Raw genomic sequence first — 115,000 nt, 5'->3', positions numbered from 1 at the left:
TCCTCATGCTCCTCATGGTCCTCTCAGTCCTCATGGTCCTCTCAGTCCTCTCAGTCCTCATGGTTCTCTCAGTCCTCATGCTCTTCATTCTCCTTATGGTCCTCTCAGTCCTCATGGTCCTCTCAGTCCTCTTAGTCCTCATGGTCCTCATGGTTTTCTTAGTCTTCATGGTCCTCTCAGACCTCATGGTCCTCATGCTCCTCTCAGTCCTCATGGTCCTCTCAGTCATCTTAGCCCTCATGGTTCTCATGGTTCTCTCAGTTCTCTTAGTCCTCATGGTCCTCTCAGTCCTCATACTCCTCATGGTCCTCTCAGTCCTCTCAGTCCTTATGGTTCTCTCAGTCCTCATGGTCCTCTCAGTCCTCATATTCCTCATGCTCCTCATGGTCCTCGTGGTCCTCTCAGTCCTCACGCCCCACATGGTCTTAATAGACTTAATAGAGTTTATTCTACATTCCTTATAGTTGTGAAGTGACTACTATGAACACATGTACATATGTCAATCTGAACACTCTGTGTGTGTGTGTGTGTGAGAGTCTTTCTAATTAAAAATGAAGTTATAACTAAAGGTGAAGAGAAGAGAGAATCTTGCTGAATGTGATGTTAATAAAATAAACTCTAAAGCAGATGATGAAAGGAAATTAAACTCTGATGATTATTTTGATGAATCAGCAGAAAAAAGGAGAAGAATAAAGCCTGGAATCTGAGACACGTCTTCTTACCTTCTGATCTTCTTCTGAAGCAAAAATCTCCCTGAGAGTGAGTTATACATGCGGCCTGTTACAGTAAAGCCCCGCCGCATTTCCCTCTGAGAGTGAGTTATACATGCGGCCTGTTACAGTAAAGCCCCGCCGCATTTCCCTCTGAGAGTGAGTTATACATGCGGCCTGTTACAGTAAAGCCCCGCCGCATTTCCCTCTGAGAGTGAGTTATACATGCGGCCTGTTACAGTAAAGCCCCGCCGCATTTCCCTCTGAGAGTGAGTTATACATGCGGCCTGTTAGGGAAATTACTGCCTCCTTTCCCCTCTGATCTAAAATAAGAAAAAAAAATTAAAAACTGGGAGAAATAACACGACTAAAACAGTGTGTCCAGATCCTCTAACTGACCTGAAGACACTCACTGAAGAGTAAGGGACAGCTTTACACTCTCATTACTGCATCATCAGAAACAGGAAGTGAAGGTGAAACATTATGACATCATCACAGAACAGGAAGTGAGAGCAAATTAAATGCATTTAATTAGAGATATATTTTAAATATGAGGTAAACTTCACAGTCCAGGATCTTAAAGACAAACACTGCATCATCACATTCCTTCAGTTTCTAATAAATCATATTAATAATCTGTAATAAATCCTTTATAACTGCATTATGAAGATTTCTGCTCAGTTTATTGAATGATCAGGATTTATAACATCTTCTTTCTAATGAGGTAAGAATCCTGCCGTATCACTCCACATCTCTATTACTTCTGCCACCTCTGTGTGTGTGTGTGTGTGAGTGTGTGTCTGTGTGTGTGTGTGTGTGTGATTTAGATTCCACTCCACTCAATCAATAATGAATGAAGCAATTAGCTCAAATTATTAAGCGTCTCTTAAAGCTGAACTTCTCCAATCCATCATGAGTGTGTGTCCGATTAATCAGACTTCCTCTCCAGACTCGGCCTGATGGCTCTTCTATCACACACACACACACACTCACACACACACACACTCACACACACACACTCGCACACACACACACACACACACACTCTCACACACACACACTCACACACACACACTCGCACACACACACACACACACACTCACACACACACACTCACACACACTCACACACACACACACTCACACACACACTCGCACACACACACACACACTCGTGCACACACTCTCACACACACACACACACTCACACACACACACACACTCACACACACTCACACACACACACACTCACACACACACACTCGCACACACACACACACACACACTCGTGCACACACTCTCACACACACACACACACACACTCACACACACACACACACACTCACACACACTCACACACACACACACACACACTCACACACACACACACTCACACACACACTCATACACTCACAGACACACACACACACTCACACACACTCGCACACACACACACTCGTGCACACACTCGTGCACACACTCTCTCACACACACACACACTCACACACACACACACACACTCACACACACACACTCACACACACACACTCGCACACACACACACACACACACACACTCGTGCACACACTCTCACACACACACTCACACACACTCACACACACACACTCACACACACTCACACACACACACTCGTGCACACACTCTCACACACACACACACTCACACACACACACTCACACACACACACACACTCACACACACACACACACACACTCTCACACACACACACACACACACACACACACACAATCGCGCACACACACTCACACACACACACACACTCACACACACACACACACTCACACACACACTCATACACTCACAGACACACACACACACTCACACACACTCGCACACACACTCACACACACACACACACACACACTCGCGCACACACACACACTCTCAGACACACACACTCACACACACTCGCGCACACACACACACACACACACACTCGCACACACACACACACACAGACACACACTCACACACACTCGCACACACACACACACACTCACACACACAGACACACACTCGCACACACACACTCGCACACACACACGCACACACACACTCGCACACGCACACACGCACGCACACACACACACTCACACACGCACGCACACACACACACACACACACTCGCACACACACACTCGCACATGCACACACACACACTCACACACACACACACGCACGCACACACACACTCACACACACACACACACACACGCACGCACACACACACACACACACACACACACTCGCACACACACACACACTCACACACACTTGCACACACACACACACACACACAGACACACACTCGCACACACACACACACTCACACACACACACTTGCACACACGCACGCGCACACACACACTCACACACGCACGCACACACACACACACTCGCACACACATACTCGCACATGCACACACACACATACACACACACACACACGCACACACACGCACACACACACACACACACACACTCGCACACACACACTCGCACATGCACACACACACACATGCACACACACAGTGTCCGCATCAAAGAAAGTTGTTTGAAGGTTAATCAGCTTGAGTGGACATTATACATGTTAAAAATGTTTTACAAAGGTGTGTGTGTGTGTGTGTGTGTGTGAGAGAGAGAGACATCAGAGGGTGCTCTCTGCTCTCTCCTTTTGGATAATTAACCATGACACACTTCTATAATTAGCTGTAATACCATAACCATGGCGACAGACACTCCTCTATGATTGGCTGGCAGTCTGTGAGTCATTTCCTGAATGTGAAGATCCAATCAAATCCTTCATTAGAGCTCTGATCATTCTCATCACATGGTCACAGTGTAACCATGACAACAAATGTAAATAAAACTTCACATTTCCTGTTTACTCCTCTTTTTGATGTAGGATTCTTTTCAACATCATGTTTCCTGTTCACTTCCTGTTTATTACCCATGCCTCTTGTTTATTTCCTGCTTCCTTCCCTTGTTGTTACAGCATGTGTCCTGACAGAGCTTCAGAGCGACTCGGCGTCAGGAGCTGTGATGGAGTTCAGGTTTTATTTGTGTTCTTCGTCTGTTTATTTACATTTTCTCTCTTTATTTTAAAGTAAACTGTATGTTATAGAGTGTATTAAACCCCCGAGGTGGTGTTTTATTCCCGGAATAAAGGAGTGAGGAAGTAAATGATGTGAAATTGTGTTTGTTCAGGTTCCTTCTAGAGGATGTGGAGTGATGTTCTCTCCATCGCAGTAAACAGATGTAACCAGAAGCTGCTGATTGTTCCATTGGATCCACGCTCAGCTCATTTACAGAGAGATTAACACCGGGTTCTTACGGCAGCAGCGTCTCCTCGGCTCTGTGCTCACTGCTGATGTGTTTACTGACTCTGAATCACACACTGATGTTTACACACATGGACACACGGACACGTGGTCACATGGACACACGGACACGTGGTCACATGGACACACGGACACGTGGTCACATGGACAGACGGACACGTGGTCACATGGACACATGGACACACAGTCACATGGACACACGGACACGTGGACACAAGGACACACAGACACAAGGACACACAGTCACATGGACACAAGGACACACAGACACAAGGACACACGGACACGTGGTCACATGGACACACGGACACGTGGTCACATGGACACATGGACACACAGTCACATGGACACACGGACACATGGACACAAGGACACACAGACACAAGGACACACAGTCACATGGACACAAGGACACAGACACAAGGACACACGGACACACAGACACACGGTCACATGGACACACGGTCACATGGACATACGGACACGTGGTCACAGACACACGGACACATGGACACACGGACACAACGACACACGGACACATGGACACGGACACAACGACACACGGTCACATGGACACACGGACACGTGGTCACATGGACACACAGTCACATGGACACAAGGACACACAGTCACATGGACACGTGGTCACATGGACACATGGACACATGGACACACAGTCACATGGACACACGGACACATGGACACATGGTCACATTGACACATGGACACGCAGTCACATGGACACATGGACACATGTGGTTTTTTCTGCTTCCTTTCAACTGTTTCTTTCTCAGTGTACTTTCTTTTTTCTGCTTCCTGTTTATTTAGACAAAAATACTTTTTAAAAACAATATAAAATATCCAAATTTTATTTTGAAAGATCATGACTGATCCCAGAAAACTTCCTAGTGAAGTGAAGTTTTGAAGTGAATTACAGACCTGAGGCGTAAAGCAGCAGCGTGTGGTCACCTGAGGATGTGAGGTCCAGCTCTGGACTGCAGCGTGACGGAGAGTGTGGGCTTTAATGAAGGAGAGATTTTGTGGAAATCTGACCACAGCAGCTGGTGTTGGTGTTGCAGGACTTCTGTACAGCTGATGGACCCATGCGTCTGTGGAATATCTCATTGTTGCCTGAATGCTGGTGTTGATGCTGCTGCAAAAATGTTCTCACTCCATCCAGAAGCTGCCAATTAGCTTCAACCAATTAGCTCACGCCTGACCTTTCTGTGCTCCGGATAACGACAGACGAAAAGTGTAACATTCAGCTGCTGACATTCTGCTGTATAATGAGCAAAAATTGTCCAGAGACTCAGGAAGAGGAAATGATAAATCAGACTCCAACAGCACCTTCACCCTCACCTTCACCTTCACCATCAGCCATCACTCCTCACTAATGAGACCGCACCAAGCCTTCTGATTGGCTGAGAGCCGGGACTGAGCTTCATGAACATCTGCAACGTTTCCCTGCCAGACCCCCAGAGGGCAACCCTGCACATTGTCAGTAACTCTTCATTGGTGGTATGTTTTATTCTTTCTGTTTTGTTCTGCACCTCCTCTGGGTTCAGTAATTTGTTTCCCAGTCAGCTGCTTTGACCTCCTGTGACCAGTTTGTTGTCTAGTTTCTGTTTCCAGTGTAAAACCCGCACGTTTGCTGAGACCCGTTTCATTTGATTCCTCGGCCCGCAGGATTCCTTCAGACAAGAGATGGAACTAATTTAAACTAATTGTTCTTAATGATGACGTGAGTAATAGATGAGTATAATGTACTTTTAAAGGTTTATATTTGTAATAGAAATATTAAACATCAACACAGTGTTTAATTCAGACTGAGCAATTCAACTGATTCATTACTAAAGAATCAGTTCAACCCAAAGTTTCATTCACTACTACAGTGTGTTTAAATACAGCAGTGTGTGTCTGTGTGTGTGTGTGATGGGTGATAACGTGAGCTCTATTCCCGTCATTGTGAACTGAATCCTGTGTGTTTTTATAGAACTGAGAGAATTTCAGCTGGAAGAAGATTAGCCACTTTGAGACCCAGGAATAGAGGAAGGCGAGAGAAGCGTGAAAACCCGGGCGCTGTAGCAGAGTTAATTGAGTTTGGCACCGAGAAGTGTGATTAACAGACTCGACTATTTCAGAGCCGGGAAAACTTCACCAGTGATGTGTTGGTATAAATAAAGCTCACTTCCTGTTTTATTTTCGGACTAAAAGGCAGACTGAAATACCGAGCTGCTAACGCTAATGAGTGTTTCTGCTCTACTCTTCGTTAAAGACGCTCTAATCTTAGACGTCAAGATCATTCTGACACTCAGCGTGAGAGAGGTTTAAAATATCATGAAATTATTGACCATTCTTTTTCTCTCTTCCTTTTTTTCTTTTTTATTTGCATCTTTTATTTTCAGCGTTATCATTTATTTAACTTCTTATCAGCATCTCTCTCTTAATCTTTATCTTTCTTTCATTGGATTTTGTTGTTTTATTTACTTATTTGTTCTTAATTTTAACTTTATTACTTATTAACTTTTTACTTAATTATTTATCTATCTCTGTACTTATTTTCTCTCTTTTTTATTTTCTATTGGTCGATTCATTCATTCATTGATTTATTAATGTATTTGTTTCCATGTTACTATGGCAACCAGCATCGCTGCCAGTAGGTAAGTGAGCTAGCTGTGTAACCCAGTACACAGATTCTGTAGGCGGTGTTCAGTGTCGCTCTCATCCTCTAATCATTTGCATATCAGACTGTGATTGGTTCAGAGCTGTGACACTTTGTGACACCACAAACGGAGCTGAATATAACCCCACCCCAGATCAGTTTTCTAAGAAGAGTTCATCTTTTAGTAATCACGCTGAGATGTTGCATGATGTGGGTTGCATTGGTCACCTGTCAGGTTTTCTTTTGGCAGGTTGCCATGGTTACCCCATAGCCAGTTTTTCTGCTAGCTCTGCAGACGTGTGAGATTTCTTTATGTGCATTCACGTGTCTTATCTGTTTATGTACCAACGTGAGTAAAACTGTGACTATTCATTATTTCATTTCTCTCGCTCCCGTTGGTCATCAGCACGCCGCTTGGCATCTCATTTACATAACTTGATGTAAAGTCGCCTCCTGTCTGGGTAAAGTGCCACTTAATTAATAAAAATGAACGACTTCCTGCTGCTTTGTCACATCACTGCACCAGCTAGAGGGCAAAAACTCAAATATCAGGCTATTAGTTTAGAGAAAAATAAAGCTTACATCATCCAGCACTGAGTCTTTTCTCCTCTGAACAAAAAAAGATTTTAAAAAAAAAAAGGTTACAGAAGAATGAAGAAGAAAAGCTCATTAAGGATCTGAAGGAGATTAGGTGCTGGAGTGAAGGTACGAGAAAAAAGCCCAGGCCTTTATTACAGTGCAGAAGATTAATATCTGAGGCTCGGAGTAAATGGAATTCCCCTAGAGGCAGCAGGAGGAACTGCATTCAGGACACGACCCGGGGAGGAGGAATAGGTCTCTCTCTCTCTCTCTCTCTCTCTCTCTCTCACTCTCACTAATATCACACACTCCATGAGTTGAGAGACTCTGGGATGTTAGGGACACATCTTCTGGATGTTTCTGTGAAAGCAGAGGAGCAGAAAGAAAAACCACAGCAGCGTTGATCTGCTGATCTACTGAGACACACCACCTTCATCTGACCTTTCACCTCTTTATTACACCTTAATTACCTAATATTTACATAATACTAATAATAATAATAACCAGGTTCTGTTTCACCTTTCATACAAAATGCTTGTCAGTGTTACGCAGGAAAATAAACTAACAAAACAAACATTAAAGAAAAGCGATGCAAGAAAAAATGAACTACAGAAATAAAGTACAAACAAAAAAATCTGTTAAACACTCAGCTGTGAAAAATGAATATCAGAAATCAATAACATGATTATTAAATTACATTTAATAAACATACAATAAAATGTAATGTTTAAGTTAAGGTTGTGTTTGCAGGGAGGTGGGCATGTCTACAAGACCACCTCGTGGTGGCTTGTGTTGTGAGCATTGAAATGTAAAAATTAATTATTTATGAATATATTATTAAAAGTTTTACTAAAAAAACAATAAAACTGTCAATATTATTCTGCTGCCTTTTTTCTAATATGTTGATGAAGCCACACCCACATTCCCATATATGGCCTGAAGAGTTTTCCTAGTGAACTTCAGCTGTAGAGTCTCAGCAGGGTGCTGGATCACGACCCTAAACCCTGAGATCTGGGACTGGAAACAGGATTCTGTTCACTGATGTTCACCCAAACACAACACTTTTCAGTCTTATTTATTTCTAATTCTATTGGATTTATTAAACACAAACCAGAAATAAAGATAAATGAATCTGGCGTGACGTTAGCGTTGGCGCGTTGTTGAGTTAATCAGTGTGAACGGGTTTTATCCCTGAATCTGAGAACTGAGTAAAAGCTTATTTAATGTTTGTTTGGATTAAAGGCTCATTTGCATATTTAATTAGTTCAGTGCTGTAATTAAAACACTGTGTAAATGTGTAATGCTGCTAAAACTGTGGCTTTCACACACACACACACACACACAATAAAATATTCAAAATAATGTACTTGATCATTATTTCATTGTTTAACAACATAATAATAGTGTGTGTGTGTGTGTGTGTGTGTGTGTGTGTGTGTGTATGTGTGTGTGTGTGTGTGTGAATAGATTCTGAAGAATTATGGGGTAAAAATGGTTTGTTTAGCACCCATATGCTCCAACCTGTGTTTATCACTCACACACACACACACACCACACTAACCCCCCCACACACACATACACACATCACACTAACCCACACACACAACACACTAACACACACACACAAACATACACACACACACGACACTAACACACACACACATCACGCTAACCCACCCCACACATACACATCACACTAACCCACACACACCACACTAACCCCCCACACACACACACACACACATCACACTAACCCACACACACCACACTAACCCCCCCCACACACACACATCACACTAACCCACACACACACACACACCACACTAACCCCCCCCACACACAAACACACATACACACATCACACTAACTCACACACACACACATCACACTAACCCACACACACACACACATCACACTAACCCACACACACCACACTAACCCCCCCCCCACACACACACATCACACTAACCCACACACACACACACACCACACCACACTAACCCCCCCACACACACACAAACACACATACACACATCACACTAACTCACACACACACACACATCACACTAACCCACACACACCACACTAACCCCCCCACACACACACATCACACTAACCCACACACACACACAAACACCACACTAACCCCCCCCACACACACACATCACACTAACCCACACACACCACACTAACCCCCCCCACACACACACATCACACTAACCCACACACACACACACACACATCACACTAACCCACACACACACACACACACATCACACTAACCCACACACACACATCACGCTAACCCCCCCACACACACACATCACACTAACCCACACACACATCACGCTAACCCACACACACATCACGCTAACCCACACACACACACACACATCACACTAACCCACACACACACACACACACATCACACTAACCCACACACACACATCACGCTAACCCCCCCACACACACATCACACTAACCCACACACACATCACGCTAACCCACACACACACACACACACATCACACTAACCCACACACACACACACATCACACTAACCCCCACACACACATCACACTACCCCCCCACACACATCACACTAACACACACACACAAACATACACAAACATCACACTAACCCACACACACACACATCACACTAACCTCCCCCACACACACCACACTAACCCACACACACACATCACACTAACCTCCCCCACACACACCACACTAACCCACACACACACACACACATCACACTAACCCCCACACACACAAACACACACACCACACTAATCCCCCCCCCACACACATCACACTAACACACACAAACATACACACACATCACGCTAACCCACACACACACACACACACATCACACTAACACACACACACAAACATACATACACATGACACTAACACACACACGCATCACGCTAACCCCCCCCCCCACACACATCAAACTAACCCACACACACATCACACTAACCCACACACACACACATCACACTAACCCCCACACACACATCACACTACCCCCCCCACACACATCACACTAACACACACACACAAACATCACGCTAACCCACACACACACACACACACACATCACACTAACCCACACACACACACATCACACTAACACACACACACAAACATACACAAACATCACGCTAACCCCACACACCACACACACACCATCACACTAACCCCCCCCACACACACCACACTAACCCCCCCCCCACACACACACCACACTAATCCCCCCCACACACACATCACACTAACACACACAAACATACACACACATCACGCTAACCCACACACACACACACATCACACTAACACACACACACAAACATACATACACACCACACTAATCCCCCCCACACACACATCACACTAACACACACAAACATACACACACATCACGCTAACCCACACACACACACACATCACACTAACACACACACACAAACATACATACACATGACACTAACACACACACGCATCACGCTAACCCCCCCACACACACATCAAACTAACCCACACACACATCACACTAACCCACACACACACACATCACACTACCCCCCCCACACACATCACACTAACACACACACACAAACATACACAAACATCACGCTAACCCACACACACACACACATCACACTAACACACACACATAAACATACACAAACATCACGCTAACCCACACACACACACACACACACACACATCACACTAACCCACACACACACACACATCACACTAACACACACACATAAACATACACAAACATCACGCTAACCCACACACACACACACACACACACACATCACACTAACCCACACACACATCACACTAACCCACACACACACACACATCACACTAACCCCCCCACACACAAACACACACACACACCACACTAATCCCCCCCACACACACATCACACTAACACACACAAACATACACACACATCACGCTAACCCACACACACACACACATCACACTAACACACACAAACATACACACACATCACGCTAACCCACACACACACACACACACACCACACTAACACACACACACAAACATACATACACATGACACTAACACACACACGCATCACGCTAACCCCCCCCACACACACACATCAAACTAACCCACACACACATCACACTAACCCACACACACACACACATCACCCTACCCCCCACCCACACACCCCACTACCCCCCCCACACACACATCACACTAACACACACACACACACACACATCACACTAACCCACACACACACACACATCACACTAACCCACACACACATCACACTAACCCCCCCCCACACACACCACACTAACCCACACACACACACAAACATCACACTAACCCACACACACATCACACTAACCCCCCCACACACACACACAAACACACATCACACTAACCCACACACACATCACACTAACCCACACACACACACATCACACTACCCCCCACACACATACGCACACACACAAACACAAATCACACTAACCCACACACACACACACATCACACTAACCCACACACACATCACACTAACCCACACACACACACACACATCACACTAACCCACACACACATCACACTAACACACACACAAACATGCACACACACACACACACATCACACTAACACACACACAAACATACACATACACACACCACACTAACACACACACAAACATACACATACACACACACCACACTAACACACACACAAACATACACACACACCACACTAACACACACACAAACATACACATACACACACACCACACTAACACACACACAAACATACACATACATCACACTAACACACACACAAACATACACACACACACCACACTAACACACACACAAACATACACACACACATCACACTAACACACACACAAACATACACACACACATCACACTAACACACACACAAACATACACATACACACACACCACACTAACACACACAAACATACACATACACACACACCACACTAACACACACACAAACATACACACACACACACACATCACACTAACACACACACAAACATGCACACACACACACACACACACATCACACTAACATACACACAAACATACACACACACACACAAACATACACACACACGCACAGCTTGCTGATGAGTTTCCGCTTTGATGCACACACTCCTGACCTTTCATTTCCCGCTCTCCCTCACACATTTACTCAGAATAAGAAAACTCCAGCTTTTTATCCCGGTCTCTGATGACAGAAGCTGCACACTGCCCCCTGCTGTTACACACTGCCCCCTGCTGTTACACACTGCCCCCTGCTGTCACACACTGCCCCCTGCTGTTACACACTGCCCCCTGCTGTTACACACTGCCCCCTGCTGTCACACACTGCCCCCTGCTGTCACACACTGCCCCCTGCTGTTACACACTGCCCCCTGCTGTTACACACTGTCCCCTGCTGTTACACACTGCCCCCTGCTGTTACACACTGCCCCCTGCTGTTACACACTGCCCCCTGCTGTCACACACTGCCCCCTGCTGTTACACACTGCCCCCTGCTGTCACACACTGCCCCCTGCTGTTACACACTGCCTCTACTGTCACACACTGCCCCCTACTGTCACACACTGCCCCCTGCTGTCACACACTGCCCCCTACTGTCACACACTGCCCCCTGCTGTTACACACGGCCTCTACTGTTACACACTGCCTCCTGCTGTCACACACTGCCCCCTACTGTCACACACTGCCCCCTGCTGTCACACACTGCCCCCTACTGTCACACACTGCCCCCTGCTGTTACACACGGCCTCTACTGTTACACACTGCCCTGTGCTGTTACACGCTGCCCCCTGCTGTTACACGCTGCCTCTATTGTTACACACTGCCTCCTGCTGTTACACACTGCCCCCTACTGCTACACACTGCCCCCTGCTGTTACACACTGCCCCCTGCTGGTACACACTTCCTCTACTGTTACACACTGCCCCCTGGTGTTACACACTGCCCCCTGCTGTTATACACTGCCCCCTGCTGTTACACACGGCCTGTACTGTTACGCACTGCCTACTGCTGTTACACATTGCCCCCTGCTGTTACACACTGCCCCCTACTGTTACACACTGCCTCCTGCTGTTACACACTGCCCCCTACTGTTACACACTGCCTCCTGCTGTTACACATTGCCCCCTGCTGTTACACACTGCCCCCTACTGTTACACACTGCCTCCTGCTGTTACACATTGCCCCCTGCTGTTACACACTGCCCCCTGCTGTTACACACTGCCCCCTACTGTTACACACTGCCTCCTGCTGTTACACATTGCCCCCTGCTGTTACACACTGCCCCTGCTGTTACACACTGCCCCTATTGTTGCACACTGCCTCTACTGTTACACACTGCCCCCTGCTGTTACACACTGCCCCCTGCTGTTACACATTGCCCCCTGCTGTTACACACTGCCCCCTACTGTTACACACTGCCCCCTGCTGTTACACACTGCCCCCTACTGTTACACACTGCCCCTGCTGTTACACACTGCCCCCTACTGTTACACACTGCCCCCTGCTGTTACACACTGCCCCCTGCTGTTACACACTGCCCCCTACTGTTACACACTGCCCCCTGCTGTTACACACTGCCCCCTACTGTTACACACTGCCCCCCACTCTTACACACTGCCCCCTACTGTTACACACTGCCCCCTGCTGTTACACACTGCCCCCTACTGTTACACACTGCCCCCTACTGTTACACTTTGCCCCTGCTGGCAGAATGTTCCCTATTTTAGCAACACCTTTTTCGAACCTAGCCTTACCCCCTATTCTAACTCTGTCACATAATCTAACCCCTGCCTGTTTTATTCTCACCCTGTTCATGTTTATGACATGTTTATGTCAGTGTTATGAGCTTGTGGTTAAGCGCTCCTAAAAATCATCAGATGAAGAAATAACCAGGCTCCAAGGCCATCCTGGAGATCAAATAACAAGTTCAGTGGCTTTCTGCTGAATGATAGCTGAAGGATACGGAGCGTGGAGGTTAATCCTGTAATAAAAGCTCCATTTTCTCCTCCTGTGTCTGAGTTCAGCTAGAAATTAGCACCAAATTGCCACAATCCACACCTTTAGGGCCATGATGAAAACCGGCATGGAAGAAAAGCTTTAAGTACCGCTGTAACTGGAGTCTTACTATTCTATAAATAAATACTAATAGTTACTGTTACACACACACACAGTTTATAAATTTTATAATTTTCGGTTCTTTTTATATCACAAGATAATCTTTTAAAGATCCATTTCTGACTGAAAGTTTGTTTAAGGTTTAAATAACTGACAAACTTCTGCTCAAGACACCAGCATGTGAACATTAGCTGCTCTGGCTATATTAGCCTGCTAGTGTTTAGCATTAATGTTAACTGAAAGTTGGTCAGTTGGATTGCTGAGAATACTTTGCTGTGTGTTTGCTAATCCTCAGGAGATTCTCTGGTCCAGTCTGCAGCTTTACATTCGTGTCATGTCCCGCTAAGCCGCTAAGACTTTCGGATACTTTCCATTCCAGCTTTCCGAGCATCCAGACTGAAGCGCTGGATCTCTGCAGCCAGACTGTCACTCTTCCTGCACACAAAATGCCAGCATGTCCGATTCCAGAGCCCGGGGCTGGCGTCTGCCTCATCTCCACCCTGTTTATTTTCCTCTGCAGGAACTACGAGCACAAATCGATTACATCCCAAATGTCACATACAAGCGGAATGCTCAATTCGTCTGAACGCTGATGTGAGCATGCTCGGCTCTTCCACACACGACGTCACACCGGAACATAATATTAATAAAAGGAAAATCTCAGCTGCTTGAGTTCTCAAGTGCTACACACTTGAGAACTTCAAGCTCCAGCTTCAGCTCTGTTCTTGGTGTAGACATGGGGAGTACTGTAATCTGGTTCAGTCTTGGTATTAATCCTGACAGTGGATGTGATTAATATTTCCCTCTGGACCGTGAGGAAGCGCTGTCTCTCCGTCCCTCTGATCACTGACCCATGAGTGCAGCTGATCCTTAGTCCAGCATCTGGATGAGGTTAGTGCTGACAGTGTGGAATAAACCACAGAGCTCCTTTTTCTCCTGATCAACATCACCAGCATCTCCATGATGAGACCTGTGACTGAGACACAGCACACAAATAAACACAAATACACACAGCTACACACCGATAAACACAAATACACACCGATACACACAAATACACACAGCTACACACCAATACACACAGCTACACACCGATACACACAAATACACACAGATACACACCGATACACACAAATACACACCGATACACACAAATACACACAAATACACACAGCTACAACCAATACACACAGCTACACACAGATACACACCGATACACACAAATACACACAGCTACACACCAATACACACAAATACATACAGCTACACACCAATACACACAGCTACACACAGATACACACCGATACACACGAATAGATGCAGCTACACACAGATACACACAAATACACAGAGCTACACACAGCTACACACAAATACACACAGCTACACACCAATACACACAGCTACACACAGATACACACCGATACACACAAATACACACAGCTACACACAGATACACACCAATACACACAAATACACACAGCTACACACCAATACACACAGCTACACACAGATACACACCAATACACACAAATAGAAACAGCTACACACAGATACACACAAATACACAGAGCTACACGACGATACACACAAATACACAGAGTTACACACCAATACACACAAATACACACAGCTACACACAGATACACACCGATACACACAGCTACACACAGTTACACACAAATACACACCAATACACACAAATACACACAGCTACACACCAATACACACAGCTACACACCGATACACACAAATACACACCGATACACACAAATACACACAGCTACACACAGATACACACTGATACACACAGTTACACAACAATACACACAAATACACACAGCTACACACAGATACACACAGATACACAGAGCTACACACAGATACACACAAATACACACATACACACAGATACACACAAATACACACAAATACACATAGATAAACACAAATACACACAGCTACACACAGATACACACTGATACACACAGTTACACACCAATACACACAAATACACACAGCTACACACCAATACACACAGCTACACAGCTACACACCAATACACACAGCTACACACTGATACACACAAATACACACAGCTACACACGAATACGCACAGCTACACACAGATACACACAAATACACAGAGCTACACACAGATACACACCAATACACACAGCTACACACAGCTACACACCAATACACACAGCTACACACTGATACACACAAATACACACAGCTACACACTGATACACACAGTTACACAACAATACACACAAATACACACAGCTACACACGAATACGCACAGCTACACACAGATACACACAAATACACAGAGCTACACACAGATACACACGAATACACACAGCTACACACAGCTACACACCAATACACACAGCTACACACTGATACACACAAATACACACAGCTACACACTGATACACACAGTTACACAACAATACACACAAATACACACAGCTACACACGAATACACACAGCTACACACAGATACACACAAATACACAGAGCTACACACCGATACACACAAATACACACAGCTACACACAGATACACACAAATACACACAGCTACACACAAATACACACAGCTACACACAGATACACACAAATACACACAGCTACACACCGATACACACAAATACGCACAGCTACACACAGATACACACAAATACACAGAGCTACACACAGATACACACCAATACACACAGCTACACACAGGTACACACCAATACACACAGCTACACACTGATACACACAAATACACACAGCTACACACTGATACACACAGTTACACAACAATACACACAAATACACACAGCTACACACGAATACACACAGCTACACACAGATACACACAAATACACAGAGCTACACACCGATACACACAAATACACACAGCTACACACAGATACACACAAATACACACAGCTACACACAAATACACACAGCTACACACAGATACACACAAATACACACAGCTACACACCGATACACACAAATACACACAGCTACACACAGATACACACAAATACACACAGCTACACACAGATACACACCAATACACACAGCTACACACAGATACACACAGCTACACACAGATACACACAAATACACACAGCTACACACAAATACACACAGCTACACACAGATACACACGAATACACACAGATACACACAGATACACACAGCTACACACAGATACACACAAATACACACAGCTACACACCGAAACACACAAATACACACAGCTAAACACAGATACACACCGAAACACACAGCTAAACACAGATACACACCGAAACACACAAATACACACTGATACACACAAATACACACAGATACACACTGATACACACAAATACACACAGAAATACACACAGATACACACAAATACACACAGATACACACAAATACACAGACACAAATACACATAGATAAACACAAATACACACAGATACACACAAATACACACAGATACACACAAATACACATATATAGACACAAATACACAGAGATACACACAGATACACACAAACACACATAGACAGACACAAATACACACAGATACATACAGATACACACATACACACAGATACACACAAATACACACATACACACAGATACACACAGATACACACCAATACACACATACACACATATACACACAGATACACACCAATACACACATACACACATATACACACAAATACACATAGATAAACACGAATACACACAGATACACACAGTTACACACCAATACACACAAATACACACAGCTACACACCAATACACACAGCTACACACAGCTACACACAGCTACACACCAATACACACAGCTACACACCAATACACACAGCTACACACCGATACACACCGATACACACAAATACACACAGCTACACACAGATACACACTGATACACACAGTTACACAACAATACACACAAATACACACAGCTACACACAGATACACACCAATACACAAAAATAGACACAGCTACACACAGATACACACAAATACACAGAGCTACACACAGATACACACAAATACACGCAGCTACACACAGATACACACAAATACACACATACACACATACACACAGATACACACAAATACACATAGATAAACACAAATACACACAGCTACACACAGATACACACTGATACACACAGTTACACACCAATACATACAAATACACACAGCTACACACCAATACACACAGCTACACACAGCTACACACAGATACACACAGCTACACACAGATACACACAAATACACACAGCTACACACTGATACACACAGTTACACAACAATACACACAAATACACACAGCTACACACCAATACACACAGCTACACACAGATACACACCAATACACAAAAATAGACACAGCTACACACAAATACACAGAGCTACACACAGACACACACAAATACACGCAGCTACACACAGATACACACCAATACACACAAATAGACACAGCTACACACAGCTACACACAGATACACACAAATACACAGAGCTACACACAGATACACACAAATACACAGAGCTACACACAGATACACACAAATACACAGAGCTACACAAAGATACACACAAATACACACAGCTACACACAGATACACACAAATACACAGAGCTAAACACAGATACACACAAATACATGCACCTACACACCAATACACACAGCTACACACAGATACACACAAATACACACAGCTACACACCGAAACACACAAATACACACAGCTAAACACAGATACACACCGAAACACACAGCTAAACACAGATACACACCGATACACACAGCTACACACAGATACACACTGATACACACAAATACACACAGAAATACACACAAATACACAGACACAAATACACATAGATAAACACAAATACACAGACACAAATACACACAGATACACACAAATACACACAGATACACACAAATACACACAGATACACAGACACAAATACACATAGATAAACACAAATACACACAGATACACACAAATACACACAGATACACAGACACAAATACACATAGATAAACACAAATACACACAGATACACACAAATACACACAGATACACACAAATACACACAGATACACACAAATACACATATATAGACACAAATACACATATATAGACACAAATACAAAGAGAGATACACACAGATACACACAAATACACATAGACAGACACAAATACACACAGATACACACAGATACACACAAATACATACAGATACACACAGATACACACAGCTACACACCAATACACACAGCTACACACAGATACACACCGATACACACAAATACACACAGCTACACACAGATACACACTGATACACACAGTTACACAACAATACACACAAATACACACAGCTACACACAGATACACACCAATACACAAAAATAGACACAGCTACACACAGATACACACAAATACACAGAGCTACACACAGATACACACAAATACACGCAGCTAAACACAGATACACACAAATACATGCACCTACACACCAATACACACAGCTACACACAGCTACACACAAATACACACAGCTACACACCGAAACACACAAATGCACACAGCTAAACACAGATACACACCGAAACACACAGCTAAACACAGATACACACCGATACACACAAATACACACAGCTACACACAGATACACACTGATACACACAAATACACACAGAAATACACACAAATACACCGACACAAATACACATAGATAAACACAAATACACACAGATACACACAAATACACAGACACAAATACACACAGATACACAGACACAAATACACATAGATAAACACAAATACACAGACACAAATACACATAGATAAACACAAATACACACAGATACACACAAATACACACAGATAAACACAAATACACACAGATACACACAAATACACACAGATACACACAAATACACACAGATACACACAAATACACATAGATAAACACAAATACACACAGATACACACAAATACACACAGATACACACAAATACACACAGATACACACAAATACACATATATAGACACAAATACAAAGAGAGATACACACAGATACACACAAATACACATAGACAGACACAAATACACACAGATACACACAGATACACACAAATACACACAGATACACAGACACAAATACACAGATAAACACAAATACACACAGATACACACAAATACACACAGATACACACAAATACACATATATATAGACACAAATACACAGAGAGATACACACAGATACACACAAACACACAGACAGACACAAATACACACAGATACATACAGATACACACAAATACATACAAATACACAGACACAAATACACACAGATACACACAAATACACACACACACAGATACACACAGATACACACAAATACACACATACACACAGATACACACAAATACACATAGATAAACACAAATACACACAGATACACACAAATACACATAGACACAAATACACACAGATACACACAAATACACACAAATACATACAAATACACAGACACAAATACACACAGATACACACAAATACACATAGATAAACACAAACACACACAGATACACACAAATACTCACATATACACACAGCTACACATTGTGGGGTGTATTGGGGATGGACAGGAGGGTGAATACAGAAGCCTGGTCAAGGACTTTGTGGCTTGGTGCAATCTAAACCAGCTACAACTCAACATCACAAATACCAAGGAGATGGTTATTGACTTTCATCAATCAGGACCTCCTCTGTTACCTGTCTCCATCGAGGGAGCGGATGTTGAGAGGGTCAGGTCATACAGATACCTGGGGCTACAGCTGGATGACAAGCTGGACTGGTCAGTGAACACTGAATATCTGTATAAGAAAAGTCAGAGCCGGCTGTTCTTCCTGAGGAGACTAGGATCCTTCAACATCTGCAAAAATCTCCTGCTGATGTTTTATATATCAGTCATGGCCAGTGTGCACCCCGCTGCAGGGGTGTGATGGGGAGGTAGCCTGAAATGCAGGGAGGCCACACGATTGGACAAGGTGGTCAGGAGAGCTGGTTAGGTAGTTGGTGGAGATGTAGTGGTGGAGAGGAGGACACTAAACAAAATGCTGTCCATCATGTCCAACCCCGATCACCCACTGCACATAGTTTTCTGCAAACAGAGGAGTGTGTTCAGTGGAAGACTTCTGTCACAAAGCTGCTCAATGGACAGACTTAGGAGATCCTTTGTTCCCAGAGCTTCAACACCTCTCTACAGGGACATGGTGATGTGGACTGGGAGTTCTAGGCTAAGGCTCATCTGCTATATACGGTGTTACATGTAGAACTCTCTCATCTGTTATATTCAGGGTCTGCTCAGTTACTCAGTTACTCTCACTGTCGCACATCTCACCATTACAACACACTCAGTTTCTCTGTTACTTTAATGCTGCTCTTTGTACAATTACTCAGGTATTTGAACAATTACTACTATTCGCATTGTCACTTGTTACGTATAAAACTGCACATCAAGTCTGCACTGCAGTTAACCTCATTTCTCTTATCGGGGGGATTTTTTTAAATTGAGATTTATATAATGTATTTATATGCTTCTTATATATCTTGTAGTTTTTGTTCTTAACATGCACTAGTAACTTCTGATCACTTATCACTTTACCCTGTGTACTGACTATATGTACGTTACTGTCTCTATTGCTGCTGGATATCTGGAATTTCCTTCGGGATCAATAAAGTATCTATCTATCTATCTATACACAGATACACACAGATACACACAGAACTATACTGCTACAGCTGACTGTGCTACACATTAATACCCACTACATAGATAGATAGATAGATAGATAGATAGATAGATAGATAGATAGATAGATAGATAGATAGATAGACAGACGTGGAGAACCAGAAACACTGATCATTCTAAATGCTGCTATTAAAATATCAGTAGAACAGAATATACTGTACACACACACACAATCGGAGGACATATTGAGCATGATATTGATTTTTAACACCTCACTTCATCTTCACTTTCTTTCCATTTGTCTTTGCTGTCCTGTATGAAGAATAACACTCTTCTCGTTGGATTTATCTTACTTTAGCCTGAGTACCTCAGTTATTAACCCTATATAACACCTCAGTTATTAACCCTTTATAACACCTCAGTTATTAACACTTTATAATGCCTCAGTTGTTAACCCTTCATAGTGCCTCAATTATTAACCCTTTATAACACTTCAGTTATTAACCCTACAAGCTCCAGTGCTGCTGCTGGATTGTGATTGGTCCTCAGGTGTTGATTAATTCCCTATAACAGCAGGTTTCTATGTGATCATGAGCGTCTTGATGAAGATTAAACACATTCTTCAGATTTCAGTAATAATCTGGAATGAAGGTAAAATGAAGGGGTGAAGACACGCCCACACGTTTAGGGAAAGCTAAAGGAAACACATTCATCACAAATCAGTAGTCTCGTCTCTGAACTGAGCAGATGAACCCGCTCTCCTCCCTCACCCCCAAACCCCCACCGTGTCGTCTAATTGGTTTGTGCCAGATTAGCTTGTTCTTTATCTCACACTGGGCTGAACCAACTGGAAGTAGCAGGAGACATGAAGGGAAGTGAGCTGTTTATTACTTTTCCCCTGTGGCAGGATGTTACCCAAACTTCATCAACCAAACTGAGCCAAGTCCTGAGAGGAGGAACATCTGAGTGCCAGCTCACTCACACCCCTCCTACCTCTAACCCCTCCCACCTCCAATCATCAAACTCCACCCACACCAAACTCCACCCACTTCAAACTCCACCCACCTCATACACTACAAGTACACTTTTACACATGTTTATAAGTGTTTACCTCATGCACATACTGATATATATATACATGGTGTGTGTGTGTGTGTGTGTCCTGATCCGGAGTTTATTAAGCTAATAAATGTGATAATAAATCATGAAGGCAGTGTGACGTGAAGGACGAGGAGTTTGAACTGATTAGAAAAACAATCTGTGTGTTTGTGTCCCAGCACAGGGAGAAATTACATTTTCAGCCGTTTAACTTTCCTCTGAAAAGAAAGAAACAAATGTATTATTTATTCTCGCAGTAATTCAGTTCACTACAGGCCAGAAAATGAGAAAATAACAGCAGCCGAGGTTTCTCTCTATCAGGGGAATTTACTCCTGCTGGTTCTTTTTTTTCTTTATTAGGAGGAAAAAAAGCCCTGAGTTTTATTTTATTGACATTTTGCTTTATATTACATTAAATACACTGACAGAGTTCATTAAAAATATACTGATAGTCAAAACTGTCAGGCCTCACAAATGTTTCCAGAAATAAAGTGTTATTTATTTACTTTGTAAAATGTGTTTATTAATCTAGATCAAAGTAATGAGTCAGAAATCAGAGGAATAAAACTGAGACTTTTACTGCTGGGATGATCAACAATTCTGAAATCAATCAATCAATCAATCAGAACAAATCTACTGATACACTCCTGTTTTTATTCTCAGACTGACAGACAGACAGACAGACAGACAGATAGATAGATAGATAGATAGATAGATAGATAGATAGACACACAGACAGAAAGACAAACAGATAGATAGATAGATAGATAGATAGATAGATAGATAGATAGATAGATAGATAGATAGATAGATAGATAGATAGATAGACACACAGACAGAAAGACAAACAGATAGATAGATAGATAGATAGATAGATAGATAGATAGATAGATAGATAGATAGATAGATAGACACACAGACAGAAAGACAAACAGACAGATAGATAGATAGATAGATAGATAGATAGATAGATAGATAGATAGATAGATAGATAGATAGATAGATAGATAGATAGATAGACACACAGACAGAAAGACAAACAGATAGATAGATAGATAGATAGACACACAGACAAAGACAAACAGATAGATAGATAGATAGATAGATAGATAGATAGATAGATAGATAGATAGACACACAGACAGAAAGACAAACAGATAGATAGATAGATAGATAGATAGATAGATAGATAGATAGATAGATAGATAGATAGATAGATAGATAGATAGATAGATAGAGGCTTTTAAAGTTAGACAGGTGAAACTTTTCTCTAGTCGTCTGATTTCTCCTCCTTCACATTCTCCTCTGCTTTTTATTCTCCACACATTTTATTCTTCACCCCTGATTTAGCCACACGTCTGTCTGTCTCTGTTACTCTAGGAGTCTGAACACAGCACAAAGCGGCACTAACGATAAACTCCGGCTCGCCTCGCCTCGGCTCGTTATCTCGTTAACACGTTGGCTGAAAATATTTTAAAATGCTACCAAATTAATTCCACTGCAAAACATCTTGGATTTGTTCCTGTGAGATTTTATATGACAGGTTTGAGTATTGAGCTTCCATCCAGACGTTGCCGTGGAGACGGACACGAGTGCAGGTGAACAAAACAAAACACAACAGCTAAACAACAACTGACCCAGAATAAAGACAGCACAAAGGACAGGGACAACTTCAGGAAGGATGCTCATAAATCTGGAGCAGAAAGCTGGTGGGAATAATCAGAGTGACGAGGGAAAGTGGTGGAGCACATGGCGGCCATTTTGTGACGCTCTGATGCATCCTGGGACAGAGCGTTTTTATTCATTCTGAAAACATCAATAGAATAAGACTCCTGACTCTGATCAGTAATGACTCAGTGATTTTCTGAAAAGTGTTTAAAACTCTGTTAAAGTGACACGGTGCTGCTTTGTTTGCTAGCTGCTAGCGTGGTTTGCGCTCCCATTAGCGCCACAGACAGCCGCTGCTGCGTCATCGATTTTCCGCTGTTTATTCAGGAGCATGATGATTTACGAGGACACTGAGAAGGTCTAAACTGAATAAAAATGTCAACTCAATGTTTTTTATTCAATTGTGAGCAAAACACAAGACCTCATTACATCTGCGTTTCCCTGAGTTCCTCATTTAGATGAAAAATAAATCGGATTTGCAAGCAGAGTTTGTGAGAACGTAGCATTAATCAGCGATAACGGGTTCGAGCCGGAACAGCGAAATTATTCCAGTGAATATGGACTCGCTCGGCTCTAACGGCGTGAAGATGGGATTTATTTGTGAAAGAAAACGTGGAAGTGTGAGTGTGTGAAATCCTGAAACTCCGATCCACAGACAGACTGCGTCAATTCAGGGATAATGTCTGTTTTATTCTCCTCCAACTGAGTCTAATTAAACTCACCGCTATCTATAATTACATCTGTGCTCATTTGTGTGGCAGAGAGAGTGAGACAGTCTGTCTTTCTCTCCATCTCTCTCTCTCTCTCTGTATCTGTCTGTCTCTGTGAGAAAGTCTCAGTCTCTCTCTCTCTCTCTCATGTATGGTGTAATTTTTCATTACTCAGCATTCCCAGTGTTATTGTTTACCCATCTACTGTAATTGACATCCTGATATCCTGTGCCTTCATAGTTTTATGCCACCTGGGGATTCCTGCCCCACCCAGCCCTACTCTGCCCCACCCAGCCCTGTGCAGCACAAGACCGTGCGAGGTTTAATGTCACTCACATGTTTACTGCTGGTGTTAATGTCAGTGTTTAATGAATGGTGTGTTCAGGTGTCTGGCTAGTGTAGAGTGGGGGGCCGATACTTTATGCAGATTAACTGGAACGTGGGCCGGAACGGGTAAACAACACAGACGAGTGGAATATTATCCAGAGAGTAAAACACGGACACTGTGGAAAAACAAGCAGCGGGACACTGCGCAGCAGCGGAAGCCCAGCCGAGCGGCATGACCACATGAGACTGAGTAATTAATGAGATCACACCGGGACACAGCCAGGGCCTCAGATACCGTATGCCCCATTCTCAGCTTTATAAGCTTCTCTTTCCTTCTCTGTGGGAAAAAGCGCCACATGAAGCTCAGCTCATATTCCACATAGTGATTATTAAAGTCCCAAAAAGTTAGCGGAGAGATCTTGCTTTACCTCCACAGCCCCCGAGTGAGTAAAAATGGATATCATGTAAACTGTGCAGCGAGATGTTCAGGCTCAGGACAATGCTAACATCTTTAAATTAAACACTACAATAAAGTGTACACTAAATAGACATGACAGATCAGAGCAGATAAACTCGAAACTTCTGAAGGCTCCACCCCTTCTGCTCTTTAACTGAAGTCACACTCTAGCAAAGTTACAGATGAATGCCTCCTCAAGCTGTAAAGTCTCAGACACTGAAACACATCACTTAAAACTTTAAACATGTTGGAGGACAGAAGAGTTTCTACATCAGTGGTCATTCTGATGCCACACAAATGAGAGCATTTGACCAGAACTCCATTACCTTCAGCAAGATAACAAACAGTAATATGAGTTTATGTCAAAATAAAAGAAACAGAAAGCTGTATGAATGAAAGCTGGAACTTTTTATCCTGTTCTCTCTGACAGTGAATCATGTGAAAACGATATCCTCGTAATTATCATTTCAGAAACAGGAAGTGAGGTCATTCTGATGGCAACACATGAAGGCCGTGTTAGCTGTGAGCTCTGGAGTGTAAAAAACTCCACCAGTTCATACCTAGAGCTTTTGCTACAGCTATAAACCTCCACACTCCATGTCTTTACCAGCTGAGCAGCTCGTCTCATCTCGTCTCGTCTCGTCTGCAGTGACATGAACTCGATTCTCAGCTAATGAACCAACGATAAAATAACTGAACAACCAGTAAGAGCTCACAACTCGGAGAAATCCAACCCTGATGCTCTACTTCTTCATGTTTGACTCTCTCTCTACTCTCTCTCCCTCTCTCTCTCTCTCCCTCCCTCCCTCCCTCCCTCTCTCTCTCCTCCTGCTGCTGCAGTGGACGATTCACATGGACACTTTAACACACAATCATCTGTGAACTGGTGACTCACTTCTTTATTTTTCTTCCATGAAATTACAAAACAAGTCTTGGACTGTGGACGTGTGTGTGTGTGTGTGTGTGTGTGTGAGAGTGAAGTAAAATCACACAAAAAGAAATTCTAAACAAACCCAGATGGTCATCAAACAGTGAGTCGTTCAAACACAACAACATCCACCTTCTGGAATAAAAAACACAAAGATGTGTGAAGAACAGCATCCAGGTCACACTGGAACAAACCATCTCTGATAATGGGGGGGTTCAACAGCTTCACTGTGTGGTTTTCCTCAGGTTTTCCACAGACGACGGGGTCAGACTCATGACATGACATTTTAAATGCAGGTGATGAAGTGACTTAAATATTAAAGCAATTCTGTTCTAGTTTCTCAGAAGACAAAATATATCTCCTTGCCAAAGAGTCTCATCTGTTAATCTATTCAATTATTTCAACATATATTTATTTATTTATTTTAAACACTTCATCAGTTTCCATAGAAGGAGATTTTGTAGAATGGCGAAACTCCGTCTGAGTTACACCTCGGGGCAAAAACTATTCATTCGTTCAATCGTTTAATTACCTCCATTAGAGACACTGTACATGTATAAACAGCTCATTGATTTCCAGAAGTGAGTCAGCAGTTAAAGTCAGACCAGAGCATTAAAAAGAACTCGTATCAGACTTGGAGCATGGAGTCACCTCACGGCTCCGTCTTTTCCGCACTGGCAGCAAAGATAGCCGGACGTGGGTCCGCAATGCCATCCTCAGCTGTATTTAAAGTTTAATATTGACAGTTAAAAAGGCTGATGATGCTGAGCGAGCAGCTCTCTTCAGCCACGACGTTAATTCTCTCTGATCTTCAGCAATCCATCAGAACCGAAGCTCCGTCACCATCCGTCATCGCACAAACTCCCAGATCAATGGAGCTTCATGACATTCAAACCATCAAGGACAAACCTGAGAAGTCTGAACTTTAGCTTTCATCCAGTGTGAAAAATGAATTCTCCACAATTTTATTTTACTTTAGACGTGACGGTAAATCACTCGGAGTCACGACACGGAACATCGACTTCTGCAGAAACAACAAACATCAACATCACATCTCACCACTTTAAAATTCAAAACCACAAAAACCAGCAGTCTCCAGCACTGCTGTCTCCCCCACTGTGTGTGTGTGTGTCTGAATTAAAGAAATACTATAGAAAAATACAAGCTAATTAACTATTTTCCAACAAAAACTGAGATGAGTACCAGATTTGGATGAAAATAACTCCTGGAAGTGGAGGCGTCAGGACTCAGGAACACGTGGAGACTCGACAGGAGCAAAACAAGGAACATTTTCACTGCAACTATCCTTCAGAGACTCTGACAGTACGACATTACTGCGTGTTGCATCAGTGTACAACAGGCTGTCTTCACATGGACATCAGCAACATGCTGCGTTTATAGAAAGACAAAACCTGCACATGTGGAGATGATACTCTGGAGTGAGGAGAGAAAATACAGCTGTAATGTTCTCTGAAGATCTGAAACACAACAATAATCAGAGCCAGAGATCCATCACTCCATCCATCACATCCCATCCCATCCCATTCCATCACATCCCATCCCATCACATCCATCCCATCCCATCCCATCCCATCCCATCCATCACATCCATCACATCCATCCCATCCCATCCCATCACATCCATCCCATCCCATCACATCACATCCATCATATCACATCCCATTCTATCCATCACATCACATCACATCCCATTCTATCCATCACATCACATCACATCCCATTCTATCCATCACATCCCATCCCATCCCTCACATCACATCATATCCCATCACATCCATCATATCACATCCATCACATCCCATCCCATCCCATCACATCCCATCCATCATATCACATCCATCACATCCCATCCCATCCCATCACATCACATCCATCATATCACATCCATCACATCCCATCCCATCACATCACATCCATCCCATCCCATCCCATCCCATCCCATCACATCACATCCCATCACATCACATCCATCATATCACATCACATCACATCACATCACATCACATCACATCACATCCATCATATCACATCCATCACATCCCATCCCATCACATCACATCCCATCCATCACATCCCATCACATCACATCCATCATATCACATCCATCACATCCCATCCCATCCCATCCCATCCATCATATCACATCCATCATATCACATCCATCACATCCCATCCCATCCCATCACATCCATCATATCACATCCATCACATCCCATCACATCCATCATATCACATCCATCACATCACATCACATCCATCATATCACATCCATCACATCCCATCCCATCACATCCATCATATCACATCCCATCATATCACATCCATCATATCACATCCATCACATCCATCATATCACATCACATCACATCACATCACATCCCATCACATCCATCATATCACATCCATCACATCCCATCCCATCACATCACATCCCATCCATCACATCCCATCACATCACATCCATCATATCACATCCATCACATCCCATCCCATCCCATCCATCATATCACATCCATCATATCACATCCATCACATCCCATCCCATCACATCCATCATATCACATCCATCACATCCATCACATCCCATCCCATCCATCATATTACATCCCATCATATCACATCCATCATATCACATCCATCACATCCATCATATCACATCCATCACATCACATCACATCCATCATATCACATCCATCACATCCCATCACATCCCATCCCATCACATCACATCCCATCACATCCATCATATCACATCCATCACATCCCATCCCATCACATCCCATCACATCCATCATATCACATCCATCACATCCATCACATCACATCCATCACATCCCATCACATCCATCATATCACATCCATCACATCACATCACATCCATCATATCACATCCATCACATCCATCACATCCCATCCCATCACATCCATCATATCACATCCCATCATATCACATCCATCATATCACATCCATCACATCCATCATATCACATCCATCACATCCCATCACATCCATCATATCACATCCATCACATCCCATCCCATCACATCCCATCCCATCCCATCACATCACATCCCATCACATCCATCACATCCCATCCCATCACATCCCATCACAACCATCATATCACGTCCATCACATCCCATCCCATCCATCATATCACATCCATCACATCCCATCACATCCCATCATATCCATCATATCACATCCATCATATCACATCCATCATATCACATCCATCACATCCCATCACATCCCATCACATCCATCATATCACATCCATCACATCCATCACATCCATCACATCCCATCCCATCACATCCATCATATCACATCCCATCCCATCACATCCATCATATCACATCCATCACATCCATCATATCACATCCATCACATCCCATCACATCCCATCACATCCATCACATCCATCATATCACATCCATCACATCACATCCCATCCCATCCATCATATCACATCCATCATATCACATCCATCACATCCCATCCCATCACATCCATCATATCACATCCATCATATCACATCCATCATATCACATCCATCACATCCCATCACATCCATCATATCACATCCATCACATCCCATCACATCACATCCATCATATCACATCCATCACATCCATCACATCCCATCCCATCACATCCATCATATCACATACATCACATCCCATCACATCCATCATATCACATCCATCACATCCCATCCTATCCCATCACATCCATCACATCCCATCCCATCACATCCATCATATCACATCCATCACATCCCATCCCATCACATCCATCACATCCATCATATCACATCCATCACATCCCATCCCATCACATCCATCACATCCCATCACATCACATCCATCATATCACATCCATCACATCCCATCCCATCCCATCCATCATATCACATCCATCACATCCCATCCCATCACATCCATCACATCCCATCACATCACATCCATCATATCACATCCATCACATCCATCACATCCCATCCCATCACATCCATCACATCCCATCACATCCATCACATCCCATCACATCCCATCCCATCCCATCCATCACATCCCATCCCATCCATCATATCACATCCATCACATCCCATCCCATCACATCCATCATATCACATCCCATCCCATCCCATCCATCACATCCATCACATCCCATCACATCCCATCCCATCCCATCCCATCCATCCCATCCCATCCCATCACATCCATCACATCCCATCCCATCCATCATATCACATCCATCACATCCCATCCCATCACATCCATCATATCACATCCATCACATCCCATCCCATCACATCCCATCCATCACATCCCATCCCATCCCATCCATCATATCACATCCATCACATCCCATCCCATCACATCCCATCCATCATATCACATCCATCATATCACATCCATCACATCCCATCCATCATATCACATCCATCACATCCCATCCCATCACATCCATCATATCCCATCCCATCACATCCATCCCATCACATCCATCATATCACATCCATCACATCCCATCCCATCCCATCACATCCATCATATCACATCCATCACATCCCATTACATCCCAACACATCCCATCACATCCATCATATCACATCCATCACATCCCATCCCATCATATCCATCATATCACATCCATCACATCCCATCCCATCACATCCATCATATCACATCCATCACATCCCATCCCATCCATCATATCACATCCATCACATCACATCCATCATATCACATCCATCACATCCCATCCCATCCCATCACATCCATCATATCACATCCCATCCCATCCCATCACATCCATCATATCACATCCATCACATCCCATCCCTTCCATCATATCCATCACATCCATCACATCACATCCATCATATCACATCCATCATATCACATCCATCACATCCCATCCCATCACATCCATCATATCACATCCCATCCCATCCCATCACATCCATCATATCACATCCATCACATCCCATCCCTTCCATCATATCCATCACATCCATCACATCCCATCCATCACATCCATCACATCACATCCCATCCCATCCCATCCCATCACATCCATATCACATCACATCCATCACATCCCATCCCATCCATCACATCCATCACATCCCATCCATCATATCACATCCATCACATCCCATCCCATCCATCATATCCATCACTGAGTCGAACAAACACAGAGGACATTTCATATAGATCTGAGCCAGTGTTTATTACCTGTTTATTACCTTCCTCATGACACATTACTGCTCGGTTATCTTTATTTATTACTCATGTTTTCTTTTTAAACTACATCTTTCTCATTGTATTTTATATTAGTGTTTTTCTTTTTCACAACTATTTTAATTGCATTATAATTTATTGTATTATTATTATTATTATTTGCCTATTTTCTCTTTTTGATGACCTTTTGTTCCATTATTTCTCATTTTTTTTTGGCTGTAAAACACTTTGTTTGTTTGAAATATAAAATATTAATGTTGATTAATTAGAATTTAAATGATTATTATGTTATGTTTGTGTTTTTATGTTGGTTCTTGTGTTTTAGACTAAAGTTGAAATTTTCAGTTCTTTAATGATGAGTCATTTGATTCTGTTCAGTTAAATGATTCATTCTGATTCGTTCACGGAGTGATTCAGCTGCACAGTAAACCCCAACATTAAAATAAGTTTACAGACAGGTGGAGTCGTGTGAAGTAGATAACCATTTTTACTAGTTTGGTTTTATTTATCATCACACATGCCATGATCCACCCACCGCCATGACACACCCACCACCATGAGCCACCAACTGCCATGACCCACCCACCACCACATGACACACCCACCAACCACCATGACACACCCACCACCACATGACACACCCACCAACCACCATGACACACCCACCAACACATGACACACCCACCAACACATGACACACCCACCAACTGCTATGACACACCCACCACCATGTTTCACAGCTTCACAGACTCCAAACAAAACCGTACACATTTCTGACAAAGCTTTCTGGTGTGGGGTTTTTTTGGAAAAATTGATGTGCAGCAGTCTGGGGGTTGGTTTTGTTTTTTTTTCCTCCATGGTGTCCAGGTTGGTCGGTCCTTCACTCCACACTTTCTCTGATTTTTGCTGAAACCTCTCAGTTTGATCACACAGCTCTTTAGAAATGATTTAGTAGTATTTTTAATGACATCTGTTCTAATGTCTGAAAGTCTCTATTTCCAGGGTGTGGCGTCTCCACACCCCAAACCTCTAATCTGACCTCGTCTGCGGGAGTCCTGTAAGCACGTGAAGACGTCGCTCACACACGTGTTCTGTTTCAGAAGTGAAGCAGTCCTGAAGTCTGATGATGAACAAGAATGAAGATCAAAACATGTTTTTATGAGTAAGGTAGACATCCTGACACTCCAGAGGGATCATGCACTTTTTTCATCTATCCATCCATCTTTATCTATCTGTCTATGCTTTCTGTCCCTTTTTATCTTTCTTTCTCTCCATCACTTTCTCCCATATGCTGTGTGTAACAAGGCATGTGTGAGGATCGGCTTCAGTGACTGCAGCAGACTGTTAAATAAAAACCCTGAGTGTGTGTGTGTGTGCGAGAGAGAGAGAGAGAGAGAGAGCGCTGTCAGCCTTCTTATTTTACACATCCTATAGAAAAAGACTGAGTCTGATAGAGTACAGAGGTTTTTCTACAGAGTGTCGAGATAAATATAGATAAAGATCAGTAGAAGGGAAACCTGGAGATTAGACAGAAAGCAGAAAAGAAAAACAAGTCTCTATATAAATATCTAGAAGTTGTGAATGGTGTAATATCAGAAATGTGAAGTTATATAATATTAATAATAAAGCTGTGCAGACTGTGATGAAGACTGATGATGTGAAGGTGTAAAGATCCTTGCTGCACCTCCACCTCTCTCTCTCTCTGAAGGTTACAATTTCCACTTCTCCATTTCACACAGCATCGTCACGTTCCTGAAGCACGAGGAGCTCCTCGCTGTCTTTTCAGCCACTTTATCAAAAAGCCCTTTCAGCTTCTGAGAGAACAAAAATAAAATAAAAATTCAAAGGCTTCATGATTAAACACACAGAAACGGAGCAGGACCGTGAAGCAACACCGCCCCCTACAGGGGAAGGAGCAGAGAGGAAAGCGGCGCTGCAGACGTTAGCATGGTTCCTGCTCGTGTGTTTCCGATGTAAATGTGAGAGAACACAGATTTCACAACAGAGAGGTTTTACTAGATTTTGTGTCATTTATTAAAAACATCAGACCTCAAGTTAAAAAAGCCGATTTTAAGCAGATTTTCAGATTATTACTCAGGAATCAGACACCAGACCAAACCATATCCTGGATTTTGAGACCTAACAGAACTTCTCATGGAAATCTTTAGAAACAAACATAGCTCACTTCTTCTCTCATTGGTTATCAGTCTCTCGCTGCACCACTCTGACCCCAAAGCAATCAATATTTACCATCAATGTACTTTCATGGTTAGAAAAGATCCCAGCTCCTACCACAGAACCTCTGTGTGATACTAGTTAGCTAACTTGGCTAATGTTAACCATGTTCAGTTGGTGGTTGTCATGGTAACAAGTCAACAATGTTAGGCTGTTATGGACTGAGGTCACAGGCCGTTCCCTAATTTACATATTCATGCATATACATATTGTAGGTTATGAGCTTTATGTGATCACATTATGCTGGTAGGTCCATGACAGAGTGACGCTGCTCATTCTCATCACCGGACCCGCCCCTCTCCTACCTGGACCCGCCATCCAATCAGCTTTAATCAGATTGAATCAAAGACATCTCGGCTCTCTCCTTCAGAAACCTCAGAGTCAGACGTCAGACAAGGAGAAGTTCGGCTGAAGCAGCCGGAGTGGAGAGACGTCCTGATGAGGGGCGTGTTCACATGACAGTGTGTATAAAACACTACTGCTCTGTTTCCTAACACACACCATAACACACACACCATAACACACACCATAACACACACACACACCATAACACACACACACACACACACACACCATAACACACACACACACACACCATAACACACACACACACCATAACACACACACACACCATAACACACACACACACCATAACACACACACACACACCATAACACACACACACACACACCATAACACACACCACATTACAGCTGAAGGAGACGAAACACACTGCAGTCTGTTCAGCAGAATCTATAATGAAGAGAGAGAGAGAGAGAGAGAGAGAGAGAGAGAGAGGTATAATAAAGGGAGAGGAGGGAAAAGAGAAAATGGAAGAGAAAGAGGAAAAGGAGAATGTCAAAGTCAAATCCGTAGAAAAAGAAGACTTGGATCCTGTCGCCATGGGAACGCTCCCTTCATTACATCACCTGTAAGTGTACTAACACATGTCCTGATCTCTGCACTGCTGTCCACCTCACAGACTCACACTACACAACACTACACACAACACTACACAACACTACACACAACACTACACACAACACACTACACACAACACAAAACACTACACTACACACAACACTACACACAACACAACACTACACACAACACAACACAACGCACAACATCACACTACAATACACACAACACACCACCACACTACACTACACACCACCACACTACACTACACACCACACAACACCACACTACACACCACCACACTACACACAACACACCACCACACAACACCACACTACACTACACACAACACACCACCACATTACACACAACACACCACCACACAACACACCACCACACTACACACAACACACCACCACACAACACCACACTACACACTACACACCACCACACTACACACAACACACCACCACACTACACACAACACACCACCACACAACACCACCACACAACACCACACTACACACTACACTACACAACACCACACTACACACAACACACCACCACACTACACACAACACACCACCACACTACACTACACACCACACAACACCACACTACACAACACACCACCACACAACCACACTACACACAACACTACACACAACACACCACCACACTACACACAACACTACACACAACACACCACCACACTACACACAACACTACACACAACACACCACCACACTACACACAACACTACACACAACACACCACCACACTACACACAACACACCACCACACTACACACAACACTACACACAACAGACCACCACACTACACACAACACAAAACTACACTCAACACACAACACTAGACACTACACACAACACTACACACAACACGCCACTACACTACACACAACACACCACCACACTACACACAACACACCACCACACTACACACAACACAACACCACACTACACACAACACTACACACCACACTACCCAATACTACACACAACACTACACACCACACTGCACTACACACAACACACCACCACACTACACACAACACTACACACAACACACCACCACACTATACACAACACACCACCACACTACACACAACACACCACCACACAACACACCACCACACTACACACAACACAACCACACTACACACAACACTACACACAACACACCACCACACTACACACAACCACACTACACACAACACACCACCACACTACACACAACACACCACCACACTACACACAACACTACACACAACACACCACCACACTACACACAACACAACACCACACTATACACAACACTACACACAACACACCACCACACTACACACAACACAAAACTACACTCAACACACAACACTAGACACTACACACAACACTACACACAACACACCACCACACTACACACAACACACCACCACACTACACACAACACTACACACTACACAACACCACACTACACACAACACTACACACCACACTACCCAATACTACACACAACACTACACACCACACTGCACTACACACAACACACCACCACACTACACACTACACACAACCACACAACACACCACCACACAACACCACACTACACACTACACTACACACCACCACACTACACACAACACACCACCACACAACACACCACCACACACCACACTACACTACACACAACACACCACCACACTACACACAACACACCACCACACAACACCACACTACACACTACACACAACACACCACCACACTACACACAACACACAACACACCACCACACTACACACCACCACACAACCACACTACACACAACACTACACACAACACACCACCACACACCACACTACACTACACACAACACACCACCACACTACACACAACACACCACCACACAACACCACACTACACACTACACACAACACACCACCACACTACACACAACACACAACACACCACCACACTACACACCACCACACAACCACACTACACACAACACTACACACAACACACCACCACACAACCACACTACACACCACCACACTACACACAACACAACACCACACTATACACAACACTACACACAACACACCACCACAGTACACACAACACTACACACAACACACCACCACACTACACACAAGACTACACACAACAGACTACCACACTACACACAACACAAAACTACACTCAACACACAACACTAGACACTACACTACACACAACACAACACCACACTATACACAACACTACACACAACACACCACCACACTACACACAACACTACACACAACACACCACCACACTACACACAACACTACACTACACACAACACACCACCACACTATACACAACACTACACACAACACAACACTACACACAACACACCACCACACTACACACTACACACAACCACACAACACACCACCACACTACACACAACACACCACCACACTATACACCACCACACTATACACAACACACCACCACACTACACTACACACAACACAACACTACACACAACACTACACACCACACTGCACTACACACCACACTGCACTACACACAACACACCACCACACTATACACAACACTACACACAACACACCACCACACTACACACAACACACCACCACACACCACCACACTACACACAACACAACACCACACTACACACAACACACCACCACACTACACACAACACACCACCACACTACACACAACACACCACCACACAACACCACACTACACACTACACTACACACAACACACCACCACACTACACACCACCACACAACACCACACTACACACTACACACAACACACCACCACACTACACACAACACACCACCACACTACACACAACACTACACACAACACACCACCACACTACACACAACACTACACACAACACACCACCACACTACACACAACACTACACACAACACACCACCACACTACACACAACACAACACCACACTATACACAACACTACACACAACACACCACCACACTACACACAACACTACACACAACAGACTACCACACTACACACAACACAAAACTACACTCAACACACAACACGACACTACACACTACACTACACACAACACACCACCACACTACACACAACACTACACACAACAGACTACCACACTACACACAACACAAAACTACACTCAACACACAACACGACACTACACACTACACTACACACAACACACCACCACACTACACACAACACTACACACAACACACCACCACACTACACACAACACTACACACAACACACCACCACACTACACACAACACACCACCACACTACACACAACACTACACACAACACAACACACAACACACCACCACACTACACACAACACTACACTACACACAACACACCACCACACTACACTACACACAACACCACACTACACACAACACTACACACCACACTACCCAATACTACACACAACACTACACACCACACTGCACTACACACAACACACCACCACACTACACACAACACACCACCACACTATACACAACACTACACACAACCACACTACACACCACCACACTATACACTACACACAACACACCACCACACTACACTACACACACCACAACACCACACTACACACAACACTACACACCACACTACCCAATACTACACACAACACTACACACCACACTGCACTACACACCACACACAACACATTACACACAACACACCACCACACAACACTACACACCACACACAACACATTACACACAACACACCACCACACAACACTACACACAACACACTACCACATTACACACAACACAACACTACACAATACTACACAATATTACACACTACACAACACAATAGTACACACAACACTACACAATACTACACACAACACTACACATGCCAACACACACACACAACACTACACACGCCAACACACACACAACACTACATACTACACACAACACTACACACCACACTACCCAATACTACACACAACACTGCACACAACACACTACAACACTACATAATACTACACAATATTACACACTACACAACACAATACTACACACAACACTACACAATACTACACAACACTACACACCACACAACACTACACACCACACTACACAACACACAACACTACACACAATACACACAACACAACACTACACACAACCACACTACACACAACACTACACACAACACACCACCACACTACACACCACCACACTATACACTACACACCACCACACTATACACTACACACAACACACCACCACACTACCCAATACTACACACAACACTACACACCACACTGCACTACACACCACACCCAACACAACACATTACACACAACACACCACCACACAACACTACACACAACACACCACCACATTACACACAACACAACACTACACACACACACACAACTCAACATTACACACAACACAACACTACACACAACACTACACAATACTACACAAAATTACACACTACACAACACAATAGTACACACATCACTACACAATACTACACACAACACAACACACCACAAAACAATACACAATACTACACACAACACTACACACGCCAACACACACACAACACTACACACGCCAACACACACACAACACTACATACTACACACAACACTACACACCACACTACCCAATACTACACACAACACACCACCACACTGCACACAACACAACACTACACAGAACACTACACACACAACACATTACACACAACAACACTACACAATACTACACAATATTACACACTACACAACACAACACAATACTACACACAACACTACACACCACACTACAGACAACACAACACTATACACCACACCACACACAACACAATACTACACAATACTACACACACACACACACACACACACACAACACTACACACCACACTACCCAATACTACACACAACACTACACACCACTACACACAACACACCACACACAACACACCACCACACTACACACAACACTACACACAATACTACACACAACAATACACAAAACACAACACTACACAATACTGCACTACACACAACACACCACCACACACAACACTACACACACAGCACACAAAACTACACACTACAACACTACACAACACTACACACAATACTACATTACACACAACACACAGACAGCTAGATTTCTTCACACTGTCCCTGCAGTTCTCTTGGGCAGAACAGACGACAACCTGTCTCTCTTCATCTTCACCTTATTTTTCAAATATCAAACATGGAGCTTTATACCTGTTTAAACCACGATAATCTGCAGTCCATTCAGTCTAACACACAGAACACACGGTCACTCAAGTGGACAGAGAACAGAAACTCTCGGACACACGGTAAAGAGGAAGAACAGAGGATCATGAAGATCTCATGAAGATTAAATCAAAAAAGAATCATGAAATAAATCGTTTTATTCACTTGAAGGATCTGAGGTGACAAATCTTAGCAGCTCTTTTGTGAAATGTAAACAATACACATAAAACTCTTTCTCTCTCACACACACGCACACACATGCACACACACACTCGCGCACACACACACACGCACACACACAATTTGCTCATGTTGCTGTTACAGTACAGGACAGTAAACAATCAGCTTAAAAGCCAGGCTTGGATTCTCTTTGAGAAAATATAATACACTAAAAGCATCTTCACTTAGAAAATATAATCATTGTGTGTGTGTGTGTGTGTGTGTGTGTGCGCGCGTGTGTGTTATCGATATAAAATGATGACTGATTTATCCACTGTATTATCAGGACATACAGAACACTAACTGGTCCCTCCTTCACAGGCAGCACAGTGCGAGTCCCTCACTGCTGAATGAGACACAGCCGAGGTGTCTTTACCCTCAGCTGCAGGTGAAAGTGTTTGTGTGGCCTACGCAGTAAACATGGGGGTGTGGTTTGGGACACGCCCACAGTGGCAGGTAGAAAGGTTTGATGTTTTCAGCGCTCCTCGTCTGTCAGAGCTCGTCGCTCGGCCGATCCCGTGTCCTCCTGTGGCAGTCGCACGCTGCGCTGTGGTCAGACGGCTGTCTCACTCGCTCCATATCAGGATGGACAGCAGGTTTACCCACTTGTCGGTCTGCATATGACTGAAACACAGAAACAACAACAACAATAAACACAGTAATGTCCACTCTGTTCTCAAACTCCATCTGAATTCATTTACAGCTTTAACACCCAACTTTCTCTGAAACACTGAGCAGGACACCTGAGAGAGGAGAACCTCAGAGAAGGAGAACCTCAGAGAAGGAGAATCTCAGAGAAGGAGAACCTCAGAGAAGGTTTACATAACTGTACAGCTGTGGGTCAGGTGACTTTACTCTATAATCCTCTGGAGTACTCTGTCATTATTATTATTAGCTAGTAGTGGTAGTAATATCAGTAGTAATAACAGTAGTGTTACCTTTAGCACCATGTAGTAATTACAGTAGAGTCTGTGAGGTTGTAGCAGTTCTCTGACCAGCGCCTGCCCCGCCCTCGCTACAGCCTCCACTTCACCATCATTCTCCTGTTTTACACACACACACACACACACACACACAAGGGGGAGGGGCGTGGCCAGGTGTTGTCTCAGGTGAGTCAGGAGAAGCTTCTGCTTCTGTACTTTCAAGCTTTACTCACACACACACACACACACACACACACACACACACACACATAGTCGATTACTCATTAAATTCTCACCTTTGCCCACTGGATTTTCTCAATCAGATCAGACAGATCTCTCCTGATCCGTAAGTAATGGCGCCCGGGCCTCAGGTGTGTGTAGAAGTGTTCGTAATAAGGAGAGTCCTGCTTCATTACCACACTGTTCCCCAACATCAGGTAGGGAAACCTGTACGCAGCTACGGTCCCGTCCATGTTCACCTGGTACTTATACTGAACACACACACACACAGTATAATTCTCTCTGTACTGTATAATTGCTTTAGTTCTGAATATTGATGTTTCTTTTTTGTTTTATATTCTTTATTTTTTAGTCATTTTCACCTTAAAGAAGTCGAAGAAGCCGACTAGAGGCGTTTTGCCGAGATCTTTCTCTCGTTCACGGAAGAAGAAGAAAGCCGTGATCCCGGCGTCCAGCAGCTCGGGATTTTTTTTGGACATAGAGACGAGGTTTAATCTCTCCTCACGACTGTCTCTGCCTCGGAAAAATGCTCGATCCGTTTTATTCCTCCACACAGGACCTGCACGAGCACACGGCTTAATGAGCTGCCATTAACACACAGCTGCTAATGCACTAAACACTAAATCAACAGCAAACACACACACACACACACCTGTATTTCCCTGGACAGACAGCAGGTCGTTGGACACTCCCCTCATCGTCTCTAAGGTGGAGTGAGTGATGTCATAAGTGGGCAGGATGATATCACGTGTGTCCTTTGAGCCGCACCATGAGATTATGGGAACTGGTCCAGGAACATCAGAAACTTTGCGCGTCTCTAACGGCCAGTCACCAACATTAATGAAGAACTCGACGTCAGGCACGCGGACCTGTAAGGAGATTTACAGAAAACCAATCAGAAGAGGCGCAGGACAGAAGTCTGTCTGTTACGATGTGAAATAACGTTTATTATAAAGTGAATGAACTTCTCACTTTGCGTGTGAGTGAAAGCAGCATCTCGTCTGAGAACATCTTGAAGTCGGTGTATTTCCCAAGTGTGCGGCGGTGCAGCTGGTTGTTGATGATGGCGTAGTGAATGACCCCTCGGTTCGTGAAGCGCAAGGGAACTTCCTGTCTCACTCGCTGCAGGTCAATGGAAGGAAAAGCGCTGAAATCCTGCTCCACCTGAGGATCTACCCTCGGACACTTCAGCACACTCAGCCACGCCTCAGCGTCATCATCAGGACAGTCACAGTCCTCATGATACACCGCTCCTGCAGCAGGGGGCGGGGCCACAGGGGTATATAATAATAATAATCATAATAATGCACCACTCCTGAACAACCACATGATCATCACCACAATGTTTCCCTTTTTTAATGTTAAGTGGGCGGGGTTTACCATGGGAAAAATATAAGCTCTGTAAGCTCCACCCACATTCAAATGGCAGATTTCATTCCTTCCACACAGGTTTTATTTATAAATAAGTAAATAAGGTGAAATAAATTAAAACAAAATAGGCAAATATACAAGCAAGCATGAAATAAATTAATGCTAACACAAACAAAAAAAGTTAAACACAAATAAATAAAGTCTCAGAGTTTTGGAGAGAGCTGTCCGTCATTCCAACTGATTATTAGCATACTAGGCCACACCCCCCAGGCCAGTCTCGGGTCAGTCGCACACATTCAGGATTGAGATCACACACACGTGATATTTTACAGCAGTGTGAAGTGTTAGCGTGTCACACACACCTGTCAGTGTGTATGGAGACTGAGCCACAGGTGTGTGTTTGTGAAACACCTCCACCTTCAGACCGGTCACCACACTGGAGTAAAGCCGGAACCTCACCAGGAAGGAGCCGTCGCTCCGGTCAAGAGGGGCAGGAACGTGAACACGCACTCGCTCCTGCCCCGAGACAGCGCTCACACTCACCTGGAACGAGTCTCTACCTGTATATATACACACACACACACACACACACACACACATATATATATATATATATATATAGGATAAATAATATATGAATTTATTTTAATAAAAAGTAAGATTTAGAGTTAACTTGCTCGTTACACACTAATCAAAAAATCATAGAATAAAAGTGAATAATTTTACAGATAAATAAATTCATGTTGGTGTTTAGAGTAGTGTAGAGTTATTTAGAGTAGTGTAGAGTTATTTAGAGTAGTGTAGAGTAGTGTAGAGTTATTTAGAGTAGTGTAGAGTTATTTAGAGTAGTGTAGAGTAGTGTAGAGTTATTTAGAGTAGTGTAGAGTTATTTAAAGTAGTTTAGAGTTGTGTAGAGTAGTGTAGAATTATTCAGAGTAGTGTAGAGTTATTCAGAGTAGTGTAGAGTTAATTAGAATTGTGTAGAGTTATTTAAAGTAGTTTAAAGTTGTGTAGAGGTATTTAGAGTTGTGTAGAGTTATTTAGAGTTGTGTAGAGTAGTGTAGAGTTATTTAGAGTTGTGTAGAGTAGTGTAGAGTTATTTAGAGTTGTGTAGAGGTATTTAGAGTTGTGCAGAGTTATTTAGAGTTGTGTAGAGTTATTTAGAGTAGTTTAGAGTTGTGTAGAGTAGTGTAGAGTTATTTAGAGTTGTGTAGAGTTATTTAGAGTTGTGTAGAGTTATTTAGAGTTGTGTAGAGTAGTGTAGAGTTATTTAGAGTAGTTTAGACTTGTGTGTAGTTATTTAGAGTAGTGTAGAGTTATTTAGAGTTGTGTAGAGTAGTGTAGAGTTATTTAGAGTAGTTTAGACTTGTGTGTAGTTATTTAGAGTAGTGTAGAGTTATTTAGAGTTGTGTAGAGTTATTTAAAGTAGTTTAGACTTGTGTGTAGTTATTTAGAGTTGTGTAGAGTAGTTTAGAGTTGTGTAGAGTTATTTAAAGTAGTTTAGAGTTGTGTGTAGTTATTTAGAGCAGTGTAGAGTTATTTAAAGTAGTTTAGAGTTGTGTGTAGTTATTTAGAGTAGTGTAGAGTTATTTAAAGTAGTTTAAAGTTGTGTAGAGGTATTTAGAGTTGTGTAGAGTAGTGTAGAGTTATTTAGAGTTGTGTAGAGTTGTGTAGAGGTATTTAGAGTTGTGCAGAGTTATTTAGAGTTGTGTAGAGTTATTTAGAGTAGTTTAGAGTTGTGTAGAGTTGTGTAGAGTTATTTAGAGTTGTGTAGAGTTATTTAGAGTTGTGTAGAGTTATTTAGAGTTGTGTAGAGTAGTGTAGAGTTATTTAGAGTAGTTTAGACTTGTGTGTAGTTATTTAGAGTAGTGTAGAGTTATTTAAAGTAGTTTAGAGTAGTTTAGAGTAGTGTAGAGTTATTTAGAGTAGTTTAGACTTGTGTGTAGTTATTTAGAGTTGTGTAGAGTAGTTTAGAGTTGTGTAGAGTTATTTAAAGTAGTTTAGAGTTGTGTGTAGTTATTTAGAGTAGTGTAGAGTTATTTAAAGTAGTTTAGAGTTGTGTGTAGTTATTTAGAGTAGTGTAGAGTTATTTAAAGTAGTTTAGAGTAGTGTAGAGTTATTTAGAGTAGTTTAGACTTGTGTGTCGTTATTTAGAGTTGTGTAGAGTAGTTTAGAGTTGTGTAGAGTTATTTAAAGTAGTTTAGAGTTGTGTGTAGTTATTTAGAGTAGTGTAGAGTTATTTAAAGTAGTTTAGAGTTGTGTGTAGTTATTTAGAGTAGTGTAGAGTTATTTAAAGTAGTTTAGAGTTGTGTAGAGTAGTGTAGAGTTGTTAAATCTCCTCACCCGGAGACTCGGTGATGTTTTCTCCGTCTTTATTCACCGCCTGGATGTAGAAATAACGCACCGGAAGCACCACGCGCGGATCCAGTCCCGCTCCCCAAACTATACATCTTTGTGGACTAATTGGAGCTTTCTCCTCCTGACAGAGCCCCGGGTCTCCCTGACTGATGAGAACTGAAGCGATATAAAGCGTTAATAACGCGTGTTGTGCACGGAATAAAGTTTTTAAACAGTTTCTCTGCAGCATCTCTGCTGTTTCCGCGTTTTCATACGGGAACTTTCTTATTCTTTGACTCGAGAAGCAACATCAAGGCGTTTTAACGCCGCCTACAGCACCGGAGGTGTGGATAACACAGTAATAATCTGTTGACACTAAAACACTCGGACATGCAGCGCGCGCTGTGGTCACTTCTGCTTCTGTAAAATACAAACTCTTTCTTTAACTGGATTTTAGTAATCCATCTTTCACTGATCTTAATAAACCCTGAACTCTTCACACAACACATAAGAGCAGTGTATTCTACTGGAAATATTCTGCTGATCTGGGATATGAGTGCTTCATGTTATTATTATTATTATTATTATTATTATTATTATTATTATTTAGTGATTTGTTTTATTTTGAACAGTCTATGATTGTTATCTAAGTTAGCAAGTGAGCAAATCTTAGTACTGCAGTGCATTGTGGGATATCAGCAATGTTCTGATGCTCCAGTATAAGATAAGTAAATACAGTGGAACCCTGGATTGTGACGTGCTTTACGAGACGAGCAAAAATTTGTAATAAAATTTAACTTGGTTAACGAGCGATAACTCGCAAGACGACCATCACACCATGACCATTACACCATGACCATCAAGCCATGACCATCACACCATGACCATCACACCATGACCATCACACTCAGTGGGAGCTCACGGGTAAGGTTCCCGTGTACTCGTCCTCAGTCAGTGTGAATCTCTCATACAGGCAACATCTGCGCGAGCGTACTGTTTACTATAGCATTGTAACTACATGTATGTGTGTGTGTGTGTGTGTGTGTGTGTGTGTGTGTGTGTGTGTGTGTGTAAAACTTTTTCATATGCGTCCAAGGGTAGTGACTGCAACAATGGCCCCAGTAAAGAAAAATCCGGAAAAGGAAGGTGGTAGGAAGCAGGAGATGATTACGCTAGAAGTATATTAATCAATTTTATTTGTTTCAGATATTAGGGACAATAATTTGTATATAAAATACCATTAAAAATTATTTTATATGAATACTTTTGGGTGTGTGGAACAGATCATCCGACTTCACATTATTTCCAATGGAAAAATTCCCTTTGCTATACGAGTTTATTGGATCACGAACACTTTTCCTGAATGTATTATGCTCGCAATCAAAGGTTCCACTGTAAATCTCTGCATATATTATCAGAAATATTATTACTATCAATTTTATATTGCTGTAAATACATATAATTTATAAAACTCCTCCCTAATTAGTGCACTACGTAGTGGACATTCTCTCTGGTCAGTACAGCAGGTTTAGTGCCTCAGGTAAAGGACAGTGTGTGTTGTACTGACCCAGATGAGGTGACCAGTTCCACTCTGAGCTTCAGAACCAGAGCGCTGTATCACCACATGATTCCTCACAAAGACACAGCGATCACAGGAGAAGAGTTGAAAATCATTTTATTTCGATCCACTTGATTACGAACCGGACTGATTAACGAGCAATCAGCTGACCAGAAAAGCTTCTGTCTTTTTTATGTGTTGTTCTTTAATGACCTGAGTTCCTGTACACACCTGAGATCTGTGTGAATATCAGGAACGCAGCTGAACAATAACACCATGTGATTCAGATCTCAGTGATATATTTACACGGCCCCGCCCACTGCGTCCTTATCTCGCTCCGTCCCAGTGTGAGGACAGGCGTCGGGTCTCCAGGATCCAGTCTGTGAAGTGTGTGAGCAGTGCGTAAACTCCGGGACGTCTGGGTCGAGCACAGCCCACCCCGAACGACGTCACGCCCACCAGAACCCAGGACCCGCCCTCCTCCTCACACATCAGCGGCCCTCCAGAGTCGCCCTGGTACACAAAAACGTCATGTTCTCTACAGTCCTCACAGTGTCCTACAGTCCCTAACACACACACACACACACACACACCTACCTGGCAGGTGTCGATTCCGCCCTCAGGGTATCCTGCACACACCATCCGCTCAGTGATGTTGTATTCCGGAAGTCTCTCCTGACACACACTGTTATTAATCAGAGGAACCACAGCCTGCTGTAATACATCTGCTACAGCACCTACAGCACACACACACACACACACAGTGTAATGTATTACCTTAAACGTTTATACACTGAACAAAATTATAAACGCAACACTTGTTTTTGCCCCATTTTTCATGAGCTGAACTCAAAGATCATAGACTTTTTCTATGTACACAAAAGGCCTATTTCTCTCAAATATTGTTCACAAATCTGTCTAAATCTGTGTTAGTGAGCACTTCTCCTTTGCTGAGATAATTCATCCACCTCACAGGCGTGGCATATCAAGATGCTGATTAGACAGCATGATTATTGCACAGGTGTGCCTTAGGCTGACCGCAATAAAAGGTCACTCTAAAATGTGCAGTTTTACAGGGGGTCTGAAAACTAGTCAGTATCTGGTGTGACCACCATTTGCCTCACGCAGTGCAACACATCTCCTTCACATAGAGTTGATCAGGTTGTTGATTGTGGCCTGTGGAATGTTGCTCCACTCCTCTTCAATGGCTGTGTGAAGTTTCTGGATATTGGCAGGAACTGGAACACGCTGTCATATACGCCGATCCAGAGCATCCCAAACATGCTCAATGGGTGACATGTCCGGTGAGTACGCTGGCCATGCAAGAACTGGGATGTTTTCAGCTTCCAGGAATTGTGTTCAGATCCTTGCAACATGGGGCCATACATTATCATGCTGCAACATGAGGTGATGGTCGTGGATGAATGGCACAACAATGGTCCTCAGGATCTCGTCACGGTATCTCTGTGCATTCAAAATGCCATCAATAAAATGCACCTGTGTTCGTTGTCCATAACATACGCCTGCCCATACCATAACCCCACCTCCACCATGGGCCACTCCATCCACAACGTTGACATCAGCAAACCGCTCACCCACACGACATCAAATGTGAGCATTTGCCCACTTGAGTCGGTTATGGCGACGAACTGCAGTCAGGTCGAGACCCCGATGAGGACGATGAGCATGCAGATGAGCTTCCCTGAGACGGTTTCTGACAGTTTTTGCAGAAATTCTTTGGTTATGCAAACCGATTGTTGCAGCAGCTGTCCGGGTGGCTGGTCTCAGACCATCTTGGAGGTGAAGATGCTGGAGGTGGAGGTCCTGGGCTGGTGTGGTTACACGTGGTCTGCAGTTGTGAGGCCGGTTGGATGTACTGCCAAATTCTCTGAAACGCCTTTGGAGACAGCTTATGGTAGAGAAATGAACATTCAGTTCACGGGCAGCAGCTCTGGTGGACATTCCTGCAGTCATCATGCCAACTGCACACTCCCGCAAAACTTGCGACATCTGTGGCATTGTGCTGTGTGATAAAACTGCACATTTTAGAGTGACCTTTTATTGTGGTCAGCCTAAGGCACACCTGTGCAATAATCATGCTGTCTAATCAGCATCTTGATATGCCACACCTGTGAGGTGGATGAATTATCTCAGCAAAGGAGAAGTGCTCACTAACACAGATTTAGACAGATTTGTGTACATTTTTGTGTACATAGAAAAAGTCTTAGATCTCTGAGTTCAGCTCATGAAAAATGGCACAAAAACAAGTGTTGCGTTTATAATTTTGTTCAGTGTATTTTTGTTAGATGTTTAGGGTTTTTTGGTTTGTGACAATAACAATCATTAATAAAAAGATTCTAACCGGATTAAATAAACACATCTCTGCTTTGATTGATTGTTAATCGGTTGATTGATTGATTGATTGATTGGGTAATTGGTTGATTTATTGGGTAATTGATTGATTGGTTAATTTGTTGATTGGTTGATTGATTGATTGATTGATGGATCTGTTAATAAGGCAGCGTGTCGGACCTCCCTCAGTTAGTCTCCCCCAGCCTGCGACCACACACTTCCTTCCTGCTGCAAACTGCTGCTCAGACTCGGGGAAGCAGATGGGCTGGATGTAGTCTGAGGAACAAACACAGATAAAGATAAAATAAAAAAATATAAAAACAGATAAAAAAATTCCACAGATTTCCGTCTTGAGTTCAGTAGAAAGAGCTGCTCCTGTTTTATTATTTTATTATTTTGTTATTTTATTATTCATCACAAACCAATACAGCGGACTATAAACTCGAATCTCGGTGTTTTTCTTTCTCGACCTTCAGCTGTTCTGGTTCATGAGTTTGAGGTTTTTTTTAGAGACACACATCCCTAACGTAAACAGTGATGAAGATTCCTTTACATTTCATCATCGAATCAAAGACCTGAACTGAACAGATAACTGAACGCTAATGCTATCTGCTTAATGCTAGCACAGTCCTTTAGGACAGAAATCTTAGCGAGTAATTTATGCTAAAGAAAAATAGATGATAATGTCATATGATTAAATATTAATTAGTCGATCAGATTTAAGTCCCGCCCCTTGTTGCTCCAGAGACCCAGTGTCTCGAACTGCTAGAACGTCAGCAATGACAGCTTTACTTTAATGTTTACGTGTCGAGTGATAAATGAAGCGCTGACAGAGTGACCGGTGGGATCAGAGCTGACTGAGAGGAAGTGAAGAACACTGAGGAGCAGAACGCTGAAGAACGAAGAACTCTAGTTCTCATTAGTTACCTGTGAAGTTGACTTTGTTCTGGAGGAGTACGAGAGCGATATCTGAGTCTTTAGTTCTTTTGTTGTAGTTCTGGTTCATGATAATCTGCCGGATTTGATGATACTGTCTGTCTGAGGTGTTGGACTCGTACTGAGCGTGAAGACCCAGGACCATGTTCCAGTTGGACAGGTGAATGTTCTTCCTGCAGGAACAACAGAAATATGAAACAATGAATTCCATTTCTGTTTATTTATGTAAATCGCTGTAAATGGAAGTAGATTTGATTGGTTTGACCCGTAAACGCAGTGTGCAGCCGTAACCAGCCACTGCGAGTCGATTAACGTGGCTCCACAGACGCTTCGCCCTGTCCAGCGCAACGAGGCGATCCACGGCCACGCCCCTTTCACCGCGTCCTCTCCTCCCACAATCCTCCCAGCCACACCTTCACTGGACTCCTCCTCCTCCTCCATCCTCCCTCTCCTCTCTCTCCTCATTATCACCTTCCGTCTTCCACACGCTGGAACATCACATTATTCATACTCACGTTTTCATCTGACTTTTAAACCTGATCATTGGATTTTATTAATATGGTTTTTAATATTTAATGAAAGCTATGTGACCGGAGCTGAAGTTACTCACACTGGTTATCACAGTGGAGAGAGACCACCTTCTCACCAGGACATTTATCACTTACAATGAGAAGAAGAAAAGAAGTTTAAAACTTCAGTCCCCGAGCCCCTGAACACCGGCTCACAAAAATAAATACTGCAAATAGAAATATTAACACTACAGATATAAATATTAATACTGCAAATATAAATATAAATACTGCACCTTTCCTTTTACACTAAAATCAGCAGTGTGTTATTTTATTATAACATAAAGATGTTATTATTCCACACAGGGATTTTGTACCTGGGTTTAACCAACACCGAGCCGTCAGCAGTCTGAGTCACGATAACAAACGGAGCGTCTTCACCCACAGCCGACATGAAGGAAGCCTTTCCTGATCTACACTCAAAATAATAATAATAATAACAATAATAATAATAATAATAATAATAATAATAATAATAATAGATTATTATTATTACTATTATTATTATTGTTATTATTATTATATAGATAATATAATTCTATAATACTTTTATAATTACACAATATATAATAATTATTCAAAATTATATAAATAATATACTTAAAATCTGACATTTATTAGGAAGGAAAGCAAACAAACAAACAAACAAGTCTGAATAGAAATGTAATAAATAAATTTTGTGACTGATTTGGAAAAATTTAATAAATGAAACAACTGAATTTATATTTACGTTTATATTTATATTTATATAAGGATCTGCTTCCTGACCTGTAGCCTAAGTATCTGCAGAAGTAGAGAGAGCAGTGAGAGCTCCAGAGGGAGGAGCAGGCCGTGTAGAGGAGCCTCTCAACCTCAATCTTCAGACGAGGAGCTCCAGGAACCTGAGGAGATGCTACACTCACTGACATCACCACACACACACACACACACACACACACACAGCATCATGGGTAATGTACACTCACCGCAGTGCATCATGGGTAATGTACACTCACCGCAGTGCATCATGGGTAATGTACACTCACCACAGTGTGTCTCGTCTGAAGCGTCGGGGCAGTTCTTGACACCATCACACACACTGTCCCCCGACACACACACACCGGACCTGCAGCGGTACTCACCGTCCCGACACGCCTCTACAGGAAACATCAAAGATCTGACTTTTATTTTGACTTCCTTCATATTTTTTACTCAGGAATGAATTTTAATGAAATTCTAAAGAAGTTCTAAATTCTGTTGAGATTCACCTTTGACCTGATTGTAGAATTAAATGAACACGGATTCTCTTAATGAATTATAAACTCTGACTCTGGGTTTGATTTATATTTCATTAAAATAAAATCTCATTCTTATTCTGTCTGAGAATGAAAAATGACCTGGGTTTGAGAGAAATGAACTGGACTGAAGTCTGAAAAGATGGATTGTTCAGAATATTTAAAATGACCTCAGTAGTTATTCTGATGTTAGCTGGGTTTAGTGACCTGGCTGACCGAGGCCGAAGCCCGTGCTGAAGTTAGCCAGAAATCCACGATTGCTTCCAGAAGAATCCGAGAAAAACATCAGGGTCATCTCTGAGCTGCTGGAGAAGAGGTCAGGAAACTCACGCTCACCCGTTAACACACCTACAACACCAGAGAATAACACAACAACACAACAACAACACAAGATAACACAATAACATGACAACACAACAACAACACAACAACACAATCACGTGACAACACAACATGGCAACAACACAATAACACAACAACACGACAATAACAACACAACAACATGACAACACGTGACAACACTTATTAACATGTTTATACAAGAAGGTTTGTGAATTTATTTATTTCTATTTCAATTATATTTTAATATAAAAATATGACTGATATGATTTGTATTGCGTGCAGCAGCTGAATTCATATGAGATGGATGATGGACGGACGGAGGGACGGACAAGATGAGATGGATAGATGGATGAGATGAGATGGATGAGATGGAGGGATGGGACGGGATGGGATGGGATGGGATGGGATGGGATGGGATGGATGGATGGATGAGACGGATGGATAAGATGAGCTGGATGGATAAGATGAGATGGATGGATGGATGGATGGACGGACGGATGGATGGATAGATGGTAGAGATGAGATGGATGGATGGATGGATGGATGGATGAGATGAGATGAGATGGTTGAGATGAGATGGATGAGATGGATGGATGGAAAAGATGAGATGGATAGATGGATGGATGAGATGAGATGAAAGAGATGGATGGATGGATGGATGGATGGATGGATGGATGGATGGATGGATGAGATGGGATGGATGGATGGGATGGATGGATGGATGAGATGGGATGGATGGATGGATGGATGAGATGGATGGATGTGATGGATGAGATGGATGGATGGATGGATGGATAGATGGATGGATGGATGAGATGGATGGATGTGATGGATGAGATGAGATAGATAGGATGAATAGATGAGATGGATGGATGGATGGATGGATGGATGAGATGGGATGGATGGATGGATGGATGAGATGGGATGGATGGATGAATAGATGAGATGGGATGGATGGATGAATAGATGAGATGGATGGATGAGATGGATGGATGAGATGAGATGAGATAGATAGGATGAATAGATGAGATGGATGGATGGATGGATGGATGGATGGATGAGATGGGATGGATGGATGGATGAGATGGGATGGATGGATGGATGAATAGATGAGATGGATGGATGAGATGGATGGATGAGATGAGATGAGATAGATAGGATGAATAGATGAGATGGATGGATGTGATGGATGAGATGAGATAGATAGGATGAATAGATGAGATGGATGAGATGGGATGGATGGATGGATGGATGAGATGGGATGGATGGATGGATGGATGAGATGGATGGATGGATGGATGAATAGATGATATGGGATGGATGGATGGATGAATAGATGAGATGGATGGATGAGATGGATGGATGAGATGAGATGAGATAGATAGGATGAATAGATGAGATGGATGGATGGATGGATGAATAGATGAGATGGATGGATGAGATGGATGGATGAGATGAGATGAGATGAGATGAGATGAGATGAGATGGATGGGATGAGATGAGATGAGATGGATGGATGGATGGATAGATGGATGAGATGGATGGATGGATAGATGGATGAGATGGATGGATGAGAAGGATGAGATGGATGGATGGATGGATGGATAGATGGATGAGATGAGATGAGATGAGATGAGATGGATGGATGAGATGGATGGGATGAGATGAGCTAGATGGATGGATGGATGGATAGATGGATGAGATGGATGGATGGGAAGAGATGGATGGATGGATGAGATGGATGGATGGATAGATGGATGAGATGGATGGATGAGAAGGATGAGATGGATGGACGGATGGATGGATAGATGGATGAGATGAGATGAGATGGATGGATGAGATGGATGAGATGGATGGATGAGATGGATGGATGAGATGGATAGATGGATGAGATGAGATGAGATGGATGGATGAGATGGATGAGATGGATGAGATGGATGGATGGATGGATGGATGGATGAGATGAGATGAGATGGATGGATGAGATGGATGAGATGAGATGGATAGATGGATGAGATGGATGGATGGATAGATGGATGGATGGATGAGATGGATGAGATGAGATGGATGAGATGAGATGAGATGAGATGAGATGGATGGATGGATGAGATGAGATGAGATGAGATGGATGGATGAGTTGAGATGGACGAGATGAGATGGATGAGATGAGATGGATGAGATGGATGGATGGATGGATGGATGGATGGATGGGATGGATGGATGGATGGATGAGATGAGATGGATGGATGAGATGGATGGATGAGATGGATGAGATGGATGGATGGATGGATGGATGGGATGGATGGATGAGATGAGATGGATGGATGAGATGGATGGATGAGATGGATGGATGGATGGATGGATGAGATGGATGAGATGGATGGATGGATGGATGGGATGGATGGATGGATGGGATGGATGGATGGATGGATGAGATGAGATGGATGGATGAGATGGATGGATGAGATGGATGGATGGATGGATGGATGAGATGGATGAGATGGATGTGGATGTGAAGTGAAGGCTGAAGCTCAGTGAAGTGATGGAACTTTCTCTCACTCAGTAAAGTGGAGTGAGGCTCGACTCCATCACGAATCTCCAGCACGTCGTATCCTGTCTCTAAAGAGAAGTCTCGGAAATGCAGCTGGATATTTTGCCCTGGTTTAGCGTGTAAGATCCACACACCTGAGAGAACACACACACACACATCATATACACACAGACATTACACACACATCATATACACACAGACATTACACACACACACACACACACATCATATACACACAGACATTACACACACGTCATATACACACAGACATTACACACACACACACACACACACACACACACACATCATATACACACAGACATTACACACACGTCATATACACACAGACATTACACACACACACACACACACACACATCATATACACACAGACATTACACACACGTCATATACACACAGACATTACACACACACACACACACACACATCATATACACACAGACATTACACACACACACACACATCATATACACACAGACATTACACACACACACACACACACATCATATACACACAGACATTACACACACGTCATATACACACAGACATTACACACACACACACACACACACACATCATATACACACAGACATTACACACACACACACACACATCATATACACACAGACATTACACACACACACACACACACATCATATACACACAGACATTACACACACGTCATATACACACAGACATTACACACACACACACACACACACACACACACACACACATCATATACACACAGACATTACACACACGTCATATACACACAGACATTACACACACACACACATCATATACACACACACACACACACATCATATACACAAAGACATTACACACATACACACACACATCATATACACACAGACATTACACACACACACACACACATCATATACACACAGACATTACACACATACACACACACATCATATACACACAGACATTACACACACACATCATATACACACACACACACACACATCATATACACACAGACATTACACACACACACACACACACACACCATATACACACAGACATTACACACACACACACACACACACATCATATACACACAGACATTACACACACACAAACACATACACACCATATACACACAGACATTACACACACACACACACACATCATATACACACATCATATACACACAGACATTACACACACACACACACACCATATACACACATCATATACACACAGACATTACACACACACACACACCATATACACACATCATATACACACAGACATTACACACACACACACACACCATATACACACATCATATACACACAGACATTACACACACACACACACACACACACACACCATATACACACAGACATTACACACACACACACACACACACACACCATATACACACAGACATTACACACACACACACACACACGTCATATACACACAGACATTACACACACACACACACACACACACACACACATTACACACACATCATACACACACACCCACACAGACATCATATACACACAGACATTACACACACATCGTACACACACACACAGACATTACACACACATCATATACACACAGACATTACACACACACACACACCATATACACAGAGACATTACACACACGTCATATACACACAGACATTACACATACACACACACATCATATACACACAGACATTACACACACACCATATACACACAGACATTACACACACACACACACACACGTCATATACACACAGACATTACACACACGTCATATACACACAGACATTACACACACACACACACGTCATATACACACAGACATTACACACACACACACATCATATACACACAGAAATTACACACACACACACACACCATATACACACAGACATTACACACACACACACACACCATATACACACAGACATTACACACACACACACACACCATATACACACAGACATTACACACACGTCATATACACACAGACATTACACACACACACACACATCATATACACACAGACATTACACACACATCATATACACACAGACATTACACACACACACACACATCATATACACACAGACATTACACACAGACATTACACACACACACGTCATATACACACAGACATTACACACACACACACACATCATATACACACAGACATTACACACAGACATTACACACACACACACACCATATACACACAGACATTACACACAGACATTACACACACACACACACACACACACACACGTCATATACACACAGACATTACACACACGTCATATACACACAGACATTACACACACACACACACACATCATATACACACAGACATTACACACACACACACACACACACACCATATACACACAGACATTACACACACACACACACACACACATCATATACACACAGACATTACACACACACACATCATATACACACATCATATACACACAGACATTACACACACGTCATATACACACAGACATTACACACACACACACACACCATATACACACAGACATCACACACACACACACACACACACACATCATATACAAACAGACATTACACACACACACACACATCATATACACACATCATAGACACACAGACATTACACACACGTCATATACACACAGACATCACACACACACACACACACACATCATATACACACAGACATTACACACACACACACACACACACACACATCATATACACACATCATATACACACAGACATTACACACACGTCATATACACACAGACATTACACACACACACACACACACCATATACACACATCATATACACACAGACATTACACACACACACACACGTCATATACACACAGACATTACACACACGTCATATACACACAGACATTACACACACACACACACATCATATACACACACACATTACACACACGTCATATACACACAGACATTACACACAGACATTACACACACATCATATACACACAGACATTACACACACACACACACATCATATACACACAGACATTACACACACACACACACACACATCATATACACACAGACATTACACACACGTCATATACACACAGACATTACACACACACACACACACACACACACACACACACACATCATATACACACAGACATTACACACACGTCATATACACACAGACATTACACACACACACACACATGTCATATACACAAAGACATTACACACACACACATCATATACACACAGACATTACACACACACACACACACATCATATACACACAGACATTACACACATACACACACACATCATATACACACAGACATTACACACACACATCATATACACACAGACATTACACACATACACACACACATCATATACACACAGACATTACACACACGTCATATACACACAGACATTACACACACACACACACACACACATCATATACACACAGACATTACACACACACACACACACACATCATATACACACAGACATTACACACACACATCATATACACACAGACATTACACACACACATCATATACACACAGACATTACACACATACACACACACATCATATACACACAGACATTACACAAACGTCATATACACACAGACATTACACACACACACACACATCATATACACACAGACATTACACACACACACATCATATACACACATCATATACACACAGACATTACACACACGTCATATACACACAGACATTACACACACACACACACACACACACATCATATACACACAGACATTACACACACGTCATATACACACAGACATTACACACACACACACACACACATCATATACACACAGACATTACACACACACACACACATCATATACACACAGACATTACACACACGTCATATACACACAGACATTACACACACACACACACACACATCATATACACACAGACATTACACACACACACACACATCATATACACACAGACATTACACACACGTCATATACACACAGACATTACACACACACACACACACACACACACATCATATACACACAGACATTACACACACGTCATATACACACAGACATTACACACACACACACACACATCATATACACACAGACATTACACACACATCATATACACACAGACATTACACACACACACACACATCATATACACACAGACATTACACACAGACATTACACACACGTCATATACACACAGACATTACACACACACACACACATCATATACACACAGACATTACACACAGACATTACACACACGTCATATACACACAGACATTACACACAGACATTACACACACACACACACACACACACCATATACACACAGACATTAAACACACGTCATATACACACAGACATTACACACACACACACACATGTCATATACAAACAGACATTACACACACACACATCATATACACACAGACATTACACACACGTCATATACACACAGACATTACACACACACACACACATCATATACACACAGACATTACACACACATCATATACACACAGACATTACACACACACACACACATCATATACACACAGACATTACACACAGACATTACACACACATCATATACACACAGACATTACACACACACACACACATCATATACACACAGACATTACACACAGACATTACACACACGTCATATACACACAGACATTACACACAGACATTACACACACACACACACACACACACACACCATATACACACAGACATTAAACACACGTCATATACACACAGACATTACACACACACACACACATGTCATATACAAACAGACATTACACACACACACATCATATACACACAGACATTACACACACACACACACATCATATACACACAGACATTACACACACACACATCATATACACACATCATATACACACAGACATTACACACACACACCATATACACACAGACATTACACACATGTCATATACACACAGACATTACACACACACACACACACACACACACACACCATATACACACAGACATTACACACACACACACACACCATATACACACATCATATACACACAGACATTACACACACACACACACACACCATATACACACATCATATACACACAGACATTACACACACACACACACACCATATACACACATCATATACACACAGACATTACACACACACACACACCATATACACACATCATATACACACAGACATTACACACACACACACACACCATATACACACATCATATACACACAGACATTACACACACACACACACACACACACACACCATATACACACAGACATTACACACACACACACACACACACACACCATATACACACAGACATTACACACACACACACACACACGTCATATACACACAGACATTACACACACACACACACACACACACACACACATTACACACACATCATACACACACACCCACACAGACATCATATACACACAGACATTACACACACATCGTACACACACACACAGACATTACACACACATCATATACACACAGACATTACACACACACACACACCATATACACAGAGACATTACACACACGTCATATACACACAGACATTACACACACACACACATCATATACACACAGACATTACACACACACACACACACCATATACACACAGACATTACACACACACACACACACACGTCATATACACACAGACATTACACACACGTCATATACACACAGACATTACACACACACACACACGTCATATACACACAGAAATTACACACACACACACACACCATATACACACAGACATTACACACACACACACACACCATATACACACAGACATTACACACACACACACACACCATATACACACAGACATTACACACACACACACACACCATATACACACAGACATTACACACACACACACATCATATACACACAGACATTACACACACACACACACATCATATACACACAGACATTACACACACACACACCATATACACACAGACATTACACACACACACACACACCATATACACACAGACATTACACACACACACACACACACACACGTCATATACACACAGACATTACACACACACACACGTGATATACACACAGACATTACACACACAGACATTACACACACACACACACCATATACACACAGACATTACACACACGTCATATACACACAGACATTACACACACACACACACACACGTCATATACACACAGACATTACACACACGTCATATACACACAGACATTACACACACACACACACACATCATATACACACAGACATTACACACACACACACACACACACACCATATACACACAGACATTACACACACATCATATACACACAGACATTACACACACACAAACACATACACACCATATACACACAGACATTACACACACACACACACGTCATATACACACAGACATTACACACACACACACACGTCATATACAAACAGACATCACACACACACACACATCATATACACACAGACATTACACACACACACACACACACACACATCATATACACACATCATATACACACAGACATTACACACACGTCATATACACACAGACATTACACACACACACACACACCATATACACACAGACATCACACACACACACACACACACACACATCATATACAAACAGACATTACACACACACACACACACACACACATCATATACACACATCATATACACACAGACATTACACACACACACACACACACACATCATATACACACGTCATATACACACAGACATTACACACACACACACACACACGTCATATACACACAGACATCACACACACACACACACACACACACACATCATATACACACATCATATACACACAGACATTACACACACGTCATATACACACAGACATTACACACACACACACACACACCATATACACACATCATATACACACAGACATTACACACACACACACACACACGTCATATACACACAGACATCACACACACACACACACACACACACATCATATACACACATCATATACACACAGACATTACACACACGTCATATACACACAGACATTACACACACACACACACACACACCATATACACACATCATATACACACAGACATTACACACACACACACACACACGTCATATACACACAGACATTACACACACACACACACACATCATATACACACAGACATTACACACACACACACACATTACACACACATCATATACACACATCATAGACACACAGACATTACACACACACACACACACACATCATATACACACAGACATTACACACACACACACACACATCATATACACACAGACATTACACACACACACACACATTACACACACATCATATACACACATCATAGACACACAGACATTACACACACACACACACACACGTCATATACACACAGACATCACACACACACACACACACACATCATATACACACAGACATTACACACACGTCATATACACACAGACATTACACACACACACACACGTCATATACACACAGACATCACACACACACACACACACACCATATACACACATCATATACACACAGACATTACACACACACACACACACACACGTCATATACACACAGACATCACACACACACACACACACACACACACGTCATATACACACAGACATTACACACACACACACACATCATATACACACAGACATTACACACACACACAGACACACCATATACACACAGACATTACACACACACACACATCATATACACACAGACATTACACACACACACACACACACACATCATATACACACATCATATACACACAGACATTACACACACACACACACACACACACACCATATACACACAGACATTACACACACGTCATATACACACAGACATTAAACACACACACACATACACCATATACACACACCATATACACACAGACATTACACACACACACACACACACAGACATCATATACACACAGACATTACACACACACACACACACACACACACACACATACATCATATACACACAGACATTACACACACACACACCATATACACACACCATATACACACAGACATTACACACACACACACACACACCATATACACACAGACATTACACACACACACACACGTCATATACACACAGACATTACACACACACACACACACACACACAGATACATCATATACACACAGACATTACACACACACACACACACACACACACATACATCATATACACACAGACATTACACACACACACACACACACACATACATCATATACACACAGACATTACACACACACACACACAGACATCATATACACACAGACATTACACACACATCGTACACACACACAGACACACACAGACATTACACACACATCATATACACACAGACATTACACACACACACACACACACACACCATATACACACAGACATTACACACACGTCATATACACACAGACATCACACACACACACACACCATATACACACAGACATTACACACACGTCATATACACACAGACATTACACACACACACACACACACCATATACACACAGACATTACACACACACGTCATATACACACAGACATTACACACACACACACAGACATTACACACACATCATATACACACAGACATTACACACACACACACACACCATATACACACAGACATTACACACACACACACACGTCATATACACACAGACATTACACACACACACACACGTCATATACAAACAGACATTACACACACACACATCATATACACACAGACATTACACACACACACACATCATATACACACAGACATTACACACACACACATCATATACACACATCATATACACACAGACATTACACACACACACCATATACACACAGACATTACACACACACACCATATACACACATGTCATATACACACAGACATTACACACACACACACACACCATATACACACAGACATTACACACACACACACACACACCATATACACACAGACATTACACACACACACACACACACCATATACACACATCATATACACACAGACATTACACACACACACACACGTCATATACACACAGACATTACACACACACACACACACACACATTACACACACATCATACACACACACCCACACAGACATCATATACACACAGACATTACACACACATCGTACACACACACACAGACATTACACACACATCATATACACACAGACATTACACACACACACACACACATTACACACACATCATACACACACACCCACACAGACATCATATACACACAGACATTACACACACATCGTACACACACACACAGACATTACACACACGTCATATACACACAGACATGACACACACACACACACATCATATACACACAGACATTACACACACACACACACACACACACGATATACACACAGACATTACACACACACACACACACACACATCATATACACACAGACATTACACACACGTCATATACACACAGACATTACACACACACACACACACCATATACACACAGACATTACACACACACACACACACACACACACACGTCATATACACACAGACATTACACACACACACACACACGTCATATACACACAGACATTACACACACATCATATACACACAGACATTACACACACACACACACACACACACACACACACACCATATACACACAGACATTACACACACGTCATATACACACAGACATTACACACACACACACACACACACCATATACACACAGACATTACACACACATCATATACACACAGACATTACACACACACACACACATCATATACACACAGACATTACACACACGTCATATACACACAGACATTACACACACACCATATACACACAGACATTACACACACACACACACACACACACATCATATACACACAGACATTACACACACACACACACCATATACACACAGACATTACACACACACGTCATATACACACAGACATTACACACACACACACACGTCATATACACACAGACATCACACACACACACACACACACACACACACCATATACACACAGACATTACACACACACACACATCATATACACACAGACATTACACACACACACACACACACACATCATATACACAAAGACATTACACACACACATCATATACACACAGACATTACACACACACACACATCATATACACAAAGACATTACACACACACATCATATACACAAAGACATTACACACACACACACACACACATCATATACACAAAGACATTACACACACACATCATATACACAAAGACATTACACACACACACACACACACATCATATACACACAGACATTACACACACACATCATATACACAAGGACATTACACACACACATCATATACACAAGGACATTACACACACACACACACACACATCATATACACAAAGACATTACACACACACATCATATACACAAAGACATTACACACACACACACACACATCATATACACACAGACATTACACACACACATCATATACACAAGGACATTACACACACACACACACACACACACATCATATACACAAAGACATTACACACACATCATATACACAAAGACATTACACACACACACACACACATCATATACACACAGACATTACACACACACATCATATACACAAGGACATTACACACACACACACACACACACACATCATATACACACAGACATTACACACACACATCATATACACAAAGACATTACACACACACATCATATACACAAGGACATTACACACACACACACACACATCATATACACACAGACATTACACACACACATCATATACACAAGGACATTACACACACACACACACACACACACATCATATACACAAAGACATTACACACACACATCATATACACAAAGACATTACACACACACACACACATCATATACACACAGACATTACACACACACATCATATACACAAGGACATTACACACACACACACACACACACACATCATATACACACAGACATTACACACACACATCATATACACAAAGACATTACACACACACACACACACACATCATATACACAAGGACATTACACACACACACACACACACATCATATACACAAAGACATTACACACACACATCATATACACAAAGACATTACACACACACACACACACATCATATACACACAGACATTACACACACACATCATATACACAAGGACATTACACACACACACACACACACACACATCATATACACAAAGACATTACACACACACATCATATACACAAAGACATTACACACACACACACACACATCATATACACACAGACATTACACACACACATCATATACACAAGGACATTACACACACACACATCATATACACAAAGACATTACACACACACATCATATACACAAAGACATTACACACACACACACACATCATATACACAAAGACATTACACACACACACACACACATCATATACACACAGACATTACACACACACATCATATACACAAGGACATTACACACACACACATCATATACACAAAGACATTACACACACACATCATATACACAAAGACATTACACACACACACACACATCATATACACAAAGACATTACACACACACACACACACATCATATACACACAGACATTACACACACACACACACACACACATCATATACACACAGACATTACACACACACATCATATACACAAAGACATTACACACACACACATCATATACACACAGACATTACACACACACATCATATACACACAGACATTACACACACACATCATATACACAAAGACATTACACACACACACACACATCATATACACACAGACATTACACACACACATCATATACACAAAGACATTACACACACACACACACACATCATATACACACAGACATTACACACACACACACACACACACATCATATACACAAAGACATTACACACACACACACACACATCATATACACACAGACATTACACACACACACACACACATCATATACACACAGACATTACACACACACATCATATACACAAAGACATTACACACACACACACACACATCATATACACACAGACATTACACACACACATCATATACACAAAGACATTACACACACACACACACACATCATATACACACAGACATTACACACACACATCATATACACAAAGACATTATACACACACACACACATCATATACACAAAGACATTACACACACACATCATATACACACAGACATTACACACACACACACACATCATATACACAAAGACATTACACACACACACACACACACATCATATACACAAAGACATTACACACACACACACACACATCATATACACACAGACATTACACACACACATCATATACACACAGACATTACACACACACACACACACACACACACATCATATACACACAGACATTACACACACACATCATATACACACAGACATTACACACACACACACACACACACACACACACACATCATATACACACAGACATTACACACACACATCATATACACACAGACATTACACACACACACACACACACACACACATCATATACACACAGACATTACACACACACATCATATACACACATCATATACACACAGACATTACACACACACATCATATACACACATCATATACACACAGACATTACACACACACACACACACATCATATACACACAGACATTACACACACACATCATATACACAAAGACATTACACACACACACACACACATCATATACACACAGACATTACACACACACACACACACACACATCATATACACACAGACATTACACACACACATCATATACACACAGACATTACACACACACATCATATACACACATCATATACACACAGACATTACACACACACATCATATACACACAGACATTACACACACACACACACATCATATACACACAGACATTACACACACACATCATATACACACAGACATTACACACACACATCATATACACACATCATATACACACAGACATTACACACACACATCATATACACACAGACATTACACACACACATCATATACACACAGACATTACACACACACATCATATACACACATCATATACACACAGACATTACACACACACATCATATACACACAGACATTACACACACACACACACATCATATACACACAGACATTACACACACACATCATATACACACAGACATTACACACACACATCATATACACACATCATATACACACAGACATTACACACACACATCATATACACACAGACATTACACACACACATCATATACACACATCATATACACACAGGCATTACACACACACATCATATACACACAGACATTACACACACACACACACACATCATATACACACAGACATTACACACACACATCATATACACACAGACATTACACACACACACACACACACACACACATCATATACACACAGACATTACACACACACATCATATACACACAGACATTACACACACACACACACACACACACACACACATCATATACACACAGACATTACACACACACATCATATACACACAGACATTACACACACACACACACACACACACACACATCATATACACACAGACATTACACACACACATCATATACACACAGACATTACACACACACACACACACATCATATACACACAGACATTACACACACACATCATATACACACAGACATTACACACACACATCATATACACACAGACATTACACACATACACACACACATCATATACACACAGACATTACACACACACACACACACACACACACAGTCTAAATTTCTAAATACTGGAGACTCCTTCAACACATCATACACACACACACATCATATACACACAGACATTACACACACATCATACACACACACGCACAGACTACACACACATCATACACACACACGCACAGACATTACACACACATCATACACACACACACATTACACACACACAGTCATTACACACACATCATACACACACACAGACATTACAAACACATCATATACACACAGACATTACAAACACACAGACATTACACACACATCATACACACACACATCATACACACACACACACACACAGACATTACACACACATCATACACACACACATCATACACACACACACACACAGACATTACACACACATCATACACACACACATCATACACACACACACACACACAGACATTACACACACATCATACACACACACATCATACACACACACACACACACCTACAGTTTTCCCTGTGAATGAGCCGTTGCTATAGAAACGACAGTGTATCAGTTAGCGAGTGTTTTGTTGTTTATTACTCACATGCTGCACTGTGTCTGTAGCCATGAGGATAGTTCGGTGAGCTGAAGGTCGAGTTTGTTTCATAAAGGTCAAATGGACCTCCACAATCAGCTGCAGCAGAGAAACACAACCGTTAGCCACGCAGACGGACACCAGAAAGTGACCATGTGATTAAAACCAGGGAAAATATCTGCAGTGTGTCGCTTTTATTAAATTTTAGACCTTTTATTAAAAACTGTGAGGTGTGAAAGAATAGAAGTTTATATGGAGCTGTATTTTTAAGAATTCAGTAACACTGAGACATGCTGCGTGTCTCAGTCACGTGTCTCAGTCACGTGTAACGTGTGAAGCTGGAGACGTAATGAGCAGGACATCAGGATCCTGGTGTTCAGAACGGAGCAGAGCTTTATTTCAGTTATATAATACCAGCCTTAAAGTAGAGGTGTGTGTGAGCGAGGATACAGAAGATGAAAGGGTTAAATATCAGAACCAGTGTGAAGATGTTCCTGGTGTGAGAAGATAGAAAGAACTCAGGAGAACCTCAGATGATCTCCTGCTCTTTTTACCTGAAAGTGTGCTGTAACGCAGTGGTGTGTAAATGAGGTGTGTGTGTGTGTGTGTTACCCGGCACTGGAGTAGGTGTGGGCGTGAGCGGGACTGGAGTCAGATCTGGGGCTAAAGGTCCACATGGCCCTGAGGTCATGCTGAGGTCATCCAGCGCAATACTGCTCCTCAAGCCTCCTCTCTTACGTGCTTCAAATACGATCTGAAACGAAATGATGGACAGATTAATGGATGGATGGATGGATGGATGGATGGACAGATGGATGGATGGACAGATTAATGGATGGATGGATGGATGGATGGATGGATGGACGGATGGACGAACGAATAGAAGGATAAATGGATGGATGGATGAATGGATGGATGGATGGATGGATGGATGGATGAATGGATGGATGGACGGATGGACGGATAGAAGGATAGATGGATGGATGGACGAATGGATGGCAATAATTTCAGGCCAAATTAACTCTGATCTCTTAAATTGAAATATAAATGTTAAGTTAAAATAAATGACTGTTGTTGTAAAATAAACAATAAACAGTGTAGATGATTTAAATATGTGTGTAATATTTGGGTCACTTCTTTCAGAAACTGTATAAACATCATGCAGCAGGAACTGGAGCAGGAAGTGACATGATGACGTCACTCTTAACGTCAGTGACATCATCACGTGTATTCCTGAACCCCTTGTGCAACTGACCGTTAGATCTGTGGTGTGGTTCAGGGTTATTTGACCGTAGTTCCAGTTGTTTCCGTGGTTTCCCTCTTTCTGGACAAGGACCGTGAGGTTCGAGTCTCTCTCCATGTTTACCATCAGACGCCAGACGTCCTCGCCGAACATGTGATACCTCAGAGAGAAAAACACAGACGCCACAGACTGGGTCAGATTTTAAAACATTTAAGATTATTTTTAATATTTCAGCTCGGTGTCAGTAGCAGCAGCACTAACCAGAACCTCAGGCACACGGGCTCGGGCGTGGAGGTCAGTGGGAGGCTGCGGAGACGGAAAATCTTCTCCCAGTTCCTCGGACTAAACGGAGTTATGATGTAGTAGCCTAGAAAGAGGATGAGGATTGGGACACGCCCGCAGCGGACCCGTGATGAAGAGATCGATGGAAACAGGATGGTGTAGGAAAGAGAAGAGATGAGGATGTTTACCGGACTGGTTAGCAAAGGTGTGGTCGAAGCTTGGGCCGGTCAGAGCAGGAAGAGAAGATCCCTTCTTCCTCATCCAGTCTCCATCATCACCAGCGTCGTGTCTCCAGAAACAGAATCCGTCCTCAAACGAGCAGTTAATCTTCATCTCGTCTGAACACACAGGTTTTATTAATGAATCTCCTCATCAGTGTCTCAGACTAAACATTCAGAATTTTATAATTCCTGCATTTTATCACAAAACTACAGAAAAAACCTTCATTCAGTTGGAGGGTTAAACTGAGATGCTGTGTAACCATGACAACGAGCAGGAGGGATGTGTTGTGCTGGGGATCTGCTTCATCATCATCATCATCATCTACTTCATCATCACAGTGCGTAAGGACAAGAAACATAAATTCACACCTGATCCAGGGTGGAAATGTGAACAGAGCATGGAAGACCCAAGACGTAACCATGGCAACAAGAACAGAAGCCTGATGATAAATAAAATGATCCTTTAAACTCACTAACATGACAGTGTACTTCCTCACTTCCTCACTCCCTCACGTCCTCAATTCCTCACTTCCTCACTCCCTCACTTCCTCACTCCCTCACTCCCTCACTTCCTCACTCCCTCACTTCCTCACTCCCTCACTGACTCAGTACTTATTCAGACCTGAACACTTCCTCATTCAGAATGTCTACAATGAAGCACTTCTGGATCTGACGGTTCTGATCACGAGGTGGACCTGATGATGATGATCTGAACTGAAGGTGCAGACTGAAGGTGTGAAGTGTAGAGTCAGTGTGCAGGTTAGAGACGTACTGCTGAGGTTTGTGAGGTTCTCCGCTCGGTACGTGGCGTTAAAGCCTTGCCGGTTGTTGATGAAATTGGATGAGAACTCCACTGTGGCATTGTGGGAAAAAATCCACACAACTCCAGGAGACGAACCTGAGAGCGAGTCTGAGGAAGAAACCAGACTCGAGTCACATCTTATTCACTTTCATTAAAATGACTGCAGATCTTCTGAGTCACTGATATCTGTTCTATTCAATATTCCACCATTTCTTCTATTCTTAAAATAAGTCATAATTACCCTTACAGAAATTATGCAAATGAGCTGACAGGTGATTAGCATGTTAGCTCAAGCTCAGTCTATGAACTCACATGCTAGTGATTTAGCATCTCCGATTCCCTCATACAAATTGAGAAGATCGATTTCCTCTTCCGTATCAAACGTGTTCAGGTCGATGCGAATGTTCAGCCCTTCATTAACCCTGAGGTGAGAATAAATTTATTATGATAACAGATTAATGTGTTTATGAAACGTGTATTTAAAAGAGCATAAAGGCTTTAGTGGGAGTTTTGGGGGTGATACCGTATGATCCATCGACAGACTGTACCACTGTCATAATCCAGGGGGAAATTCGGACTGTGGAAAAATCCACTCAGCCCCAACAGGAGGAACTGTCCATCACACACCGTCGCTATGGAAACACCATTTGCACTCAAAAATGAATCATTAATTAGTTTTAGTTTTATTTTAATTATTATTTATTTCACTTCAGTTATTACATACAATTATTGATTAATATGAATAATGAGTAATAATTAATATTAATTAATAATAATTAATAACATTTATACATCAATACATACAATTAAGTTTAAAAAATGTGTCTTTTAGATTGAAGTTAGGTTTAAAATGCAGTTTTAGATAGACAGATAGAGAAAGAGAGAGAGAGAGGGAGAGAGAGAGAGAGAGAGAGAGAGAGAGAGAGAGAGAGACAAACAAACAGGTTTTTACCGCAGGTGCTGTGAGACTCGTCTGAGGCATCAGGGCAGTTTGGTTCTCCGTCACAGAACTGGTTTATAGGAACACATGTCACATCGTCTCTACACAATCTCTCTCCATCAGGACATTTTACTGCACACACACACACACTTCAGAAACTGAATAATCAATGATAATTACATCAATACATCAATAGATCTATAATTGACCCCCACTGAGGCCACACCCGACTCTTTACTACTTTATTGCTGTTCAGTTCTGACTTTCTGCACTTTAAACCCACAGACAGAGAGACACTCACCTGCTTCAGGTGCAGTTGTAGGAGGAGACTGTGTGGTGGAAATCTCTGAGAGAACAGAAGATGACGATGGTTTAGTAAATAAACTCTGATCTGAGTTCTGTAACAAACCATGAGAGCATGATGTGATGTACCTGTGATGCAATGTACCTGTGATGTGATGTACCTGTGATGTAATGTACCTGTGATGTGATGTACCTGTGATGTGATGTACCTGTGATGTACCTGTGATGTACCTGTGATGTGATGTACCTGTGATGTGATGTACCTGTGATGTGATGTACCTGTGATATACCTGTGATGTACCTGTGATGTACCTGTGATGTACCTGTGATGTGATGTACCTGTGATGTACCTGTGATGTACCTGTGATGTGATGTACCTGTGATGTGATGTACCTGTGATGTGATGTACCTGTGATGTACCTGTGATGCGATGTACCTGTGATGTGATGTACCTGTGATGTACCTGTGATGTACCTGTGATGTGATGTACCTGTGATGTGATGTACCTGTGATGTGATGTACCTGTGATATACCTGTGATGTACCTGTGATGTACCTGTGATGTACCTGTGATGTGATGTACCTGTGATGTGATGTACCTGTGATGTGATGTACCTGTGATGTACCTGTGATGCGATGTACCTGTGATGTGATGTACCTGTGATGTGATGTACCTGTGATGTGATGTACCTGTGATGTGATGTACATGTGATGTACCTGTGATGCGATGTACCTGTGATGTGATGTACCTGTGATGTGATGTACCTGTGATGTGATTTGATGTACCTGTGATGTGATGTACCTGTGATGTACCTGTGATGTACCTGTGATGTGATGTACCTGTGATGTGATGTACCTGTGATGTGATGTACCTGTGATATACCTGTGATGTACCTGTGATGTACCTGTGATGTACCTGTGATGTGATGTACCTGTGATGTACCTGTGATGTACCTGTGATGTGATGTACCTGTGATGTGATGTACCTGTGATGTGATGTACCTGTGATGTACCTGTGATGCGATGTACCTGTGATGTGATGTACCTGTGATATACCTGTGATGTACCTGTGATGTACCTGTGATGTACCTGTGATGTGATGTGATATACCTGTGATGTGATGTACCTGTGATGTGATGTACCTGTGATGTGATGTACCTGCGATGTGATGTACCTGTGATGTGATGTACCTGTGATGTGATGTACCTGTGATGTGATTTGATGTACGTGTGATGTGATGTACCTGTGATTTGATGTACCTGTGATGTGATGTACCTGCGATGTGATGTACCTGTGATGTACCTGTGATGCGATGTACCTGTGATGTGATGTACCTGTGATGTACCTGTGATGTACCTGTGATGTGATGTACCTGTGATGTGATGTACCTGTGATGTGATGTACCTGTGATATACCTGTGATGTACCTGTGATGTACCTGTGATGTACCTGTGATGTGATGTACCTGTGATGTGATGTACCTGTGATGTGATGTACCTGTGATGTGATGTACCTGTGATGTACCTGTGATGCGATGTACCTGTGATGTGATGTACCTGTGATGTGATGTACCTGTGATGTGATGTACCTGTGATGTGATGTACATGTGATGTACCTGTGATGCGATGTACCTGTGATGTGATGTACCTGTGATGTGATGTACCTGTGATGTGATTTGATGTACCTGTGATGTGATGTACCTGTGATGTGATGTACCTGTGATGTGATGTACCTGCAATGTAATGTACCTGTGATGTGATGTACCTGCAATGTGATGTACCTGTGATGTGATGTACCTGTGATTTGATGTACCTGAGATGTGATGTACCTGTGATGTGATGTACCTGTGATTTGATGTACCTGTGATTTGATGTACCTGTGTTGTGATGTACCTGTGATGTGATGTACCTGTGATTTGATGTACCTGTGATGTGATGTACCTGTGATTTGATGTACCTGTGATGTCATTTGATGTACCTGTGATGTGTTGTACCTGCAATGTGATGTACCTGTGATGTGATGTTCCTGTGATGTACCTGTGATGTGATGTACCTGTGATGTGATGTGATGTACCTGCGATGTGATGTACCTGTGATGTGATGTGATGTGATGTATCTGTGATGTGATGTACCTGTGATGTACCTGTGATGTGATGTGATGTACCTGTGATGTGATGTACCTGTGATGTGATGTACCTGTGATGTGATGTACCTGTGATTTGATGTACCTGTGATGTCATTTGATGTACCTGTGATGTGATGTACCTGCAATGTGATGTACCTGTGATGTGATGTTCCTGTGATGTACCTGTGATGTGATGTACCTGTGATGTGATGTACCTGTGATTTGATGTACCTGTGATGTGATTTGATGTACGTGTGATGTGATGTACCTGTGATTTGATGTACCTGTGATGTGATGTACCTGCAATGTGATGTACCTGTGATGTGATGTTCCTGTGATGTACCTGTGATGTGATGTACCTGTGATGTGATGTGATGTACCTGCGATGTGATGTACCTGTGATGTGATGTACCTGTGATGTGATGTACCTGTGATGTGATGTGATGTACCTGTGATGTGATGTACCTGTGATGTGATGTAACTGTGATATACCTGTGATGTACCTGTGATGTACCTGTGATGTGATGTCATGTACCTGTGATGTGATGTCATGTACCTGTGATGTCACGTACCTGTGATGTGATGTACATGTGATGTACCTGTGATGTGATGTACCTGCGATGTGATGTACCTGTGATGTGATGTACCTGTGATGTGATGTACCTGTGATGTGATTTGATGTACGTGTGATGTGATGTACCTGTGATTTGATGTACCTGTGATGTGATGTACCTGCAATGTGATGTACCTGTGATGTGATGTACCTGCAGTGTGATGTACCTGTGATGTGATGTCATGTACCTGTGATGTGATGTCATGTACCTGTGATGTCACGTACCTGTGATGTGATGTACATGTGATGTACCTGTGATGTGATGTACCTGTGATGTGATGTACCTGTGATGTGATGTACCTGTGATTTGATGTACTGAGATGTGATGTACCTGTGATTTGATGTACCTGAGATGTGATGTACCTGTGATGTGATGTACCTGTGATTTGATGTACCTGTGATTTGATGTACCTGTGATTTGATGTACCTGAGATGTGATGTACCTGTGATGTGATGTACCTGTGATTTGATGTACCTGAGATGTGATGTACCTGTGATTTGATGTACCTGTGATGTACCTGTGATTTGATGTACCTGAGATGTGATGTACCTGTGATGTGATGTACCTGTGATTTGATGTACCTGAGATGTGATGTACCTGAGATGTGATGTACCTGTGATGTGATGTACCTGTGATGTGATGTACCTGAGATGTGATGTCATGTACCTGTGATGTGATGTCATGTACCTGTGATGTCACGTACCTGTGATTTGATGTACCTGTGATGTGATGTACCTGAGATGTGATGTACCTGAGATGTGATGTACCTGTGATGTGATGTACCTGTGATGTGATGTACCTGTGATTTGATGTACCTGTGATGTGATGTCATGTACCTGTGATGTGATGTCATGTACCTGTGATGTGATGTACATGTGATGTGATGTACCTGTGATGTGATGTACCTGTGATGTGATGTACCTGTGATTTGATGTACCTGAGATGTGATGTACCTGTGATTTGATGTACCTGAGATGTGATGTACCTGTGATGTGATGTACCTGTGATTTGATGTACCTGAGATGTGATGTACCTGTGATTTGATGTACCTGTGATGTGATGTACATGTGATGTGATGTACCTGTGATGTGATGTACCTGTGATGTGATGTACCTGTGATGTGATGTACCTGTGATGTGATGTACCTGAGATGTGATGTACCTGAGATGTGATGTACCTGTGATGTGATGTACCTGTGATTTGATGTACCTGAGATGTGATGTACCTGTGATTTGATGTACCTGTGATGTGATGTACATGTGATGTGATGTACCTGTGATGTGATGTACCTGTGATTTGATGTACCTGAGATGTGATGTACCTGTGATGTGATGTACCTGAGATGTGATGTACCTGTGATGTGATGTACCTGTGATTTGATGTACCTGAGATGTGATGTACCTGTGATGTGATGTACCTGTGATTTGATGTACCTGAGATGTGATGTACCTGTGATGTGATGTACCTGTGGTTTGATGTACCTGAGATGTGATGTACCTGAGATGTGATGTACCTGTGATGTGATGTACCTGAGATGTGATGTACCTGAGATGTGATGTACCTGTGATGTGATGTACCTGTGATGTGATGTACCTGAGATGTGATGTACCTGTGATTTGATGTACCTGTGATGTGATGTCATGTACCTGTGATGTGATGTACCTGTGATGTGATGTCATGTACCTGTGATGTGATGTCATGTACCTGTGATGTCACGTACCTGTGATTTGATGTACCTGTGATGTGATGTACCTGTGATGTGATGTACCTGAGATGTGATGTACCTGTGATGTGATGTACCTGTGATGTGATGTACCTGTGATGTGATGTACCTGTGATGTACCTGTGATGTGATGTACATGTGATGTGATGTACCTGTGATGTGATGTACCTGTGATGTGATGTACCTGAGATGTGATGTACCTGAGATGTGATGTCATGTACCTGTGATGTGATGTGATGTACCTGTGATGTGATGTGATGTACCTGAGATGTGATGTCATGTACCTGTGATGTGATGTGATGTACCTGAGATGTGATGTACCTGAGATGTGATGTCATGTACCTGTGATGTGATGTGATGTACCTGAGATGTGATGTACCTGTGATGTGATGTGATGTACCTGTGATGTGATGTACATGTGATGTGATGTACCTGTGATGTGATGTACCTGTGATGTGATGTACCTGAGATGTGATGTACCTGTGATGTGATGTCATGTACCTGTGATGTCACGTACCTGTGATTTGATGTACCTGTGATGTGATGTACCTGTGATGTGATGTACCTGAGATGTGATGTACCTGTGATGTGATGTACCTGTGATGTGATGTACCTGTGATTTGATGTACCTGTGATGTGATGTCATGTACCTGTGATGTGATGTCATGTACCTGTGATGTGATGTACATGTGATGTGATGTACCTGTGATTTGATGTACCTGTGATGTGATGTACCTGTGATGTGATGTACCTGAGATGTGATGTACCTGAGATGTGATGTACCTGTGATGTGATGTACCTGTGATGTGATGTACCTGTGATTTGATGTACCTGTGATGTGATGTCATGTACCTGTGATGTGATGTCATGTACCTGTGATGTGATGTACCTGTGATGTGATGTACCTGTGATTTGATGTACCTGAGATGTGATGTACCTGTGATGTGATGTACCTGTGATGTGATGTACCTGTGATTTGATGTACCTGAGATGTGATGTACCTGTGATTTGATGTACCTGTGATGTGATGTACCTGTGATTTGATGTACCTGAGATGTGATGTACCTGAGATGTGATGTACCTGTGATGTGATGTACCTGTGATGTGATGTACCTGTGATTTGATGTACCTGAGATGTGATGTACCTGTGATGTGATGTCATGTACCTGTGATGTGATGTCATGTACCTGTGATGTGATGTCATGTACCTGTGATGTGATGTCATGTACCTGTGATGTGAACACTGCTGCTGTTTATGACGAGTGGTGAATCTGTAATATTCTGTAATCCGGAGATTAACTGCTGCTGCACCGCTGTCACTTCCCCAACGTCCTCGAACTTCAAGGTGAAGTGTACTATCACACTGCCTGGACTGTTTAACACACACACACGTGCACACATGCACACAGTGGAGGTTTCAGCTAGAGCAAGTTAGAGCTCTGTGATAGAATGTCAGGGGATTATTTATTTTATCACAGCCTCATGACTGACTCTCACAAATAAGGTTGATGTGGATCTGATTTTTAAATAAAGTTACAAACCCGAACCCCACCCTTAACCGCACCCAAACTCCGCCTCCATCCCCATCCCTTGCCTAAGTCTACCTGTAATCACCATTAAATGAGATTGAAGTGATTTTTAGTAGTAAACTCGGACCTGAAGTCGTTCACTCTGCAGCTCCTGAACTGAGCTTTTAACGAGCTTAGTGCATAGGCTTCTGAAATCTAAAATAAAACACAGAAGAGTTCAGAAGACAACAATGTCACACATCATATCACACACTTATCTCCTACAATGTTCAGTAATGATAACATCAGCAATAAAGTGAATCACCAGTAGTTCTGTATCAAAGGCCAGGACTTTAAAGTGCACACTGCTCCTGTTCCTCAGCTCCTCAGTGAAACTCGCTCCCTCTGAGATGGTCAGCGTTCCACCGAACCACGAACTGCTGCTTCCTGTTTGTCCTTCATTTCCTACAACAGCAGATCTGTCTTTAATCGCTAAACTGTTTTAATTCCACAAAGAGAAACGCCTTCATCCGTTCACAGAGGGCGTATCCCAAACCATCCCAAACCACACACCCCTCTCACTACACTGTTAATTTGTACTTCTTCATCTAAGTGCACCACTAAGTCACAAGGTCTGCTCCGTTCAGTTCACAGTTAAAAGCAGAATGTGTGTAAGAATCATTTCCATGAAGAACATTAGAAGGTCCTCACCTGGATGGAGCACTAACCAGGACACCACGACGAGCCCCACACACACCGCAAACAGCACCACGGTCACGGTGCTCAGCAGAACCTCCAGAGAGGAACATGCCGGCCTCCTACAGGACTTCAGCGTCATCTTCACTCGTTGTCTCAATGTGTCTTCTCCCTCACTTTAACACCAACTCTCGCTCTTAACTCTGAGAGAGCGCTAAACCCTCAACACAAGTCTGATGCACATTATCTTCTTCCTCCTTTAAATAGAATGAGTGGAAGTGAAGATCTGAGTCTGTAATAAATTTATGATGCATGTGTTTGTGATGTAATGACGGCTGTAAAAGTTTACGGCTCCTCGTCCAGTACTAATGACCAGCACTTAGCGCTAATGACGCAGTGAATCAGTTCAGGAGTTCAGCGAGGAAATACAAACAAAATCTATATAAAGCCAAGAAACAGAAGAATGTAATAGTTCAACAAGCTGTAACATCATCATTTATTAAAATAACCCTGGAGGATGTGTTCCAAATCACACACGCACTACACTACATAGTGCACTAGAATAGAAAAATACCCATAATGCACGTGGCCTTTGTATTAAATCAGGTGTGTGATTTGGGATGCGTCCATAGTCCACTATGATGGCCTGTATAGTGAATAAGGCATGTGGTTTCAGATGTTTGAGGGCGTGTCCCAAATCTCACACACACACGCTGACAGGTGTTTTAGGAAGCAATCTTCAGAAGTCTTCAGAACATTACTCTCGTCTTCTCACTCGAGATGTTACTGCGGTCAAGGACGTGCTCAAACCCTTCTCCCCCCTCACTGACCTTTTAAATCTGATCTAAAAGCTTTTATCATCAATCAGGAGGATGGTCAGGAGCTCGGATCAATGTTCTGCGTCCTTCACGGAGAGGCCGTGATTTTCTCTTTGCAATAAACCTGTCACTTAAAGACGTTTGATGATCATTTTATCACGAAGGTCGATAATCACAAAACTCATCGGATTCAAAGTCCTGGACAGTTCAGAGGAAATGAATCCAAATTCCAGAAAGATTCACACCTTTCTCTCCTCTCTGCAGGCGTGTCTTTTCTGCTGGAGACCACGCCCTTTTCTGGGTCTGATTTAAAAGAACGTAATAACTGACTGAAGACAAACTGATCTGAACACAGTTTTTACTTTCAGGAGTGTACACACACACACACACACACACACACACACACACACACACAATCTTCTGAAGTACAAGGAAGAAGCGATCATTAAGCAAATAAATAAATAAATAAAGAGAAATAAATGAAACTAATAAGGAATCTGTAAATCCTTTTATTTTATACTCCAGTAAGTCTGTCACATTAGGAAAGTCAGCTGACTTCTAAGGGCACTTCAGTTCCACAGATACGAAGGATGTGTTCATTCACCTCACTAAACCAGAGCCAGGACTCTTCCTCTGATCATCATCATCATCATCATTATTATTATACTCATAAATGTTTTGTAATGATCCTGATAAAGTCTTAATGAGAACACACACCCACATCTCCTGATAAAGAAAACACACACACAAAGTTTTGCAGCTGTGTATAAACTTTTTAAATTAACTTCTGTATTTTTTCCTCGGTCTGTTTCTCCTCTCGTGGCTTCTTCTGCCTTCACCAGGATTCTGCTGCTCCATGTTTTGCTCCGCTCCCCTCTCCTCTGAGTTGGTACAGTCCGACGCCTGGGTCAGAGCGTCCGAACAGGAAGCCCAAGAAACAAACCCAACATTTGGCCATGCCCATGGCATTAGAGGAGGGAAGTAGGGACCCACAGTAGGAGAGAAGGGACCGATGGACAAACCGGACGTCTGAAACAGAGGGAATGTGTTTTAGTTTTTAGGTTTAATTACTTAGACTTTTCATTTATTCTACGATTTATATGATGCTAAACTGGGGGCCAAATGCTTTCATTACTTACTAGCTACATTAGCATTAGCCTTGTAAATCCAGTGAAAAAACAAAAGGAGGAAATGGCACCTGAATGACCAACCACATGTGGTGTGAAGGACAGAGCCACTGAGGACGTTCTGTCATTATCACTGCTTTAGTGATTCTATAAGTGTAATGATGTATTTATATATATTTATGTGTTGTGTTACATCACTTCCTGTGATTGCCTCATGTGAAAAAAACTAGATACTTATTGCACTTGAACAAGTAGATTAAATTAAGAAAAAGCTAAAAAAAAAAAGAAAAAAAAAAGGAGTGTGTGTGTGTGTGTGTGTATGTGTGTGTGTGCGTTTTACTCCATCTCCCCAGGTGTGATCCTCCTGAGCTGTGAGTGTGTGAGCTGAAAAGTAAAGAGAAGAACAGATTTTCGGTCACTAATGTCTGGTTTATTCAATTTATTTTCAAATAAAGAACAGTGATCATTTAGGTCATCAGTTATCCCAATAAAATATATCATATAAACACACACACACACACACACACACACACAGACAGACAGACAGACAGACAGATACATTCATTCATAATGATTCAATCATTCAAACGTTGTACAAAGCAAGGTCCAAAAAAACATGGATATGCGAGTTTGGTGTGAAGAACCTTGACCGAGTTCTGACCTCAACCCCAGAGAATACCTTTGGGATGAATTAACACAGAGACTGTGAGCCAGGCCAAAGGTTTTGGGACGTCTGCTTTTACCTGCACATGAATGTAATATGGAGTTGTCCCGCCCTTTGCAGCTATAACAGCTTCAACTCTTCTGGGAAGGCTTTCCACAAGGTTTAGGAGTGTGTTTATGGGAATTTTTGACCATTCCTCTAGAAGCACATTTGTGAGGTCAGGCACTGATGTTGGATGAGAAGGTCTGTCTCACAGTCTCCACTCTAATTCATCCCAAAGGTGTTCTATGGGGTTGAGGTCAGCACTCTGTGCAGGCCAGTCAAGTTCCTCCACACCAAACTCACTCATCCATGTCTTTATGGACCTTGCTTTGGTCACTGGTGTGCAGTCATGTTGGAACAGGAAGGGGTCATCCCCAAACTGTTCCCACAAAGAGCATGAAATTGTCTAAAATGTCTTGGTATGAAGCTGAAGCATTAAGAGTTCCTTTCACTGGAACTAAGGGGCGGAGCCCAACCCCTGAAAAACACCACCTGAACTCAATGATTTGTGTAGTGTATCAGAGATCAGCTTCATCAGAAATCAGCTTTATTCTATTAAACTAAAGCTGAGTGAAGGACATGGCTTGAGTAATAAATGTTGCTGTGCAATGACTGGCTCAGTAAACACCAGTGAGCTCCATCTACACTACAGAACAAACGCTACACTGTACTTCACCAGTAGAAGGCACTGTTAAGTCTTCAATACAAACATCAGTGAAGTAAAATGAGTCGCTCACCATAATGATGCCTCAGTGTGATCGGACAGCCATACAGCCAGATCCCGTCCAATAGGGCGATGGCGTAGGGAACTGCCTCAGGGTGTTTATAGTAAACAAAGCCATAAGATTTCTGATTTCCGTCTCGATCTTTGGGAATAACGACTTTCTGCACCGGTCCTGCCTGAGAACACGCCCACATATGCCATCATACACCAACATACACAATCGTACACCATCATAGGCCAACATACACCCATATATGCCAACATACGGCAACATACACCATAATACGCCAGCACATGCCAAAATACGCCACCATACACCATCATATGCCATCATACACCATCATACACCAACAAACACCCACATACACCAACATACACCATCATACACCCACATACGCCACCATACGCTATCATACACCCACATAAACCCACATACGCCAACATATGCCATCACACACCAACATACACCCACATACACCCACATACACCAACATACACCAACATATGCCATCACACACCAACATACACCCACATACGCCACCATACGCCATCATACACCAACATACACCATCATACACCATCATAAACCCACATACACCCACATACACCACCATACACCAACATACGCCATCATACACCAACATACACCCACATACACCCACATACGCCATCATACGCCATCATACGCCATCATACGCCATCATACGCCATCATACACCATCATACACCATCATACACCAACATAAACCCACATACGCCAACATATGCCATCACACACCAACATACACCATCATACACCCACATACGCCACCATACACCATCTTACACCATCATATGCCATCATACACCCACATAAACCCACATACACCAACATATGCCATCACACACCAACATACACCCACATACGCCACCGTACACCATCATACACCATCATACACCAACATACACCATCATACACCATCATACACCCACATACGCCACCATATACCATCATACGCCATCATACACCAACATACACCCACATAAACCCACATACACCAACATATGCCATCACACACCAACATACACCCACATACGCCAACATATACCATCACACACCAACATACACCATCATGCACCATCATACACCATCAAACACCAACATACACCATCATACACCATCAAACACCATCATACACCATCAAACACCAACATACACCATCAAACACCATCATACACAAACATACACCATCATAGAGCAACATACACCATCTCACACCAACATACACCATCATACACCAACATACACCATCATACACCATCATACACCAACATACACCCACATAAACCATCATATGCCATCATACACCCACATAAACCCACATACGCCAACATATACCATCACACACCAACATACACCATCATACAACATCAAACACCAACATACACCAACATACACCATCATACACCATCAAACACCAACATACACCATCAAACACCAACATACACCATCATACGCCATCATACACAAACATACACCATCATAGAGCAACATACACCATCTCACACCAACATACACCATCATACACCAACATACACCCACATAAACCATCATATGCCATCATACACCCACATAAACCCACATACGCCAACATATACCATCAAACACCAACATACACCAACATACACCATCATACACCATCAAACACCAACATACACCATCAAACACCATCAAACACCAACATACACCATCATACGCCATCATACACAAACATACACCATCATAGAGCAACATACACCATCTCACACCAACATACACCATCATACACCAACATACACCATCATACACCAACATACACCATCATATGCCAACATACACCATCATACACTATTACATTCTTTACTAACAGAACTAAATTATTAACACTAAATTATTAAGGCTCTATTAATAAACTATAAACACTCTGTGTATCTGTGTGTGTGTGTGTGTCTGTGTGTGTGTCTGTGTATGTTCCAGTAAAATGTGTGACAGTGTGGTGTAATGATGTGGAAAATCAGAGCTTCACCTCTGACTCCTTCACCACATCATACACACACACACACACACACACACACACACACACACACAGATACCCAGCACTGACACTGGAGACTCCTTCCATCAGTGGTAGAGAAACCTCTCTGATCAGTGTTACTATAGCAACAGGAGTCCAGCCCTCAGCAGCTCGGTGGTGTGAGACGTTCTGAACACACTCTGTAACACACACTAAAGTCACCAAGGGCATCTTATTGGAATAATTCTAATTAAAACTCCTATTCTTTCTTGATTAATCAATTAATTATTACTGTGCAGGCTGTGTGTGTGTGTGTGTGTGTGTGTGTGTGTGAGTGTGTCACCTGCAGGAAGAGCTCATATAAGATCTCCTCCCTCACACTGCTGCTCAGGTTGAAGACAAACACAGTGCGCTCCACCTCTCCATCACTCTCCTGCATCTTCCACCTCACTCACATCAGCACTGACCGGAAGTTCAAGAAGAATTAAACATCTCTTTCCGCCCTGTCGTGATGAAAAATCTGATTTTCCGACACTGCACTTCCGCTTTGCTCCAGCAGAGGGCACATGTCTTTGATACCGGAGCGCGAGCCACACCGTGCACACGTCACGATTGGTTAATTAATACATTAATAATCTTTATTATATGCTTTATTTATTGATTATGATAAATACTATCGTGTTATTATTGATTTACAAATCATCTAATAATTATTATTTGTAATTTGTGGATAGATTTAAATCTATAAATCCATCAGTCAAATAAATTAACATGTTTAAGGTATTTAAAATGTGTAATTTAAAATAAAATACATTTATAAAGTGCTGTACTTGTTGCTGTGGTCCGATGTTCAGCTCTTCTGCTTAGATCTTCACTTCTAATGATTCCTTCTTAACACAAACACGTCACCTGAAGGATGGATTTTTTTTATTGAAAACATTCTTCAAATCTTCTTGCAGTAATAATTCACACCCAGAGATCATTTCAACATCACTTACAAACCTTACGCTTACATTTCCCCAACAGTATCTTCAGATTTTAAAAGATTAAATCAAGATCCACAATCAAGAGGCATCTTACCACTCCACTCTCTCCACTGTGCCGTGGCACATGCTGCTGAAAGGTGGAGGAGGATGAGGGACAGATGAAGATCGGCTGATCTAGCAGCATGTAGTTTCTCAGTGACGGCAAGAAGATCAGTCTCTGTGGAATGTGCTGCTTTGATGCCAGACTGGTTGGGATCATGGTGGTTGTTCTGCAGGAAAGTACTGAGCCTTGTGGGACACCAGTAGAGAGTCTGCGTGGAGCAGATGTACATCCCCTCCATGTTACCTGATATGAGCAACCATCCAGGTAGGAAGCATTCCCTTGCTGTTTCACGAATTGATCTTGTTTCTTGTTTCTCTAGTTTCTCATTGATCTTGGAGATTGTTCTGTGAGAGAGCGACAGACAGCTGATTATAAACAATGCGTTCAAGAATTTTAGAATAAAAGACTTGTCTGTAGATGCTGATGTCTGAGGGATCCAGAGCAGCTTTCTTCAGCATGGGGATAACCCTTGCTTTCTTGAAGGTAGTTGGTACATGACCAGATGTTATGGATCCATTGATGAATGTGGTGATGAAGGGCAGAAGTTCAGGTGAGATGGTCTGGAGCATAGTGGAAGGGATTGGATTTAGAAGTAGAAGCCTTTATTATTAACACAACACATTACATACATTACAGCACAGCAAAGTGGAATTCTTTTCTTCACATGTCCCAGCTGAGGAAGTTGAGGTCAGAGCACAGGGTCAGCAATGAACACAGGGTCATTTTTGAAATGAAATGTAAAATGGCTTCAGTAGTTTTCCCTTCAGTAGAAAATCTTCAGATCTGAACCTTTTCCATTTTGGAAATCTTTCTGTTTTGTTTGAGAAGTTGACCTTCAGTAGATTGGAAGCGAGTTTGTTCTTCTAATGAAGCATTAGGAGCATTATTATGTTATGAAGCATTATAACTCTTCAGGATTGAACTGTCAGTCAAAGCTGAACTCAACATTTATTTCAACACTTTTATTTAAGATTCTGTTTATAAAAACAATCGTAAAAGAAAACAGACACAAATCACGGCTACAATCGAGCTTTATTTTCAATTCCTTCTTGATAATATCCATGATAACACGTTCCAACAACTTTAATACATTTATCCAGAATGAAGTAAGAACAAGAATTCGGATTTTATTTTTCACAATTCAACAAAGAAGATGAAGAAGCGGAAGAAGACGAAGAAATTTCCAATTTAGCGAACATTTCATCAAGTTCATAAATTACATTTCGGTATTTTCGTGCTGCTCTAATGGCCTCGACTAGGATGGTGGCGACTTTTCCGTTTATGTCATATGGATTCTTCTTCACCAGCTCTTCAAATTGCATGTCATCTTTACAGTTATATAAGTCTATGATGAAGGCTCTGTTTATTCCTGTTATTCCTTTAGGCAGCTTGCCTTGTTTCACTGGGTCCGATGGGCCTGCTTGTTCCTTGTTGTACACTCTGGCGTTTGTGAGTACCCCGTTAGCATAAGTACAGATCGCCAAATTCATCCCCTCCAGGGCCGACTGACCGGTCACCAGGCCTTTGCCACTAAGCTTGAATCTGCCTGGAGTATCGATGTGGATCGGCTCTTTGTCAGAAAACACAGCCTTGAAATTCTCACGTTCCTTGACCCGTCTGATCAGAACTGCTGACTCCATCACGCGTGGCTGGTTTTTGTTCCTATTTGGTTTGATGAAACTCTCCATTATGGTGTTTAATCCGTGGCGCACTAGGACACAGAAGTTGGGTTCTGGGTAGTACACGAGGAGGGGATGGACCTCTGCCACAGCTACCCGAGTCATGCGGTCCAGCCAAGTGGCAATGTGATGCTCACTGTTACGGTTGACCTCGTAACCAGTCGACATCACGGTGGGAGGGACCTTGTCTTTCCTCAGCTCTTCTCGCACAGTCTGTATGTATTCACTGTAGATGGAGTTAAAGTTGACCGTGTCACTATCAACGAAACTGAAGTAAAGCAGACAGTGTGGATCTTTTCCCCTCAACTCCTCCACAAGCTCCTTTGTAGCATCATTATTTTTCAGATACTCTCGAATATCCTGGTACGGAATTAAGTCCTCAGCAGGATTAGGGTCAGGGAGTTCTTGTGCTATTGTTCCACCTTTTCCCCAGGTGTAGGTGATTACAGAATGCTTGATGTGTGTGTCTTTACAATCGTACTCGAAGTCTTGGAGCTTCTTCAGAACCTTGTCTAGTCCTGGGGTGTATTTTCCATTCATGCCGAAAATCACAGCTACATCTTCTAGCACATTCTTTCCGTTTTTACCCTTCGTAATTATCCTGTCCTCCTCCCTAAATCCTCCAGGTAGCTTGTCCAGTAAATAACCACATCTGGCCTTTGCCTGCTCTTCTGAATCCACCTTCAGAGGAATATTGATCAAAAACTTGATCTTTAACGGCTGATGAAAAGACAGAACACAAAGATCTTTATCTTTAGTGAGAAAACAATCAATTCTGCTCTTGTAGATAAAATTAATCACAAAAAAAAACTTTTAATATATACAAGTTTACACTTCTTTGCAGTTTCTCAGTAAAATGACAAGCTCAAGGTTATTTTTCCCTTATTATCTTGAAAATAGAGAAACAGAGAGGCTGCTGAGGAAACCAGGTCATGGGACATCCAGTCTTTATAAACTGGAAACTACTGGAAACCATTACAGTGTTAGTAAAGTGTAGTATCTACTGTATCTATCACTGCTGCTGAATATAAAGTCAAACCTGAACAGAAGGATCTCTGAGCCTTTTGCCGCCTGAGATCACAGGTTTGCTTGCCATCTCCTTGCTTGTCGTTGCTCCTGACCGGCGAGTGAAATCTGCCTTCTGATCTGAGTCTTATATAGGAAGTGAGGATGCATAAAGTGTCATGAGCTCAGAAGCTCGTGACAAAAGAATGTTCCTTGGTAAGATATTTGCAACATTTCACTTCTCTGGAACAACTTTTCACAACAGCAGGAACTTTCATGCTCATGAGACAGCACTTCCTGTTCTGAGGCGTTGGACAATATGGTTTATGAGCTCTACAGCCAGGCTCAGAACTTGCTGCTGTGTTTGTGAGGGAAAAAGTTTCTTCTGAAATGTCATTAATGTGATTACATTTCTTGTATTATTGTGATTTGTTATTTACAGTTTCTTCTGATGATGACAAGAATCAGAAGACTCAGGACTGAAGACACTACAGGCTCTGGCTTGTTGATCAGAAGGTCAGGGTTCAAGCCCCAGTACTGCCTAGCTGCCACTGTTGGGCAATTGTGCAACCCTCTCTGTTCCAGGGTGGTGTATCACCACTGTTCCTTCCTTGGACCACTTTTGATAGATACTGACCACTTCAGACCGGGAACACCCCACAAGAGCTGCAGTTTTGGAGATGTTCTGATCCAGTGGTCTAGCCATCACAATTTGGCCCTTTTGGTCAAACTCACTCAAATCCTTACACTTGTCCATTTTTCCTGCTTCTAACATCAACTTTGAGGACAAAATGTTGACTTGCTGCCTAATATATCCCACCCACTAACAGGTGCCATGATGAGGAGATACTCAGTCTTATTCACTTCACCAGTGTTATACCTGATCAGTGTATTTAGAAACTTTATAAAGGATGATTATACAGTACTGACCACTCTGAAGTGTTTGTTTGTGATGTGTGCAGTAGATGTACCATGTACAAAGTAAACACTGTGCAGTTTGGGCTGCTGATGCTGCAGAAAGTCAAGACAACACACAGGATCAGCTTCCTTCTGTTCCACCACTGCACTTTAAACACACACACACACACAAACACACACACACACACACACAAACACACTGCTCTATCACATGAGAATTACAACAGAACTGCAGTGTGAGAGGGTATAGGCAGTGTGTGTGTGTGTGTGTGTGTGTGTGTGTGTCAGCAGGGGGCAGCAGAACATAGTTAAATGGAGCACTGAGCCAAAAATAGTTAAATATATTTGAAATGTACAAAGTTACGACTGTGTTTATAATTATACTTAATTTCTAATTAAGATATATCTAATATTTTATAATAATATTTTAGAATCAGATAAAGAGAGCTCCTCTTATCTAGGTTTAGAGATGATGGATGTTCTGGCTGAACGATTTCACCACAGCGTGTCAGGAGACAGAAAATAACATGAAGACGGATAAACCTGTGTGACTCTTAGTTTAAAAATCTATCACATAACATCTGTTCCTGATATTTCTGATTATTATTAATAAAATAAAAGAATGAGGTTTGTCTCATTATTTAAAGTGTGTGAACCCTCGACTCCAGAAGAACTTATTAATGAATTTTAATTCTTACACATTGCTTCTGCTTGGACCTCCTGGTGGTCCAGCAGCAGGATCTCGCGCTCTCATTGCTGTGGCCCGGTTCAATTCCCAGACAGGGCACCACCCCAGCCACTGAAGAGTTAACTCTCAGTGCTGGTCCCAAGCCTGGATAAAAGTAGTAGGGTTGTGTGTAAAACCTGTGCTAAACTCTAGGGGAAAAATATATTGCTTCTGCTTGTTTGTTGTACTTTATTCTGTTGGCTTTCACATTAATGTGACTTTGTTACATTCTGAAGCATATAATAAACAACTCTAACACAACTGGATGAAGAGAAGCAACGATGTCAGAGGAGGAAAGGGTCAAAGGCTCGCATGCAAATCGTGTCAAGGTGAAACGGCGCTCAGGGCAATAAAGAGCAGGATCTTTACGAGCGGGACATGATCTACCTTTCCATAATCTACAGCCTTTATTGCTTTGCTTTAGTCAATCATTAATCAGACAGGTGACAACGACACAGACAGGTGAAACACGATCACACAGACACACACACACACACACACACACACACTTATTTTATTCACTTTTAAAATGAACACAGTTCCTCAGAGCTGACGTTTTTCACTCCACACACACACACACACACACACAGTTCCTCAGAGCTGACGTTTTTCACTCCACACACACACACACACACACACAGTTCCTCAGAGCTGACGTTTTTCACTCCACACACACACACACACACAGTTCCTCAGAGCTGACGTTTTTCACTCCACACACACACACACACACACACACACACACAGTTCCTCAGAGCTGACGTTTTTCACTCCACACACACACACACACACAATTCCTCGGAGCTGACGTTTTTCACTCCACACACACACACACACACACACAATTCCTCGGAGCTGACGTTTTTCACTCCACACACACACACACACACACACACACAGTTCCTCGGAGCTGACGTTTTTCACTCCACACACACACACACACACACACAGTTCCTCAGAGCTGACGTTTTTCACTCCACACACACACACACACACACACACACAGTTCCTCGGAGCTGACGTTTTTCACTCCACACACACACACACACACACACACACAATTCCTCGGAGCTGACGTTTTTCACTCCACACACACACACACACACACACAATTCCTCGGAGCTGACGTTTTTCACTCCACACACACACACACACACACAGTTCCTCGGAGCTGACGTTTTTCACTCCACACACACACACACACACACACACACACACACAGTTCCTCGGAGCTGACGTTTTTCACTCCACACACACACACACACACACACACACACACACAGTTCCTCAGAGCTGACGTTTTTCACTCCACACACACACACACACACACACACACACAATTCCTCGGAGCTGACGTTTTTCACTCCACACACACACACACACACACAGTTCCTCAGAGCTGACGTTTTTCACTCCACACGTGATGATGCGCTTTTCACATTACGTTCCTGAATAATTCTGAACCTCGGAGAAGTGAAGCTGCAGATTTCACTGATTAAACATTTCAGTACTTTACAAAATATAATGAAATTAACTTATAAGCAAATATATAAGGATTAAATGTTAAAGCTAGATAATAGAGACTTATTAATAAATATTTATCTAGTGTTGGTTTGATAAGAGGCCTTAAAGTTATGCAAATAAATGCCAAATAATAATAATAATAACAATGTAAATAAAAAAATAATGAAAAATAAATTGATTAATAATAATAATAACAATAACAATAATTATTATATTATATTATATTATATTATATTATATTATATTATATTATATTATATTATATTATATTATATTATATTATATTATATTATATTATATTATATTATATTATATTATATTATATTATATTATATTATATTATATTATATTATATACACTTTGTTCCACTGGGGACGGGGGGACATGCCCACTTTTCAAAATCCCATTTTTGTCTTTCCCTTTTCTGTTTGGTTTGTTAAGATTTTTTAACCGCGCGGCGCCATCACCACGGAGGAGCAGGACCGAGTAGGACATAGAGAATCTGCCTGAGTCGATACGCGCGTCCGCGTCCAGGAACGTCGCGTGCACACTAACACTAGCTCACTGAATGGTGTAATGAACTGGAATAATAAACAGGTATTGTGGTTGTAGAACAATCAAGGATAAAACACCAGAAGCAGCAAATGATGACTTTAATGTCATCATGGATGAAAAGATAGAATGGAGATATGAGTTGGTTATTCAGTAAATTAGGTCAGGATAATCATGTTTTCATGAACATTCTGTGTAGTATGAAAACGAGTTGACTTTAAACCACACATTTTCTCTCAGCAGTGTATGACCAGCAGACTCTGGATGCTAATTTCATTTTAGACTTAATATGATCATAACTCAGTCATTAGACTGATAGAAACTCTGATAGTTTTCATATCAGAGGACAGATGAGGTGGACAGTTAGGATACATGGAGAGATGGGATTGAATGGACAGATGGAGGACAATGTTCTTTATATTTTTTTATGTTTGTGAGATTGTGTGAGAATCCTGTGTCCTGTACTAAATCAGTAGTGTATCTATTGTGTTATTAATGTTCCATCCATTTGGATTACAGCAGTAAGGTTTATGGAAGGTTATTCCTGCTATAATACAGTGTTGGAGGAATAAAAATCATCTACTTTAGGTATTTGTGCTGCACAGAAAATTAGCAGCAGGAATGTAAATATTTTAATTTGTTCATTAACTAAGAGTGGTGTTTATGCATGAGAGACAATTATTAAAGTAATGATGAACATTTTCATATAATTCCATATTAATGTAGCTGCTGTCTATCTGCAAATGATATTACACAACAGTGCTGTAACACACACACACACACACACACACACAGTTCATGAAAGCTTTCTGCTGTTCTATTCTAAACCCTTGTGGTTTGATGGGCGTGTCTCTGACAGACATCCTTTACAAGTCATTTATTTTACATTTTCAGCTTCAGCACTCAGTTTAAAATAAAAGTTTGTTTAACAGTGGACATCGAGTCTCACATTATTTATATTTTATTCACACACAAAACATTAATGGTGAACATTTTTGACTTGAAAATGATTCTCTCAGGTCATGCTGATTGGCCCCGATTAAACAATAAAGAAAGTAAGACATCTTTTTTATATACACAGTTTAGTAGCCTACTATTTTTTTAGCAGAATTTATCATTATATTCAACTTCATTATTTCCTGGATTTTGTATCACCATAGTCCCTAAATGTATGTAAATGCAGGAAATGGGATTTAAATCCCCCATTTTCCCCCATTTCGTGCCCCCCCCCACTTCTCAAACCAGTTACACCCTTGTATATATATATATAAAATATATGTGAGTTATATGACCCTCTATATGATAATTATCTTAACAAGTCAGTGCTGTTTATTAGAGCAGTGTAACGACATGATCTTACAGATCCTCCACGAGTCAGCTGATGCACAAACTCACACAGGTCGAGTCGAGTCAGCTTTACTGCCTTTCCTTCATCTCATCACACGTGAGGAAGAAAATAAAGTTCTCCTGAAAATGTGCGAAAGAATTGAAGTTTACACAGTAAACAGTAAACACTGTGTTCAGTGTTTAACTGAACCTCACACACACACACACACACACACACACTGCTGAGTTCTGGACTCTGATTGGTGAATCAGGTGTTCATTAATTCTCTCTAACAGCAGCTCTGACTGTAGCGCGTTTCCATAGTGACAGCTTCTTCACAGAGAAAAATCTGGTGAACTTATCTTACAGTACAATGTGTGTGTGTGTGTGTGTGTGGAGTGAAAAACTTCAGCTCTGAGGAACTGTGTGTGTGTGTGTGTGTGTGTATGTGTGACGTGGTGAAGGAGTCTCCAGTGTCAGAGCTGTGTCACGGTCAGGGGTGAAGCTGAAGATCTTTTCTCATGTCGTCATCAGGACAGAATGTCTTCATCTTATCACCTTAAAGAGAGAGAATAATGAGAGTGGGGTGAGAGAACCATCAGCTTCGCGGTGAGAAACGTGATGCTGCTTCATCCCTCCTCTTCCTCAGCGGGAGTTGTGTCTTTGTGCTTTTTTCTGTTTGAAAATTTACAGAGGTGTCGTGAGATTTTACAGAATATATTACAATCTGATTGAGTCAATCATTCACAGAGAGTGAAATAATTCATGTTACTTACTACACTTGAACTCAACACACACACATACACACACACACACACACACACTCTGCACGGTCATGGTGAAATTCTTAAGTTTATCAATGTAGACAAAGGTTAACGAGGTGAGAGAAGGGTGAAAGTCTTTAACTGGATGTGTGTGTGTGTGTCTGTATGTGTGTGTGTGTCTGTGTGTGTGTGTGTGTGTGTTCAGTTCAGACAAAACTGAAATGAACCTTTGACATGTCACAGTGGCTGTTCAGTCGAGACGTGATGCTAATGTCTCCTCAGTTTTCAGATTATTACTGATCTCATTAATCTCCTGTTAGAAGATTATCAGTATTATTTAAGTCACGCTGATGCTAACATTAATACTGATATTATTACTGCTAAGTGTCAGTGTTCAGTAATTCTACTGTATTACTGCTGTTATTACTATTATTATTATTGCTGTTATTACTGCTGTTATTACTGTTGTTAATTCGTAAAATTTTATAATGCTTCGACTTTAAGTGTAAAAACTAACACTATGATTATCTACAGCAACTATTAGCTCTATTATAAAATTACTAACATTTTCACTGCTGTAATAATAATAATAATAAAAATAATAATAATAATAATAATAATAATAATAATGTTAGTTCTCCTATATACACACTCTAGAAATAGCAACATTATTATTATTATTATTATTATTATTATGCTCAATATTATGCAGTGGTTATACAGTAGATTATTTTATTAGTTTATAAATTTATAAAGAGTTCTAAATCCTGCAGATGATCCTACACCGAATTTTCTTTAGTTGTAAAAACAGTGTGACATTAAAGCCTGCTGCTGTGATTAGACTGTTACTAATTACTATTAAAACTCACAGGATCATCATTAATACAGTTTTATATATATATATATATAGTAATTAATTAAGATAAAATGCATGTAAATGCGCGTTCCGTTATCTCTGCAGGAATTCCCACGGCCCACATTAAAACCTCGTAGCACGCCGCGGCCACTTCAGCCGCTCTGTAATTTCCACACAACTCTGCATTCTGATTGCTATTGCTTTACAGCTTCAGTGTTTATTCAGAATAAATCTCACCAATGTAGAGGATATTAGGGGGCAGTTAGTATATTGTAAATGAGAGTTTATGGTAAAACTGCCCCATAAACACGGCGCTGTGTGAGGACGGAGCCGTAATCCAGCTGAAGTGCAGCACGTGTTGCTGCAGTTAGCGCTACACTCGCAGGAAAATTTATTCCAAAAATGTCACTTTATTTTTTATTTCTTTATCAGTGCAATTTCACATTTATTTATTTTAACAGTCTGAAAAATCGTTAACTGTAGATAGATAAAGATCAGGGAGATTAAACCCCACAGGTTCTGCCTCATGTCTCTCACGATGGTGATGCAGGTTTTTTGGTATTTTTTTGTTTTAGCGGTTAAATGGAAGGACGCTAATGTTTTCTTCTAACATGTGCTGGGTATGGACGGCGCGGTATTGACTTTCCCCGAGCGTGTTTGTGTTACTGTGGTGAAGCGCTTTTACGACACACACCTCTAATAAAATTTACGACCCACGGGGGGAAAGAAGCAAATGCCTCCTGTTGTTTTAACAATTAACGCTGTGTGTGAAAACAGGTCGCTCGCTCATGAGAATCTGAGCAGTGAGAATATTAATGAGGAATATTTTACTGTATTCATCTCTAACTCTCTCAAACTCACTACAAAGGGTGGAGTTTAAATTAACACAACACGCCTCAGGGCTTTAAACACAACTCTATTACACAATCAGGACAGAGGTTTTACTCAGAATACAGCAGACATGTGTTAACGAGTGTGTTAATGAGTGTGTGTTAATGAGTGTGTTAATGAGTGTGTTAATGAGTGTGTGTTAATGAGTGTGTTAATGAGTGTGTTAATGAGTGTGTGTTAATGAGTGTGATAATGAGTGTGTTAATGAGTGTGTTAATGAGTGTGTGTTAATGTGTGTTAATGAGTGTGATAATGAGTGTGTGTTAATGAGTGTGTTAACTAATGTGTGTTAATGAGTGTGTTAATGAGTGTGTTAACTAGTGTGTGTTAACAAGTGTGTTAATGAGTGTGTTAACGAGTGTGTTAATGAGTGTGTTAATGAGTGTGTTAATGAGTGTGTTAATGAGTGTGTTGACTAGTGTGTTAATGAGTTTGTTAACGAGTGTGTTAATGTGTGTGTTAATGAGTGTGTGTTAATGAGTGTGTTGACTAGTGTGTTAATGAGTGTGTTGACTAGTGTGTTAATGAGTGTGTTAATTAGTGTTGACTAGTGTGTTAATGAGTGTGTTAATGAGTGTGTGTTAATGAGTGTTGACTAGTGTGTTAATGAGTGTGTTAATGAGTGTGTGTTAATGAGTGTTGACTAGTGTGTTAATGAGTGTGTTAATGAGTGTGTGTTAATGAGTGTTGACTAGTGTGTTAATGAGTGTGTTAATGAGTGTGTTAATGAGTGTGTTAACTAATGTGTGTTAATGAGTGTGTTAACTAGTGTGTTAACAAGTGTGTGTTAATGAGTGTGTGTTAATGAGTGTGTTAACGAGTGTGTTAATCAGTGTGTGTTAATGAGTGTGTTGACTAGTGTGTTAATGAGTGTTAACTAGTGTGTTAATGAGTGTGTGTTAATGAGTGTTGACTAGTGTGTTAATGAGTGTGTTAACGAGTGTGTTAATGTGTGTGTTAATGAGTGTGTGTTAATGAGTGTGTTAACGAGTGTTAATGAGTGTGTTAACGAGTGTGTTAATGAGTGTGTCAATGAGTATGTGTTAATGAGTGTGTTAACTAATGTGTGTTAATGAGTGTGTTAACTAGTGTGTTAACAAGTGTGTGTTAATGAGTGTGTTAACGAGTGTGTTAATGAGTGCGTGTTAATGAGTGTGTTGACTAGTGTGTTAATGAGTGTGTGTTAATGTGTGTTAATGAGTGTGATAATGAGTGTGTGTTAATGAGTGTGTTAACTAATGTGTGTTAATGAGTGTGTTAATGAGTGTGTTAATGAGTATGTTAATGAGTGTGTTAATGAGTGTGTTAATGAGTGTGTGTTAATGAGTGTGTTAACTAATGTGTGTTAATGAGTGTGTTAATGAGTGTGTTAACTAGTGTGTGTTAACAAGTGTGTTAATGAGTGTGTTAACGAGTGTGTTAATGAGTGTGTTAATGAGTGTTGACTAGTGTGTTAATGAGTGTGTTAACGAGTGTGTTAATGTGTGTGTTAATGAGTGTGTTAACGAGTGCTAATGAGTGTGTTAACGAGTGTGTTAATGAGTGTGTCAATGAGTATGTGTTAATGAGTGTGTTAACTAATGTGTGTTAATGAGTGTGTTAACTAGTGTGTTAACAAGTGTGTGTTAATGAGTGTGTTAACGAGTGTTAATGAGTGTGTTAACGAGTGTGTTAATGAGTGTGTTAACTAATGTGTGTTAATGAGTGTGTTAACTAGTGTGTTAATGAGTGTTGACTAGTGTGTTAATGAGTGTGTTAACGAGTGTGTTAATCAGTGTGTGTTAATGAGTGTGTTGACTAGTGTGTTAATGAGTGTTGACTAGTGTGTTAATGAGTGTGTTAATGAGTGTGTGTTAATGAGTGTTGACTAGTGTGTTAATGAGTATGTTAACGAGTGTGTTAATGTGTGTGTTAATGAGTGTGTTAACGAGTGTTAATGAGTGTGTTAACGAGTGTGTTAATGAGTGTGTCAATGAGTATGTGTTAATGAGTGTGTTAACTAATGTGTGTTAATGAGTGTGTTAACTAGTGTGTTAACAAGTGTGTGTTAATGAGTGTGTGTTAATGAGTGTGTTAACGAGTGTGTTAATCAGTCTGTGTTAATGAGTGTGTTGACTAGTGTGTTAATGAGTGTGTTAATGAGTGTGTGTTGATGAGTGTTGACTAGTGTGTTAATGAGTGAGTTAATGAGTGTGTGTTAATGAGTGTGTTAATGAGTGTGATAATGAGTGTGTTAATGAGTGTGTTATTGAGTGTGTTAATGAGTGTCTTAACAAATGTGTTAACTAGTGTGTGTAAATGAGTGTGTTAATGAGTGTGATAATGAGTGTGTTAATGAGTGTGTTAATGAGTGTGTTAATGAGTGTGATAATGAGTTTGTTAATGAGTGTGTTAATGAGTGTGTTAATGAGTGTGTTAACTAATGTGTGTTAATGAGTGTGTTAACTAGTGTGTTAACAAGTGTGTGTTAATGAGTGTGTGTTAATGAGTGTGTTAACGAGTGTGTTAATGAGTGCGTGTTAATGAGTGTGTTGACTAGTGTGTTAATGAGTGTGTGTTAATGAGTGTTGACTAGTGTGTTAATGAGTGTGTTAACGAGTGTGTTAATGTGTGTGTTAATGAGTGTGTATTAATGAGTGTGTTAACGAGTGTTAATGAGTGTGTTAACGAGTGTGTTAATGAGTGTGTCAATGAGTATGTGTTAATGAGTGTGTTAACTAATGTGTGTTAATGAGTGTGTTAACTAGTGTGTTAACAAGTGTGTGTTAATGAGTGTGTGTTAATGAGTGTGTTAACGAGTGTGTTAATGTGTGTGTTAATGAGTGTTGACTAGTGTGTTAATGAGTGTGTTAACGAGTGTGTTAATGTGTGTGTTAATGAGTGTGTTAACGAGTGCTAATGAGTGTGTTAACGAGTGTGTTAATGAGTGTGTCAATGAGTATGTGTTAATGAGTGTGTTAACTAATGTGTGTTAATGAGTGTGTTAACTAGTGTGTTAACAAGTGTGTGTTAATGAGTGTGTTAACGAGTGTTAATGAGTGTGTTAACGAGTGTGTTAATGAGTGTGTTAACTAATGTGTGTTAATGAGTGTGTTAACTAGTGTGTTAATGAGTGTTGACTAGTGTGTTAATGAGTGTGTTAACGAGTGTGTTAATCAGTGTGTGTTAATGAGTGTGTTGACTAGTGTGTTAATGAGTGTTGACTAGTGTGTTAATGAGTGTGTTAATGAGTGTGTGTTAATGAGTGTTGACTAGTGTGTTAATGAGTATGTTAACGAGTGTGTTAATGTGTGTGTTAATGAGTGTGTTAACGAGTGTTAATGAGTGTGTTAACGAGTGTGTTAATGAGTGTGTCAATGAGTATGTGTTAATGAGTGTGTTAACTAATGTGTGTTAATGAGTGTGTTAACTAGTGTGTTAACAAGTGTGTGTTAATGAGTGTGTGTTAATGAGTGTGTTAACGAGTGTGTTAATCAGTCTGTGTTAATGAGTGTGTTGACTAGTGTGTTAATGAGTGTGTTAATGAGTGTGTGTTGATGAGTGTTGACTAGTGTGTTAATGAGTGAGTTAATGAGTGTGTGTTAATGAGTGTGTTAATGAGTGTGATAATGAGTGTGTTAATGAGTGTGTTATTGAGTGTGTTAATGAGTGTCTTAACAAATGTGTTAACTAGTGTGTGTAAATGAGTGTGTTAATGAGTGTGATAATGAGTGTGTTAATGAGTGTGTTAATGAGTGTGTTAATGAGTGTGATAATGAGTTTGTTAATGAGTGTGTTAATGAGTGTGTTAATGAGTGTGTTAACTAATGTGTGTTAATGAGTGTGTTAACTAGTGTGTTAACAAGTGTGTGTTAATGAGTGTGTTAATGAGTGTGTTAACGAGTGTGTTAATGAGTGCGTGTTAATGAGTGTGTTGACTAGTGTGTTAATGAGTGTGTGTTAATGAGTGTTGACTAGTGTGTTAATGAGTGTGTTAACGAGTGTGTTAATGTGTGTGTTAATGAGTGTGTATTAATGAGTGTGTTAACGAGTGTTAATGAGTGTGTTAACGAGTGTGTTAATGAGTGTGTCAATGAGTATGTGTTAATGAGTGTGTTAACTAATGTGTGTTAATGAGTGTGTTAACTAGTGTGTTAACAAGTGTGTGTTAATGAGTGTGTGTTAATGAGTGTGTTAACGAGTGTGTTAATGTGTGTGTTAATGAGTGTTGACTAGTGTGTTAATGAGTGTGTTAACGAGTGTGTTAATGTGTGTGTTAATGAGTGTGTTAACGAGTGCTAATGAGTGTGTTAACGAGTGTGTTAATGAGTGTGTCAATGAGTATGTGTTAATGAGTGTGTTAACTAATGTGTGTTAATGAGTGTGTTAACTAGTGTGTTAACAAGTGTGTGTTAATGAGTGTGTTAACGAGTGTTAATGAGTGTGTTAACGAGTGTGTTAATGAGTGTGTTAACTAATGTGTGTTAATGAGTGTGTTAACTAGTGTGTTAATGAGTGTTGACTAGTGTGTTAATGAGTGTGTTAACGAGTGTGTTAATCAGTGTGTGTTAATGAGTGTGTTGACTAGTGTGTTAATGAGTGTTGACTAGTGTGTTAATGAGTGTGTTAATGAGTGTGTGTTAATGAGTGTTGACTAGTGTGTTAATGAGTATGTTAACGAGTGTGTTAATGTGTGTGTTAATGAGTGTGTTAACGAGTGTTAATGAGTGTGTTAACGAGTGTGTTAATGAGTGTGTCAATGAGTATGTGTTAATGAGTGTGTTAACTAATGTGTGTTAATGAGTGTGTTAACTAGTGTGTTAACAAGTGTGTGTTAATGAGTGTGTGTTAATGAGTGTGTTAACGAGTGTGTTAATTAGTCTGTGTTAATGAGTGTGTTGACTAGTGTGTTAATGAGTGTGTTAATGAGTGTGTGTTAATGAGTGTTGACTAGTGTGTTAATGAGTGAGTTAATGAGTGTGTGTTAATGAGTGTGTTAATGAGTGTGATAATGAGTGTGTTAATGAGTGTGTTATTGAGTGTGTTAATGAGTGTCTTAACAAATGTGTTAACTAGTGTGTGTAAATGAGTGTGTTAATGAGTGTGATAATGAGTGTGTTAATGAGTGTGTTAATGAGTGTGTTAATGAGTGTGATAATGAGTTTGTTAATGAGTGTGTTAATGAGTGTGTTAATGAGTGTCTTAACAAATGTGTTAACTAGTGTGTGTTAATGAGTGTGTTAATGAGTGTGATAATGAGTGTGTTAATGAGTGTGATAATGAGTGTGTTAATGAGTGTGTTAATGAGTGTGATAATGAGTGTGTTAATGAGTGTCTTAACAAATGTGTTAACTAGTGTGTGTTAATGAGTGTGTTAATGAGTGTGATAATGAGTGTGTTAATGAGTGTGATAATGAGTGTGTTAATGAGTGTGTTAATGAGTGTGATAATGAGTGTGATAATGAGTGTGTTACTGAGTGTGTTAATGAGTGTGATAATGAGTGTGATAATGAGTGTGTTAATGAGTGTGATAATGAGTGTGTTAATGAGTGTGTTAATGAGTGTGATAATGAGTGTGTTAATGAGTGTGATAATGAGTGTGTTAATCAGTGTGATAATGAGTGTGTTAATGAGTGTGATAATGAGTGTGATAATGAGTGTGATAATGAGTTTGTTAATGAGTGTGTTAATGAGTGTCTTAACAAATGTGTTAACTAGTGTGTGTTAATAAGTGTGTTAATGAGTGTGATAATGAGTGTGTTAATGATTGTGTTAATGAGTGTGATAATGAGTGTGTTAATGAGTGTCTTAACAAATGTGTTAACTAGTGTGTGTTAATGAGTGTGTTAATGAGTGTGATAATGAGTGTCTTAACAAATGTGTTAACTAGTGTGTGTTAATGAGTGTGTTAATGAGTGTGATAATGAGTGTGTTAATGAGTGTGTTAATGAGTGTGTTAATGAGTGTGATAATGAGTGTGATAATGAGTGTGTTAATGAGTGTGTTAATGAGTTTGTTCATGAGTGTCTTAACAAATGTGTTAACTAGTGTGTGTTAATGAGTGTGTTAATGAGTGTGATAATGAGTGTGTTAATGAGTGTGTTAATGAGTGTGTTAATGAGTGTGATAATGAGTGTGATAATGAGTGTGTTAATGAGTGTGATAATGAGTGTGTTAATGAGTGTGATAATGAGTGTGTTAATGAGTGTGTTAACTAGTGTGTGTTAATGAGTGTGTTAATGAGTGTGATAATGAGTGTGTTAATGAGTGTGATAATGAGTGTGATAATGAGTGTGATAATGAGTGTGTTAATGAGTGTGTTAATGAGTGTGATAATGAGTGTGTTAATGAGTGTGATAATGAGTGTGTTAATGAGTGTGATAATGAGTGTGATAATGAGTGTGATAATGAGTGTGTTAATGAGTGTGTTAATGAGTGTCTTAACAAATGTGTTAACTAGTGTGTGTTAATGAGTGTGTTAATGAGTGTGATAATGAGTGTGTTAATGAGTTTGTTCATGAGTGTCTTAACAAATGTGTTAACTATTGTGTGTTAATGAGTGTGTTAATGAGTGTGTTAATGAGTGTGTTAATGAGTGTGATAATGAGTGTGATAATGAGTGTGTTAATGAGTGTGATAATGAGTGTGTTAATGAGTGTGTTAACTAGTGTGTGTTAATGAGTGTGTTAATGAGTGTGATAATGAGTGTGTTAATGAGTGTGTTAATGAGTGTGATAATGAGTGTGTTAATGAGTGTGATAATGAGTGTGATAATGAGTGTGTTAATGAGTGTGATAATGAGTGTGATAATGAGTGTGTTAATGAGTGTGATAATGAGTGTGTTAATGAGTGTGTTAACTAGTGTGTGTTAATGAGTGTGATAATGAGTGTGATAATGAGTGTGTTAATGAGTGTGATAATGAGTGTGTTACTGAGTGTGTTAATGAGTGTGATAATGAGTGTGATAATGAGTTTGTTAATGAGTGTGTTAATGAGTGTCTTAACAAATGTGTTAACTAGTGTGTGTTAATAAGTGTGTTAATGAGTGTGATAATGAGTGTGTTAATGATTGTGTTAATGAGTGTGATAATGAGTGTGTTAATGAGTGTCTTAACAAATGTGTTAACTAGTGTGTGTTAATGAGTGTGTTAATGAGTGTGATAATGAGTGTCTTAACAAATGTGTTAACTAGTGTGTGTTAATGAGTGTGTTAATGAGTGTGATAATGAGTGTGTTAATGAGTGTGTTAATGAGTGTGTTAATGAGTGTGATAATGAGTGTGATAATGAGTGTGTTAATGAGTGTGATAATGAGTGTGTTAATGAGTTTGTTCATGAGTGTCTTAACAAATGTGTTAACTAGTGTGTGTTAATGAGTGTGTTAATGAGTGTGATAATGAGTGTGTTAATGAGTGTGTTAATGAGTGTGTTAATGAGTGTGATAATGAGTGTGATAATGAGTGTGTTAATGAGTGTGATAATGAGTGTGTTAATGAGTGTGATAATGAGTGTGTTAATGAGTGTGTTAACTAGTGTGTGTTAATGAGTGTGTTAATGAGTGTGATAATGAGTGTGTTAATGAGTGTGATAATGAGTGTGATAATGAGTGTGATAATGAGTGTGTTAATGAGTGTGTTAATGAGTGTGATAATGAGTGTGTTAATGAGTGTGATAATGAGTGTGTTAATGAGTGTGATAATGAGTGTGATAATGAGTGTGTTAATGAGTGTGATAATGAGTGTGTTAATGAGTGTGTTAATGAGTGTCTTAACAAATGTGTTAACTAGTGTGTGTTAATGAGTGTGTTAATGAGTGTGATAATGAGTGTGTTAATGAGTTTGTTCATGAGTGTCTTAACAAATGTGTTAACTATTGTGTGTTAATGAGTGTGTTAATGAGTGTGTTAATGAGTGTGTTAATGAGTGTGATAATGAGTGTGATAATGAGTGTGTTAATGAGTGTGATAATGAGTGTGTTAATGAGTGTGTTAACTAGTGTGTGTTAATGAGTGTGTTAATGAGTGTGATAATGAGTGTGATAATGAGTGTGTTAATGAGTGTGATAATGAGTGTGTTAATGAGTGTGATAATGAGTGTGATAATGAGTGTGTTAATGAGTGTGATAATGAGTGTGATAATGAGTGTGTTAATGAGTGTGATAATGAGTGTGTTAATGAGTGTGTTAACTAGTGTGTGTTAATGAGTGTGATAATGAGTGTGATAATGAGTGTGATAATGAGTGTGTTAATGAGTGTGATAATGAGTGTGTTAATGAGTGTGATAATGAGTGTGATAATGAGTGTGTTAATGAGTGTGATAATGAGTGTGTTAATGAGTGTGTTAACTAGTGTGTGTTAATGAGTGTGTTAATGAGTTTGTTCATGAGTGTCTTAACAAATGTGTTAACTAGTGTGTGTTCATGAGTGTGATAATGAGTGTGATAATGAGTGTGATAATGAGTGTGTTAATGAGTGTGATAATGAGTGTGTTAATGAGTGTGATAATGAGTGTGTTAATGAGTGTGTTAATGAGTGTGTTAATGAGTGTGATAATGAGTGTGATAATGAGTGTGTTAATGAGTGTGATAATGAGTGTGTTAATGAGTGTGATAATGAGTGTGATAATGAGTGTGATAATGAGTGTGTTAATGAGTGTGATAATGAGTGTGTTAATGAGTGTGTTAACTAGTGTGTGTTAATGAGTGTGTTAATGAGTGTGATAATGAGTGTGTTAATGAGTGTGATAATGAGTGTGTTAATGAGTGTGATAATGAGTGTGTTAATGAGTGTGTTAATGAGTGTGTTAATGAGTGTGATAATGAGTATGTTAATGAGTGTCTTAACAAATGTGTTAACTAGTGTGTGATAATGAGTGTGTTAATGAGTGTGATAATGAGTGTGATAATGAGTGTGTTAATGAGTGTGATAATGAGTGTGTTAATGAGTGTGTTAATGAGTGTCTTAACAAATGTGTTAACTAGTGTGTGTTAATGAGTGTGTTAATGAGTGTGATAATGAGTGTGTTAATGAGTTTGTTCATGAGTGTCTTAACAAATGTGTTAACTAGTGTGTGTTAATGAGTGTGATAATGAGTGTGTTAATGAGTGTGTTAATGAGTGTGTTAATGAGTGTGATAATGAGTGTGATAATGAGTGTGATAATGAGTTTGTTCATGAGTGTCTTAACAAATGTGTTAACTAGTGTGTGTTAATGAGTGTGTTAATGAGTGTGATAATGAGTGTGTTAATGAGTTTGTTCATGAGTGTCTTAACAAATGTGTTAACTAGTGTGTGTTAATGAGTGTGTTAATGAGTGTGATAATGAGTGTGATAATGAGTGTGTTAATGAGTGTGATAATGAGTGTGTTAATGAGTGTGATAATGAGTGTGATAATGAGTGTGTTAATGAGTGTGATAATGAGTGTGATAATGAGTGTGTTAATGAGTGTGATAATGAGTGTGTTAATGAGTGTGTTAATGAGTGTGATAATGAGTGTGATAATGAGTGTGTTAATGAGTTTGTTCATGAGTGTCTTAACAAATGTGTTAACTAGTGTGTGTTAATGAGTGTGTTAATGAGTGTGATAATGAGTGTGATAATGAGTGTGTTAATGAGTGTGATAATGAGTGTGTTAATGAGTGTGTTAATGAGTGTGATAATGAGTGTGTTAATGAGTGTGATAATGAGTGTGATAATGAGTGTGTTAATGAGTGTGATAATGAGTGTGTTAATGAGTGTGTTAATGAGTGTGATAATGAGTGTGATAATGAGTGTGTTAATGAGTTTGTTCATGAGTGTCTTAACAAATGTGTTAACTAGTGTGTGTTAATGAGTGTGTTAATGAGTGTGATAATGAGTGTGTTAATGAGTGTGTTAATGAGTGTGATAATGAGTGTGTTAATGAGTGTGATAATGAGTGTGTTAATGAGTGTGATAATGAGTGTGATAATGAGTGTGTTAATGAGTGTGTTAATGAGTGTGTTAATGAGTGTGTTAACGGAACTGGAACTGTTTGGAAATGTAGAAATAAACCAAACCCGTTCTCACAAACAAAAAGCTTTTAATACAAATAATGTTTAAAATTTACATTTATCAGCTTTAACATCTCAATCAGGAAGATTTACAGATATTTCAGAGTGAATGTTACAGCAGTGTTTACTGAAGACACACAGAGGAGTGAAGAGGGTAATAACAGTGTTATAAATATGTTATGAACATGTTATAGCGTTTCTCTCTTAGTGAATCTTTCTGGTTGTGTTTTGTGGAGCACTTTAATGTTTGTTGGAGTTGTTGTGTGTGGAGAAGGTGGAGGTGTGTGTTGTGTGTGGAGAAGGTGGAGGTGTGTGTTGTGTGTGGAGAAGGTGGAGGTGTGTGTTGTGTGTGGAGAAGGTGGAGGTGTGTGTTGTGTGTGGAGAAGGTGGAGGTGTGTGTTATGTGTGGAGAAGGTGGAGGTGTGTGTTATGTGTGGAGAAGGTGGAGGTGTGTGTTGTGTGTGGAGAAGGTGGAGGTGTGTGTTGTTTGTGTAGAAGTTTGGAGTGTGTGTTATGTGTGGAGAAGGTGGAGGTGTGTGTTATGTGTGGAGAAGGTGGAGGTGTGTGTTATGTGTGGAGAAGGTGGAGGTGTGTGTTGTGTGTGGAGAAGGTGGAGGTGTGTGTTATGTGTGGAGAAGGTGGAGGTGTGTGCTGTGTGTGGAGAAGGTGGAGGTGTGTGTTATGTGTGGAGAAGGTGGAGGTGTGTGCTGTGTGTGGAGAAGGTGGAGGTGTGTGTTGTTTGTGTAGAAGTTTGGAGTGTGTGTTGTATGTGGAGAAGGATGAGACCTGAGACCTCATGGTTGTGTTGTGTGTGGAGAAGAATGGAGTGTGTGTTAACGAGTGTGTTAATGAGTGTGTGTTATTAACACACTCATCATAATAATCACAGAACATCATATGAAGTGTGTGGAGTTACTCCTCTATATGAAGTGCACCATTCTCACCATTCTCTCTCTCTCTCTCTCTCTCTCTCTCTCATTCTATTCTTTGTCTCTCACTGTCTCTCTCTCTGTGTCTCTCTCTCTGTCATTTTATTCTCCTTCTCTCTCTCTCTCTCTCTCTCTCTCTCTCTTTGCAGATCAAAGGTTAGCAGCGTTGTCATTTATGATTTATTGGCATCCAAACCAGACATGGCTAGATACAGGAAGTGAGTTTTTCTCAGAAAGGTTTCCACATTCCTCGTTCATGCTGGACCTTCATCAGCACATGGGTTCCTCTACTGGGTCTAATGATTTTTTTTCACTCTCTAACCGACCGGACCAGCAGAGCAGATTGAACCTCAGATGACTTTATTATTAGTTTTGCTCACGTGATTGACGTGCTGAATGATGAACCCTGATTCATCTCCTGTACTGAAGAGTGACCTGAAGGTTCAGTGTTGGAGTGAAGGTGAAGAAGCGAGCACACCGTAGAGCTGCTCCATGAAGGTTCAGTCCACGATCTGCTCCTGCTGCATAAGTGGTGTTTGCTCACACACTGCGATGGCTTTGCCCTTTGGCCGCCACACCCTGCCTGTGTTAATGTGGTTGGTAAACGTTGGTAAACATGGCCGCTGCATCCCTCCATCCCTCCATCCCTCCCTCCCTGATAAGGACGAGTGTATAGAGACAAGGACTGAAACGACTCCCAGTCTGTAATCACCTCTTATCCAGAGACTCCTCACTGAGCAAACAGTTCAAACACAGCCATGTGAATCCTGTTCACCTCTACACACACACACACATACACACACACTATCACACAAATACACACACACAATCACACACACACACACTATCACACAAACATATACACACACACACACACTATCACACAAACACACACACACAATCACACACACTATCACACAAACATATACACACACACACACACTATCACACAAACACACACACACAATCACACACACACACACACTATCACACAAACATACACACACACATACACACACTATCACACAAACACACACACACAATCACACACACACACACACACTCTATCACACAAACACACACACAATCACACACACACACACTATCACACAAACACACACACAATCACACACACACACTATCACACAAACATATACACACACACACACACTATCACACACACACACACACAATCACACACACACACACACTATCACACAAACATACACACACACATACACACACTCTATCACACAAACACACACACACAATCACACACACACACACACACTCTATCACACAAACACACACACAATCACACACACACACTATATCACACCAACACACACAATCACACACACACACACACAATCACACACACACACTATCACACAAACATATACACACACACACACACACACACAGACTATCACACACACACACACACACGCGCACACACACTCTATCACACACACAGATACTCTCTCTCTCACACACACACACACACACACTGCTAGTTTGTTGTTGTTTCTTGTTTTTTTGTTTTGGTGTTTGTTCTTGTTTGTTATTTTTTTGGTTTTTTGTTTGTTGTTTTTTGTTGTTTGTTTTGTTGTTTTTTTTGTTTGTTCTTGTTTGTTAAGGTCAGTATGGTTTCACTGGAACTGTTTGGAAATGTAGAAATAAACCAAACCCGTTCTCACAAACAAAAAGCTTTTAATACAAATAATGTTTAAAATTTACATTTATCAGCTTTAACATCTCAATCAGGAAGATTTACAGATATTTCAGAGTGAATGTTACAGCAGTGTTTACTGAAGACACACAGAGGAGTGAAGAGGGTAATAACAGTGTTATAAATATGTTATGAACATGTTATAGCGTTTCTCTCTTAGTGAATCTTTCTGGTTGTGTTTTGTGGAGCACTTTAATGTTTGTTGGAGTTGTTGTGTGTGGAGAAGGTGGAGGTGTGTGTTGTGTGTGTAGAAGGTTGGAGTGTGTGTTGTGTGTGGAGAAGGTGGAGGTGTGTGTTGTGTGTGTAGAAGGTTGGAGTGTGTGTTGTGTGTGGAGAAGGTGGAGGTGTGTGTTGTGTGTGGAGAAGGTGGAGGTGTGTGTTGTGTGTGGAGAAGGTGGAGGTGTGTGTTGTGTGTGTAGAAGGTTGGAGTGTGTGTTGTGTGTGGAGAAGGATGAGACCTGAGACCTCATGGTTGTGTTGTGTGTGTAGAACATTGGAGTGTGTGTTGTGGTTCTGTTGCAGGTAAAAGGTGTGTTGTGTGTGTAGAAGGTTGGAGTGTGTGTTGTGTGTGTAGGAGGTTGGAGTGTGTGTTGTGTGTGTAGAAGGTCAGAGTGTGTGTGTTGTGTGTAGAAGGTTGGAGTTTGTGTTGTGTGTGTAGAAGGTTGGAGTGTGTGTTGTGTGTGTAGAAGGTTGGAGTGTGTGTTGTGTGTGTAGAAGGTTGGAGTGTGTGTTGTGTGTGTAGAAGGTTGGAGTGTGTGTTGTGTGTAGAAGGTTGGAGTTTGTATTGTGTGTGTAGAAGGTCAGAGTGTGTGTGTTGTGTGTAGAAGGTTGGAGTTTGTGTTGTGTGTGTAGAAGGTTGGAGTGTGTGTTGTGTGTGTAGAAGGTTGGAGTGTGTGTTGTGTGTGTAGAAGGTTGGAGTTTGTATTGTGTGTGTAGAAGATCGTGGTGTGTGTTGTGTGTGTAGAAGGTTGGAGTTTGTGTGTGGTGTGTGTAGAAGGTCAGAGTGTGTGTGTTGTGTGTGTAGAAGGTCAGAGTGTGTGTGTTGTGTGTAGAAGGTTGGAGTTTGTGTTGTGTGTGTAGAAGGTTGGAGTGTGTGTTGTGTGTGTAGAAGGTTGGAGTTTGTATTGTGTGTGTACAAGATCGTGGTGTGTGTTGTGTGTGTAGAAGGTTGGAGTTTGTGTGTGGTGTGTGTAGAAGGTCAGAGTGTGTGTGTTGTGTGTGTAGAAGGTCAGAGTGTGTGTGTTATGTGTAGAAGGTTGAAGTGTGTGTTGTGTGTGTAGAAGGTCGGAGTGTGTGTATTGTGTGTGTAGAAGGTTGGAGTGTGTGTTGTGTGTTTAGAAGATCGTGGTCTGTGTTGTGTGTGTTGTGTGTGTAGAAGGTTGGAGTTTGTGTGTGGTGTGTGTAGAAGGTCAGAGTGTGTGTGTGGTGTGTGTAGAAGGTCAGAGTGTGTGTGTTATGTGTAGAAGGTTGGAGTGTGTGTTGTGTGTGTAGAAGGTCGGAGTGTGTGTGTAGAAGGTCGGAGTGTGTATTGTGTGTGTAGAAGATCGTGATGTGTGTTGTGTGTGTAGAAGGTTGGAGTGTGTATTGTGTGTGTAGAAGATCGTGATGTGTGTTGTGTGTGTAGAATGTCGGAGTGTGTGTTGTGTGTGTAGAAGGTTGGAGTTTGTGTGTGGTGTGTGTAGAAGATCGTGGTGTGTGTTGTGTGTGTTGTGTGTGTAGAAGGTTGGAGTTTGTGTGTGGTGTGTGTAGAAGATCGTGGTGTGTGTTGTGTGTGTAGAAGGTTGGAATTTGTGTGTGGTGTGTGTAGAAGGTCAGAGTGTGTGTATTGTGGTTCTGTTGAAGGTGGGGATGTGTATTGTGTGTGTGTTAAAGGGTGGTGTGTGTTGTGTGTGTGTGTGTGTAGAAGGTGGAGGTGTGTGTGCTGCTGCGTGTCCATCCTCAGTACTCCTCTTTAATGCTCATGGGCATGGAGGAGGAGACCAGGCCTGCACTGCTGCTGCTGCTGATGTTGGAGCTGGGCGGAGTCGGGGTGGTGGTGGAGGCCTGCGGCTGCTGCAGCTTTTTCTTGTTTATTTTTCTCTCTTTGGCTCGTCGGTTCTGAAACCAGATCTTCACCTGAAACACAAAATAAGACAAAATCAGAAAGATCTGACAGAACTGAGAGAGGAACATCCTCTGAAAACATCCTCAGACGTCTGACCGCTCCGATGTGTGGAGTTCAGACCTGCTGACCTTCACCTCCTGCTATATCTGTTTATTTACTCATTTACTCACACACTTCATTTATTTACTTCTTCATTTTTATTTATTTCATGTTCTTTTTCAACCTTTTCTTATATACATTCTATCCATTTTATTTTATTAATATTATTTTCTTATTATTATTATTGTTAATCATTTAATCAGTTATTATTATTGTTGTCAGTGTTGTTATTATTGTTGTTGTTGTCAGTGTTGTTGTTGTCACTGTTGTTGCTGTTATTGTTGTTGTTATTGTTGTTGTCAGTGTTGTTGTTGTCACTGTTGTTGCTGTTATTGTTGTTGTTATTGTTGTTGTCAGTGTTGTTATTGTTGTCAGTGTTGTTATTGTTGTCAGCGTTGTTATTGTTGTCAGCGTTGTTATTGTTGTCAGTGTTGTTATTGTTGTCAGCGTTGTTATTGTTGTCAGCGTTGTTATTGTTGTCAGCGTTGTTATTGTTGTCAGTGTTGTTATTGTTGTCAGTATTGTTATTGTTGTCAGCGTTGTTATTGTTGTCAGCGTTGTTATTGTTGTCAGCGTTGTTATTGTTGTCAGTGTTGTTATTGTTGTCAGTATTGTTATTGTTGTCAGTGTTGTTATTGTTGTCAGTATTGTTATTGTTGTCAGCGTTGTTATTGTTGTCAGTGTTGTTATTGTTGTCAGTATTGTTATTGTTGTCAGTGTTGTTATTGTTGTCAGTATTGTTATTGTTGTCAGTGTTGTTATTGTTGTCAGTGTTGTTATTGTAGTCAGTGTTGTTATTGTTGTCAGTATTGTTATTGTTGTCAGTGTTGTTGTTGTTGTCAGTGTTGTCACTGTTGTTGTTGTCAGTGTTGTTGTTGTTATTGTTGTTGTCAGTGTTGTTGTCAGTGTTGTTATTGTTGTCACTGTTGTTGCTGTTATTGTTGTTGTTATTGTTGTTGTCAGTGTTGTTATTGTTGTCAGTGTTGTTATTGTTGTCAGTATTGTTATTGTTGTCAGTGTTGTTATTGTTGTCAGCGTTGTTATTGTTGTCAGTGTTGTTATTGTTGTCAGTGTTGTTATTGTTGTCAGTGTTGTTATTGTTGTCAGCATTGTTATTGTTGTCAGTGTTGTTATTGTTGTCAGTATTGTTATTGTTGTCAGTGTTGTTATTGTTGTCAGTATTGTCATTGTTGTCAGTGTTGTTATTGTTGTCAGCATTGTTATTGTTGTCAGTGTTGTTATTGTTGTCAGTATTGTTATTGTTGTCAGTGTTGTTATTGTTGTCAGTATTGTTATTGTTGTCAGTGTTGTTATTGTTGTCAGTATTGTTATTGTTGTCAGCGTTGTTATTGTTGTCAGTATTGTTATTGTTGTCAGTGTTGTTATTGTTGTCAGTGTTGTTATTGTTGTCAGTGTTGTTATTGTTGTCAGTATTGTTATTGTTGTCAGTGTTGTCACTGTTGTTGTTGTCAGTGTTGTTGTTGTTATTGTTGTTGTCAGTGTTGTTGTCAGTGTTGTTATTGTTGTCACTGTTGTTGCTGTTATTGTTGTTGTTATTGTTGTTGTCAGTGTTGTTAATGTTGTCAGTGTTGTTATTGTTGGCAGTGTTGTTATTGTTGTCAGTATTGTTATTGTTGTCAGTGTTGTTATTGTTGTCAGTGTTGTTATTGTTGTCAGCGTTGTTATTGTTGTCAGTATTGTTATTGTTGTCAGTATTGTTATTGTTGTCAGTGTTGTTATTGTTGTCAGTATTGTTATTGTTGTCAGCGTTGTTATTGTTGTCAGTGTTGTTATTGTTGTCAGTGTTGTTATTGTTGTCAGTATTGTTATTGTTGTCAGTATTGTTATTGTTGTCAGTGTTGTTGTTGTCAGTGTTGTCACTGTTGTTGTTGTCAGTGTTGTTGTTGTTATTGTTGTCAGTGTTGTTGTCAGTGTTGTTATTGTTGTCACTGTTGTTGTCAGTGTTGTTGTCAGTGTTGTTATTGTTGTCACTGTTGTTGTCAGTGTTGTTATTGTTGTCAGTGTTGTTGTTGTCAGTGTTGTTATTGTTGTTGTCAGTGTTGTTGTCAGTGTTGTTATTGTTGTCAGTATTATTATTGTTGTCAGTGTTGTTATTGTTGTCAGTGTTGTTATTGTTGTCAATATTGTTATTGTTGTCAGTATTGTTATTGTTGTCAGTGTTGTTATTGTTGTCAGTATTGTTATTGTTGTCAGCATTGTTATTGTTGTCAATATTGTTATTGTTGTCAGTGTTGTTATTGTTGTCAGTATTGTTATTGTTGTCAGTGTTG

At 41.2% G+C, this 115,000-nt stretch overlaps 5 protein-coding genes across 5 annotated transcripts in view; all 5 read right to left on the bottom strand.

The window, feature by feature from the left end:
* Positions 1-41,017: 41,017 nt before the first annotated feature.
* poglut3 (protein O-glucosyltransferase 3) lies at positions 41,018-46,685 on the bottom strand. The gene is made up of 8 exons (XM_058414698.1): positions 46,406-46,685; positions 44,425-44,622; positions 43,664-43,944; positions 43,344-43,560; positions 43,054-43,250; positions 42,748-42,942; positions 42,467-42,571; positions 41,018-42,152 (listed from the first exon to the last, which is right to left on the bottom strand). Exons 1-8 carry the CDS (start codon positions 46,647-46,649, stop codon positions 42,021-42,023), a joined length of 1,569 nt encoding a protein of 522 aa, XP_058270681.1. The 5' UTR covers positions 46,650-46,685; the 3' UTR covers positions 41,018-42,020.
* Positions 46,686-48,088: 1,403 nt separating this feature from the next.
* Positions 48,089-81,241, bottom strand: tmprss15 (transmembrane serine protease 15). Its single transcript, XM_058415602.1, has 25 exons — positions 81,115-81,241; positions 80,729-80,868; positions 80,552-80,619; positions 80,125-80,267; positions 74,435-74,479; positions 74,146-74,265; positions 73,717-73,825; positions 73,506-73,615; positions 73,164-73,301; positions 72,359-72,508; positions 72,150-72,255; positions 71,901-72,048; positions 71,258-71,399; positions 70,655-70,744; positions 55,990-56,115; positions 53,296-53,436; positions 52,840-52,950; positions 52,583-52,715; positions 52,132-52,227; positions 51,856-51,905; positions 51,511-51,733; positions 51,237-51,418; positions 50,490-50,585; positions 48,555-48,694; positions 48,089-48,470 (listed from the first exon to the last, which is right to left on the bottom strand). The coding sequence occupies exons 1-25, from the start codon at positions 81,239-81,241 to the stop codon at positions 48,285-48,287; spliced, it is 3,120 nt and encodes a 1,039-aa protein (XP_058271585.1). The 3' UTR covers positions 48,089-48,284.
* Positions 81,242-82,316: 1,075 nt separating this feature from the next.
* rbm11 (RNA binding motif protein 11) lies at positions 82,317-87,020 on the bottom strand. Its single transcript, XM_058415874.1, has 4 exons — positions 86,851-87,020; positions 84,488-84,650; positions 83,385-83,428; positions 82,317-82,946 (listed from the first exon to the last, which is right to left on the bottom strand). The coding sequence occupies exons 1-4, from the start codon at positions 86,944-86,946 to the stop codon at positions 82,698-82,700; spliced, it is 552 nt and encodes a 183-aa protein (XP_058271857.1). The 5' UTR covers positions 86,947-87,020; the 3' UTR covers positions 82,317-82,697.
* A 1,589-nt stretch (positions 87,021-88,609) lies between these two features.
* LOC131368703 (uncharacterized) lies at positions 88,610-90,464 on the bottom strand. The gene is made up of 2 exons (XM_058414770.1): positions 90,315-90,464; positions 88,610-89,995 (listed from the first exon to the last, which is right to left on the bottom strand). Exons 1-2 carry the CDS (start codon positions 90,369-90,371, stop codon positions 88,724-88,726), a joined length of 1,329 nt encoding a protein of 442 aa, XP_058270753.1. The 5' UTR covers positions 90,372-90,464; the 3' UTR covers positions 88,610-88,723.
* A 21,909-nt stretch (positions 90,465-112,373) lies between these two features.
* Positions 112,374-115,000, bottom strand: part of cdx1b (caudal type homeobox 1 b) — an 11,849-nt gene continuing 9,222 nt past the window's right edge. The window contains exon 3 of the mRNA XM_058416177.1: positions 112,374-112,621. Within this exon, the coding sequence (XP_058272160.1) occupies positions 112,445-112,621 (177 nt within the window). The 3' untranslated portion in view covers positions 112,374-112,444. The remainder of the gene's footprint in view (positions 112,622-115,000) is intronic.

The sequence above is a fragment of the Hemibagrus wyckioides genome, linkage group LG18 (assembly GCF_019097595.1).
Source record: "Hemibagrus wyckioides isolate EC202008001 linkage group LG18, SWU_Hwy_1.0, whole genome shotgun sequence".
NCBI lineage: Eukaryota > Metazoa > Chordata > Actinopteri > Siluriformes > Bagridae > Hemibagrus > Hemibagrus wyckioides.
This window is presented reverse-complemented; position numbering and strand designations above follow the sequence as displayed.

Excerpts from the sequence above, each read along its gene's own strand:
- poglut3 (XM_058414698.1), bottom strand. The coding sequence starts at position 46,649 with ATGCTGCAGAGAAACTGTTTAAAAACTTTATTCCGTGCACAACACGCG. Across the intron at positions 44,623-46,405 it reads AAACATCACCGAGTCTCCGG|GTAGAGACTCGTTCCAGGTG; the intron begins GTGAGGAGATTT and ends GTATATATACAG. Across the intron at positions 43,251-43,343 it reads GTCTGTCCAGGGAAATACAG|GTCCTGTGTGGAGGAATAAA; the intron begins GTGTGTGTGTGT and ends GTGCTCGTGCAG.
- tmprss15 (XM_058415602.1), bottom strand. The coding sequence starts at position 81,241 with ATGACGCTGAAGTCCTGTAGGAGGCCGGCATGTTCCTCTCTGGAGGTT. Across the intron at positions 73,826-74,145 it reads CGAGTCTCACAGCACCTGCG|CGACGGTGTGTGATGGACAG; the intron begins GTAAAAACCTGT and ends GTGTTTCCATAG. Across the intron at positions 52,228-52,582 it reads TGCAGATACTTAGGCTACAG|ATCAGGAAAGGCTTCCTTCA; the intron begins GTCAGGAAGCAG and ends TTTTGAGTGTAG.
- rbm11 (XM_058415874.1), bottom strand. The coding sequence starts at position 86,946 with ATGCAGGAGAGTGATGGAGAGGTGGAGCGCACTGTGTTTGTCTTCAAC. Across the intron at positions 83,429-84,487 it reads CACACTGAGGCATCATTATG|CTCACACACTCACAGCTCAG; the intron begins GTGAGCGACTCA and ends TTTACTTTTCAG. Across the intron at positions 82,947-83,384 it reads ATCACACCTGGGGAGATGGA|ACGTCCGGTTTGTCCATCGG; the intron begins GTAAAACGCACA and ends CCTCTGTTTCAG.
- LOC131368703 (XM_058414770.1), bottom strand. The coding sequence starts at position 90,371 with ATGGCAAGCAAACCTGTGATCTCAGGCGGCAAAAGGCTCAGAGATCCT. Across the intron at positions 89,996-90,314 it reads TCAGAGATCCTTCTGTTCAG|CCGTTAAAGATCAAGTTTTT; the intron begins GTTTGACTTTAT and ends TCTTTTCATCAG.